This window comes from Cervus elaphus, chromosome 11 (assembly GCF_910594005.1).
Source record: "Cervus elaphus chromosome 11, mCerEla1.1, whole genome shotgun sequence".
In the NCBI taxonomy this organism is placed as follows: Eukaryota; Metazoa; Chordata; class Mammalia; order Artiodactyla; family Cervidae; genus Cervus; species Cervus elaphus.
Window position 1 is genome coordinate 34,848,697 of NC_057825.1, and position 117,210 is coordinate 34,965,906.

At 37.5% G+C, this 117,210-nt stretch overlaps 3 protein-coding genes across 11 annotated transcripts; 2 read left to right on the top strand and 1 right to left on the bottom strand.

Annotated features, from left to right (window-relative positions):
- Positions 1-21,244: 21,244 nt before the first annotated feature.
- Positions 21,245-55,659, top strand: PPP1CB (protein phosphatase 1 catalytic subunit beta). Of its 4 annotated transcripts, none has more exons than XM_043917480.1 (9): positions 21,245-21,263; positions 21,664-21,803; positions 39,083-39,214; positions 40,799-41,029; positions 43,008-43,112; positions 44,540-44,611; positions 48,698-48,849; positions 51,579-51,713; positions 53,861-55,659. In XM_043917480.1, the coding sequence occupies exons 2-9, from the start codon at positions 21,752-21,754 to the stop codon at positions 53,963-53,965; spliced, it is 984 nt and encodes a 327-aa protein (XP_043773415.1). In that variant the 5' UTR covers positions 21,245-21,263; positions 21,664-21,751; the 3' UTR covers positions 53,966-55,659. The 4 variants fall into 4 exon arrangements, with proteins under 4 accessions (XP_043773415.1, XP_043773413.1, XP_043773412.1 ...); XM_043917478.1 differs by lacking the exon at positions 21,245-21,263 and adding an exon at positions 21,304-21,420; XM_043917477.1 differs by lacking the exon at positions 21,245-21,263 and adding an exon at positions 21,357-21,512.
- A 6,581-nt stretch (positions 55,660-62,240) lies between these two features.
- On the top strand, positions 62,241-100,151 carry SPDYA (speedy/RINGO cell cycle regulator family member A). Of its 5 annotated transcripts, none has more exons than XM_043917485.1 (8): positions 62,241-63,445; positions 66,502-66,583; positions 67,363-67,615; positions 69,503-69,561; positions 71,974-72,059; positions 78,465-78,636; positions 86,731-87,028; positions 99,846-100,151. In XM_043917485.1, exons 3-8 carry the CDS (start codon positions 67,381-67,383, stop codon positions 99,932-99,934), a joined length of 939 nt encoding a protein of 312 aa, XP_043773420.1. In that variant the 5' UTR covers positions 62,241-63,445; positions 66,502-66,583; positions 67,363-67,380; the 3' UTR covers positions 99,935-100,151. The 5 variants fall into 5 exon arrangements, with proteins under 5 accessions (XP_043773420.1, XP_043773418.1, XP_043773421.1 ...); XM_043917483.1 differs by having other exon boundaries at positions 62,241-63,441; XM_043917486.1 differs by having other exon boundaries at positions 62,241-63,263.
- TRMT61B (tRNA methyltransferase 61B) lies at positions 98,269-112,327 on the bottom strand. Of its 2 annotated transcripts, none has more exons than XM_043917482.1 (7): positions 111,346-112,327; positions 108,636-108,738; positions 105,608-105,798; positions 101,707-101,798; positions 101,153-101,352; positions 100,319-100,396; positions 98,269-100,234 (listed from the first exon to the last, which is right to left on the bottom strand). In XM_043917482.1, the coding sequence occupies exons 1-7, from the start codon at positions 112,057-112,059 to the stop codon at positions 100,191-100,193; spliced, it is 1,422 nt and encodes a 473-aa protein (XP_043773417.1). In that variant the 5' UTR covers positions 112,060-112,327; the 3' UTR covers positions 98,269-100,190. The 2 variants fall into 2 exon arrangements, with proteins under 2 accessions (XP_043773417.1, XP_043773416.1); XM_043917481.1 differs by having other exon boundaries at positions 101,126-101,352; positions 111,346-112,326.
- Between the last annotated feature and the right edge of the window lie 4,883 nt (positions 112,328-117,210).

The window sequence follows — 117,210 nt, forward strand, 5'->3', positions numbered from 1 at the left end:
GCAGTACAGGGCCAACAATCACCCTGCTCTAGAACTTTGTCTCAGGATAGACTCCAACTAACCCAAGCTCATAGAGACTGCTATATAGCCAGAATTCAAATTTTTTCCATTTTAGTGATAAATGTAATCAGCTAGCCAATGACCCCTCACATCAGCAGATTGGGGCATTTGCTCCCTGTAATCAGGGAGCAGAGTGATTTAAATTCTGTATTTACAGCATCACAATTGAACAGGGAGAAGTAGGGAGATGATTTATCAAAGGATACATTTGCCACAGAGACGAAAGAGCTCATATTCTTGGGCCAAGGCCCATTCTCTCCCAAAGAGTATTTGGGAAGCTGCTACCAACTTTGGTTTCCTAGGCTTTGGTTTTCTATGCTATAGGCTGACAGCACCTCTGCGCACCACCTGTGTTCATCCAGGTTTTCTCCAAACCATCAATTAACTTTACACTTGTTAAATTAACAGTTACTTTCTGGTGCTTGCAAACCTGAGATTACCTCCTAGGTCTCCTTGGCTGAATTTATACGTGTTTCCAAAGTTTTCAGTTACATACTGATTATCTATCAGCTTACTTCAACTGACTTACCACAATCTCTGTGTGTGTGTGTATGTGTGTGTGTCTTACTCATTTAACTCCCAGAAGGAAAGCTCATTTCCTACTTCCAGGTTTCTTTGGAAGCCATTACTCCATTTACTGCCAACAAAGGCATTTTTGAGCTCTCTGGAAAGAAAGCTTTCAGTGTAATTGTTTTTATTATACTTTAAAACTTAACCACCTGAATTCAAGCATTTAAGCAGTTTTTGCTGATTTCATATTGTAATAACTTCTTACAATATGAGGTAATGATGACAAATACCTTGTAAAGCCTCTCAGTATAACTCATCTGGTTTTTAACCACTGTTAGTCTTATGCAATAAGCTCAGCACATCTTTAAGATCTCTGATTTGTTTCCAAAGAAGGTGGATAAAAATATTTGATTCTTGAGCAAAGAAAAGCTAGCTGGATGCCTTCTACAATCAGAATCAGTCTCAGATCAGAAGCATCTACCCCCTCTGTCTCCCTTTTTTTCCTCACCAAACATCTCTCCTGTGTGAGGCATAGTTTGGGGAACTGTAGCTGTAACAGTGAAAATATGACATGATAGATTATTCTTGACCTAATGGGTCTTGCATTCTAGTTGAGGGAGACAGACTATAAAAAAGAAAAAATAATAAACATGAAAAATAGCAGCACCTGGTAATTGCTACAGAAAACAAAACTGAATAATGTAATAGATGGAGGTCATCAGTTTAAGCTGAACAAAAAGTAGGAGCCAATTATAAGAAAATAAGGGTAAAGAACATTACCAGAGAGGAGACCTGGAATAGGCCTGAAAGGAGAAACAGGCTTGGTGAGTGAGGGAAGAGAAAGAAGGCTGGAGGGTGGCTGGTGAGGAGGAGAGTAGGAATAAGAGTAAGACTTCCATCTAGAGCACGGGATGGGGAATGTGTCAGGGGCAAATACCATGATAATTTCCTTATTTAGAGGGACTGTGGAAACTGTAACTGCCTTACCCTGCCTTATGTTTTCACTCCATCTTAAAAATATATAATAAGCAAAAGGTGGGCATATAATATGGGTTTGTTCAGTCTCCATAGCATTATCTTTGGCCAACTTCATCTGTGTAAGTCTTTGTAAGATTTATCAGGTGATACCCATGTTCCAAACAAATGAAATGATGTTTGAGAAGAGCAAAAGGGCAAGGATGTTAAAAATTCATCACCATGCCCCTCAAGATCTCAGAGGTCATAGGTGGTTAAAAGCCAAGTGCAGAAAAGTAAGGCCCAAGTAAATGACTTTCTATGAATTGTTTCACTAAATTTGATGAAATGATCCCTTTGCGGAGGAATGGAGGTATCAGGATTCTGGGTCTCAAAATGTGTCTTCCAGCTCCGTGGGACCAAGGAAAGGATAAGTCAGGCCTCAAAACGTATGTTGGCCCTGAAGTTTGCAGGTTTGTGAACTCATTGTTCTCAGTTCATTTGGGAGAGAGCTGGCTCTGGGGAACTGATTCACATTAATCAGAGTTATAATAGACTAATTAATAAAGTACAATGTCATTTATTCATTACCTACGAGAGTTATAACCACCAACTGAAATTCATATATTTGGTCAGCACACACTCTTTCTGGTAGAAAAATCTATTTAAGAAATCAAATTAAAGTCGGATGGCTAAAAGTTAAATATGGAAGCTGAACAAATTGAGTTGGATATTTGGAAAGGCAATATTCATTAAGCAGTGTTTTTTCTTTACAAGGACATACAGTCCTAGCTGGGCAAATGATCTACTGTTCAGCTGGACAGGGAAGGCCAGTGTTGGACAAACACTGGCAAGTTTTTACTCCCAGTCTCTCTGGTTTTCTAGAACTGGGGCATTGATTCCCAGAGGGTGGTCTGAAGGCCACCTACAGAAAATACTCCTTGGGTAGTTATTAAAAATGCATTTTGCAGCCCCTGTCCCACACTTCTGAATCAGAATCTATAGTCTTGGGCTGGGAATACTGATTTCAATTATTTTTCTGTGGAACTGGAAGCACACCAAAGTTTTTAAAACCACTGTTAGCTGCTAGGCTATACAGCCTTAGGCAAGTTAGTTACTTAACTTCTCCAAGACTTAGTTTATTTGTCTGTAGAACAGGGATAATAATAGGTCCTATCTTCCAGGGCTATTGCAGGGATCAAATGAGTCAAAACATGTAAACCCCTTAGAACAGTGTCTGGCACCTAGTAAGTGCTCGGTACCTGCTTCCTGTCATTATTATTACCACGATTATTGTCATCACCTTCATTGTCATTATTTGGTTTGCTACATTCTTGCTTGCTCACAGATCTTATTTTTTTTTAATTAAGCAAAGCCAAGTTTATTGGTTATTATAGGAAGGGAGACCATACCCTTGACAGAGTCTTAGAAACATCTCCTAGATTGTTTTTCAGTGATGACATTTCAGGATTTCTGCTTCTTAAAGGATGGAAAAAGTGGTATTCTAAGCCATTTCTAACTCATGCATCAGGATGGATTTGTTTTCCGGAAAGTTTCTCATGGCATCCATAGTATTTGAATTTTGATCTCAGTTTATTTTGATCTCAGAATTTGGTACATCCTTGCCCCTGCTTTGAAAGTTAGGTTGCATCTTACTTGGGACTAAAAGTTATCTGCCCACTGGCAACAGCAACATATCAAGTTATTTAAAGTCATTTCTTTAAATGTTGTCACTTACATGAATTATCCTCATCTCTACACCTTTCTTTACAAAATGAACACAATGTAGAAATAGAGTTCTCTCATCTAGAAATTGTTGAGTGAAATCTCTTACAGTATGGAGGTCTTAACAATCTAAAAACAGAATCTAAGAATAGAACTACCATATGACTGAGCAATTCTACTCCTGGGCATTTATCTGGAAAAGATGAAAGCTCTAATCTAAAAGGATACATGCACCCTAATGTTCATAGCAGCATTATTTATAATAGCCAAAACAAAGAAATAACCCAAATGCCCATCAACAGATGACTGGTTTAAGAAGATGCAGTATGTGTATGTGTACACACACAAACACACACACACACACACACACACAATGGAATATTACTCAGCCATAAAAATAATGAACTATTGCCATTTGCAGCAACATGGTTGGACCTAGAGAATATCATTCTAATTGAAGTCAGACAGAGAAAGACAAATATTTGTATGATATCACTTTTATGTGGAATCTAAAAAATAATACAAATAAATCTATACAAAATAGAAACAGACTCACAGACATAGAAGTCTGTTTACCTTATGGTTACCAAAGGGGAAGGAGTGGGGGAAATAGAGTATGGAATTAAGAAGACTACTACACATAAAATAGGTAAGCAACAAGGGTTTACTGTGTAACACAGGGAGCAATATTACAAGTGGCTTCCCTGGTGGCTCGGTGGTAAAGAACCTGCGTGCCAATTCAGGTAGACACAGGAGACACAGGTTCAACCCCTGGGTCAGGAAGATATTCTGGAGGAGGAAATGGCAACCCACTCGAGTATTCTTGCCTGGGAAATCCCATGGACAGGGAAGCCTTGTAGGCTACAGTCCATGGGGTCACAAAAGAGCTGGACTCGACTCAGCAACTAAACAACAACAACAGCAAAACTATAATGGAAAAATAACCTGAAAGAAGAAAACAATGTACATATACAAAACTGACTCCCTTAACTGTACACTTGAAACCAGCACAATACTGTAAATCAACTATACTTCACTTTAAAAAGATAAAATAGAGTTGTTGAAAAATGAATACATTTTTGCTAAAACAAAAGCTGAGTCTAACCTTGTGAAGAAAAAGGGACGGTGTACCCTGGGTTTAGACAGGGCTTAACTCCTCTGACTTCTTTATGTCCAATCTGCTTCCCAGGGCTGGGTCTCTCCCATTCTCATCAGTACGGATTCTTGTCCCTCCCTCTCACTTCTACTCACCAGTAAACTGTGAGCCTACACAACCCACTGGTCTGCAGTGGAGGGAACAGCCTGAGTTACTGATGACAAGCAGGGCTCAAACAGCTTGCTGAGAGCGAGCCATGCCTACCAGACGCACAGTGCTCCACTTGGCTCTCCCCCATTTCACTCACGTGCTGGTTTCTGCTAAACATAGCCCAGTTCCCAGGTCACCAGCTGGCAAGGCTCTGAACTATTTTTAGCTGGGTCCAGGGCTCAGGGCACTAAATTGGGATAGGTAGCTGAGATACTGCTCTAGCTTTTAAAAATAATAACTTCTATTTTTCTCTCGTTACAATTTATCATGACTTCATTTTAGAGTTTTTGGAAAATATTGCTGAGGAAAAGGTGAGAACATTGAAAACTCATAGTAAAAAGAAGAAAATTAAAATTTCCCTAATTTTAGGGCAATACTCTTCATTGAGGTGATGTATCTTTACATAGTAAAGCATATTAATCTTAAATGTACATATTGATACTTTATGTAAGTGTGTACCTCCTTAACCCAAACTCAGATCAACATTACAGATATTCCAGCATCCCAGAAAGTTCTCACTTGTTCCTCTGCAGTCAATATCCCTATGCCTCACACACCTATAATTCCTATTCTGACTTTTATCACTTTTGATTTATCTATTTTTGATTTTCATATAAATGGAATCATGTAGTACATACTTTTTTTTTTTTGGCCACACAGCACAGCTTATGCAATCTTAGTTCCCTGACCAGGGATTGAACCTGTACCCCCTGCATTGGAAGCACAGAGTCTTAACTACTGGACCACCAGGAAAGTCCCCATCATCATGGTTTTCTTTTACGTCTCTCTATATATATGAGAAGGGAATAGCAACCCACTCCAGTATTCTTGCCTGGAGAATTCCGTGGACAGAGGAGCCTGGCAGGCTATGGTCCATGGGTTCCAAAAAGTTGGACACGACTGAATGACGAACACACACACACACACACGTATAATTTTTACTTATTTATTTATTTATTTTTGGCTGTATTAAGTCTTCGTTGCTGCATGGACTTTTCTCTAGTTGCAGTGAGCAGGGGTCGGGAGGGGTGGTGGGGGCGGCGATCGTGGCCTACTCTCTAGTTGCAGTGTGTGGACTTCTCGTTGCGGTGGCTTCTCTTGTCATGGAGCATGGGCTCTAAGGTGCACAGTCTTCAGCAGCTTCGGCATGTGGGCTCAGCAGTTGTGGCTACCTGACTCTACAGCCCAGGCTCAATAGTTGTGGCACAGGGGCTTAGTTCCTTCGAAGCATGTGATATCTTCCCAGACCAAGGATCAAACCCGTGTCTCCTGCATTGGCTGGCAGATTCTTTGCCACTGAGCCACCAGGGAAGCCCTCATCATGGTTTTCATTTGCATTTCCCCAGTGACTAATGACACTGAGTACTTTTTCAGACACTTATTGGACATTTGAACAATCTCATCTGCAAAATGTTCAAATCTTCAGCCCATTTTAAAAATTGAGTTGATTGCCTTTTTTCTTATTGGTTAATAGGATTCAAGCTATTTATTGGATATCTATCTGTCTGTGTCTCTATCGATCTACCTTCTCTCGGTCTGTGATTTGCCCAGTCAGTTCAGTTCAGCTCAGTTGCTCAGTCATGTCTGACTCTTTGCGACCCCATGAACCACAGCATGCCAGGCCTCCCTGTCCATCACCAACTGCCCGAGTCTACCCAAACCCATGTCCAAGGAGTCGCTGATGCCATCCAACCATCTCATCCTCCGTTGTCCCCTTCTCCTCCTGCCCTCAATCTTTCCCAGCATCAGGGTCTTTTCCAATGAGTCAGCTCTTCGCATCAGGTGGCCAAAGTATTGGAGTTTCAGCTTCAACATCAGTCCTTCCAATGAACACTCAGGACTGATCTCCTTTAGGATGGACTGGTTGGATCTCCTTGCAGTCCAAGGGACTCTCAAGAGTCTTCTCCAATACCACAGTTCAAAAGCATCAATTCTTCGGTGCTCAGCTTTCTTTATAGTCCAACTCTCACATCCATACATGACTACTGGAAAAACCATAGCCTTGACTAGATGGACCTTTGTTGGCAAAGTAATGTCTCTGCTTTTTAATATGCTGTCTAGTTTGGTCATAAGTTGCCCTTTCACAAAACTTATTAATTTTAAGGAAGTCAAATTTATCAGTCTTTCCTTTTATGATTACCTTTTCCATATCCTGTTTAAGAAATATTTGACTGCCCTGCAGCCATGAAGATGTTCTCCCATGTTTTCTTCAGAAGCTTCATTGTTTTACCATTTAAGTCTATGGTTCAGCTGAAGTTAATTTTTTGTGTATAGTATGAAATAGAGGTCAAAGCTCATTTTTTTTTTTTCATAAGACTATCCAATTCCTACAGAATTGTTTACTGAAAAGGCCATTTCTACCACCACATATGTGTAAGTCTGTTTCTGGACTCTATTCTCTTGTCTATTCTTGTACTAATGCCACATTATCTTAATTCCTGTAATTTTATATTAAATATTTTAGTTTGGTAGTGTGTGTGTGTGTTTATTCACTCAGCTGTGTCTGACTCTTTGTGAGCCCCCCAGACTGTAGCCCACCAGGCTCCTCTGTCCATGGGAGTCTCCAAGGCAAGAATACTGAAGTGGTTTGCCATTCCCTTCTCTAGGGCATCTTCTTGACCCAGGGATCAAACCCAGGTCTCATGCATTGCAGGCAGATTCTTTACCATCTGAGCTACCAGTGAAGCTCTTGGTAGTATAATCCCCAGCTTAGTTCTTTCTCTTCAAGATTGTCCTATCTGTTTTAGATCCTTTGCATTTCTATATACATTTTAGAGACAGCTTGTCAATTTTAACCACCTCCTCCCACTCCAAAATAAAAAAAGTAATTGAGGTTCTGATTGAGTGCCTTGAATCTGTAATTAATTTGAAGAAGACCAATATCTTATTCTCATTTTCCCAATTCATGAACATAATACATAGATCCATTTATTTGGGTCTTTAATTCTATCCTACTTTTTTTTTTAACTTAGAAAAAGATTATGCATAGGGTTTTCCCTCTGTGGGTGTGTCTGTGTGTTTTGTTCTCTTTTGCTTTCCTTCTTACAGCTCAGACATCCATCAAGATGTACGCACACACAGAGTGTAATAAATAGTCACTGGAAGGTGACTTCCATGTTTCTTCTCATGCTCTGAGTAGTTAAAACATTATATTTACATATCTCATGGCTCAAGCAAAACCCATTCTATACAGGAATAGATGGAATTTCTTTTAAACTAAAAAACATTTTATTCATTCAAGCTACAGGAGAAAATTTGGTCTTAGCTACTAAAAAATGACAATTTTGTGGTGTTAAGTCAGATTCTTGGACCCTGAGTCCTCATTCATAAAAAAAGTAAGGACCAGGATATTAAAATTCTTCTAAGCTAAAACAGTCTACTATTTTACTCAATGGATACCTTTGGTAGAGACTAAATAGATGAGCTTAAATAAACAAAACATATTAGAACATAAAATACATATTTAAAGGAAAACACAGGATGAAGAAAATACATATACTCAATATATAGACTAAATAGGATCTTTCCATCCAAAATATATTGATAGAAATTGATACAAAATATAGATCCAAATATGTATGGTCAATACACAACAGTATTCCATAAGTAATTGAGAAAAATGAACCCAAAGTTTGCACACGCGTCACTATATGGAAAAATGGAGAGGCTTGTTAAAAATGCAAATTAAAATGGCATTCAGTTCAGTTCAGTTCAGTCACTCAGTCGTGTCCGACTTTGCAATCCCATGAATCGCGGCACACAGGCCTCCCTGTCCATCACCAACTCCTGCAGGTTACTCAAACTCATGTCCATCGAGTCAGTGATGCCATCCAACCATCTCATCTTCTGTCGTCCCTTTCTCCTCCTGCCCCCAATCCCTCCCAGCATCAGGGTCTTTTCCAATGAGTCAACTCTTGGCATGAGGTGGCCAAAGTACTGCAGTTTCATCTTCAGCATCAGCCCTTCCAGTGAACACCCGGGACTGATCTCATTTAGGATGGACTGGTTGGATCTCCTTGCAATCCAAGGGACTCTCAAGAGTCTTCTCCAACACCACAGTTTAAAAGCATCAATTTTTCGGTGCTCAGTTTTCTTCACAGTCCATTAGTGTATCGCTATCTACCTATTATACTAGCAAAAATAAATGGAAGTTATAAAAATCCCAGTAACAGCTATACTATGGAAAATTAAGGTATTTATTGGGTACATAATATTTTGCTACTCAAAAATATCATTGTTTAATGATTTTCCTAGAGTTGGGCATTGTCACAGGACAAAATTTAATGAAGAGCAACCTGTGAATATGTATAAAAGAGCTGTAAAATTGTTTATCATTTTTACAGATAAAGGAAATTAAAATTTTAAGTTTTAAAAAATATCAATAATAGCATTTTATTAATAAAAGCTTGGGCACAGTCCAAATTTTTCAATGAGGAAAAAATTAAAAGAGGAAACAAAGTCTTTAAAAAAAAGATTTACTTATATCTCTGTTCAACAAATGTTTAAGTAACTTTTGGAGGAGATAGAAGATTTAAGAAAATCTTTAAGACTAAATCATTGGTCTCATCCTTTAAGGAACTCAAACTCAGGAAGACAGATGTAATAATTACAGGCAATGTTTCTTGAGGGCTTCCTATGTAGGAGGTACTATTTAAGCACTTTAGATATATTAACTCTCAATATTCAAAACAACCCTGTGAGGTGGATATTATTATTGTTCTGAAGCACAATGATGAAGTAACTTGCTCAAGGTCATGGCATTCTAGTTTAGGGAAGTATCATCCTTTATTTAATTAATCTGTAATCATTAGGCCCAGCTGTTAAGTAACAGGACTGGGATGAGGATGGAGGTTGGGTGGCTCCAGAAACTGATCTCTGAATTTCTGCATCAAATACCTTGGTATTTTTATACAGAAATAATAGGAGGTAAGTATCAGTAGGTACGAAGTGCCATGGAAGCATGAGGAATAAAACAGTGGACTCGGCAGGGGTGGAGGATGGAGAGTGGGGCCAAAGATGGGGGTAGGTCAGGGAGGAAAGTTTATGGAAAAGTAAGCAGAGGCAACATGGACAGTGCAAGACCAGCTCAGGTGTTTAGATTTTTATCCTGGAGATGTTGTGGCCTAACGGATGTGAGAGCATAGGTTGGAGGATGGGGAGACTGGCTGGGAGGTTTCTGTAACTGTCCCAGTGGAAGGAAAGGCACATCTGAACAGAAACAGAGGAAGGAAAAGAACCAACTGTCCAGTGTCGTGGACTCCACCAAAGCATAGAAGTGTGTTAATGGAATATAGAGGCTGGTGAGTAGGGAAAGGGGGCCAAAGAGCACAAAATGACATGTATGGTACTGATCCCTTCTGAAAATGTGTAGAGACATGGCCTGAACTCCAAGGGTACAAACAGAGGGAGAGGATGAGCCCAGACGGAGGGCTCAGCATTGTTCTGAACTAGGTTCTGTCTGAGTGTTACCTCATTCAGGGCTCCCAGCTCTGCCAGGAAGGTGTCAGCATTCCCATTTCACCATCAGGGGCACTGAGAGTTCCAGGGTTTAGGTGAGCTGCCTGGATGGTATGGCTTGTCCACAGTGGAGACACCGTGTGAGTGCCGGACTGTGAGATCCCAAGTGCCTGCTCTTGCTATCATGGAACCCTCCTCATTCCAGGAGAAAAGTTCATGATCTCTGAAGTTTGGGTCAGGACAATTGAGGGAGAAATTCAAACTAGGAAAACAAATGTGCGAGAGACTAGCTTGGAATCATCTTTGATTCATCACTCTCCTTCATCCCCCTGTAACATCCTGCTGTTAATTAACTTCTGTTAATCTCATCACCAAGGCAACTCTAGATGTTTCCTCTTCTCCACTCCCATCCCCTGCTCAGCCCAATCCTGCCCAGGCTCATCTACTTGAAAGGCATTGTATACTACTCTCTCTCTGATCAAACATTTTGAGAAGGAACTCTTCAAGACTTTCTAATGACACTGCTTCCTAGATGGTCTTCCTGTTTCCACTCTTATTTTCCCCACATTCTGAGGGATTAGGTTGTGTCTCTGTTCTCAGCCCTCCAGGACCTCCCATCACACTCAATATAATCCAGGGTCCCTGACAAGGCTCACTCTCTTGGGACCTTCTCTGCTTCTGACTCCTCCTTTCAACCTGTCAAGGCTGTTCTTTCTTCATCTATGCCATGCATGTTGCCACCTCAGAGCCTTTACATGGTACTTCTTTTTGTTAGAAGTAATCAACTCTTACCAACCCACCCTGAGATATTTACACAGACCTGCTCTCATTTTATTCAAATTGCTGCTCATTTATCACATTCTCAGAGATCCTCCCTGACCACCATCTCTAAAAAACCAGTTTTCTTTATCGCCAACCTCTTACCCTGCTTATGTTTCTTTATGGCTCCTGAGAGTGAAGTTGCTCAGTTGTGTCTGACTCTTTGCGACCCCATGGACTGTAGACTGCCAAGCTCTGCCATCCATGGGATTTTCCAGGCAAGAATCTTGGAGTGGGTTGCCATTTCCTTCTCCAGGGGATCTTCCTGACCCAGGGATTGAACCCGGGTCTCCCACACTGCAGGCAGACTCTTTACTGTCTGAGCCACCAGGGAATCCTTTTATAGCCCCTAGTACTACACATGTATGTGCATGCACACTCCACATCCTAGGAAACCAACCATTGTGCTTTGCCCAGGGGGTTCCTGGGCCAAGGCACCTTCAGTGTTAAACCCAGACAGTCCCAGGCAAATCAGGATGGATTGATCACCCTACACTTGCTCTACCAGAATATAAGCTTGACAAGGAAAAATTTTATTTTGTTCTCTGCTGGATCCCCAGCAGGTAACATTGTGCCTGGCACTGAGCAGGTGCTCAATAGTCATTGAAGGAGAATATATGAACAGTTTCCTGTTTCAAATAGCTCTAGGTTTAAACTTTTCTTCCCAGCATTCTAGTTCCTCCTAGACTGCTTACCTTAATCACTCCACTCTCTGTGGACACTCTCTGCCCCAGGCATTCCAGTCTCTTTATACTTCTGCAACCTCCACCAGAAATGATCCCTTCCCCTGAAGAACCCTCCCGTGGCTCTCCTATCTGAGCCAGCCTCTTTGATAATAAGATGCTTTGTCTTATTTTTTGCAATCTACGCCAGTGAAAAATGGAGGATGGATGCATGGGCCCTATCAGAACTTCCTAGGGCATTATTCCAAAATCTACTCCTCTCCTCCCAGTGCTGAGAATGATTAACAGATAGGACTTCCTAAGGGGAGGAATTTGAATTTGAAGTTTATTAGAATTTTAGTCTGTCCCTATGAGGATATTGAATACTCTGGGATGTCTCTGTTTTGTTGTACTCTTTTTCATCAATAAGAAATTATTGGTTTGCTGTTGTGTGGTGGTATTTCCAAGTGTTATGAATTACCCTAAGGTATTTGACTTTGGTCTTTTGCTTTTGGTTTGAGTATGAGAATGAATGGGCTTCCCTGGTGACTCAGGGGGTAAAGAATCCGCCTACAAGGCAGGAGACCCAGGTTTGATCCCTGAGTTGGGAAGATCCCCTGGAGGAGGGAATGGCTACCCACTCCAGTATTCTTGCCTGAGAATCTCCATGGACAGAGGAGCCTGGAGGGCTACAGTCTATAAGGTAGCAAAGAGTTTGACATGACTGAGCAACTAACACTTTCACTTTCAAGGGGAGGAGGGGAAATTAAACACTGGTATTTTCAAAAAGCTCCTGAGATGATTGACAACAAACCTACAGCACCTTGTGTGAAAGGCACTGATGTAAACCCCACAGCGCTTCACAACCCAGCTCCAGCCCCTCAGCTGCACCACTTGTATTATGGTCTTACCTGCCCTCTCCCGTTCTAAACAGCTCGGGATCTGAACCACATTCCTAAGACTGATCCTGGGGGCCTGGTGTAACATATGGACAAATCAGGGTTGCATATGTGGGACTCTTGGTCTGGCTTATGAGCCCTCTCAAGAGGATGAGGCGATCATTTCCTACCCTTCTCCAGCCATTGATGTGAATGGACCTCTCTTCCCTCTCTTTCTGGAAGTCTCTGCACTACTGAAAAACCACTCACCTTCTGCCCACTCACATCCTGCTCTGAGTGAACTATCCCTGCCATCAAAGCAGATTACAGCCAGTGCCAGGGCCCAGCCCCTCCTCACCTCCTCTTCTCACAACCCTGTCCCAGAACTGGTCTACCAAACCAGCCCTGACCTCTAAGCTGTACTGTGTGGTTGTTCCAGCCAGGTCTTAGACATCAGACCAAGATGGTGACTCAAGGTAAGCCAAAGTCTTTGAGCTTTCATTCCCACATCTATACAGGGAAACATACTGACCTCACAGGATTTTTAGGGGGATTAAGTGTGATGATGTCAGTAAAAATTCCCAGCACAGGGTAGGAACCACCTGCACCCACGCCCCTGGAAGCCTTTTTTTTCTGACAAAGGAGCAATGCCTGTCACCTGGGCATGGGGACACTGGTTCTCCCAGCCAGTTTGGGTTCTGTCCTAACATCACTACTAGAAGTACCCCAGTGTCACTAGAGTTTGGGATTACTCCGGCTTGCTCTCTGGATGGCTTGTTCAAACCTGCACTGCAGTACCGGAGGCTTCTTTTGAGCAACTAGAGGGTCATTCTTTGAGTTGGAGGCACTGTTACACCACACTTGGCAAAACAGAAAAGTGCTGTGCTGATGGCTGAGCAGGCTGTCCTGGAAGACCAGGGGATGAAAAAGAGGATTAGGATGGGGGTGGGGTGCAGGCTTCTAGGGATTCCAGTGCAGGAAAGAGGGGGGTGAAAAGAGCCTGTTCTTGCACAGCCTGGTAGCTTTCAAGTAAAAATCAGAGGGAAGGGGAGGGAGTGGGGAGGGAGGTGTGGGGCTGGAAGGAGTGTAGACGAAGAATCCTAAGTCTCCATTCAAGTCCTAGTTTTGCTAAATGCAATGCAGTCTTTCTAGATCTCAACTTCCTCAACCACAAACTGAGTGAGATCAAAACAATTGTATCTTTTTTAAAAAGTTCCCAGCACATACATGTTCATGCCCTTATTTTCTGTCTCCTGCCCTTACATTCTCTATCCTTTGGTTTGGAGCCAACTTCTCCTTAGTAACAGATCTCCAGAAGCCATGAACTATCCTCAGCATCCCACCACCACTTTATGAGATCAGAGGTATCAGAGCCTCCCTCACTCTCCATCTGCCACTCCAGCCTTTGTTTCACATTTGGGGCTCAGGTCTGCCTGTAAATTAGAACTAGAATTGCTTCATGCCTATTGCTTCAGATAGTGGAAAACACTGATAGATGTTTTCTTCCATGCCAAGTTAGAATCCTCAATGGCTTTTCCCATAAACTTTGTTATACGTAATTGGTGGTTGGAGTCCATATTACCATGGATACTCTTCTACAGTTACATGAAGGATTAAATTGATTTTGCAGATGGATCTGGGATTTAACCACCACTTGTACCACAGTCTCTGTGGGAAAATATATTCTGTGTTCCAAACAATTGACCTTTTGGAGTTGATCCAGTTCCTAAATTGGGGACAGCCTGTACCATATTATGTTACATTTTGGGTTTCAGTTTTGTGTCCTAGAATCAAAGATTTGTTAGAGCTGGAAGAAGTTTTGGATATCTAATGGGGCTAATTTTGTGGGTAATGAAGCCAAGATTCAGAAAGATGGAGAGATTTGTTTAAGGTTATTCAGCTACTTTGGTCTCCCACCTTCAAACCAATGCCTTTCCCACTATCCAAATCATTTTGTGGTCATTTTCCCAAACAGCCATTAAACCACTTGAAAGTTGAGAAGATCATGCCTTCTTCAGTGCAGTATCAAATGTACCAAATAGTTCATAAATACTGAATGAATTCATCATTCACTTTGCTTTGGAGGTCTATTTGCTGTAAGATGTCTTCAAATAACAACATGAGGGCATTTGAATTAAGAATGTATTAATAGTAGACTAGATTTGGTTTAAATCAAGATAACTCAAAAATAACTTAAAAAAAAATCTCAAAACAAACAACCCTCAAAAATATTCTGTTTAACTTGTGTTTCCTATATAAAAGGGTCTATTTAGGGTTGGATATCACTCCAATAACTACTTTTCACAGCTCACAGGCACATCTGGTTTTAGTTTTAGGAGATACATGCCATTAATTTTAATGTGGTCTTAAGGGAGAGCCACTCATTTTATAACTACATTTAAAAACTTAATAACCCTTTGTTTTATTTATGAAAGCCAACTGAAACAGAGACTAACATCATTTGGATACACTAAATGAGGTGAGCTACCATCATTAGAAACAAAACATTTAAACTGTTTTATTTGAAACAATCTTTCCATTTGGTATACTTTTCCTCCAGCACACACAATGAGTTATTTCTTGAATACCCTTGAATGAGCAAGATGGGAGAGCCTGAAAGAGAAACTATCTTACATATGTAGACATTGTGGCTTTATTGTAACAAACTATGGCATGACCTAAATAGACAGCTGGTCCTGTAATCTAATTGCAAGAAGAAAAAAGAGCCACAGATCAACTCTTCAAATATTAAATAGCTATCGTTTGTGATTGTTGCCCAACCAACTTTGTCTTATAGTTAACTGTTCTATGCAGCCAGTTAACTCCTTCAATTCATAGGCATTTACTTTGTGATCACAAAAGATATACCAGAGAGTTACTTTAAGAGACAGCACTCCACAGAGAGAGAGAGAGAGAGAGAGTTAGAAGTCGGGAAGGGGAAGGTTTGAGACCAAGGGTGGGGGAAGAGGCATTTGGTTATACCTGGCTTTATAATTTGGGGGGCTAAAATGACTGAGGACATGCCTTATGACTTAAATGATCACTTTGGGGCTTGATTATTCTTTCAAATGTGTATTGAAATGAAACCAAAAGTAAATCCTAAGCAAAATTCTTGGTCCTGCCTGGGTGTACACCGAAGCTTGGCTCTGTACTGATAGAGGTAGCCTTCTACCGATGCGTGTGTCCTGGCCTGGTTTCTCAATATCCTTGAAGTAAGCTGACTACAAAAGCCTGTGATATTTGATTACAGAATGGCTGCCCTCAAGGTATGTCTAGTAAAATTTAGAACTTACTGCCATTTAAGACTTACTCAAGACTTAATTGAGAGGAATCATATTCATGGAAGAACAGCTTGATGCATGTCGATTCATTCATTTATAAGCTATCTTGGATTAGTCAAGGCAACAAAAGTCTATATGTCACTATCACAACCTTCATACTTCGCTACCTAAACCTACTCAGCTTCACACCCTATTGGCTATTGACCAATATCAAGAGGCATATAAAACATCCCTATGAAAGTCTGTGCTGTGTTTACTAAAAGGAATCACTAGGCTACTGCTCACTGTGTTCCAAAGTGCCTTCTTTGAGGACAATCCACAGGGACATCTCTCTGGTCTCAGTACAGTGATAGTTGGGTTTCTCTGAGCACTGGTCTAGCCCAGGCAATTCTTGTCAGTAAGTATAAATAAGATCATGATTTTATTAAGACCCTAAATCATGATTCTCCAAGTCCTTTACAATCAGGAAGTCCAATTTCCCTCCACAGGCATTTCTGGAATTACCCAAGGATATTAACATGCATGTTGTTACTCCTAAGCCCAGTGGCATGGTGGTAAATGTTGAACAACTAGTTTTCTAGTGGAAAAAAGCTCTGGACTTATAGCATGCACTGATTTCCTTGGTGTAAATATTCCTCCCACCTTGGCCAACATAATGTCACTGAAAGTAGAGTTGGAAAGTGATGCATAATAGCGTTTCATTATATAGTATTCCCACCTTACAGATACATGTTAACAACCTTTAGACTATACAAAATAGTAAGATGTAGCAACATAAATAGAATGTGATGAATCATGAGTAATCATTACCTTTGTCTGTGCTATATTTATTGTAAGTCTATATAATTTACTTTTAAAATAGTGATTGTTTAACAACTGGCTTGCAAAACTCCCTGAAAGTTTAACAACTGGCTCTGACACACCACAGTCTAAAGCTCTACTGGTCTGGGAGTCTAGCTAATGGTTTGCCCTTTAGTCTGTTATTAATAGATCAACAATCCTGGTCTCACCAGGAGGAGGACCTTAGCCTCATCCTTTTTCTAAGTCTGGCCACATGTCCAGAAATAAAGGCAGGCAGTTTCCTGCATGCAATCAGGACCACTATCTGCTAGTCCCCTGCTCTAAAATCTGCTGGTCTCCAGGTTCAGGTGCTCTTCAGAGCCCACCAAATATCGTTAGTGCTCCAACCAACGTCTCCTGTACCACTGGCAGCTTTCTTCTGTCTCTGCTTCTAAGCTGCTGACTTCCCTAACTGGCGATCCCATTCTGCCCACAGGTCACTGCTCAGACTCAGGCCAAGAAATTTGTCAGTGTCAGTATGTGCTAAGTGAGGCTTCTTTCTCTTTGGGACCTACCTACCCTTGATCCTCACAGTGGCTCCAACTGCCTCTATTGCTGCTGCTGCCTGCGGCACTCTCTTTTCTGGTCTCCAGATCTCTACCTCTTACCTCTTCCTCTGTCCTCAATGTCTTGCCTACATTTTAAGGTCTAAATTAACTTTGAAAACTGAGATTTACATCAATGTGGCATGAAAAATCACTTAACAAAGTAGGATGAAATGGAAGTGAAGCATGACCAGTTTTATAAAATAGGCATTCATCTATCTCTTCCCTGCTTTAGGAAAGTTCACTTTATGCAACTTTGACTTTATGGAAGACCTACATGAGTATCTTTTTCTGCTAACTGAAAGAAATCTAAAGAGGACTTTAATTTTTACAAAAATGTGAGAAGCAACAATAGTGTTTAGCCTTAGTTCTGCAGTGGGCTGTGACAGAGGCAGTGCTCACACCAAGCACCACCAAGCTCTTTCCCTAGGAACTATACTCAGCATCATCTCATAATCCGGCTGCCATAACTTTGAATTGTGTCTGTGAGCATCTGTGCTTTATCTGATTTATTTTGTGTGTCTGTTAGCAAGATATACCCTAGGGTAATTGCATAGGAATGCTCTACTTTCAGATAGCAGGGGAAACCCACTATATATGTGTATATAGTAAATATATTATATAAATAAGTATACATATATTCAGAAAGGCTTCCTAGGTGGTGCTAGTGATAAACACACACACACACACACACACACACACAAAAGAACCCATCTGCCAATGGAGGAGACATAAGAGATGAGGGTTCGATCCCTGGGTTGGGAAGATCCCCTGGAGGAGAGCATGGCAACCCACTCCAGTATTCTTGCCTGGAGAATCCCTATGGACAGAGGAGCCTGGTGGGCTACAGTCCATAGGGTTGCAAAGAGTTGGACATGACTGAAGTGACTGAGCACTCATGTGCATTCAGAAAGAAAACAGAAAAGTGGTTATCTATGGCTGGTGAAATTATAGGTGATTTTTATATTTTTTCTTTCTTTTCCAAATTTCCTTTGGCCTAAACTAACATGAGGCATAATGTAGTCTTTATTTACCTTATATGACATAGATATTCATATGATTTTCTTTTAAAAAAAATCAGTTTACAGTGAGCTGTCCCAAAAGCTGCAGAAGTATTTAGTAATATATAGTATATACACTAGTCAAACTTCAAAATCTTAAGAAGCCTGATTTTAATTCTCATGTAATATTTTTGGAGGCAGATCCCATAGGAAAGTTGGTTGGGCCACTAGTAATATAGCTCTTTCATTTTCATAATAGTCCCTTCTTACCCAGGATTCTAAGACACCAGAAAATCTGGTGAGGGCAGGGGTGAAGGGCCATCTTCCCATCTGTAGGCAGTACTCAGAACCACTCTCCAAGCCCTTCTGACTCCCAGAACTCTGCTGAGACTGGACTCTCTCTGCCCTACTCAACTTGCAGTGATTTTCTCTAAGGTGCTCGCTTTCTCTCTGTATAATTCAGTTTCCTTCGGGTGTTCCTTGTCTGTTAAGTGTATCTGCATATATTGGACCCTAATTGAGGACAGAGAAGTTCTCTTTCATGGGGGTTCATTCAAAAAACTAAGATCATGACATCCTGTCCCATCACTTCATGGCAAATAGATGGGGAAAACAATGGAAACAGTGACAGATTTTATTTTCTTGGGCACCAAAATCACTGCAGATAGTGACTGCAGCCATGAAATTAAAAGACGTTTGCTCCTTGGAAGAAAAGCTATGACCAACCTAGACAGCATGTTAAAAAGCAGAGACATTACTTTGCCAACAAGTACGTACAGTTAAAGCTACCGTTTTTCCAGGAGTCATGTATGGATGTGAGAGTTGGACCATAAAGAAGGCTGAGTGCTGAAGAATTGATGCTTTTGAACTGTGGTGTTGGGGAAGACTCGAGAGACCCTTGGACTGCAAGGAGATCCAACCAGTCAATCCTAAAGGAAATCAGGCCTGAATTTTCATTGGAAGGACTGATGTTGAAGCTGAAACTCCAATACTTTGGCCATCTGATGCAGAGAGTCGACTCATTGAAAAAGTCCCTGATGCTGAGAAAGATTGAAGGCAGGAGGAGAAGGGGATGACAGAGGATGAGATGGTTGGATGGCATCACTGATCCAGTAAACATGAGTTTGAGCAAGCTCTGGGAGATGATGAAGGACAGGGAAACCTGGCAAGCTGCAGTCCATGGGGTCACAAAGAGTCAAACACGACTGGGCGACTTAACAACAATGGGTCCCACGAAAAGTGGAGGATAAAAAGACACTTATTTAAGCGTTCTAAAGCACTGTTACTCGTAGAGGCTCATGGAGAAATCTGGGAAAGTGGCATCCAAGTCCATAAGCTGGTCTACTCAAATTCCAGATCCAGTTCAGCCAGAACACTTACTCCACTTGCTACTGACTGGTTGCAATTTTCCTTGGACACTAGAAAGCTTAGAACCATACTTGTGACCTATTCCTAGCAAACCAAAAGGACCTTACACGATGCATTTTGCATACAATACAGCTGGTTTTACCATTCTCTCTCCCTCAGTTTTCTTTTGTGCTATTATTCTCTATACTTATTTTAATTGATCCTATTGCATGTATTTATATAAGCTACTTTAAATCCCTTCTTCTGGAATAAAACAGGTATAAATTAATGTTCGTTAATAAGAGTTTGATGAGGATCCATTCCTTCAGCAATAAGGATAATGAAATAAGAGTCAGCAGCAATAAGAGTCAATGAAAACTACTTCAGACAGAATCACCATAAATAGATTGTCACCTGGTCTGTGTTCACCATCAGTGTACATGCTAAATCTTGAGATGGAGAGAAAGCTAGACAAAATGGGATTAGGAAATCCTATCTCTATAAATCATCTGAACCATCATAAAATACTTGTTTGGACAATGCTTCACTCCCCCCCCTCCCCCAAACCTATGATTTCTGTTCTCAAAGTTTATGATATAGCACACACACATTTTAAGAATCTCAGCTCACACACTGAGGGGGAGTATATCACAACTGTTGACAGTGCAGACGCTGCTGCTAGATGCCTGGGTTTGAATCCCAGATCTGCCACTGAATTGTGGCTAAGTACTTAACCATTCTGCGTTTCAATAAATCCTATCTACAAAGTAACGATAATAATAGTACCTACCTCATTGGGCTGGTGTAAGGATTAAATAACACATGTTCTATAACATTTAAAACTGTGCCAGAGCACATACAGGGATCTCAAAAATGTTAGTTATTATTCGTGATATGAGAGTGGGGGGAGCACTGCCTTGAGCTTGAAACAGCATCTTAAGTTTCTGGATAAACACCTGAGGAATGATTAAAGACTTTGCCTCTGACCACTTCTGAGAACAGGTCAAAAACTCTGGTTTATCTAGATCTTTTGCGTGGCTACTCTTCCCCGTGCTTTTCTAGAGGCAGAATTACGCGATGGAAAGAAGAGGTGGGCAACCAACCTTTCTGAGCCTCAATGTTTCTTTGTCCTTCTCTTCTACATACCAGATGTGGCAGAAGCTGAAGGCACAAAGATAAACTGGGTTTACCGTGTAGCTCACAGTCGAGTGTAGTAGATAGATGCAAAGACAATCACACGGTAGAATGATTAAGCAATAAAGGTATTTTTCTTGTTGTTAAATGCACTGTGGAAAACAGTATCCACAGAATTTAAGACGTAAGGTATGTGAAAGAGATCTAAAGAAAGCAGACAGCGGGACCCATGTAAAATATTTTTATTGCTGACCTTCCTAAGGCCCACTTCAATTTATTTCATCCACGGACACTTGGCAACCAACCTTGTGGAACCGTTGGATCACAAAACCCTTTATTTGCAAAGTCAAACTTTTCCAGTAGAATAATCCCTTCTCGTTTTCCAAACGGACAAACCCAGCTTCAAACACGGGTAACAGCAGTCCACGTTTCCCGCTTACTGAAAACGAGGAATTGCTTGCCAAATCAGGGACTGAAACCAAGGAAAGAAAAGCGAGGCGGGAACAGCCACAAGCGCGTATGCGTAGCGCCGGGGCCCGGCCAGCTGGGAGAAGGGAGGGTCAGCACTGCCTACGCGCGCTCTGCGTAATGGGAGCTTCCCCAGCGCAGCAAACCCTGGGAGCCTCCGGGGCGCCTGCGCAGCCGCTGAGATTCAGCGCAGAGGAACTGGCGAGAAAGGGCGACGCACCTGCGCGAAGGGGGCGGTGCGGCGCGGCGGTGGTGTCGGCGGGAGAACCGAGTCCAGTGCGATTGCGCGAGGGCAGGCGGGGGGGCAGGGGGCGGTGAGGCGGGGCCGCGCGGGGAGTACGCCGTGCGCCTGCGCCGGGGGCTGCGTGGCGCGGTGGCGGGGCCGGGCGGTGTGGAGTGAGTGGCGCTGCGGGTGGGGCCGTCGGCGGCGCTGGTGAGCTTTGCGGAGTTGGGCGGTGCCGAGGAGGAGGAGGAGGAGGAGGTGGCGGCGGCGGCTGCGGCGGCGGCTGGGTCTGACGCGGCCCGGTTCGTGGGGGGCTCCGCTTGTTTATTTATTTATTTATCGTGGGTGCCTCCGAGTGTGTGCGAGCTCCACTGCTAGGTGGGGAGGGGGTGGGGGGAGGGCCCGGGGGAAGGGGGAGTTGGAGCTGGGGTCGAAACGCCGCGTGACTTGTAGGTGAGGGCACGCCGAGCGGTCGCCGCAGACTCCGCCGCCGAGAAGCCCTTGTTCCCGCTGCCGGGAAGGAGCGTCTGGTGCCGACAAGATGGCGGACGGGGAGCTGAACGTGGACAGTCTCATTACCCGACTGCTGGAGGGTGAGTCGGGGCCCGGCGGGCCGCGGGGAGGGGACGCTCTCCTTTACCCCTCCTGGTCCCTCGGGCGCTGGAGCCCGGGGGAAACCGCCCCCCTCGCCGCCCGCTTCCCTGCTTTTCCCGCCCCTAGGCGGCCGCCGAGGATGGGGGCGAAGAAGCTGGTGGGCCGGGGGAGCGGCCTCCGGGAGAGAGGCCGGGCGAGAGGGGCTGTCCCCGCGGGCGGGCAGTGCCCCGCGGACCTTCGGGGACCCGCACGGCGGCGCGCGGCCGGGGCGCGGGTTGACCCTTCCCAGGAGGAGGGGGCCGGGATGCGTGCTCCGATGCATTGTATGCCCGCGGAATGTGTGTTTCTCCTCTGTTCTCTTTGTGCCTTGCCCTTGGCTGCCTCCGGATTTTTGTTCTGGGAGTGAAAAAAAAAATTTTTTTTTTAAATCTCCCTGGGAAAACTGTTTGATCTGTTCAGCAAATTTTACGTGATCCTACAGGGCGAACTGTTCAGGGATAAGATAACACTAGCGAGAGCTGAGTACCTCCCATGTCTAATTTAGCTTTAAAAAATGGTAAAACAAGTCTGACCGAGCCGAAGAAGCACGCCAGAAATATGTGGACGCACGTTTGCTGTAGGGATTGGTTTTCGGATTTGAGAATTTTAACAGGTTTGAGCAGGATTTAATTTCTGCACAAACTTAGAAAAGATCGATTGTAAAAAGCCTCTGTTGTGTTTAAAGGGTCTTTACAAGTCTTCGCAGCTTTTGAAGTTTCTGGGCCCTTCTGTTTTTTGTTTTGGATAGTTTTATGTTAGGGTTGAGGATTGAGGGATAAGGAAGAGATGGAGAGGCCAGGATATTACTCAAAGTCCTTCGCGGTCTTCTGCCCGCGAATGCCTTTACCCCCAACATTTGCGTCATCACTAACTGCTTTGTGAATGTGTAGGGAAAAAATTAACCCATTAAAAAAAAGATGTAGAGTCCTCTCTCTCAGAAACCGTGGCAGGATTACATAGACGTTGTTACTTGCTTTCAAATTTCTTGAAGATAATTGTTTTTCACAGTGAAACAGTATGTACCTACTGTGATGGAAAAGCATCACAGAAGATTGTATGGTTGGGGGGCGGAAGGGAGGGCGCTAGTTCCTTTTTTTGGCTGAAGTGTGAGTATCTCATCAGTTTCTGTGTGTACCGGTTGTGTAACAAACTACAGTATACAGTATATTTGCTCCAGATGTGAAAGTCTTCCAGCAGTGTGAGACTGAGTGTCTTTTAAGACTGACTAGGAAGCAAAGTTTTACCAGGAACTCTTATTTGCTTTTTCCTTTACTATCAAGTTATTCCTGGGAGGCCCCCTGGTGCCTGCAGTCAGTGTTCGCTGTTTAAGACTGTGCATTTTAACAGATGTGAACATCTTGCTGGGTGTGAGACATTTGCTTTGGGGGAAAATTTTTTTTTTTTTAATTATTTGTTGTTTGTTCTGAGAGGGAAATGTAGCTGTTTAAAAATTTTAATATCTTGTTAACTTTGGGAGAAGTTTATGCTCACCATGAACTTGGCTTGTAAATTTAAATATTTAAAAATCTGATGCTTGTATCCAACTTCTTCAGTTTTATTTTTCATATACTTCTTTATATACTTTATAGGCATAAGACAAGATAGACTTATGTATTTTTGAATGTATGATGTGGGTCGTCTTGAGTCATGGTTTTATGATTATACATAATTAAGAAACTTCACTCAGGGATTGTTCGAGGTTACTAGGAAAAAGATATGGTGGGGAAAATAGGCTAAGTGTTTGTTTCTGTGAATTTGAATTATATCAATGTTCGGTTCTGGTTTTTGATGATCGTTTTCCAGACATTTTCCCCTTTTAAATTAGCAAGAATTTATTGACCTGCTTTGTGCCAGTCACCAGGAATGCAAAGACAAGACACTGTCTCTTCATTCAGGAAGTTCCCAATTTAAACAAGTGATTTTCAAGCTTTTGCAGCCTGCTGTCTGTCAGTAAAGGGTACCATTACTTGCTTCTTAATCCTGGGAAGTATATTTAGTTTTGACAGTGCCTCCCTGGGATTCTTAAATTCTCCAGGCCCCTTTCTCCTTTGCAAAATCTAGACCTGTCCAAAGACATCCAAAACAGACTTGGATTTTCTAGTAAGTAATTATTTTAGTCTTGAAATATTTTTTTTTAGTCTCCAAATAAAAATCACGTGGTTTTCAGTGACATTACATGCTAATTAAATTTAACTCAAATTTAAGTGAGGTTTGCTTAGCAGAATAGCTATAGTTAAATTTTTGGCTTGTCTTTAGTATTAAATGAAAGTACAGGACTTGATCAGCAATACTGGATCTTATTTTAAAATGTTGATTGTAGTTCCGTAACATAGTCTCGATTTTTTTTTCTTTTTATTACATCAAATTACCAGTCAGCTATAACACTTTTAGTATAAATTTTATGAGTTGCTTTGTGTTTTCTTAGGTGGGCAAATCATGTGAATTTCCAAAGCACCATTTACATTTAATTTTTTTTGTTATTATTTCATGCAAAACAGTATACTAATTTATTGTTTGGACAGTGCACAGTCCTCCAGTATATTTTCTTGGTTAAGTTTTACTTACTACAAAGCCAGAGATTCCTACCACTCTGTAGTGACCCTGCTACTATACATTGTTGTGGGTTTATCATCGTGCTTTTGACTGGTTGTTTAAATGGAAGCTAGTTTCTGTGAGTATCCTGAGAAATCCACTAAAAGCTTTTTTACTTTGATGAGCAGTTCCAAAAGGACTTAGGATGGCAGTGGGAGTATAGAGAAATCACCTGGGGAGCTTTATTCAGACTGTCAATGTTGAGTTTAGTTTGGAGGAGTTGAAATAGGATTAGTAGAATCTACTTGTTTGGGAATCTGCTTCCCAGTGGTTAAGACTGTGCTAGCTCTGTTCCCAAAATACAAACATGATCCAAGTGTTTAAAAACTGGGCTTTATCAGCTGATGATAACTAACATGTGCCCATTATATATATTATATCATATATTTGATTATTATGTATGTATATCATGTACATTTAAAACTGTGAGTGTCTGGGATATGCTTTTCTGATTATAAAAATAAGCATTCTTATTCTTACAGGAAAGAAATTCTTATATGAAACAGTGAAGAATTAAAACTGAAGTCCTCCCCATAATCCCATGATCCAGAGATAACTTGTTGAAATTTCGATGCATTTCTCTTTCAGATACTTTACATCTTTAGAATATTGTTTATATAGCTTTATGAGTTAATTTTTAAAATTTTTCTTGCAGTTTTTTTTTTACTTTCCTACAAAGCTAAACTTAATATTATTACAAGATAAATTGTAGAATATTAGTATCATATTAGTAGACTATTAGCAAAAACTTAACATGACAGAATATGATTGTGTTTATATTTTTGGCCCACTGTTTATGAAAATCTTGGGATGTATGTATTCTTGTTTTGTTTTTAAATCCGTTTTTCACTTAATCACAACTTACCAGATGTCTAAATTTGTGGAACTGCTGTGATCATTTTTAGTTAAGCTGGAAGACTAAGCAAATAGGAAGTTTACCTCTTTTGTGTCCTTTTGAAAGTTAAGCAAAGGATTGGATTTGAAAAATGAAGATTAATGAAACCATATTAAAGCCCCCCACCCTTTTTAAGCTTTATTGTTGTTTTTTTGGCTGCACCATGCAGCTTGTGGAATATTAGTTCCCCAGCCAGGAATTGAATCCTAGTACCCTGCATTGAAAGCACTGTGCCTCCAGTCACTGGATTGCCAGGGAATTCCCAAGTCTCTCCTTTCTCCTTTTTAAATAATATTTTTATTGAGATACAACTCACATACCATGCAATTTCACCTTTTGAATTGTATAATTCAGTGGTTGTATATTCACAGAGTTGTGCAACCCATCAGTCACCACCATCACCATTAGAAAGTTCTCCCCACCATTCTCAAACACACACCTGTTCCCGTTAGCTGACAAGTCCCTTTTCCCTTCACTCCTCTCCAGCATTAGGTTACCCCTAATCTACTTTCTGTGGATTTTGCCTGTTCTAGACATTTCATGTGAATGAAATAATGCATTATGTGGTCTCTTGTGATTGGCTTCTTTTTAATGTTTTGCAGGTGCATGTATATTTAGCATGTGTCAGTATTTCGTTCCTTTTATGGCTAAACAATATTTCATTGTATGACTGTACCACATTTTAATTTGTCCGTTTGTCACTTGATGGACATTTGAGTTGTTTCCTGCTTTGGGCTGTTGTGAAAAATATTGTTATGGATGTTTATGTACAAGTGTTTGTGTGGGCATATGTTTTCATTTCCCTTGGGTAATATAACTGGGAGTGGAATTCCTTTGTCAGTGGGTAACTCTGTTTAATCTTTTGAGGAACTGCCAAACTGTTTAAAGCTTCTTTTCTGATTCAGTTGTTTAATTATGACCCAGCAGTCTAAAGGTTAGGCAGTTTGAAGGAAGTGCTAGTTGATCTTGGCAACCTCAGCTTCTACAGGGCAAGTGTTTGTGTCTAAACCCAAGGCCAGGTCTCTTGAAAAAAGCAGGTTGAGGAATAGGGGAGATAGGCTGAAGGTTGCTTTCTCTCCTCTTGCTTCTTTTTAGATGAAAAGCTGGAGAAGGCGTAAAGATGATTCATTGTTCAGAGATTGAGCGATTAAGTGGTTTTCCTGTTAGTTCCAGATGAGGGAAATTTTGACGGTTTGAAGAAGTAGTCCAGGGTGTTATTATTTTATTTGAATACAGGGCTTTTCTGATAAATGTCCAAATCCAAGATTAGGATTTATTGGGATTTAGAAATCTATTTACATTTGAATCTAGAGACAGGATTATATTAAGATTTAGGATTAGTGAGGAAGATAGTAAATTTTATCAAGTATTTTTTTTCCTCTGTTGTCTTATTATCCACATTTATTGTTTTAATAGAATATCCGTTCTAATATCCTATGTTCTCAAGCAACTCTAACAGGTAAAATAATGCAGCTGTTAAGAATGTCAAAGTATTTAGAAATAATGAAAATCTCAGTCTCTGAAACAAAGGTTATCTTAGAAGTCTTGGGCTCTAGGGGTGCAAGAAGAAATGGTTTGCAAATGTCAGTAGGCTTAGCATGGTGTGGTGGTGGAGGATATGGATTCACAGTTGAATCTTCTAGGATTTAATTTTGAGTCAGTACAAATTTATACCCTTGGGCAGCAGTCACTGCTCTGGTGGCTAGAAGTAGTCATTTCAAGGCTTACTGTTTCTGGGAAAATAGAGGATCAGTGAAGACAGGAAGCAGAACGAGATGGAGGTTACAACTCTCCTTTCTTTTTGTAAACTCTCACCTTCCCCCAAGATTGAATATGGTTACCTTTGAAGTCTTAGTTATTAGTAGGTGAAATGCAATTTTTTTTTTTTTTTTTACATCTCATCCTCTGTAATACACTGCATCTCAGATTTTCCTCTGTTAGATAAAATGAAAATGTTTTAATAGAAATTAAGTCCTTATTCCACAGTTAGAGGTAGGGGGCTAAAAATGGCAGAAATTCATTCTGAAGTTAAGTATGTGTAAATAGCCAGTAGGCACTAGCTTGATAGAGGAATTTAGTACCTGGTCTAGGTGGGTACTTGCCATACATGGGGAACGTAGATAAAGGACAGGGACAATTGTCCTTTAATCTGCCTGTCCACCTGTATGTAGCAAAGTGATTTATGAGGACATACATAACCTTCCTAATAATCACTGACCTCAGGGCCCTCCCTTCCCAAATTTACCTGCTTCTGTGTAAAGACTAAGTTTATTTTATCATAAAAGAGTTTAAGCCTTGGACTGTTCCTCAGACCATGCCTGAGTTCCCATCTAGTCAGTTACCAAACTATTGATAGAAACATTTTCTTGATTTGAGTGCTTGCCTAACACCATCTTAACTTTTCCCTTAATCCTGCTACCTATTTTCAACATTTAAAGAAATCAAGTTACTTTTCCCCATAAAAGAAATGTAAGGACTGCTATTAATATAGCTTTCTCTAATGTTGTACTTAGCAGTTATGGCTCTTTTATTTTAAATGGAAAACTTAGAAGGAAACTTTATAGGTACTTTTAGGTTTTTCTGTGATATTTGAATATTTATCAAATAGTTGAGCCAAAGTAGTGAAAGAAAATGACTAGGCTTCTGAGTGGAAGTGAAAGATCTAAGTTATATAATGACAGAAAGGAATATATTTTATGAACATCAGACCTTAGCTGCAATTGTTATGTGAGTCCTAAATAATAAATCAGGTGTACATTTGTTTACTCAAGGTATATCTAAGTATTGATACATACTGATACTTGTTAAAGATACAGGTTCTGCATGTGTTACAATTTCAGCTTATCCCCAGTTTCTTCTGTATTTTGAGGATGATAATAGGTACCTGCTTCATAATGTATCTGTAAAAATTAAACTGGTAAAACACTTTGAACATAATAAAAGCTCCGAAAATGTTAGTGTTCTTGTTTAGTGTAAACCTGAGCCAAGATGAAGTAAGAAAGGGCTTCTTAAATGCTGGTGAGCCCTGGACCCTCTCCACAGTAATTTTTGAGAAGGCTTATTTCTAGTGAGGATCTAACAGATGTGCGTTGTTTGTTGCATACAACCACACATAGTACTGCTTGTATGTGTAAAACATTTCTTTCCTATTACTGTTATTTGGCATTTATAATCTGGTTTGACATATTAATGTTGCTACTGAGGGGGAGAGATATTTCTAGGCAGAATAAAGTGGTGAAAGGTGATTTAAGGAGGTTTGGTATTTGCTTTCTTTTGATTAGGGGCTAGAGAGCAGTGGATTTCAAACTGAATCTTGAGACTACTTTATACTCGTAAAAAGAACTGAGGACAAGAATTTTCATGTGAGTTGTTTATCAGTACTGTTAGAAATTAAAACTAAGAACTTAAAATTTTGATAAACTGTTCACTTTACATATGTAGAGTTTGCTTTCTGCAACAAAAATATTAGGGATCAGCACATTTATTTAATGTCTAGCTTTGTAGAAGACAGCAGAATTCTCATACCTGCTTTGCTTCAGTTTGTTTTGGTAACATTGTTTTGGTTGAAGTATATGAAAAAAATCTGTACTTTTACAGATAAAGTGGAAAAGAAAGGAGTATTTTTAAAGCATTTATAGATAATGGTGGATATTCTTTAATAGTATAATAGAAATTGACAAGTGGTAATTTCTTAAAGGTTAGTTGTAGAATCTGAAATGTTCTCTTACATCAAAATTCATTGATCTATCTTGCATTTTAAATGGATCTTACACATGATTTTGTAACATGCATTGTTTATTTTAAGGTGATTTATACAGATGTTCCAAGTTGACACATTTTATACAACATTAAAGAATCACATTTGTTAATTTAGAATAAGGTATCAGACAAGTCCTTAAGTATGAAGAAGCTGTTAAATTCATGGTGCTGGATACAAAGTTTCCAAAATTTTAATTTTCACTAGCAACAAATGCTGTCAGTTGTATCATTTGAAATGACAGGCTCACTTTGTTCATTTTCAAGCATATCTGTTAAATATCTTGAGTGAGTAACCACAGTTTGTTAGTTGTGCTTTCAGCAAAAGAGATGTTCTGTGGGAAAAAGGGTAGCTAGATCACTTTGGTACTTCAACAGTCACTCTAGAGCTTTTCATTTCTTCATGCAGAATATTAGAAAAATGTATACTCAGTGGTGGAGATTTAATAAAATTCATCATTTTTACTGCTTAAGGGCATTTTAAATTGAAACTGGATCTTTCTGTTTCACTGTAAGTGCATGACAGTTTAGTGCCACTGACTTGGTTTCTGCTCAGGTGCCTGCGTTTTAATCATCATTGTTTTCACCATGCATATGTCAATGCAGTGAAAAAGAGGATCACACTCTGAGAACCCACAGGCCTACGGCACTTCCTTCTATTCCTGAAATGTCTAGCCTGCCCCTGTACCTGTTAAGTTTTCTTCTTTATTCTTTTTTCATTATCTGTTTGTTTACTAGTGTACCTGAAATGATACAGCAATTCACAGACCCCTCTGAGAAATCATGAAAGCCCTGGGCCGCCTTTGAAAAATATGTATGTTTATATACACAGTATTACAGACAGGGGGGTTACAGAACTCCTAAAGGCCATCTGTAGACTCAAATCACATTAATTATTACTATCAGGCAAACTTAAGATAAATTAAAATTATGGCAGCTGCCTAGTTCTTTAATTTAAAACCAAAATTCCACATTCTAGCCAATTGTAAAAATTTTACGTTTTTAAGTTAACTTTGCTGTTCAGTATGTGACATTGAATCATTTTAGTAGGGTAGAAATTAAAATATTAAAGGTTAATGAAGATTACTAAGATTTCATGGGGCAAGTATAGTAGTGGAATTATTCTCTTGACATTCTGTTTCAGAGAAGAGTTGTTAGTAAAAACTTGCTGGAAAAAATAGCATGTTGTCATTGAAAAATAAAATTTAGCCTACACACAACACAGACATACATATCACACACCGTTTGTAATTTAAGAGACAAACCTGCATTGAAAAGACTTTTAAAAGAATTTGAAGTACAGTGATTGAGTATAATTTTTTGCAGTCATGAGAAGAAGGGACTTCTTTTAGGGGAGAAGACAACATTTTGCTTAATTGAGATTCAAAGTTGGTGTTCTGTATCATCAAAGTCAACTGGAAGTGTTCATCTACTGTTGATCTATAATGAGATTTTATGTATTTTATCTTGGAAGCTGTCTTAACACAGACAGGTAGGTAGTGCCAAAACTGTCAATCCACAAGCATATGGTTTTAGTTAAGTGATTTTAGTCATCACTTGGAAGGTATTCATAGGATTTTATTAGTTCTCTCTTAATATTTGTGTTTTAGCATTACAGATTAATCAATTCCAGTGAAAGGTTAGGTGGAAGCTCCTCACCTGCACAAGTAAATGAATTTTGATATATTTTGCATTAGCACTAAGAGCTGATGAATGCTGTTAGAACTGTGGTTTGAGCTTAGAAAATAGTATTCAGTGCAAAACCGGGAGGGAGTAAAAATCTCACTTGCTTTAACTTTTGGCAGCCCTGAAACTGTATAAAGCAACCTGACATTTGCTTGTGACCCAGGCAACATTAGTTGTTAAAGTGACTTAGCATAGTATATGTTTCACATAGAAGGTTTTTTGTTTTTGGGGGTTTTTTGCATTTTAATTTTAGGTTTTAATTGAGAAACATTATTAGGTTTGTAATAAAATCTAATTTATAAAACCTACTCTCTGTTTGATAGTAGTGCTTGGGGGTTACTCTTCTCATTCAGAAAAATTTCAGTATCAGCCCTAAGCCTTAAAAAAAAAAAAAATCAGTAAAACTTCATCACTACTGAACTACTGAACTGTTCTGTGATAGGGCAAGTCAGAATATTCAGCTTTTGTTTCTCACAAACATTTGTGGAACTGACAGTGGAACTGGTTTATGAGAGCTAATGAAGTATATACCATTGGTATTGCTGGTTCAACAGTGTGATTAGAATCTTTCCACTCAGTAACTGCACCATAAATTTTAAATAGCTTCAATTTTTACAGGCTTTTTAAAATTATCCAACTAAGTCATTTTCTGCTCCATGCGTAGTTTTACCTCCATCATTGTTTTGGGTTTGTTTGTTGGCTTCTTTGGGGAAAAAAATTTTGTTTAAGGCCACACAGTGTGGACTGTGCATCTTAGTTCCCCCACCAGGGTTTAAACTACATGGCTCCCCACCCCCACCCCACTCCCTGCCGTGGAAGCATGGAGTATTAACCACTGAACCTCCAGGGAAGTCCCTCTTTGAAAGTATTCTTGCCTGTGGTTGTTCCACTCATACGGTTCACAGAGGTTAACTTTTCCATCATTTCAAATTCAGTATTAGCTCCTCAAATAAGCAACAAATAAGTATTGGCAATATCTGTGAACTATCTGTGAACTCATCAAGAGCCAACAAAACCACTCAAAAAAAAATTTTTTTTAACTGATTATTGATGTTGTTTCCAATGTTGTCAACTTTTCAAGAGCTGTTTTTATAGAAAGACTTCAATAAATATAGTTTGGGGACATATTTCTTTGGCTTTTCCAAACAAACATGATTTAATTAAGTCACTATTAGTAAATGGCTTTCCTTGCTTGCTAATACATTAATCAGTTGGAAACTTACTTTCATTGCAGCCTTATTTCTATTCTTGTGAAGAAATTCTGCTGTGATGAGATTCCATTTAAATTTTTTAAAAAAGTTTTGTTACTTTCCTGAGAGTGTTGTGATGAGTGCTCAGTTTCCTAATGTTAACATATATTTTATGTTAGCTGGAAAGTCATAAATATAATGCCTGGTAGTCTCATTCAGTAACAAAATAACCTACACTCCATTATGCCTTAGACATTCACATTCCACTTTTCTTCCTTTGACATGATGAGTATGCACTAGTAATAAAAGTAAAATAAAATGGCACTCAAGACATTGTGGAGTTATAGCTGTATCTCTGCATTTCTAGAACCTTGGGAAACAATGCAAAGCCATGAGGGTAACCCATGTAGTTACTGCCACAGCTACTCAACTCTGCCATTGCAGCGTGAAAGTACCTGTAGGCATTGATAATACATAAATGAATTAGAGTGGTTCTGTTCCAGTAAAACTTCATTTATGAATGCTAACATTTGAATTTCATGTAATTTTTATGTGTCACAAAGTATTATTTTTTCCCACTCCCCCACCAATTGGTATTAAAAATATATAAAGGACCAAATTTGACCTTGGACCTTAGTGTTTTCCCCCCTTTCAGTTGTAAACATGATTTTGCAGAAAGATTGCTTTATCAGGAGTCAGGATACCTTGGTGCTCACACCTAAGTTGCATGACTGATTCATTGACATAATGTATGGGGTTATGGTGCTTAATGTCTAGTCCTTGGCAAGGTATTTCTCAAAATTCTTTATAAAATCATATGAATTTCTAGTATATACCCAATAATCATATTTTGTGTACTTCCTATTTTCACTTGAGCAGAGGATTTTGATCTTTAAGAGAAAAGAAGCTCACCAGTCACTCCTAGAGGCATAGGGGAATAGACTCCAAATAAAAAGTGGCAATCTTACTGGACTAAAGAGGAGAGGTGGAAGTCTGGGGCCACTAAAGCAGTTGAAACTTAAGTCCTAAAGAGAAGAGAATCACATGGACTCTAACCTCAGAATCTGTAGTCGAGTCCCCGTAAAGTCATTGACTTCTAAGATACACACATGCAAGAGAAGATTCTAAGAAACCCAGAAGAATCTGAGCAGAGATTCCAGCGTTGTCCAGTACCCGCGTGGCAAAAGTTGAAGTTCAGACTTAACAAAGTAAGAGAGACTATATTGTACGCTGAGTTTTCCATTGAGACCTCCATTATGGCCAAGATTGAGGGCAAAATGAAATAGACCAACCCTCAAGAAAATGTGGGTGCATTATTGACACGCTTTCTGCTGCTAAAGGAAACAACCCTCTATGGAGAAGATGTCATAAAAAAACTAGTACAATTACTCATCCATTATCAAGTATTTCATTCAGTGAAATAGTACAGGAATGCTAACATGATCAATTGACCAAAAAAAAAAAAAAAAAGGAAAAAAGGGTATAAATCCACCTTATATAATTCATATGTTAGAAATGTCACACAGACTTTAAGATAACTGATTTAATATGCTCAAAGTAAAGAGGAAAGGAAAAATTTTATCAGAGACCTGGAAACTATAACCAAAAAAATATGTTAACTAGAATTAAGAATTTGGTAGTTGTGTTTACATACCAGCAATTAGAAACAGCAGAATAGAGGAGTAGTAAACTAGGGAAAAATAGTTGCATGGAAATTCTGCAGTGCTGAGAGAGAAAAAATAAAGGGGGGATACAGAAAGAAGGCAACGGAAGACAATGGAAAAGTTTAACATGTCACCTCACACCTGTCAGAATGGCTGTTATCAAAAAGAGAACAAATAACAAGTGTTGGCAAGGATATGGATGAAAGGAAATGCTGGTGCACTGTTGGGGGTGGGGAGTAAATTGATGCGGCCACTACAGAAAACAGAATGGAGGTTCCTCAAAATACTAGAAATGGAACTACTGTAGGATCCAGCAGTTCCACTTCTGGGTATATATCTAAAGAAAACAGAAACACTCATTTGGAAAGACACATGCACCTCTGTGTTCTTTGCAGCATTATTTACAATAGCCAAAATGTGGAAACAGTCTAAGTGCCCTTTATCCAGTGAATGGATAAAGAAGATATGGTGTGTGTGTTTGTGTTGTGGACTATTAGCCATAAAAAAGAATGAAATCTTGTCATTAGTGACAACAGAAATGGACCTAGACAGTATTTTGCTAAGTGAAATAAGTCAGACAAACAAAGACAAATACTAGATGATTTCGCTTGCATGTGGAAGCTAAAATAACAGAACAGGTGAACAAACAAAACAGAAACACAGTCATAGATAGAACAAACAGATGGTGCCAGGGAGTGGGGGCTAAGAGAAATAGATGAGGAAGGTTAAGAGGTGCAAACCTCTCGGTTGAAAAATAAATGAGTTAAGAGTGTGAAATGTACAGTTTGGGGAATACAGTCAGTACCTTTCTGTGGTGACAGATGGCAACTAAACTTAGAGTGATCATTTTGAAATGTATAGAAATATAGAATCACTCACTGTGTTGCACCAGGAACTGACACTGTTGTAGGTCAAGTATACTTCAAAACAAACTTGTAGGAAACAAAGATCAGATTTGTGGTTACCAGAGGAGGGGAGTTGACTGAAGGTAGTCAGAAGGTACAAACTTCCAGTTATGAGATACATACTGGGTATGTAATATACAACATGATAGTTATAATCAACACTGCTGTATCTTATATATGAAAGCTGTTCAGAGAGTAGATCCCAGGGAGTTGCCTGGCGGCCCAGGGCTTAGGACTCTGCACTTTCACTGCAGAGTGCCCAGGTTCAGTCCCTGATGGGGGACCTAAGATCCCACAACCTACATGCATAGCCATAAAAGAGAAAGAGTAGAACCTGGGAGTTCTTATTACAAGAGAAAAAAAGCTTTTTTTCTGTTTTATTTTGTTTCTATGTGAGATGATGGCTATTCGCTAAACTTAATAGTGATAATCATTTTGTGGTATTCTCCTTAAACTTATACAGAGGTGTATGCCAATTACATCTCAATAGAATTGGAAGGAAAAAAAAATTCAAATTGGGAGAAATAGAATTTTGACCTTTATTCCAAAGCATACACAAAATTAATTTAAGGTAGATTATTGAATGATTTAGGCTAAACAATAAAGTATCTAAAAGGTTTAAAAGGAAACATAAGGAAATACTTCAGAGAAGGCAAACATTTCTTGAACCTGATGTAAAACACCCAAAAAAAAAATTTAAGATGGATTTAAATACATAACGTACATCAGTTTATTAAAGGTAACATTAAGAGAATAAAATTTTCTTGGGCTCCAAAATCACTGCAGATAGTGACTGCAGCCATGAAGTTAAAAGACACTTACTCCTTGGAAGAAAAGCTATGACCAACCTGGACAGCATATTAAAAAGCAGAGACATTGCTGACGAAGGTCCACCTAGTTAAAGCTATGGTTTTTTCAGTCGTCGTGTATGGATGTGAGAGTTGGACCATAAAGAAAGCTGAGTGCAGAAGAATTGATGCTTTTGAACTGTGATGTTGGAGAAGACTCTTGAGAGTCCCTTGGACTGCAAGGAGATCCAACCAGTCCATCCTAAAGGAAATCAGTCCTGAATATTCATTGGAAGGACTGATGCTGAAGCTGAAACACCAATAGTTTGGCCACCTGATGCAAAGAACTGACTCATTGGAAAAGACCCTGATGCTGGGAAAGATTGAAGGCAGGAGAAGAAAGGGACAACAGAGGATGAGGTGATTGGATGGCATCACTGACTTGATGGACATGAGTTTGAGCAAGCTCCAGGAGTTGGTGGTGGACAGGGAAGCCTGGCATGCTGCAGTCCATGGGTCGCAAAGAGTCCGATGCGACTGAGCAACTGAACTGAAACTGGGAGAAGATACTTAGAATATATCCAATAAAGAATTCATCTGGAATATGTAAAGAATTCCTACAAATCAATTAAGTCCAGTTTTAAAGAATGAACAAAAGACTTAAAATGAACTTCACACAAAAAAAGGATGTCCCAGTGGCCTATTGAGCATAATGCAAACCAAAATCTCACTGAATATCACTACACCCAACAAATTGATTAAAATTGTTGCCGAAGAGGTAGAGCAGCATTGCTGGTGGGACTGTAAATTGGTTTAACCACTCTAGGAAACTGGTGGATCTGCTTCTTAATAAAGCTAAGTCTTCCTGTGACCCAGCAATCCTCCTGTTATATGTATACCAAGAGAAATATGCATGAATATTCATAGCATTCATAATAGCGTCAAACAGGAAATGACCCAAATAGAGTAGATAAATATATTTTGGTGTATTCGTATGAGAAAATACTTCAAATGGCTGCTAAATACAACATGCATGAATCTCACAGATGACAGTGAACAAAAGAGTGTATACTATTTATAAATTTATATTATAAATCTCCATTTACCTAAAATTCAAAAACAGGTTAGACTAATCTATGCTGAAAGAAATAAGAATAGTAACCTGGGGCATTATCATTGAATGGTTAGGGCTTAAGGGAGCCTTGGGCTGCTGGAAGTATTCTGTCTTGATCTGGGTGGTGGCTACCTAGGTGTATAAATTGTACTTTATATAATAGCTCAATCGATTTTTAAACGGTAATAGTACAGTAAATATTTGCTGTAACAAAATTTTCACCTGGCTTGCACTTTTCACCTGCTGAAAAAAAATTTTTTTTTCTGGGAAATTTTTGACTAAAAAATTTTATGTGGTGGACTAGAAAGAGTATTGACTTTTGAGTTTGAAAACCTTGTTCTCAATTCCTTTCTGCTGCTTTTTACTCCTCTAGTAATCTTGTGCAAATTATTTTAATCTCTTTCTGTTACTGTAGAATGTAGGTAGTAACTTCCCTTTTTAATTCCCGGGAAACCAAAGGATTAAATGAGATGATCGATGTGAAGTTGCTTTGCACTAAATTAATTATGCAGATATATAGTATCTTCATAATTTAAAGACACTTGGGTCTAAGTTCATAAATCCAAATTCTGTAATTCCTCATGAATATTGTGATAATGATCTAGTTCCCCTGTATAACAGATTGCCTTGATTTATTCCTTTTTATCAGATAACTGAGAATTTTGAAGTGTTCTTGGATGTCTTGGAGTCTGCACTGGTGGGAGCATGACTTTTGCATTGAAAGACAGTGGGATTGCCCTGAGCCATCTACCCTATTCTCCCAATCATTTTGCTGATGTAGTCCTAAAATTTGGTCATGTGTCATAAGCTTAGCCTTTGGAAGAACCTTTAGCTTCTCTAAACTTCATCAACTTTTAGAAGTGATTGATTATGAAAGTTGCTGTTTTATTTGCCTGTGGAGGGTAGGGGAGCTATTACCAATTACAATTTTAAGAAAGTACTGATTGCAAGGTATCTCCTAACTTTTAGAGATATTAATTGGGGGAAAAAAAAAAAGCATGCAGTGAAACACAAGAGATTTTGGCAAATTTTTAGTTGTGGATTAGCATGACTTAAAAGTTGAAGCATTTTTAGCCCTGTAAAAATGTTAGTTGAAGTGTACCTGATAGTAACTTAAATTACTTACATGGGAGGCCAGAATTAAAGATGGAGCTTACAGAGGAAATAAAGCAAATATGAGATAAAATATTCACCACTGGAATTTAGACACTTTAACACATCAAAGTGACCCACACTAGTCTTAATTTGCTTGATAATCATTGTCATCAAATTAAAACTAAATTTTGATAACCATGAAGTGTTTTATTACTGCAGAATCGCAGCAGAAATTGTGGAAACTTCTATGAGAGCCCAAAATACTTTGTCTTGTCCATTGCTGTTATCTCTAAATACTTTCAGGTGTGTGTTTGTCATCTGAAAACCCCCAGAAACCTTTAATCCTTCAAGGAGAATACTTTTTACCTCCTAAAACTAAAATAGATAGGTATTTGATGCACTGATGGTAAAACCGTTTTTGTAATCATCATTTCCCACATTTAAGTTTTTGTACCAAGATTAATAATTGTTCCTATTGCAGGACGTGGAATCTAAGCTAGTATTTTAGATACTTAGCAGAAGATAAAAAGTTGTGTCTTTCTTCATCTTTAAAAAATTCAAATGTTTACAGAAAGTAGGTAATTGATTGAGAACTAGTACTTACTGTAGAAATAAGGCTAAGTTCCCATAATAAAAGCAGTTTTGATCATTGTTTGAATTTCAGAAATGGTCTCACTGTCATATTTGCTTAAAACACATTTCAACTTTGTCTCTATGTTATATTACTATATTAATAGATTATATATATGAATAGGCTTTTGCAGGGTTAGAGGCTTTTTTTTTTTCTTTTTTAGCCTCTTTCAACCTGACAAAGGAATCAGCAATTTTTAGCCAGAAATGTATGGACTAAAATGTAAATGTGAAGTCATGGGGGTATATAAAAATGTAGTCTCTGTTTTCTTTAATAAATGCTTTTTCAAAGTAAGATTGGCAGCTCGCAGTGTATTTAAAGAGAAAGAGCCAGTAGGGAAGGTAATAATGAGAGGGAATGATTACAAGTTCAGTTCAACATGGCAAGGGCTTCCCTTGTGGCTCAGCTGGTAAAGAATCCGCCTGCAATGCGGGAGACCTGGGTTTGATCCCTAGGTTGGGGAGATCCCCTGGAGAAAGGAAAGGCTACCCACTCCAGTATTCCAGCCTGGAGAATTCCATGGATGACTGAGCGACTTTCACTTCATTTTTAATAGGGCAAATAAGGGAATTCTCCATGGACCATTCCTCCCCACTCCATCCCAGAAGTTACTGGGAACCATATTAATTAATGAGTTTTAGTCACTTGAGCTGCAAGGCCTCAAGTTGACCACTGGAGAACAAAGAAGACCACATTTCCATGGCAGCAGCCTTAAGGAGCATTGGAAACCAGCAACAGTGAAGATAGAAACCAAAGATCATGGGATAACCTACTATTAGCCATGGAACACAACAGGGTATCTGGTAGTTTGCTGCTTATGTGAATCTTCTGATATTCAGAATATAGGCATGACTCCTATTTTTAGAATTAATATTTTATGGATAAATTTTAGAAAACTGACCATTTTATTTACTGTTTACCAGTACGAGGATGTCGTCCAGGAAAAATTGTACAGATGACTGAAGCAGAAGTTCGGGGCTTATGTATCAAGTCTCGGGAGATCTTTCTCAGCCAGCCTATTCTTTTGGAATTGGAAGCACCACTGAAAATTTGTGGTATGTAAATGGGTAAAGTTGGAAACAATCTCTTTTGAATCCACTACACTGAAGATGAGTTAGAGAAAACATCTAAAAAGTTTTGTGAAAAAAAGGTTTGCTAGGTTTTATTACATACAATTGTAGAAGTTGAGACTTTCAGAAAATGACAAGTTAGCTATGAGAAGAAAATGTTGATTATATATACAGCAGATTAAAAGATCGCTGGTCACACTGTACAGAGTTCTTAAAAATAAGAAAAAGACAATACAATAAAAAAAATTGAGTGGGAGCAGATTGTAGAAGACATTCAAATGACCAGTAAACATAAGATCCTCAGACTCACTAGTAATCAGTGAGATGCAACTTAAAAACAAATCTGGGACTCTGATGAAATTGGGGGGAAAATGTCAAAAATTGTTACCTATTGTTATCAAGGATATGGATTCGAGTACACAGGTATAGAATTTTGGGGGTCGATATGGCAGTATCATGGTCTTCTAACTTAGTTTTGATTGTTTTTGTTTATTTTGAAGATTATATAACTATACAATTTGTATTTGATCTTTTCAAGTCTTACAGTGGCTTTTGGCCAAAGGCAAAAACTTAAACCTTAAGTTGACATATTGTTGCAATCAGAAAAACTGTTGGCACAGAAAAGCATTTTTCTATAGTTTATAAAACCATAGGATGTAGTATGTATAATGTATTGTACTGACTTTTGGTTTCATAATGCAGTTTTTCTTTTAGTAGTTGTTAGTATTTATCACATAGCTTTTATGAACTTAACCAGCAGCTTTTGAAGAGATAGTTGAAATTGTGTGGAAATGATCAGTCCCTTCTATGAATTTAAATGAAGCAATTTAAAAGTCATCTTAAAATTTAAGTGACTCAATAGTCTCAACAAGATAGTCTTTACATGCTTTCATACAGAAATAATTTGCAAGTAATAGAAGTTATTTATACTAAATATTTCTTAAGTTTTTGCTGTTCGCTCACTACTAGGCATAAAAAAGTGGACCTAAGTTAAATTACCAGATAATGAACGTAACTGTATTAGTATATAACAAATTACCCCCCAAACTTTGTGACTTAACAACATTACTTTATCATGTCACAGTGTCTGTGGGGTAAAAATTCAGGCAGAGCTTAGCTGGATCCTCTGGTTTTGAGTCTCTCACAAGACTACCGTCAAGATGCCATCTGGGCCTGTAATCATCTCAAGGCTCAATTGTGAAAGGATTCAGTTCCTTATGGGCCAGCGGACTGAAGACCTCAGTTCCTAATGAGCTGTTGGCCCATGGCCTCTTTTAGTTCTTTATTAGGTGTGCTTCTCCATAAGGCAGCTTCATCATCGAGCATGAGAGAAGGCAAGAGAAAGTGCAAGGAAGATGGGAAGCTAAAATCTTTTGTTGTAACCCAGTCTCAGAAGTGACAGGCCATCTCACTTTTGCTGTATCTTCTTCGTTAGAAGTAAGTCACTAGTTAGAGCCCGCATTCAGGAGAGAGAATTACATAAGGGTATAAACATTGAGAAGCATTTCATAGAAGCTGCTTTACCACAGCAACCGTAAACTTTGTGAAACTGGCTTTTTCTGTTTTTAGGAGATATTCATGGACAGTATACAGATTTACTGCGATTATTTGAATATGGGGGTTTCCCCCCAGAAGCCAACTATCTTTTCTTAGGAGATTATGTGGACAGAGGAAAGCAGTCTTTGGAAACAATCTGCTTGCTGTTGGCTTATAAAATCAAATATCCAGAAAACTTCTTTCTCTTAAGAGGAAACCATGAGTGTGCTAGCATCAATCGCATTTATGGATTCTATGATGAATGTAAGTAAAAATAAAAGCATTTCTTTTTAATTGGAAAATTCTCTAATAGTTTTCTGTTTCAGAAAAGTTCTTTCAGGAGTTTTAAAAAAATATGATCAAGCAGAAGCCCAAGAAGAGAGGCTTTCATGGAAGAGGAACCTGAAACTGGGAAACATGTTATTAGTTAAATAGGTTCCTTAGGATCTCCTCGGTCATGTTGTTTCAGGTTGACTGCAGCTTACTCAGCTGAAAGGCCCTCTTATAATTAGTTTATGTAGTAAAAATATCCAAGTGGAACAGAGGTCACTATAGTTAGTAAGTAGCCTGTTTCTAGTCTCCATTAAGGTTTTAGTTTTCTTGTGATATGATAAAAACTCTTATTGAGCCTGTGTCACAAAAAAATATTGAGAAGTTCTATGAAATTATGTAAATTTGAAGTTTATTAGAATTTTAATCTGTACCTATAAGGATGTTGTGTACTCTGGGATGTCCTTATTTTGTTTTACTCTTTTTCATCAATAAGAAATCACTGGTTTGCTGTTGTGGTATTTCCGAGTGTTACAGGTGACCCCGTTACATTTGACTTTGGTCTTTTTGCTTTTGGTTAGGTTATGGAAGTGAGTGGGCTTCCCTAGGTTGGGAAGATCCCCTGAAGAAGGGAATGGCAACCCACTTAAGTATTCTTGCTTGGAGAATTCCATGGATAGAGGAGCCTGGCAGGCTGCAGTCCATGGGGTCGCAAAGAGTTGACGCGACTGAGCAACTAACTTAACAAGAGAGTGAATGAACCTGTGTTTGATTAATTAAAAGTTAGAACCAATTAATAATGATTTTCAAATGGAATTTTTTTTTCAGTGCTGAATTCTCCATTAGAATCTATTTTTGCTTTTTTCCATCCTTAATTATGGTAGAGCTATTAGAACCCCTGTCTCTTTGATTCATGTAATCATTTATTTGACAAACTTTTGAGGATGTATTATATGCCAGCTACTATTCTAAATACTAGGAATGCAGCAGTGGTCAAGAGAGATGGTGTCTATTCTTATGGAGTTTACATTCTAGTCGGAATGATTTTATATTGCATTTTTATTTCTAAGGTGTAGTGTATGGTTTCAGTTTTTTAAATCAGACCAGTAGACAGGAAGTGGATTGTAGTACACCACGCTATAACCACTTTTCTAAAGCTATATCAGAAATAGAGGTGTATTATTAAAGGATAAAATATGGACTTGAATACTTTGAAGGATAGAAAAGAAATCAAATGAAATGTATGTGAGAGCAGCTTGTAAACATTTTCAGTTATGCTTGTTCATTGAGAGAAAGGTTATGGCGTAAAGGTTATGGCATAGGAAATGAGGGCTTTGTGTCGTTTATTCGTCCCCTTGGTTAGTTGTTGCAACTTACTACCAAATTCAGAAAACTCAGTAACTCAAAAAAGGTGAACATGCATTTAAGATTGTCTTCATTGTAGTTCTCTATGTTAGACTACAGGAAAATTATAGCCTTTGTGTCTCTATTTATCCTTGCTATGGTGCCAAGTAGAAATTTACTCAAAAGTTAAGCACCTGGAAATTCTCCTTTCTTGGCAGCAAGTTTATACCATGTTACCAATGCATTAGAGTTAAAACGGACAGTCTCCAGAGGCACACTTTTCACTTCTGCTTACTTACTTGGCTAGGTATTTAACATGTTGAACGGAAAAAATTAATAACCTGTTAGATTGTTTAGAGTTGCTATATTATAGTGATCTTAAAAGGCAAAAATGTTTGATTTGTTTCATAAAACACCTGGCAAAATCTTTTTAGTCTTCATAATTTTACTGAAAGTGCTGAATGTTTAGTATATGTATTACCCTAAAAGTATACAAGTGACATTCATTATAGAAAAAACAAGTGCTAGGTGAAACAAAGAAAATTGAAATCATGTATAAGTCTGTGGCTGTGAGAATAACTAATGAGAACAGTTTTAGATTTGTTCTGTTTGCTTGTCCGTTTTTTAGGCAAACGAAGATTTAATATTAAGTTGTGGAAGACCTTCACTGATTGTTTCAACTGTCTGCCTATAGCTGCCATTGTGGATGAGAAGATCTTCTGTTGTCATGGAGGTAGACTAGTAAATCTGCCTTATGGACTTTTCTTCTTCTTCGTTCCTTATTTAGAAAGGGCCTATGTTTATTGAGGTGCTGTGGGAAAACAAAGCAGTGCTTGTTTGAAAACTCAAGTGATTAAAACTGTTTTAAACATAGCCAAAACATCTTTTAATAACTAGAAATTTGTGGTTATTTATACATAATGAAAATGCAGATTTAGTATTTGTCTTTAAATAATTTCATATATGAGGAGGATGACCAGAGTTTTGTTTGAAAAAAATGTCTTTCCTTTGCCTCAGTTTTGACAGAAAAATATCAGTGAAAATGCGAGGATCATGACTATTTTCCTGTCTCTATTAAATGCCTTTCATCAGAATCCACATATAATTGAGTTTAATATTCTCACATGCCAAGAGTTCTAGGTTTTATGTACTGCTTTAGTACTGCTTTAGTCCTAAAAGTAATAATAGAATGATAAACATATGACAGTTTATTTGAAAAACTAACATGTGTCTAGCAGTTGGCTGGATACTGTGAAAATATATAGTTAGTGTATGATCTGGCTATCTTGATTTTAAAACCTGTTGATAAAACATATTTTCAAACCAGATAATTGAGTAATGAAAGGAATTTATGTCCGGGTACTTGCTGACAGTAATTATAATGAAAAATCAGGAAAGGAGAGAATTGTTGGGCAGACATTTGTGAAAGCTTGGGTTTTGGCGATGAAAAGGACGTGAGAGTCTTCCAGTTGAAGGACTGTGTGAGGGCTGGCCCAACTAGAATGTCAAATACATATTGGAGAATGATGGGATCAGATTTTGGAGATGTGAGCACTGGGCAAAGGAGTTTGTTGAATGGTTTAATAACCACATTGGGTTTTTGCAAAGGGAGATAATTTAATAAAAATAGTTTTTCATCAGTGTGCAGGAAGAATTAAGGTAGAAAAATGCTAAAAGATAGATGCATGTGTCTTAGCCTGAGGTAATAAGTTGTTTATTTTTAGATAGAACATAATTTACTATGTTAGTTGAAACATTGTACAGTAAACACTAGACATTTAGGAAATGTTTATGATTAAGTGGTAAGAAGAAGTGGCCAAACTTCTTAGTAGGAAGGACTAGAATTGAGTGCCTTCCTGTGAAGGGCAAGGAGTGATTGGAAAGAAAGAAAAGTGGTAGGATTTTTTCCTTGAAAAATCTTCTTAAATGAAAAGGAGTTTTATTTCTCTGGTAGGGAAAAATAGGGAAGACCTAATCAAAATGTCCTTTTATGTCAAGGTGGGATTCTATTTAATAACCCAGTGTTTTAAAGATAACATTGAAAGGAATGCTTGAAAGTATCTTTAATTTCACATAGTGAATCTACTTTGATTAAATGCTTTTTATTTGGAGTGAAAATTTTTTAGATATCAGTACTGTGAGTCTTGTTTTCATTTATAGGACTGTCCCCAGACCTGCAATCTATGGAGCAGATACGGAGAATTATGAGACCCACTGATGTCCCTGATACAGGTTAAGTATATAGAGAAGTTTAATCTTTTTTGTGTGTGTGTGGTCACACCATGCAGCATGTAAAATCTTAGTTCACCAACCAGGGATCAAACCTGTGCCCCCTACATTGGGAGCACCTGGGAAGTCCGTTAATCAATTTTTAATGTAAAATGTTGGCATATTTGAATTTTCTTATATTTAATGAACGTAGGACTGTATTGTGTAATAAATAGAGCTTTGTTTTAGTAGTCAATAAGCTAACTACAGATTACTTGGAATAATACAAAATATTTCACTCTCCACTAATTCCCCATAGTACAGAAGTTTTAGATTTTATTATAACTGTAATATGGTTCTGTGAAACTTATGTTTTGCCTAAGATCTTGCTGTTTTTTGCTCCATGTACTAAAGCATACTGAGCACATAATGATATCACTCAGAATGCTACTCATGACTAAACATCAACCATATAAACAGTTGTACAGATCCTCTTTTATCAGTAAGCCACTGACATATTGCAGTACATTGTCTCCTAACAGAGTAACACTGTTTTTGTGTTGATTATTTTTAAAAAATGCATTTTTCCAGATTTTGATTGTAATTTAGAATATATTTGACTAATAGAAGCTAGTACTTAAGTAATAATAGAGTATTTATTTAAAATAAGGTACAATACAAATTCAAGTGATTACATCTTGAGAGTTCCTGTTGATGGTATAGTTCAGTTTCAAAGGCATAAATCAGTTTCAAAGATCGCATGTTAGATTTCTCTTTCCATTTTAATGGGAAGTTTTTGAGATGCCATGAAATGGCCATTTGGAGCTTTCATATTGTCTGTCATATTTAGACATTTATTTTCTAAATTAATATTGTTGAAACAATAGCCTAATGATTATAATACTTATTCATTAGGGCTTGGACTATAAACATTAAACCTTGACTCTCAGATTCTTGTCTTGATTCCGTTAAGGTTGAAGAACTCCACATTGTTGTTGCTAATGGTTATTTGATTTTGTATGCATCCAGGCTGTTGCATTTTCCAGGTAGTCCTGAAAGCCAACTACATTCTAGTTATTTTGTCATATAAAAATTATAAATAGTATCTTAACCTCGTCACTGCTGCTTTTGTGGAAACAGACTGGGAACTATGAGCATTACAGAGCTGCGTGTGTATTTAAAGAATCAGCTTCTGATTCTTTAGAAACCCGAAAGAGCTTGTAAATTGAGACCATCCTAGTGGATTTATTATACTGGTGGGTTTCTTATGACAGGAGCTTAGGAAATGATGGTAGAAATTAAGTACATTGCCACCATTTGTACAGTATGTTTCAGATACTTCCCCTACCAAGATAAGCTATGTTGTGATTCAAAATGAAGATCTCCTTTTGTTATAAGCTGTATTAGTATATGGATTATTGAAAAAAATCTTTGACTCCAACTCATTCTAAAACAGTCTTCCCTTAGCATTTATTCATTGTACTTGAAGCTTAACCATTTCCTACTTCTAGGTTAATTCTTAACCCTTTCAGGAGATCTACTATTTTAATCTCTTGTTTTGACAATACCTTTCCAATACTTACTGCTCATTCCTTCTCTGCTTGCGTATTAAATGTTTGATTTCTCAGAGTAGATTTATTGGTCTTCTTGATATTCCCAAGATGGTCTCAGTCCCTCCTAAGATTTATACTACCATTAGAATGATGAAGATGTTGTTGTCGCTAAATCACGTCCAACTCTTTTCGACCTGATGAACTGCAGTATGCCAGGCTTCCCTGTCCTTCACTATCTCCTGGAGTTTCAGTTCAGTTGCTCAGTTGTGTCTGATTCTGTGACTCCATGTACTGTAGCATGCCAGGCCTCCCTGTCCATCACCAACTCCTGGAGTTTACTCAGACTCATGTCCATTGAGTCAGTGATGTCATCGAACCATTTCATCCTCTGTCATGCCCTTCTCCTCCTGCCTTCAATTTTTCCCAGCATCAGGGTCTTTTCAAATGAGTCAGTTCTTTGCATCAGGTGGCCAAACTATTGGAGCTTCAGCTTTAGCATCAGTCTTTCCAGTGAATATTCAGGACTGATCTCCTTTAGGATGGACTGGTTAGATCTCCTTGCAGTCCACAGGACTCTCAAGAGTCTTCTCCAACACCACAGTTCAGAGGCATCAATTCTTCGACACTCAGCTTTCTTATAAGTCCAACTCTCACATCCATACATGACTACTGGAAAAACCGTAGCTTTCACTAGACAGACCTTTGCTGGCAAAGTAATGTCTCTGCTTTTTAATATGCGTCTAGGTTGATCATAGCTTTTCTTCCTAGGAGCAAGCATCTTTTAATTTCATGGCTGCAGTCACCATCTGCAGTGATTTTGGAGCCCTAAAAAATAAAGTCAGCCACTGTTTCCCCATCTGTTTGCTGTGAGGTAATGGGACCGGATGCCATGATCTTGGTTTTCTGAATGTTGAGTTTTAAGCCAAGTTTTTCACTCTTCTCTTTCACTTTCATCAAGAGGTTCTTTAGTTCTTCACTTTCTGCCATAAGGGTGGTATTATCTGCATATCTGAGGTTATTGATATTTCTCCCGGCAATCTTGATTCCAGCTTGTGTTCATCCTCATCCGTCCCAGAGTTTCTCATGATGTACTCTGCATATAAGTTAAATAAGCAGGGTGACAATACACAGCCTTGATGTACTCCTTCCCCTATTTGGAACCTGTCTGTTATTCCATGTCCAGTTCTAACTGTTGCTTCCTGACCTGCATACAGATTTCTTAAGAGGCAGGTCAGATGGTCTGGTATTCTCCTGTCTTTAAGAATTTTCCAGAGTTTGTTGTGGTCCACACAGACTTTGGCATAGTCAATAAAGCAGAAGTAGATGTTTTTCTGGAACTCTCTTGCTTTTTCGATGATCCAGCAGATGTTGGCAATTTGATCTCTTGTTCCTCTGCCTTTTCTAAATTCATCTTGAACATCTGCAAGTTCAAGATTCACGTACTATTGAATCCTGGCTTGGAGAATTTTGAACATTGCTGTGCTAATTAATGTGTGAGATGAGTGCAACTGTGCAGTAGTTTGAACATTCTTTGGCATTGCCTTTCTTTGGGATTGGAATGAAAACTGACCTTTTCAGTACTCTGGCCACTGCTGAGTTTTCCAAATTTGCTGGCATATTGAGTGCAGCACTTTGACGGCATCGTATTTTAGGATTTGAAAGAGCTCAACTGGAATTCCATCACCTCCACTAGCTTTGTTTGTAGTGATGCTTCCTCAGGCCCACTTGACTTCATATTCCAGGAGTTTGCTCATACTCAATGTCCATTGATTCAGTGATGCCTTCCAACCACCTCATCTGCTGTCACTAATATTTAAATATTTTTAGCTCTATTTTTTTTTTAAGCCTGAAACATTACTATAAAGTCAAGGATTTGATCTGATTTTGTTCCTCCATACCCTATTTAAATCTTCCAGGCTTTTGTAGAAAATGTTTTCTTCCCTCAAATCAAATTGATTTCTTCCCTCAAATCAAGTGTAGTTACAATGAAATCTCAGTTGGATTCACAGAATTAGACAAACTGATTCAGAGGTTTATATATAGAAGAACAAAGGATTAAAAGTAACCAAGACAGTCCTGAAGAAAATTATTGAGTGGGTATAGGCCTACTAAATGGAAAGATTTATTTAAAAGCTCTAGTTTATTGATGTCTCAGTGATAAAGTAGATTAATGGAATAGATTATAGCACCAGAAGCAGGATCGGTAGCTCTGTGAGGAAAGGATGAAATTATTCAGGAAATGCTGCTGAGTCAATTGGTATCCATACAGAGAGACTATAGACAAAAGATGAAGAGCCTTTTCCAATATCATGTTTAGAGCATTCCGTTCATATATTTCTTACCTGTTTCAAGGGCTGGGGAGTACTACCTTAAGCCAGGCAACATTGTATGTGTGGTTACTTTAACAAAAAATGGCTAAGTTTTATAGGCTGGGATACTAGGGGCAATGATTGGCAGTATTTATTGAAAGGTAGAAGGACAGGAGAAGAACTGTGATGTAGCTATACTTTACTTTATAAATTCTGTCTTTTCATTGCTGTGTTTTTATCGTTTAAAGGTTTGCTCTGTGATTTGCTGTGGTCTGACCCAGATAAGGATGTGCAAGGGTGGGGAGAAAATGATCGCGGTGTTTCCTTCACTTTTGGAGCTGATGTAGTCAGTAAATTTCTGAATCGTCATGATTTAGACTTGATTTGTCGAGCTCATCAGGTATGAGATACAAAACTTTTCGGATGTTTTGGTATTTATTAACTTCATCCAGGTCTATGTCTTTTTGCTTGTTTGTTTTTGGGGTTTTTTTTTTTTTTTTTTTTTGAGAAAATTGAGATCTAAGAAAGCTAATTATAAAAATAAAAAAAAAAAATAAAAAAAAGAAAGCTAATTATTACAAGGAAAACAGAAGAGTTACTTAAATCCTATACTTTGATTTCACAATTAATAACCTAATGATTAGTTAACTCTTTCTTACCCTCTAAGAGGAAAGATGTCAAAGGAATATATTTTTGTAGTGTATGGCAATACTAACAAATTGTTCAATGCTTGTCTGCAACCTTCTAGAAATATTTGATCCCATTTTAATATGATAGTTACATATTATAGATAACAAATACATTGTGTGGGTTTTTATAAGAACAAACCACACTCTAAAAAGACATTTTTTAAATCATTGGGAAGATTTGATTATAGACTGTGTGTTAGATACCAAGGAGTCATCGTTAATTGATTTAGCTGCGATGAATTGTATTGTTACGTAAGAACGATGTCCATATTTTTCAGAAATGCATGCTCAAGTATGTAGTGATAAGATGTTTTGTTTTAAAATACATCAGAAAAAGGAGCAGGAGATAGATGAAATAAATGTAGAAAAGTCTGTCTTGGTATTTAATTGAATCAGGGTGGTAAGTAAATATCCAGTCCTCATGCTGTCTAGAACATAACTGATTTGAAATACACTGAAAAGCATTTTTAAAAATCTTTTTTAGCTGCTCTTACATATTTTAAATTTGTAAATATTTAAAGATTCCTTGTTTATTAAGGTAAACTTTATTGAGTTATTTATATGCTATATATACTTACATAGTTTTTTTCTGCAGCTTTGTGCCCCATAAACCTTGACTGCTTCACACATCTCTTTATGTGATCCTATGTGATAACACAGATGACAGGCTTCTCATTTTCTATACATGTTGTATATCACATGCCCTTTTTTCTGTTAAAATTTTCTAGTTCAATTGAATGAAGTCATATCCCCAAATTCTTTGCTTTTGGCAAAGTTGTCTTTTAATCAGTGAGCATTGTGTTTATATGAGATTTGTTGTGTTGTTCAGTCACTGAATTGTGTCCAGCTCTGTGACCCCGCGGACTGCAGCACACCAGACTCCTCTGTCCTCCACTGTCTCCCAGAGTTTGCTCAGATTCATGTCCATTTAGTTGGTGATGCTATCTAACCATCTCATCCTTTGCTTCTCTCTTTTGCCTTCAATCTTCCCAGCATAAGTCTTTTCCAGTGAGTCAGCTCCTTGCATCAAGTGGCCAAAAGTATTGGATGCTGAAGCTCCAATAAAGGAGCTTCTAAGGAATATTCAGGGTTGATTCCTTTAAGATTGACTGGTTTGATCTTCCAGTCAGGGGACTCTCAAGAGTCTTCTCTAGTACCACAATTCCAAAGCATCAATTCTGCAGCGCTCAGCCTTCTCTGCTTTTTGATATTCTATCTAGGTTTGTCATCACTTTCCTTCCAAGGAGCAAGTGTCTTAACTTCATGGCTGCAGTGATTTTGGAGAAAATAAAATCTGTCACTGCTTCTACTTTTTCCCCTCCTATTTCCCGTGCAGTGATGGATGCCATGGTCATTTTTTAGACACCTCCAAATCCTGTTCTGCTTATTTTCAAGCCTCTTACCTCTAAAATTAAGAGACTTATGATGGGAAACAACACAAAGTTTCCTTTAAAAAAAAAAAAAAAAAAAACCTGTTCTTTTGGTAAATATGTGAATAAATAAACATATGAACAAGCAAACTAAGAACTAAAAGGACGTATTGAATGCCAGGCAGTATGCTGAGCTGGAGTCAATAAGATGGCCAAGGTCTTAACAGAAAAGGTTAATACCTAAATTTTACCATGAAGTAATAACAACAGGAACATGTGCCTGATACCTAGGTAGGAATTATATAAAAATGTAGATGGTTGTGGAAGTGCTTTCTCCAAGTATTATAGGATAATTTTGCTTAATCATAGTATACATAAAAGACTTCAAAATATATTTTTACCTGTTCTGTAAATAAATAGAAAATATTTACATGTCATTGCCTACCTCTCAAAGTTGTAGATCTGAGAAACATAAATTGTTTAATTCACTGAGGAATTGACAACAGGTTCTAGAAATCATCTTAAATCATTAAGGGAAAGAGTTATACACATAAAAATCTATAGGCAGCTAATTTGTAGTAGCACGATCTATGTAAATTAAGCTCAGCTTAGTAAAGTTTTCAATGTTTGTAATACTAATAGGAAATTAGAAAGTAGATGAAGAAAAATGTTCATAACATAATCTTTTATTATCTGATTATTGTTCATTGAATTAAGGATTTTATATTTGGACCATAATGTCATCATCTAAGAAGTATTTGGTATCTCAGCTCCCTTTAGACACTGTTCCTATTAGCATATGGAGAATGGTAGTAGAACACTTGAAATGGTATTTTTAAACTTCAGTAATCATAAATTTATTTCATTTAAGCTAAAGTCTTGTCTTTATAGAAAAGGAAAGCCAATTTTAATGTTCTCAGGTAAGTTTAAGAATAAAAATCAGGCTTCCCAAACCAAATAAGGGTTTGTATTTTTTCAAGTCTTTGTCACATTCATCTTAATTAGTACTGATGGCTGAAAATTTTAAAAGATACATAAATGTTTTTTCCTTTTGACTTTTTCACTGCCAGGTTGTGGAAGATGGATATGAATTCTTTGCTAAGCGACAATTGGTAACCCTGTTTTCAGCCCCAAATTATTGTGGCGAGTTTGATAATGCTGGTGGAATGATGAGTGTGGATGAAACTTTGATGTGTTCGTTTCAGGTATGCTATATGTGTGCTTTGGTTTGTTTCTTCTTTTTTGTTCTCTTTTTAAATATAAATTTTTAACAACTGGAAATCTTTTTAATTGAAGTATAGTTGATTTAGAATATTGAATTAGTTTCTGGTGTACAGCAAAGTGTTACATACATATTCTTTTTTATATTCTTTTCCATTGTGATTTGTACAGTATATTGAATAGAGTTCCTTGTGCTGTACAGTAGGAACTTGTTATTTATTTAATTTATATATAGTAGTTTGTATCCCAAACTCCTAATTTATCCCTCCCCTACTCTTTTTCCCCTTTGGTAACTATAAGTTAACATATAGAAATCTAATTTAAAACTACTGTCAGAAGAATTTTCTTTCAGATTTTTGTTCTTTCCTTGAGCAAGTGTAGGAAAACAGTTTTATTCAGAAGTAATTATCACTGTTGGACTCCCTATAGATTTCTATTTTCCTTCACAAATACTCCAGTCTTTCAGGTATATATCTCAGAGTCTTAGGAAACCTAAGTCATGTCAGTCATTCTTGATAGCATGTGTTTAAATTGGTAAATTCCTGTATGAATCCTTAGGTAGTGGCTTCGCTACTAAAAGAATGTGAATTCAGATTTTGTTTTCTTTTGTAAGATGAATGGATGGGACAGGTGTTGAGGAGAAAGAGTTTATGAACTCTGATGAAAATGATGTAGAATATTTACCTAGAAAAACCTTCTGAATCTTAAACTATCCATTTGTGACTATAGAAACATTTACATTTTAAAAAGAGACCAGCTTTAGCATGCTACTTAATCATTCTTGATTCATGGACTAAAATAACTTTATTTTTTGTCCTTAACACACTATATTTCTCTTTAAAAATGTAAGAGGGGTTTCCATTACTATCAGCTAATACAATTGAATGCCAAATGTTTGATTTCTCATTCAGAATTTAAATGTAGTAACCAGGCCATATCCTTCAACATTTGCCATAATGGAATTGTATTAATAGTTTGTTTTGTGTGTGTGTGTGTGTGTGTGTGTGTGTGTTTTCCCCGTATAACCAAAGTATTGCTGGGGATGTGGAGAAGTTGGAACCTTATATATTGATAGTGGGAATGGAAAATGGTGCAGCCACTTTGGAAAATAGTTTGTCAGTTCCTGAAAAAGTTAAACGTAAAGTTTCTATATGACCCAGCATTTCCGCTCCTAGGTATATACCTAAAAGAATTGAAAACAGTACTCAAATACATGTATATATACATATTAATAGGAACATTATTTATAATAACCAAAGGTAGAAACAACCCAGATGTTCATTAGCTAAAGAATGAATAAACAAAATGTGGAGTATCTGTAAAATGGCATATTATTTGGCAATTAAAAGTAATAAAGTACACATACACGCTACATTAAAATCATTATCTCAGTGAAAGAAGCCAGTCACAATAGCACAAATTGTCTGGTTTCATTTATTTAAAATAGCCAGAAAAGACAGTTCAATAGAGGAAAGTAAAGTAGTGATTGCTTAAAGTTGAACGGGGTTAGGGCAGTCAATAATGGAAATAGAGTGAGTGAGTGCTTTTGGGAACAAGGTTTCTTCTTGGAGAGTGACAAACATGTTCTAGTGTTAGATTATACCAGTGGTTTCATAGTTGTAAATATGTTAAAAATTGTTGTCTTTCTACATTTTAAATGGTGAACTTTATGATACATAATAAATATAGCTTTTTTTAAAATGAAAGATCTGTATACACATAATAAATGAAGATTGAAGAATGTGTGACTAATTACCCTCTAAATAAGTAGGAGAACCTGAGTCTTTTGACTTAGTGTTTTTTCCTCATCACAGAGATACACTAGTTTGATTTTTTATACTTAGATCTAAGGATTGAATAGTTGATGGGTTTTGTGTACTTGAGCTTTTGTCACTAAATTGTCAATGAAATGACCAATAATAGTAATACTCAGATATTCAGACATTTGTACTTTTTATTTATTTTTTGATACTTTTTAAATGTGAGAAATGATTGTAAAACTTTGCTGTTTTTTTCCTACAATTTTATAATTGATGTCAAATTTATCGAGAAGCCTACTATGTAACAAAAATTTCCTTAAACTTATTGTACTTGAAAAAGGTAACATTGTTATTAAATTATTTACTTTAAGATATTGAAACCATCTGAAAAGAAAGCTAAGTACCAATATGGTGGACTGAATTCAGGACGTCCTGTCACTCCACCTCGAACAGCTAATCCACCGAAGAAAAGGTGAAGAAAGGAACTCTGTAAAGAAACCATCAGATTTGTTAAGGACATACTTCATAATCTTTAAGTGTGCACTGTAAAACCATCCAGCCATTTGACACCCTTTATGATGTCACACCTTTAACTTAAGGAGACGGGTAAAGGATCTTAAATTTTTTTCTAATAGAAAGATGTGCTACACTGTATTGTAATAAGTATACTCTGTTATAATATTCAACAAAGTTAAATCCAAATTCAGAATTACCCATTAAAGTTACATCTTCACGTATCACAGTTTTTAAAGCTGAAAAGCATCCCAGTTAAACTAGATGTGATAGTTAAACCAGACGAAAGCATGATGATCCATCTGTGTAATGTGGTTTTAGTGTTGCTTGGTTGTTTAATTATTTTGGGCTTGTTTTGTTTTTGTTTGTTTGTTTTTGCTGAAATAATGGCAAATTCTTTAAATTTTTTCCCCAAACATTTTAAAAAGTGCAATGTGGGAAGATTTTTGAAGACATTCATCAACTATTAATTTTCCATTGCTTATTTACTTATGTACCTGTTTGATCTTACTAAGAAAACTTATGCCTCATTACAGTAAAAAGGAATTTAGAGATATTTTTAAAAATATGCAAACTGTCCAATTGAGTGATTTAATCAGTTTGGGCAACCGTTACAGCTGATAGTGAATATTTTGCTTCATACAGAAATTGCCACTGATTTGAGTTTGTGCACTCTAATTTTAACTTATTGATGCTCTATTGTGCAGTAGCATTTCATTTAACTTTAAGATAAGGCTCATTTAGTATACCCAACTAGTTGGTAATGTGATTATGTGGTATCTTGGCTTTAGGTTTTAATTCGCACGAAACACCTTTTTGGCATGCTTAACTTTCTGGTAACACCCTCACCTGCATTGGTTTTGTTTTTTGGGGTTTTTTTTTTTGTTCTTGTTTTTTTTTTTAGATCCACAGAACATGAGAATCCTTTTTTGACAAGCCTTGGAAAGCTGACACTATTTTTTCTCCCTCTGTACGAAGGATGTATTTATATGAATGCTGGTCAGTGGGACATTTGTCAACCATGGGTATTGGGTGCTTGACTGTCTAATATTGCCATGTGAATGTTGTATACGATTGTAAGGCTTATGTCACTAAAGATTTTTATTCTGATTTTTCATGATCAAAATTCATATGATATTGTATAGACATGCTTTGTAGTGAACTATAGTAGCAATAATTTCTGTACATGATCAAGGGTTTATTGCAGCATTTCTTTTCCTGTTCTCTTTTTTTTAAGGGTAGTATTAACAAATGACAGGAGTAGAAGAGTCAACATAAAGATTTTAGGAGAACTTACAAGATACTGATTTGTAATTCTTTGGGTGCAACACTTTTGGATGTGATTCTAAAAGCTATTATTGAGCATTGTCAAATTTGTAAGCTTCATAGGGATGGACATCATATTTATAAATGCCCTCCTATAAGTGCTACCATAGATGTGAAATTCTTGACCTTAATATCGTCTTGAAAATGTAAATTGAGAATTCTATTAACTTACATCTTAAGAATTGGCGTATTGTATTACTGCAGGAGATTTGATTTTTAGCACAGTGCAAAGTTCTATCAAATGCATATGTCTTTTTTTTTTTCTAATTCCATTTTGTTTTAAAGCACATTTTAAATGTAGTTTTCTCATTAGTAAAAGTTGTCTAATTGATATGAAGCCTGACTGGTTATTTTAGTCCTTTTTTTTCCTTTACAGCAAAACATTTAAACACATTTTATTCAAATAGATTTTTGATATCTTCTATGCTGAATTGTTTCTATTTAAAAATTGTTCATATACTGCTTATGATATATTAGGTCAAACAGGCTTTTATCTAATGTGATTTAAATATCTTTCCAACTGAAGAGTAAGTTGAACAATTTTTAATAGAATTTTAGATGTACTCTTGGTAGTCACAGTGTGGGGTCTAGAAAAATAAGCCTTTGTGAGGAAGCAGGGCAGTCTTTTATTAATTTTAGTATTAGTCAAAACACATTAATTTGAATCCTGTATACTGAGTTTTTATAATAATTTAGTCAGGTTAATACTGAATAGTCACTAATGAAGCAAATTAATATTGGTCATTGAATTTGAAGAAGGAAAATTTATCACATTTTAAAATTATTCAGTCTTCAAACCACTTTTAACAGCTTCTTTTCATATACTGTGTTCATTACAAATATTATTTGCTTGGTAACACTGTTACTTGAAATAAATAAAACTTTGTTTCTTAGGAGAAGAGTATTTAAAATTCTAGCGTCACTAATTTCTATTGTTATTCCCTGTAATTAATTTATGTCATTTTTCCTCTCTGAATTTTAATGATTTTCTGTATTCAAATTTATCTTTATTCTAAATGTCATGACATTCAAAGTCACTGAACACACTAGATAACTGAGATAATGTGATGGATCACATGGATTATGTTGGTCAGTTTCTGTTCTTGAATGGAAAGAATCAACTACAAATATTTGAAGCTTTAGCATTCACTATTTTAACTTTGCTTAGGGACCGTTTTAATCTTGATCAGCAAGACTGGTTTGTTCAAAATGCTGGGTCAAAATACCTGCAAGCAGAATTTTAAAGTTTAAAAAAAATGACTAATTGGAAGTATGAGCGGTTATAGGCCTTTTTAAAAAATTCATCTGAGGGAAAACCGGGAGCATCTTGAGATGTCTCTTAAGAATATGTAAAACTATATTATTAATATAGTGAGCCCAAGAACTTAAATATATCTCCATTTATAAGTTCAGATACATTCCTTTTTGTCTTTGGCAACTGTAACTTTTGAACCAATAAAACACCAAAATTTTTTTCTTTCACATTCTAAAAATGTGTTTAGGAAAATAGGCAGGCTTACTCTACTCTTGCTACCATGACTTAATCCACATCTTCTGTTCCTTGTAAATCCATCCATGAATAAAAACTGTGCCTGAAAAGATACTTAACAGCCTCACTGTACCAGTTGCCTGACATAGAAATACTGTGTCCCTCTTTGTTAATAGAGTTTAGGGTTTTATAACTTCCCTAAACAGCTAAAAAGTGGTTAAAAGGAGTGTAAAGTGATAGCATACCTTGCAAAGTGAACAGTAGTTAAGTAAGACATAAGTTGATTCCATGTAAGTACATACTTTAAAATTTTATTATCTTGATTCTCTTTATAATGTTTCAACAAAAGTGAAATTTAGATGCAATGTAGAAATTTTGATCTCTTGTTCAAGTTTTACCTATACATTTGAATGCCAGAATTTCTAAATAAATCCATTGATCAGAAAAAAATTTTAAGTCAAAACTTACTTTCTTTAGCTACCACCTCTTCTTACATTGGTTGACTTATTAAATCATAAAATTGTTTAATTTCTCATTGTTTCTTTCTTTACAGGTGGTCAGTGTTTTATTAAACCTTATTTTTACATTGTTTTTAGTTGCTTAGTCATGTTCAGCTGTGACCCCCAAGGACTCTAGCGCTCCAGGCTCCTCTGTCCATGGGATTTTCCAGGCAAGAATATTGGAGTGGGGTGCAATTTCCTTCTCCAGGGGATGTCCCCCACCGGGGATTGAAGGTGGATTCTTTACTGTCTGAGCCACCAGGGAAACACTTATTTTTTATTCTACTTTATTCTTAAGTAGCCATAGATCTTTGCTTTTTTCCTCTTAGGGATCTTTGCCAATTAATGTTACAAAATCTTACTTGTAACACACGTTATTTGGGGTATCAGTAGTGTGGAAGCTTATAAGTGTGTTGTGTGGTCTGTGTTGTACATATGTGAAACAAAGTGATAATAAACTTCCCGAAGCTCATAGACTCAGCATTTCTTTGATACTATGTACAAAAAGGTGGGAACCTAAGGTCTCTCCCTAGAGGCTTTCTGTTAAGCCTGGCCTGAGCTCACCAAGTAAGATAATGCATTAATTTTTGCAGCTTTCTAAAGCTGAGTAATTCAGTGGATGTACAGGCCAAAAAATCTTCTGAGAGGGCAGTGAGACTACAACTAAGCATCTGAAATTATCATATTATTATACTAATTATAATTATTACTAGTTATTAAAATAGTGTGCCTTTTAGTATACTAATTTATAGTCTTACCATGTATAAACAGGGAGTTTTGACAAAGTCACAAAGACGTAATATAGAGCAACAATAAAGAAGTAGTCCAGAGAAGTCCTTACTATATGTAACAAGTTTAATTGGAATAACTTGTTATATGTAACAATAATCAAATAATAATAGATCTTCTAATATATTTCTTGGGGGGAAAAGAGCAGAGGAAACGAAACTGGGGTGGTGTTGATATAAGGCTACACTCCAATATGTAATTCTCAAACTGATACTGGCACCGTTTGAAAATGCTTTCACTCACCAACAGGTTATTAACAAACTGACACCTATCCTACCATTCTTGGGCAAACACGAACTCTGTCTCTATAGCTTTCAGTATAGTAAGGATTCCTGAAAAGGCAGGTGTGAGGGGTGGAGTCACCTTAAGCATATTCTGGTAGAACTCAGGAAATTACTCAGTACTTCAGAAAAACTTATGTGAGGCCCAGGGCCCCATTCTTAGCACATGTATCTGTTACACAGTATATGCCTTAAGTTTGAGAAACAAATCCCCGTCTAACAAGATAATTGCCCTCAGGTTTTGTAGCCCATCTTAGTTGGGGCTTGGTCATGCCACTGAAAATCAAATTATCTGCTGTACAGATCGATTAGTATGTTGGGTATTCCTACAAAAAGTTCTTTTTGGTCCTTAGAAGCCTTTGGGTCTGATATGATATGATATGAAGTCACTCAGTTGTATCCGACTCTTTGCGACCCCGTGGACTGTAGCCCACCAGGCTCCTCTGTCCATGGGATTCTTCAGGCAAGAATATTGGAGTGGATTGCCATTTCCTCAGTCTAATTGTATGTGACTAGAATATAAACGCATATGGACCAGAGATTTTTGTCTCTTGTTTGCTGATGTGTCTACAGCTCCTATATGCCTGGCACATAGTACGGATGCAGATGTTGGTTTAATGAATGACAAATGAGTTTCAAAAATTACTGGTTTTGTTTTGACACTTTGATCTTTTGGAGAAATTAGTCAAAAATAGTTCCAGTTTTTATCCTCATCTAACTGCTTTTTCTGTCTTAGAAGAATGCTGGAATAGTCTCAGGAGAAAATTGATTTGGGTCTGTATGGCAAAAATAGTCTGTTGTCAGAACTATAATCCTTATTTGGTAAAACATTGGTAAATAATGAGAAGTCAATGTTCAGTTGGTTGAAGGAACATTTCTCAGCTAGTTGCTGACAGGCACATTGTGGAGGTTGTCTCTTGTTCAGTATCAAACTTTTCAATATCTTTATGGTTACTTTCTTGCCTCCCCTTTGCTGCATTTTATTTAGGTTTTATTCTATTGACCTTAAAGTCATCTTTGTTGTGAGCCACTTCAAACATTTTTAGGAAGGTGATGTAGTTTGTGTGACACTTTGTCTTTCAAAAGTCAACCTAGTAAATGAACACTTAAAACTTAACACTTAAAACCAGGAATCAAAACTTGAAAGTGAACAGGCTGTTGGCTCAATTTAACAAATAAGGATTATGTCATAAGTAGAAGCTAGAATGAGGAGAAATAAAAATAGATATTTTCATTACTGGACAAAAAAGTGAGGTACAGTGGAGAAAACTGGAGAGAAGTTTTCTCTTTGATTACTGCTCAATGCTAATACTTCTGAAGAGTTTTTAACCTCTACCATATAAAAGAGCAATTAGCCATACTTGGTCATAGTACAAAATTCCAGGAAGCGAATTTTGCCCACCTTGAATCAGTGGCTGGACCTTGAGATTAATCTTTGTCATACAAAGTCTGAAAACATGACGGTAAGATGTTGACAAATGGAAACTCTTACATAAAATTAGTACATACAGCTCCTTGGCAAATGAATTTAGTTAAGCATTGATAATCTTGCTTAGTTGAAAATGTGCATACTCTAAAAGCCAACAGTTTCACTTTAAAGCATTTATAGAAAAACTCCATGTGTGCCCTGTGGGGCATACATATATAAACAGAAGTAGTGTTCAAAATATTTGACTTTAATACATGTGCACTGATCAGTCAACCAACCAACTAATCAGAGCCTGTGTAAGCTATAAATAACTTAAGTGGCCTTACAGACAGCACACCAGAAAACCAGGTCTGTGTATGGGAATACTCATATCAGTCATAGCAAAAAATAACCCAAATGACTTGACAGGAGCATTGATTCATTACAGTATATTTATAGAACAATCCTATACAGAATGAAAATGATTCACTGTCATGCATTAGCATGTCTAAGTCTTAAAAGTATGGAGAATAAAGAGAATGTTAAGTTTTCAAACAAGATTTATGCTTGGGAATATGGTAAATCTAAAAAAAATGGAATGGGGGAATTCCCTGGCAGTCCAGTGGTTAGGCTTTTAGAGCCCCTGGGAGGAGGAGGGGTATGGAGTGGGAAAAACAGAAGTCACCTCTTCAGGGAAGTAAGGGGGGGGAGGAGGAGTATACAGAATCTCAACAGTATTATGTTCTATTCCTTGGGTCTTAGGTTTCATGCCTTTTTTGGTGGGTAGTGGTTTCTTGAGTGTTTATACTTGGCTTGCATATAACTAATATTTTTGTACATATCAAATATTTCATTTTTTAAACTTGTATGCAATCCCATTTATGTAAAAGATGCCTGGATTTTGATTTAAAATGGGAGATGTCCAGTTCTACCTTTCACTTAAACACTGTGGAGCCACTGTAAAACCTTAACTGGCCTGATTTCAATTTTGTTGTCTTAGGGAAAAGGCCCAAGGAAAGGGAGTGAGATGAGTGAATGGCCGGTTAGTGGAGCAATCAAAACACATTTATAGATGGGCTTTTATGGGCTCCCTTTATGGCACCTCAAAATTGTAACGTCAAAGATCATTGATCATGGGTCACCATAACAAATATAATGAAAATATTTGAAATACTGCAAGAATTACCAAAATGTGACAGAGACATAATGTGAGAAAATGCTGCTGGAAAACCTGTGCTAACAGACTGGCACAGGTCTGTTAGGGTTGTCACAAACCTTCAATCTGTAAAAAAGAAAATGTAATATCTGCAAAGCAGCATGCCTGTAGTAGACATTCAGTGTTCAGTAAACATTCTGTACCCAAGGCTGGAAACTAGTAATCACAGTAAACCCTGATACCTTGGGGAAAAAAGAACCACCAGAGAAAGCAGGATGAGGCTTCAAGCAGTGTTTTTTCAAGAGAATCAGTATTTTAAGGTTTTCACAGCCAATTTGTTTCTTGGTTCATTCGAGAAAATGTCCAAGAAGCTTAAAATGAAAAATGAGTTCCCAGATTGTATCCTCTTACATGTAGGTGGTTTTTGCCATCCTCTAACTGGGTGAGAGCCCAAGAAAGAAGGGAACTAAATAATCGTTCTTCAGAGTTGCTGACTGAGGAACTAATTGCTAGGAAGTACCATAAATAGGGGGCTTTCCAGGCTGCTCAGTAATAAAGAATCTGCCTGCAGGAGATCCGGTTTCCATCCCTGGGTAGGGAAGATCCCCTGGAGTAGCAAATGGCAACTGACTCCAGTATTCTTGCCTGGAGAATACCATGGATAGAAGAGCCTGGCAGGCTACACAGTCCATGGAGTCACAAAGAGTTGGACAGGACTGAGCTTGCATGCACCACAAAGTAGGCAAGGCCAAATTCCTTTTTAAGTGTACATGAAATTAGCAGTGGCTGACTTTATTTTAAGGGGCTCCAAAATCACTGCAGATAGTGACTGCAGCCATGAAATTAAAAGACGCTTCCTCCTTGGAAGGAAAGTTATGACCAACCTAGACAGTATATTACAAAGCAGAGACATTACTTTGCCAGTAAAGGTCTGTCTAGTGAAAGCTACGGTTTTTCCAGTAGTCATGTATGGATGTGAGAGTTGGACTATAAGAAAGCTGAGTGTTGAAGAATTGATGCTTCTGAACTGTGGTGTTGGAGAAGACTCTTGAGAGTCCCTTGGACTGCAAGGAGATCCAACCAGTCCATCCTAAAGGAGATCAGTCCTGAATATTCCTTGGAAGGACTGATACTGAAGCTGAAACTCCAATACTTTGGCCACCTGATGCAAAGAGTCGACTCATTGGAAAAGACCCTGATGCTGGGAAAGATTGAAGAAGAGCGCAACAGATGATGCGATTGTTGGATGGCATCACCGACTCAATGGACATGAACTTGGGCAAATTCTGGGAGATAGGGACAGGGAAGCCTGGTGTGCTACAGTCCATGGGGTCGCAAAGAGTCAAGACACGACTTCGCGACTGAATAGCAACAACAGTGGTGGTAACTGAAAAATCTAGAAGCAATGCAAATATCAAAACGATTTAAATTTGGCCCATCCATTCTGGAGTAGTATGCAGTCATTCAAAAGACTTAGAAGACTGCAGCAACGTGATATATCAAAGGGGTGAAGAAGCAGGTTATAAATTAGAAGGGAAGAAGAAAAGCTGTCAGGGACAAAATTAAATGCTATGAAGAATCCTTTTACTTATTCATTGAACAAACATTAAGCACCTTACATCCTAGGCACCAGGCCAAAGGCTAGAATGCCGCCAAAACGAAAAGGTTCCTGTAGAAGTTAGAACAAGAGATTTAATAGGATAGAAGAACATTACCCCTTCTCACAGTGAGCCACAGTATTCATACATTTTTCAGTTTAAGTTGCCTTTTCCTCTGTTTCTGTAATTATTTTAACGTAGCAGCAATTTATACTGCTGCAAAGTTCCTCTCTGATTCTTCGTCCTCCCGCTATTGATGTCTCCGTTTTTCGCGTACCTGCCAGTGTATATACTTGGTGCGGTGGGGCAGTATTTCCGACACAGCGGTGCCTCTCCGTCTCGCTGGAGGGAAGATAAATGGCTCTAATCCAGGCCTGACTTTGGTATGTGCCCAGGGGAAAGGGGTTGAGTTAGAAGGCAAGAAGAGGCCTGGTAAGGTCCCGCCTTTTTACCAGGCCCTTTCGGGGAGGGGAACAAGAAAAGGTAACGGTAAAAGGTCGGCAGGCGTCGCGCGCAGCCTCGGGCTAGCCCCGCCTCAAGGGGCGGGCTCCGGGCGCTGATTGGCCTGCGTCTGCTTCGCTCGGGTTGGCGGGAGGTCTCGGGGCCGGCGGTGCCGCGGTGGAGCGAGCTGCGAGTAACCGTCTGAGGCGTAGGGCGTCTGGGAAAGGCTGGCCGCCGGTCCGGCCTTTGCTCACCCGCCTCAGGTTTCCGCAGGTACCCTCCGCTCGCTCTTCGGCTTCGGGCCTCGCCGGCGACTCTACAGTTTTGGTTGTGCCTGGCCCCTCCGCCCCCTCTTGCCTCCAACCCCGCCGGCCTAAATGTGTGAGGCTATGGCGGCGGCGTCTCGACCCCTTCCTCACACACTTCCGCCCTTGAGTTTCTTCAGGTGCCGGTGGGTAGGTGGAGGCGTCGCGGTAGGACTGCGCAGAGCCGGGAGGAGCGGGGTGGAGGACGACAGTGTAGTAGAGAGAGGAGGCAGGGCGCGCCCCTCGGCCGTGTTTGTTGGTGTTTGCCGCACTTTGCTCACCAGCTCAGCTGGTTGTGCTCACTCGTCGGCGGGGGAGAGGACAAAGGAGACCAAGGCTCGTCCCCAAGGGCTCGCCGTGCCCTCTCCTCAGCGGGCGCTGGCCCCTTCGGAAAGGAAGGCCTTTAGGAAAGAGCTCGCGCCTCCGCGCAGCCGGCCCGTCTTTATACAGCTGAGCGCGGGATAGCAGTGTTTTTAATTCATCCTGCCTCTTGTATCCCATTAAACGCATCTTTTTTTTCCAGGAGCATCTGCACCAGAATCCTGAGACCTGAGTTGCTGTATCTCAGGGCTATGCCCTTAGCCCATTTATCAAATTTACAAATGTCCTTTCCTAACATTTGCAGTACGACTGTAGGCCAGCTAGCTTCAGTTAAAAAAAAAATTTTTTTTAAACTTTAGAAGTAATTGAAAGCCTGTCTATTTACAAACTTTATTCTATATCATAAACACATTAAAATATACCTATGGTGCCTGTTACCAGTGAAATTTTAACATTTAAATTACGTTTATTAGTTGAGGTGAAATTTGGTTATCTGTCATATTGGGACTCTTCAAAGATACTCTTCTGTAAAAAAGATACAATAATAGTGCTGCCATAGGTTGAGTTTTTGCCAAACATTCAGCACTGTGCATTATTCATATGGTTCCTTTCCTCATTAACCCTCCAAAATATGTATTATAACAATACCTGATAATAGGTAACTTTAAATGAATACTTACTATGTACCAGCTTCTAAAAAAAAAAAGTGCTTTTATTATTTCAATATCACAAGCGAGAAAAGAGAGACTCCAAGAAGTTAAATAACCTAAGATCATATCACTGGAGAGAATCAGGTCTTAATCCAGGTCTCTTGTCCAGTATTTTAACATTTATTCTCAGCCAGTTCTGTCCCTTTGCCTTCATTCATACTTTAAAATCCTGTCCTATAATATGGAGATTCCTTTAAATATTAGGAATAAACCACCATATGACCCAGCAATCCCTTTCCTAGACATACCCTGAGTGAATGAAGTAGCTCAGTCGCTTCCAACTCTTTGCAACCTGGTGGACTGTAGCCTACCAGGCTCCTCCCTCCATGGGATTCTCCAGGCAAGAATACTGCAGTGGGTTGCCATTTCCTTCTCTAGGGTATCTTCCCAACCCAGGGATCGAACCTGCATTGCAGGCAGACGCTTTAACCACTGGGCCACCAGGGAAGCCTGAGGAAACCAAAATTGAAATAGACACATGTACCCTAGTGTTCATTTACAATAGCTAGAACATGGAAGTAACCTAAATGTCCATTGACAGATGAATGGATAAAGAAGTTGTGGTACATATATGTAAGGGAATATTACTCAGCCATAAAGAGGAATACATTTGAGTCAGTTCTAATGAGGTGGATGAACCTAGAGCTTATTATACAGAATGAAGTAAGTTGGAAAGAGAAAGATAAATATCATATACTAATGCATATATGGAATCTAGAAAGTGGGACCAAAGAATTTATTTGCAGGGCAGCACTGGAGAAGCAGACATAGAGAACAGACTTACAGACACAAAGGAGAGGAGAGGGTGAGATGTATAGAGAGAGTAACATGGAAACTTACATTATCATATGTAAAATAGCCAAAGGGAATTTGCTGTCTGTCTCAGGAAACTGAAACAGGGCCTCTGTATCAACCTAGTGGGATAGGATGGGGAGGGAGATGGGAGAGAAGTTCAAGAGGGAGGGGATATATGTGTACCTATGGCTGATTCATGTTGAGGTTTGACAGAAAACAAAATTCTGTAAAGTAACTATCCTTCAATTATAATATTTAAAAAAGAATTATAAAAAAATTATCCTCTGTCTTAAAAAGAACTCTCATTTGACTATTGCCATTCTCTTAGTATGTCTAAATGAAGCAAAAATAGAAGTTACCTAAAGTTGGAATTTGACCAAAAATGTATGACTGATAACTTCTCTCCTTAAGTTCCTTCTCCATAACTCTCTTGCCAGTGTTTGCTTATTAATCTCAATGAATCTCTATTGGGGAATTTCCTCCTGTTTCTGTTTTCTCAATTTTTATATGAAGCAGAATAATGTAAAATGTGATCATTATTTTTTTGATAGAAAATTTGCATTCTGTTTCACCATATATCCCAGGTTGTTTTAATAAAGCAACACTATTTTAAGTTACTTAACATTAAGTAAAAGTGACATCCTGGGAGAAGTGCCACAGTTATTCTATTTTCTGGCACATCTATCCCCCACTCCCTAAGCCTAGCCCTCACACCCCAATGTGAGAAGCATGACTAGTTTTTTTCCATCTAGATTGTAAGGCTGCTCTTTCTTTGGGGGAGAAAAAAAGATACAGATGAGGATCTAGGAAGAAAGAGGAGTGGAGAGGAGGGAAGCAAAGTAGAGGAGAAGGAATTATATATAAAAGTAATTGAATATAATTTACTCTGCCTAGTTCTTCATAATCTAACCCTGTGCTGTCTAATATGGGTAGCTACTAGCCATATGCGCTTATTAAACAGTTGAAATGTGGCAGGTGCAACTGAAGAATTTTTACTTTACAATTAAATATTGAAGGAATATAAAATATTTTTCCCTTACCTCCAGATCATTGTTTTGGCAAGACTATATTTCACTCATTGTTGCAAATTTTAGCATTCAAAATTGAGATATAAGTATAATACACACCAGATTTCAAAGACTTAGTATAAAAGAAGAATATAAAATGTCTTATTAGTTTTTATATTGATTACATGCCAAAATTATATTTTGGATATACTCAGTTACATGAAGTATATTTGTAAAATTAAATTGACTTGCTTATTTGTGCTTTTTAAATGTGGCTTTAGAAATACAAAGTTATATATGTGGCTCACTTTATATTGGACAATTCTGATCTAGCCTCACTATATCCAATTTTATTTTCCATTCCTTCCTTCAGCAGGGAAGTTTCTGAGGATCAGGAAGGAGAATCTGTACCTAACTCACTGAACATCGAGGGAGGCACGACTGCCTGGGTACCTGTGAGTTATGGATTCAGAGATTCTCATTAGGGTCTTAAAGTAGTTTGCTGCTTTGGCTATTCATAATCCCATTTCCTATTACCCTATAAATACTTTAATCATAAAAGTAATACTAGTAATTATGTGAACTAATTACCATCAAAATAATAGTGATTATGCATATCATTAAATATTGGTGGATTAACTTTCAATTTTTATTAGTCTATAGCAGTTTACATTCATATCACTGGTAATCAGCCACACAAATAGCATAGTCATACACTGACAACTTTAGAAATTAAAGTGATCAATTTATGAGAATCCCGCAATGCATGCATTTCTTTGCTAGAATTGTTTTTAACTTTTCAAAAGTATCAATAAACATTTGTTGAATCAGTGAGTTTTATAACATATCCATGAATTAACCAGTTAGGAAATGTTTGTGTGTATGTGAGATTGCTTTTTAACATAATAATGATATTGATAATAACTTAGTTCTCAAAACAGTTTGCCTTATTCTATAAAATATTTGAGATGACAATAATCGTATGATAAAATTATGTCAATACAAGCAGAATAAAAATTATCAGGAAAAAAGAATACCACAAATAGGTTATAAACTCAGCACAGTTTCTATAATTAACTTTAAAATTTGGTTTTTAGTTCCCTAGTAGTCAAAGCAAAATAGTTTGCAGTAACTTATTATTGGGGAATAGAGGCATACTAGACCCAAAAGAAACATAGCTTTTCTTGACATGAACAAGAGTGTGATAAATAACTATGTGTTTTATTTTTAACAGGAATCGTGGGAAACCAAAATGAGACATAATCAGCTGTGTTGTGAGACACCACCTACTGTCACTGTACATGTAAAATCAGGGTCAAATAGATTGCATCAGCCTAAAAAACCCATTACCCTGAAGCGTCCTATTTTTAAAGATAGTTGGCCAGCATCTGAAAAAAATGCACATAATAGCAACAAGTCTAAACGCCCCAAAGGACCCTGTCTAGTTATACAGCGTCAGGAAATGACTGCTTTCTTTAAATTATTTGGTAGGTTTAAAATATTGTAATAGAGGTAATTATAAAGTACTTAAAAGTGAGAGAATGTAAGTTCTGTTTTATCATTTTCATGATAATCAAAAAGGATGCTGTTATTTTCTGTGTCAGATTTTCTATCTCCAACCAAATTTGTTTTTGCCTTAGTCTGTTTTTTTTTTCCCCCAGTGCTAGATTTTTGTTTTTATTACTTTTAGAGTAGAAATTCTGACTCATCTAGCTTCTAGACTACTTAATTCAAGTGTCAAATGTAAATTCTGGGCAATTCAAGATCATAGCATGAGTTTTGTTTGACCTAAAGTAAATACACATAAAGTCTCAGGTGAGCTAACTGACTCAGTGTCACTGAGCCTGGGGGGTTTCCCAGGACTCAGTGCTAAAACTGAGCAGTCTAGCAAGGTTAGTCAACCTAGAGAAGTTTAAGTATAATCTTTGGGGAATATTATTAAAAATTAACTATGCTTTATCATAATGCTCATATAATAAAATCGAATTTTGTTCAGATCATGAAATAGTGCTACTTTGCTGATAATCTTCTTAAAAATAGCCAAAAAGAAACTTTGTAGTATTTCTACTGGCCCAAGAAAGAGGACTTTTTTTTTTTTTTTTTGAGGTAAGGTAGTAAGGTAGACAGAATAAAGGGTTGGATAGATAGATTCTGGTACTTATCTATGGGACTGAATCAAATCAAGTAGCCATCACAGACTGGTAGATTCAGGTAACAGCCTTCCTTGCTTATAGAGGAAAGGAGATTCATAAAAGAAGAGAGAGTTAGGGACAAGAGTATTTGCCCTGCTAAGAGGACAGAAGTCTTTAAAAAATGGGGGATGAGGGTCCCCCCTCTCTTTATTAAGAGTAGAGCAAAATTATTACCCACAAACTTTTGTTATTCATAACTGAATATGGGAAATAAGGAAAAATACATGGCTCTACCATTTTAGGTAATTTAAGAAATAGAAATGGAATTAACAAGGCAGAGATTATTCTCAGAAAATCGATACCTATTGGATCTTTCCATTTATTTGACTACGCTGATGATATTTCTAGGATATAACAAAAAGTTATACTTAGTTATTTAACTAAAAACGGAGGGGGAAATGGAAAGAAGTGGATTTTTTTTCCAGATTGTTTTCTGACAGCTACACATGTATTTTGGTATTATGTATTTGAGCCTTTATTTGAAGTGAGAGTTTCTTAGCTATTTTTTGGATGTTATTCTTTTTAACATTACTTTTGTCTGTTGATCTTTTTGTCATAATACTGTCTTTCCAAAATTAAATGTTAGTTATAAATAACTAATGAATTTTAAATCTTCTTTATATAGACATTTTCATGTGTATTTGGATAATAGCTAATTGGACAGAGGCAAGATAAATAGGATAGAAAAAGAGCCCAAAACTAAAAATACCCTGTACCTAAAAGGAGAAAGTGGTTAAAAAAAAACGTAAAAGATATTTAGAAAACAGAGTATTCATTGAGTGATTATTTCTTAATGACTGAGTTATCTTTTATCAGATTCCATTTCCACCTGTTAAAGATTTGCTTTAGAAATTAACAAAGAGCCCTTCTAGAGCTACCCAAAACATTCCTAAAAGAGCTACTGGAATATTCAGTAAATCAAACACTTCTGGCATTCTCCCTCTAGTCTGGGCTATATATTAAGGCAAATCAGATGGGAAGCCAAAAAATAAATTGGTAGTTTTCTGTACAGTGCTTGCAGTGGTAAACACACTAAAGAACCAAAAACTATACTTTGGACAATACCAGTCCAGCCATTTTGTTTGATTTATAAACATTGTTTATAATCTCCTTATGTAAAAATTAATTCTTCAAAAGGAAACCTGTTTTCAAAAGACAAGTCATAGCCTTCTTTTGTTGTAGATGACGATTTAATTCAGGATTTCTTGTGGATGGACTGCTGCTGTAAAATTGCAGACAAGGTAAATTTGATAACAGTATAATCATTAACTAGCATTTTTATGTTACTGGACTGTCAGGACTTTAATGAACCTTATAATGATTTTCTATCATTAATTAAGATTAAGAAAAGAACTAACTTAACGTTGCTTCTTCAAAATGGAATCCTTATACATTAGTATACAACAAACATACATTCCATCTATACTCAAGGAACTGTAAAATATTATTGATTTAGGTTCATATGATCTTAAACCCATATTTGCTTGATTTAAAACATGTTTAAAAAAAATAAAAAAAACATGATGTTTAATATGTTTTTTGGTTAGTTGGGTGGTTTTTGTTTGGTTTTGCTTTTTATACAGGTGTACAATATGATTCACAATATTTAAAAGTTATACTCCATTTATAGTTATAAAATATTTGCTGTATTAGGCTTAATATGTTTTGATCAGAATTGTTACCTTTTATCAGGTAATAACATCTGATAAAAGTGGTTGATTATACATTTTAATATTTTGTAGATAATTTAAATGAAATCCCAATAATCTTGTAGAGTAAAATTAGTTTATCTTATTCTTTATATAGGAATCAGTGTTTCATAAAAGAACATCATGATGCTGATTTATACAGTAGGGATTGTGATGTCTCTGTATTCTTTAGATTTAGCCAAACAGAATTCGAGCTTTTTTTTTTTTCCCTCTGTCCCTTCTCTTTTATTTATTTATTTTTTCATTTATTTTTATTAGTTGGAGGCTAATTACTTTACAATATTGTAGTGGTTTTTGCCATACATTGACATGAATCAGCCATGGATTTACATGTGTTCCCCATCCTAAACCCCCCTCCCACCTCCCTCCCCATCCCATCCCTCTGGGTCATCCCAGTGTACCAGCTGAGCACTTGTCTCATGCATCTAACCTGGACTGGCGATCTGTTTCACACTTGATAATATATATGTTTCAATGCTATTCTCTCAGATCATCCCACCCTCTCCTTCTCCCCTAGAGTCCAAAAGTCTGTTCTATACATCTGTGTCTCTTTTTCTGTCTTGCATATAGGGTTATCGTTACCATCTTTCTAAATTTATAAATGTCGTCTTAGACCAGTTCGTCATATCAGAAAATGGAGCATGACTTCATATCACATTTAAGATCATGTGCCAACCAACAGAAAAGGGAATGAACAGACTACTTCATGACTCAATACCCATTAATTTAATATTGATGTAAACTTTTTTTTTTTAAGCTTAAGATAACAAAAAATTGGAAGTTTTCTTTTAAAGTTTGAAATTTTAATTTTAGAAAATTTCAAACATGCAGTAGTACGTTTAAAATTATAGTAGAGGCAATAGAACAAAGACCGTCTGTGTACCTACCATCCAGCTAAAACAGTTATCAACTCATGGCCATTCTTGTTTCTTCTCATTTCTTTCCCCAAAACTGGATTTTTTTGAAGCAAATCCCAGACAGCCTAACATTTTATCCATAAATATTTAAAGACATACTTCTAAAAATTGAGATATTTCTAAACATAATCAGTGTCACTAATACCTTTAAAAATTAACAGTAATGCCTTAATATCAAATATCCAGTTCATGTGGACTTATAAAGTTTAAAATTTAGTTTAAGTGCCTTATCGGTAATTAAAGTTGTTGGACAGCAGGGGGCAGTGCCTCTAAAGTAACTAACCAGGGATAGTGGATTTTAACAAACTAGTATAGAGTCCTCTACTGAAAGTTGCCTTGAAAAACTTGGAATCACCTTTGTGGTCAAACCTGTGAAGGTAGGATGAATTAGCTATTTTATGAGAGGGAATCTAATATATTTGTGTTGTAACTTGGTTTTAACTTGAACAGGCAGAACCTGGCATGGGTCCTAATAACAGGCTAGACATGTCTTCCTAATAATACATTTAAAACACTTTTCCTAGTGAAAATAGAGCCATGTGATTCTAATTTCTGGTTAGAAGTTATTTTTTTAATTATTTTGAGTATTTTGAGTATGGATGTCTACAACTAACTTGAAGAGTTGAGGGGGGAAAAGTTGCATATACACATACATCAAGCCAGTGTGGCAACAGAGTGACAACTGATGAATCTTGGTAAAGGATGTATGGTTATTCACTTGATTATTATTTCAGCCTCTTTATATGTTTGAATAATAGAAAAAAAATGAGTTTGGGATTCAAAAAATATTGGCAAGAATAAAATTTAGGAGTTGATTCCAATTATGACTTAATCATAAGTGATCCAGAACTATTTCTCACTATTCATATGGATTAAAGGAATCCAAAAAATAAGGACTCAAATAGGTGTTTCTGTAATAAGGATAAATAATGCTTTGTTGTTTTAGCATATAAAGACAGCTAGTTTAAAGCAGTTTTACTTATGAAAGCAAAACATTAATTTTAACTTTTAACTTTTTTCTCTATAGTATCTTTTGGCTATGACCTTTGTTTATTTCAAGAGAGCTAAATTTACTGTAAATGAGCATACCAGGATAAATTTCTTTATTGCTCTGTAAGTATGCTTTCTACTAAGTGATTTTTATGGTAGTTATTTATAAGTCATGTCTGACTCTTTGTGACCCCGTGGACTATACAGTCCATGGAATTCTCCAGACCATAATACTGGAGTGGGTAGCCTTTCCCTTCTCCAAGGGATATTCCCAACCCAGGTCTCCCGCATTGTGGGCGGTTGCCTCATCAGCCGAGCCACCAAGGAAGCCCAAGAATACTGGAGTGGGTAACCTTTCCCTTCTCCAGAGGATCTTCCTGACCCAGGAATTGAACCAGGGTCTCCTGCATTGTAGGCAGATTCTTTACCAACTGAGTTATCAGAGAAGCCCAGTATCTACAATACCTTATTTAAAATAGAGGCTGTTTAAACCCTGGTATATATCTTTGAATAGGCCTTCCTGTTTAAAAGCTGTATTTTTTTTTTTTACTTTAATAAGATATTCTTACGTTCTTTTCATTGATCTTATGCCTAAGATTTATTATTTCATATTCCACTTGAGTTTGTATTGTACCTTTCACATTGTCATACTTTATATAGTGTTCCATATAAATTATCCCCAAATTTTCCTCTTTTGGACTTAGAGACTTTTTAAAAGCCAGAATATCCTCTTTGAAATTTAATATTTAGTAAAAATCATTATAACTATTGCCTTTTTAAGTTGAACAGTTTGTGGAAAATACTCTAGACAATCTCAGTATCAAAACCCCAGTACCTGGATACAAAGCTACAGTTAGAAATATATGAATATAATTTTAAGTACCTAACTAAGGAGCTACATATAAACATATTGAAATTAAATATCACAGCAACTATTAGCAATGAAGAATTTAAGTCTGCTTAATTCAGAATGTAATTCAAGAAATAGGACTAGAAGAAATTGATCTTTGCATGTTTTCAGGAGATACATTTCCCCATGCAGAGGAAAAAATGAACTCAGTATAAAACTTGATGATGATTGCTAAATTGAAGGAACATAATAGTATTAGCTAGTTTGAGTATCATGTGCGAGGCACCAGAAAAATGTTTTCTATAAACTCATTTAATTTTCCTATGAGATATATTTTTAAATTATCTCCATTTTACAGATAGGAAAAATGAAACTTAGGAAGATTAAGTGCTTTCCAAGGTCACAAAAGTTAGTAAACAGCGGAACTGGGGCACAGATTTAGGTGTGATTTGCCAATGGCCAAATCCAGCCATTTGACACTAAGCTGTATTGCTGTTAATGTGTCTCTTAGTATTATATCTGTATATTGATCTGTATATCTCTATTTTGTAGTTTTTTCTCACCTGAAAATTGAAAACAAGCCAAAAGAAACTTTATTTAAATCTTACCACATGCCCAAAATTGGATTTGACCAGTTTTGTAAAATTATTACCAGCACAGCACTTTGTTAACTTAAACTGTGTAGTAGCATGTCAGGTTTTATTGCATGTTGTATTATAAGCTTCAAATTAAAAGTAACATGAATCATAATTTCCAGTTTTATATCTAATTGTACTTTTGATATAACCCCACTCAATGTGAAGTGAAGTGATAGTCGCTCAGTCGTGTCTGACTCTTTGCAGTCCCATGAACTGTAGCCCGCCAGGCTTCTCTGTCCATGGAATTTTCCAAGCAAGAATACTGGAGTGGGTTGCCATTTCCTTCTCCAGGCGATCGTCCTGACCCAGGGATCAAACCTGGGTGTCCTGCATTACAGGCAGATTCTTTACCATCTGAGCCATAGGGGAGGCTCACCCAACTCAGTAGTTCTCATTAAATATTTTCTCAGCCACAGTTCAATTTCAAGTTATTTTCTATATATTTTTTTAATACTCTGAACTTCTACTATTATTTTTCTATATTTTTTAGTTATGTATTTTTTTCATACTTGGTTGCCTTTTCTACTTGACTATAAACTCCTTAAAGGCAAGGAATGTGTACCTTTTTTTGCATATCTCAATGGCTAACATAGAATTTCTTAGTTCTTTATTTGAATAAACATAATTAACCCTATGCAAAATAAATGGACTCTGCTCCAAGAAAAATCTATTTCAAATTAGAAGACAACTTACATGTGTAAGATATAGACATTTCATTGTATGGAGCCTGAAAAATTGTTAATGTAGAATGGAACCATAATGTCCTAATACTATATTGAAAAGTGAAAGTGAAGTTGCTCAGTCATTTCTGACTCTTTGTGACCCCAAGGACTGTAGCCTACCAGGTTCCTCCGTACCATAGTGCTTTTTCAGTTCAGTTCAGTTTAGTTGCTCAGAAGTGTCCAACTCTCTACAACCCCATGGACTTCAGCATGCCAGGCTTCCCTGTCCATCACCAACTCCTGGAGCTTGCTCAAAATCATGTCCATCGAGTTGGTGATGCCATCCAGCCATTTCATCCTCTGTCGTCCCCTTCTCCTGCCCTCAATCTTTCCCAGCATCAGGGTCTTTTCCAGTGAGTCAACTCTTCGCATGAGGTGGCCAGAGTATTGGAGTTTCAGCTTCAGCATCAGTCCTTCCAGTGAATATTCAGGACTGATTTCCTTTAGGATGGACTAGTTGGATCTCCTTGCTGTCCAAGGGACTCTCAAGAGTCTTCTCCAACACCACAGCTGAAAAGCATTAATTCTTTGGTGCTCAGCTTTCTTTATAGTCCAACTCTCACATCCATACGTGACTACTGGAAAAACCATAGCTTTGACTAGACGGACCTTTGTAAAGAAATGTCTCTGCTTTTTAATATGCTGTCTAGGTTTGGCATAGCTTTTCTTCCAAGGGGCAAGCATCTTTTAATCTCATGGCTGCAGTCAGCATCTACAGTGATTTTGGAGCCCAAGAAAAGAAAGTGTCACTGTTTCCATTGTTTCCCCATCTATTTGCCATGAAGTGATGGGACTGAATGCCATGATTTTAGTTTTTTGAATGTTGAGTTTTAAGCCAGCTTTTTCATTCTCCTCTTTCACTTTCATCAAGAAATTCTTTAGTTCTTTGCTTTCTGCCATAAGGGTGGTGTCATCTGCATATCGGAGGTTATTTATATTTCTCCCAGCTTGTTTTCATCCAGCTTGGTATTTCTTGGATGTACACTGCATATAAGTTAAATAAGCAGGGTGAACAATATACAGCCTGACATACTCCTTTCCCAATTTGGAACCAGTCCATTGTCCCATGTCCGGTTCTAACTGTTGCTTCTTGACCTGCATACAGATTTCTCAGGAGGCAGGTAAGGTGGTCTGGTGTTCCCATCTCTAAGAATTTTCCACAGTTTGTTGTGATCTACAGTCAAAGGCTTTGGCATAGATGTTTTTCTGGAACTCTCTTGCTTTTTCTATGATCCAACAGATGTTGGCAATTTGATCTCTGGTCCTCTGCCTTTTCTAAATCCAGCTTGAACATCTGCAAATTCAAGATTCACTTACTGATGAAGCCTGGCTTGGAGAATTTTGAGCATTGCTGTGCTAGCGTGTGAGATGAGTGCAATTGTGTAGTAGTTTGAACATTCTTTGGCATTGCCTTTTTTTGGGATTGGAATGAAAACTGACCTTTTCCAGTCCTGTGGCCACTGTTAAGTTTTCTAAATTTGCTGGCATACTGAGTGTGGCACTCAATATGTGCATTATAGATTTTTTCATAGAAATCAGCAAGCATGAAAGGTGACAACCTCTTCCAACTCTATGTACAGTTTATTAACAACTATTAGGAATACTAAAGTGAGAAATTACTTGATGTAATTTCACAAAGGACACAGTTTGACTCAAATAACAGTGAGTTTAACAATGAAGTGCCTTATGATATTAATAATATACATATAAAATAATATTTAAATATATAATTATTTTAAGGGAGAATAAAAATATGTAAGTACTCATATTAATGTAACTAAATATGAATGGGTACTTTTCAGGTGGCACCAGTGGTAAAGAACCTGCCTGCCAGTGCAGGAGTTGCAAGAGAAGTGGGTTCGATCCCTGGGTCAGGAAGATCCCCTGGAGGAGGGCATGGCAACCCACTCCAGTATTCTTACCTGGAAAATCCCATGGACAGAGGGGCCTGCTGGGCTACAGTCCATGGAGTCACAAAGAGTCGGACACAACTGAGACACACATACACACCCACACAAATATGAATATGTGCATGGTTGAAAAGACTACATAGGAGGGTATACAATTAAAAATAAGTCTTCTCGTATCTCAAGATCTTGAGCTCCCTCCTCAAGGATAATTAACAGTTTCATATGTATCTGTCTAGAAATAATTTTCTATATATGAACCAGTGTGTATGTTACATGAATAGAAATGTACTCACACTTCTATGTGTGCTTTTAAAATTTTTCAATGTGAAATATCTACAGAAGAGTGATTGGAGTGTATATGTATGTGTGTGCGAAAGAATAAAAGCAAAACAGACATTCATGTACCCCTGACTTAAGAATAGAACATTACCAGAATCTTAGAAGCTCCAGCACACAGTTTCCCAATTAGAGCCTCTTCCTTCCACAAGTAATCATTTTTTTGCTTTCCTTTATTCTATGTATATACCTCTAAATAATATATTATTTGGTTATTCCTATTTTGGGGCAGTACAATAAAAATTATATGTACGTGTCTTCTTTAAATTCCTTCTTTTGCTTTATGATATTATTTTGAGACTCATTTCTATTGATATGTGTAGCTGTAGTTCATTTTCACTACAGGAAAAAATACTCTTGTTTCTTATATACTTGCATTCTTCCCCACCATCTTGTTGTGTACTTTGTAAATATTCCATTTTATTTTCCTGTTTCTTCTTTCCCCTCCGCTTTTATCTTTTTTTTAATTGAGATTTTTAAATTTTTACCTTTGACACCTTTTTTCCTCTACTTCTTTGGAAATCTTACATTCTACACCTATTCTTTGAGCATTTACCCTAGTTATTTTTAATTACAAGACCCAACTTCTATTCTGTTATCTCACAATTCCATTAGTTCTACATGATGCTCTCTAAAAAGTTAGATACTATTATTGTTGTTTTATAAATTCAACATTTATTTAGATTTGCCCACATATTTATATATCTTTGATTACTGTTACTTCTTGCATCTCAAACCTTCCACTTGGGATCATTTGCCTACCTTTCTGTTTGCTTTTAAGGCCCCCGTTTATTGGGTGTTTGTCTTTTAATTCCAATATCTTCATACTTCACAGCCTGTTTCTGTTCATTTTGCCTTGTTCCCTTATATGTTTTGTAAATCTTTTTATTACAAGTTGCCTTTTTTTTCATTAGAAAATCATCTATGGAGCTTGCATTGTTTCCAGTAAGAAATCTGCTTCATCCTTATCTCTATTCCTATATAATTTAATATGTCTGTTTTTCTCTCTGACTGCTTTTAAGATTTTCTCTATATCACTGGCCCTAAGCAATTAATTATGATATGCTTTGGTGTAATTTTCCATATGTTTTGTGCTTTGGAGTTTATTCAGCTTCTTTGTGGGTTTATAGTTTTCATCAAATTTCAAAAATTTTCAGTAATTATTTCTTCAGGTGTTTTTTCTGTTCACCCACCACCCTTTAGGGATTCCAATTTCACCTATATTAAGCTGCTTGAAGTTGTCTCACAGCTTAATGATGCTCTGTTCATTATTTTTGTGTCATTTTCTCAGTGTGTCTCATTTTGGATAAGTTTATATTGCTATGTCTTCAGCGCACAAATCTTTCCTTCTGTGACATTTAATCTGCTGTTACCCTCACTCAGTGTAATTTTCATTGTACACAAAGTTTTCATCTCTAGAGGTATACTTTCAATGTGTCTACTTGTCTTTCTGAACATCTGGAATAATTGTAACTGTTTTAGTGTCTTTGTCTATTACTTCTACCATATATCAGTTTTGATTGGCTAATGATTCTTCTTCTTATCTGTCCTGTTTTCCTACTTTTGTGCATGCCTAGTCCCCCTCAGGTATTTGAGCGTAGAGAAAGACCATAAGAAAAGGTTAGAGGGAACACAGTGCCTAACATTCACCCGCGGCTCAAATAGTACCTGTTCTCACACCAGACTGAAAAAACTTCCAGTTCACACTGAATAATTCAGTACTGAGTAGAGTACTTGGAAACATCTTGCCCTAGTGGGGAGTAATTAGCCCCAAACTGAACATTGCTCCAGATCCATCTAACAAATCATGAAATCAAGACAAAAGGATCAGACTGTTTCAAATAACTGCATCCTAGAACAAAGTTCAAAATTTATAGGAATATAAAAATATCCAGAACTCAACAATGTAAAATTCATTGTATCTCTATTTTTGATATACATTTCTTTAATCATTCATAAGGCTTGAACATCTTTTACTGTGTTTATAAACAAGCTGGGTTTTTTGTATGTGCGTAAACTCGCTTCCTGTCCTTTACCCATTTCTTTTTTGAGTTGTTGGTCTTTTTCTTTAGGTATCTCGCTAATACAGTTGAAGAAGATGAAGAAGAATCCAAATATGAAATTTTTCCATGGGCTTTAGGGAAAAACTGGAGAAAATTATTCCCTGACTTCTTAAAGTTAAGGGACCAACTCTGGGATAGAATTGACTATAGGGCTATTGTAAGCAGGCGATGCTGTGAGGAGGTAAGATTTTTAAATGCTTTATATATATAATCTCTGTCTTCTCTTTATGTAATTTTCCCTGTCTTGTTTTTTAATGTGCTTCTAATGCTTCATTTTTTGTAAATGAAGGGTAAACTGTTAACCTTGATGATTACCATGAGTACAACTTGTATATTAAAATGTTGATATTTTAAATTTATAGCACAATAATTAAAAATTGTCATTTCTTTTTTTCTGAACAGCCTACTTCCATAGAAAGTATTTTTATTTTAGTATGTTTCTCTTCTCTAAAAGATCACCAATATATTAGGAAGAAATAGTGTGCACATTCCAAAGTACCTCAGGGTAATAACATTGGAGCTGAATAATAATTTCCATTAAATAATTTCCACTAAAGTATCAAAATTTCACATTCACGAGGTTGAAATATAAAGTGTGATATTAAAATTTAAATAAATTTAAATAAGCTTAAAAACTATACCTCTTTTCATATATAGCATACATAAAGTAAGTTTCCTTGATGACAGATTCTATTAATGTAAAGCAGACACTAAATTAAAAGATGAGTTATTTTATCTGATGTTCTGGTTTTCAGTAAAGAAAGTTAATGTTTCAAACTAAAAATATTGGAGTAGAAAATTAATGGAAGGCAGTGATCACTGTAAGCCAGAACTAGTTCAGAAAAGTTTGGGGAGATAATGCTGTAATTAAATGAAGTCATATCTAGTTTAATGACTACAGGCCAGAGAAGCCAATTAATGGATTAGTGTCCAACCTGAGGGAAGACTTTAGAGGTGTGTCACAGAGCTCTGTCCAGAACTAATCTTGTTAATTATATTTATTAATGAGATGGAGTTATAGAAGTTATACATGGTTTTGGATTAAATTAGAATTGTTGAATATTGGGAGAAATGCAAAGATTCATAAATAACTTAGAAGACTGTACAGCACATGATTATATTCAATAGAAAAATATGAAAGGATGAGTATGTATGACTACTCCCTTCCATTAGTGGATCCTCATTAATGAATTTAAAGGACTCATTCCAATTACAGGGCATTGAAAAATTCCTGTCTTGTTATATTTTTGTCACTGCCTCCCCAGGTCAGGAGTGGGTAATTTGTGCACCTGTTGCCATCCTTGGTATGATAGTGCCCTTATTTGAACACTGATTTTATCAAAGTAAATGCTTCAAGCTCCATGGAACACTCAGCCAAGTGCATGGAGGAGGCACTGGAGGCAAGAGGTCAGGATAGGCAATGCTTCCTCCTGGTAGACTGCCCACCACTCCTAAGTTACAATGACTCACATTTTAACTGCAACAGTTTTATTCTATTGGAGCTAGAATTACCTTGGTTGCTGGCACCAGACTGTTAGAGAATGATGTGGCTTATAAGACTACAATGTTTTAGACACCTGAAAAGTCAGTTGTTATAATGACTTTTTTTTTCACTGATTTTTCATTGACTTTTTCACTCATTTCACTGACACTGAAAATGTCAGTCAGATTTTTCAGAAAAGTTCTGTCTCTTGAGGCTTCAGCACTGAGAACTATCAGAGCTCTCCCCTAATTCCAGATTGGCATGTCTAATTTCCTACTTCATATTTGATTATCTGGTAGATACCTCAGACTTAACATGCTGAAAATTTGAGTTTTTGATTCTCCCACACAGACCTCTACACTTGCTCCTCCTACAATCTTCCACATGTCAATAAACAGTAACTTCATCATTCTAGTTGCTGGCCAAAAACTGTCACCCTAGGCTTTTTTTTTTTTTTTTTGTATCTATACCTTAAAGAAATAGCCAGCATCCTACCATTTCTCACCTTCTCCACCACTAAACCCTACTTTGATTGTCATCTCTTGCCTCAGCTATTTCCATAACTCTCCAAATAGACTCCCTCACAGTCTTTCTCGCCTATAGTTTATTCTTCATAGCAGCCAGAGTAAATCTTTTAGGAAATAAAATCATGTCTCCTCTACTCAAAAACCTTCAGAGGTTTCTCATCTCACAGAGTAAAAGTCAACATCCTTATCTTGCTCCACATGGTCTGCCAGCTCTCCTCCCTTATTTCGTTGACTTTATCTCCCAGCCTTGTTCACTTCACTTTAACAACACTGGCCTTCTAGCTATTCCTCAGATTCATCAAGGACGCTCCCACTTTGGAGTCTTTGCACTTGCCACTCCTATTATCTGGAATGCTTTCCTGCAGTTATTAGTTAGTATGCTTCACTTCCTCACTTCATGCAGGACTCTGCCAAGTGTCGCCTTGGAAAAATCATTCCTTACCACCCTATATTCCATAGTATCTCCCTTAATGGAATAAAAATTGAAGAGTCCAGAAATTTATGTTTCTTGGCAAGGGTACCAAGAAAACTCAGTGGAGCAAGAATAATCTTTTCAACAAATTGTGCTGAAGCAACTGGATATCCACATGCAAAAGAAAGCACCTGGACCCCTGCTTCATATTATATATATAAAAACTAACTCAAATGGATCAAAGACATATATTTAAGAGCTAAAAACTGTAAAATTCTTAAAACATAGATGTTAAATCTTCATGACCTTGGATTAGGTTTCTTAGATGTAATAACCAGAAGCACAAGCAAGAATAGAAAATACAGATAAAAAAATGAGCATCATCAAAAGTTAAAAATTTTGTTCTTCAAAGGGCACCATTAAGAAAGTGAAGAGACAGCCCAGAAACTGGAAGAAAATCTTTGCAAATCATCCATCTTATAAAGTACTTGTATCTAAAATATATAAACAGCTCTTAAAACTCAGAAATAAAGAGACAACCCAATTTTCTAAAGGGCAAAGGATCTTAATACACATTTCTTCAAAAAAGATATTCAGATGGGCAAAAAAGCACATGAATAGATGCTCAACAGCCATCAGAAAAATGTAAAATCAAAATCAAGAAGATATTTCATTACATGCACTAGGAAAGCTATAATTAAAAAAAAAAGACTGGTAATAACAAATATTGCAAGGATGTGGAGAAATTGGAACCCTGACTTCTGGTGGAAATGTAAAATCATTTAGGTGCTTTGGAAAACAGTCTGGCACTTCCTCAAAAAGCTAAACAGAGACCATATGACCCAGCAATTCCACTCTTAGTTTTATACTCTAAAGAAATGAAAATTATGTTCACACAAAACCTTGTACATGGGGCTTTCCTGGTGGTCCAGTGGTTAAGAATCCACCTTACAGTGTAAGGGATACCAGTTTGATCCCTGGTCCAGGAAGATCCCACATGCCATGGAGCAACTAAGTTCGTGTGCCACTACTGAACTTTCCCTCTGCAGCCCAGGAGCAGCAACTACTGAAGCCCACGTGCCCTTAGAGCCTGTTCACTGCAGCAAGAGAAGCCACCACAATGAGAAGCCCATGCTCCACAACTGGAGAGTAGCTTCTGCTCGCCGCAACTAGAGAAAGTATAGCAATTAAGACTCAGCACAGCCGAAAATAAATAGATATTTTTTGAAAACTTCTACATGAATGTTTATAGCAAGCAACCTTATTCATAATAGTCAGTAGTTGTAAAAACAACTGAAATGTCCAGCAGCCAATGAATGGATAGACAAAATATCAATACAATGATATATTACTTGGCAATTAAAAGGAATAAGGTATCGATACATGCTACAAAGTGGATGAATGCTGAAAACCTTATGCAAATGAAAGAAGCCAGTCCTCAGAGAGCCACATAGTTCACTTACATCAACTGTGAAGAATACATAAATCCAAAATCATAGAAAGTGATTGCCTGAGGCTGAAGGGAGGGAGGAGTGAAGTGTGACTGCCTTCTCTGAAGTGATGAAAATGTACTAAAATTAAAAAAAAAAGAAAAGAAAATGTACTAAAATTGATTGTGGTACTCATTGTGCTACCCTGAAGAAATCAAAAGCCATTGCATTCTATACTTTAAACCAGTGAATTGTATGATATCTGAGTTATATCTCAATAAAGCTGGTAAAATAGCAAGTAGTATGTCCCTCTTTTATTCTCTACTCCTTTTCCTGGTTTTCCTCACAACACTTAGCCATTGTATAACACTCTATTTTACTTACTTATCTTGCTTATTTCCCCCTACTTATTTCCCCCTACTAGAATATAAATTCCAAGAGGGTCTTTGTTTTTTTGTTTTTTGTTTTTTTGCTTCATTGTGCAGGTTGCAGGATCTTAGTTCCCTCAACCAGGGATTGAACCTGAGCCCTCAGCAGTGAAAGTGCTGTGTCCTAATCACTGGACTGCCAGGGAAGTCCCCAAGAGGGTCTTTATTCTGTGCTTATTACATGTACAGTATCTAGAACAGTGCCTGACTTGTAGTAGGTACTCAGTAAATATAACTGACTGACATAATGGAACTTAAAGCTTCCATTTCTTTTTCATACTTTCTTATCCATGAAAACCAACAGCAAGGACCTCTACTGTATAACACGAAAACTACATTCAGTATCTTGTAATAATCAATAATGGAAGATAATCTGAGAAAGTATACAACTGCATCACTTTGCTGTATGTACACCTGAAACATTGTGAATCAACTGTACTTCAATAAAAAAAATTAAAAATAAGCAAGACTATGGAACAATTCTTACTGAGCAGCCTTAGCACTGACCCTTATCCAGATACCCAGATAGATAATTTTGGCGGGGTGGGGGGGCGGCACGGGGAGACACGCGAAGAAATTTAGTTAAGTGTTCTATGCATTTGTTATTAAGAGCCCAGTACTGGCACACTGCCAACCCATTTTTTAGTCACATATCCTAAAATAAATGCAAGTTACAGTACTAGCTACAAACTGGCTTACAATAATTATACTATACATTTGCATTGTGCTTTACAAATTTATATTTTCACATAAATTAGCTTCTTATCCTCACAAAAGTACTTTTGAGGATTGTAGCATTCTCATTTTATAACTGATGAAACTGAGGACTACGGAGGTTGAAATTTACTCAAGATCATACATAGTTAAATGGCAGAACCAGAGCTTGACTTCACATCTGATGGTTTCCCAGTGTTCTGTGTTCTCTGACATCTGTCATTTCATTAAGAGATGTTTAAAGTTTGGTAGTAGATAAAAGATCCACAATGAAAGTAATGTCTGAGCACTGGTCTCAGTACTGCACATGTATTAACTCTCACAATTCTTACAGCTAACTAGGTAATCCAGATAAGTAAACAGGCACAGAGAGACTAAATGACTTCTCCAAGGTCACACAATTAGAAAAGCAGCACACCAGTATTCAAACCTAGGCAGTCTAACGAGAGTCATTGCTTTTAACACCTTATACTGCCACTTGAGATTACAGAGAAGTAGAATGTATAGAGAGAAAAACAGCCAAATATTAAATTTTAAAAACTCACCAAAGCCCACCTCCACCCCCCACCAAGAAATCACTAAAAATAACAGAAGAGTGAGATGAAGTAAAAAAACTAGGATAATGTTTCTGATAGGTCAAGTGCTACCAATGCTTCAGAGAAGTCACTTTCATAGAATTGTAGAGTTTGATAACTCTAAGTGACCCATTGTCTCATATATAAAAGGCCTTGTGGCTCAGAAAGTTAATGCAATTTCCCTAAGGTCATAGGAACTAAATAGAATTAAGACCAAAATCTTGCTTTTTTGACTGTGGTACAGTTTTCTTTTTAATTCACTGTTTTTATCACTGTAACATTCTAATGTGTGTGCGAAATATATGTAGACCTCATATATATATAAAAGAGTGTGCACTTGCATGCATTTCTCTAGGTTAGCATGTGGAGAGACTATGATGCCTAGTTTATTGCAGAAAGAACAGTACCAAATCTTCTATATTGTGCCCTTTGCTTCAGAGTTCCCTTTACTTCATAGCTCCCTCTGCTCTCTTCATTAGACATTGCTGTAGGGTTCCTACAAAAGTTATATTGTTGAAGGCTAGTAATGTCAGTGACCTCTTAATTTCTTATTTTCATCTATCATTAAGAAATATTTAATGACTGTGTACTGTTGTGGAGAAGGGAGCTGGCTACCCACTCCAATATTCTGACCTGGAGAATTCCATGGACTGTATACAGTCCATAGGGTCACAAAGAGTCAGACACAACTGAGCAACTTTCACTTTCACAGTTGTGGAGAGGGCATTTGAGAGAGAGATGTACAAGAAGCTGTTCCTGTCCGGAAGGGTTACATGCATAAAAAGATATATCTGAGTACTAACATTTATATGCTGAGTCCTAATATAGGATTAACAATAAAATAAAATTTGAAACCTGGAGTTTCTAGAAAGGTGGGATTTATGCCAGGCATTGAAGGAAAAGCAATGCTAAGACAAATAAAGGGAAAGGCCATTCCAGATATGGGAAATAGGGAAATACTGAGGAAAAATTATAGACAAATTTGGAAGGAACAAGAAAAATTTACATTTTACTTCCTCACCTTGGGTATTTCTTAACCAAATTTTATATTATCGTAGAAATATATATGTTTACAGTTAACATCTTTATTTACTTCTGCCTTTTAAAAGACATATAACTTTCATTACATGTCTTTGGTTGAAAACTTTTTTCAAGGATTTAAGAAGTAGATTATAAAATAAATACAGTCCTTAAAGTACACTTTAAAAATTAGCATAGCTACATGGAACTCCGCTCAAGTTATATGGCACTGTGGATGGAAGGGGACTTTGGGGGAGAATGGATACACATATATGGATGGCTGAGTCTCTTTGCTATTCACCTAAAACTATCCCATTGTTAACTGGCTATACCCTAATACAAAATAAAAAGTTTAAAATTAAAAGAAACGATCATAAAGTTAGCATAGCTAGTATTCTTTATTCATTGCCTTGAAGTGAGACAATAATCGCAATAAGCCTATTTTCTGAGGGATTTGGCTTTAACCGGGACTGGGGGTGGGGGGTACTGTTAGGGTTTTCATTCTTAACAACAAAAGCTTTTTTCCAAACAAAATTTTATACGATCCCCCAAATTGAGGTTCTCCAAGCTACTCTGTCTTGCCCTAGCCCCTCCTGGGATCCCCAGCGTTGTCTGTGAAACCAAGGGCTCCTCAAACCAGTCTGAAAAATCACTTGATCAATTAAAGCACTGTCTATCTTTTTGAATTATAGTTTTGTCCAGAAACTTAAATGTTTTTTAAAAGCACTGTCTAGCTGTCAAATTCTACACTTCTAATTTACCTTGGGTCATTGATAACAGCAACTAAACATTTTTTTTTGTTTAGAAGTAACATTCTAACATTCTGTTTTGAAGTTTTAGACACCATCAGGTCAGCAGGTAGGTACACTTCCCTAGCTTGTCTTCTTAAATGGCTATCATTTGCTTTCATTGGCCAGATGTTTACTGTGTGATAAGGATTTTATACATATTTAACCTTCAGAACAATCCTATGAGGCAGATAGTATCCCGTTTTAGATATGAAGCAATTGAGGCTCCTAAAGGTTAAGTAACTAATATCATACAACTAGCAAGTGGCAGAGCCAGGATAAGAAACTAAGTCTATCCCGACTCTAAAGGCAGTATCTTATCTAACACCTTAGAGAACAGTGTCTGACGTGTAGTGCAGAATCTTCAGTACTTTCTAAATGATTCCTCATCTAATACTTGCAACAACCCGCTAAAATAGACAGTATTTTTCTCTCCATACTACAGACAAGAAAACAGGAACAGAGAGGTTAAGCAACTTACCTGTGTTCTCATTTACCATATCTCTTGCTATTATTGCAAACATGCTAAGATAAACATACATAGGTGGAAACCTCGATTAAAAATATTCTCAACCCAATACATTCCAAAGTTAAAGAATGATGTGTTATTTGAGGGGCATTTTCTTTCCCAAACCTAGAATATCTGAGCAAAACCTGGAAAGTTGCTTCAGTTCTATTTCCCGTTAGAAATAATTTAAATATTCTACCAATTGTTATCTTAAGAATCCAAGCAATAAATCACTTTATAGGTAATACTGCCCTATCTGGAGATGCTTTTTTTAAAAAACATTTTTTTAGATCTAATTATAGAGATAGCTGTTCTTAAGTTATAATTTTTGTTCTTTCACTAAATTTTAAAATCTTATTAAAAATTCTAAAAGAAAGCTTTCCACTATAGGTTATGGCCATTGCTCCAACCCATTATATATGGCAACGAGAACGCTCTGTGCATCACAGTGGAGCTGTTAGAAACTACAACAGAGATGAAGTTCAACTGCCCCGGGGACCTAGTGCCACACCGGTAGATTGTTCACTATGTGGTAAAAAAGGAAGATATGTTAGACTGGGATTGTCTTCATCATCATCTTCATCCAGTGATACAGTAGAAGTGGTGGAGAAACATTCTCAGGAATCACACAACTCATTCTCAATGGACACAATAGTTGATACTTCTCAAGCTTATAGCTATTCTCAAGGTATGATTTAGCAATATGGCAGATCTATCCGCCTTAGTAATGAATCAAAGTTATCTATTGACCTGTAGTCCTTGTAGGCAGCGGTATGTAATAATTTTATACTATAACAATATAAGTTAAATTAGTATTGAAAATTTTCCCCTATCAGTTGCTACTTTTTATTTTGATATCTGTTTTGTGGTAGCTTACCTAAACTGAGAGATTTTTAACGTGACTTGTTAAATTAAAACTTAATTCACCATGGATCCCAAGTATTTTAAGAGCCTGAACCATTTTCTTTGAAGTGTTTATTTTATTCAAAGCAAGTTTTAAGAAGAAAATAAATTTACTTCTAATCTCACCATCCAGCTTTATCAGTGAGTAACTATTGGTTTCTTTTACACACTTTTAATGGAATAAAAGTAACATGTAACATTGTATTAGTTTTAGGTGGGCGACATAATGATTTAATAGATGTTGCAAAATGATTAACACAATTTTAGTTAACATCCATCACCACACATAGTTTGTTTTTGTTTTTTTTCTTGTAATGAAAACTTTTAGGGTTTTCTTAGCAACTCTCAAATATAGGATCTTGTTAACTATAGTCACTGTGCTGTATACTGTATCCCCAGGCTTTATTTATCTTATTAAGCAGTCACTTCAGTCGCTCAGTCGTGTTGGACTCGTTGCGACCCCATGGACTGCAGCACTCCAGGCCTCCCTGTCCATCACCAACTCCCGGAGCTTACTCAGACTCAGGTCCATTGAGTCAATGATGCCATCCAACCATCTCAACCTATTTCTTCCCCTTCTCCTGCCCTCAATCTTTCCCAGCATCAGGGTCTTTTAGAATGAGTCAGCTCTTTGCATCAAGTGGCCAAAGTACTGGAGTTTCAGCTTCAACATCAGTCCTTCCAATGAATTTTCAGCACTGATTTCCTTTACAATGGATTGGTTGGATCTCCTTGCAGTCCAAGGGACTCTCAGAAGTCTTCTCTAACACCACAGTTCAAAAGCATCAATTCTTCGGTACTCAGCTTACTTTACAGTCCAACTCTCACATCCATACATAACTACTGGAAAAACCATAGCTTTGACTAGACGGACCTTTGTTGGCAAAGTAATGTCTCTGCTTTCTAATATGCTCTCTAGGTTGGTTATAGCTTTCCTTCCAAGGAGGAAGCAGCTTTTAATTTCATGGCTGCAGTCACCATCTGCAGTGATTTTGGAGCCCCCAAAAATAAAGTCTGACACTGTTTCCACTGTCTCCCCATCTATTTCCCACGAGCTGATGGGACCAGATGCCATGATCTTAGTTTTCTGAATATTGAGCTTTAAGCCAACTTTTTCACTCTCCTCTTTCACTTTCATCAAGAGGCTCTTTAGTTCTTCTTCGCTTTCTGTCATAAGAGTGGTATCATCTGCATATCTGAGTTCATTGATATTTCACCTGGCAATCTTGATTCCAGCTTGTGCTTCATCCAGCCCAGCGTTTCTCATAATTTACTCTGCATATAAGTTAAATAAGCAGGGTGACAGTATACAGCCTTGACGTACTCCTTTTCCTATTTGGAACCAGTCTGTTGTTCCATGTCCAGTTGCTTCCTGACCTGCATACAGGTTTCTCAAGAGGCAGGTCAGGGGGTCTGGTATTCTCATCTCTTTCAGAATTTTCCACAGTTTATTGTGATCCACACAGTCAAAGAATTTGGCATAGTCAACAAAGCAGAAATAGATGTTTTTCTGGAACTCTTGCTTTTTTGATGATCCAGCGGATGTTGGCAATTTGATCTCTGGTTCCTCTGCCTTTCCTAAAACCAGCTTGAAAGTCTGGAAGTTCATGGTTCACATATGTTGAAGCCTGGGTTGGAGAATTTTGAGCCTTACTTTACTAGCATGTGAGATGAGTGCAATTGTGCAGTAGTTTGAGCATTCTTTGGCATTGCCTGTCTTTTGGATTGGAATGCACACTGACCTTTTCCAGTCCTGTGGTCACTGCTGAGTTTTCCAAATTTGCTGGCATATTGAGTGCAGCACTTTCACAGCATCATCTTTTCGGATTTCAAATAGCTCAACTGGAATTCCATCACCTCCACTAGCTTTGTTCATAGTGATCCTTCCTGAGGCCCACTTGACTTCACATTCCAGGATGTCTGGCTCTAGGTGAGTGATCACACCATCATGGTTATCTGGGTCATGAAGATCTTTTTTGTATAGTTCTTCTGTGTATTCTTGCCACCTCTTCTTAATATCTTCTGCTTCTGTTAGGTCCATACCATTTCTGTCCTTTATTGAGCCCATCTTTGCATGAAATGTTCCCTTGGTATCTCTAATTTCCTTGAAGAGATCTCTAGTCTTTCCCATTCTATTGTTTCCCTCTATTTCTTTGCATTGATCACTGAGGAAGAGTTACCTCTCCTTGCTATTCTTTGGAACTCTGCATTCAAATGCGTATATCTTTCCTTTTTGCTTCTCTTCTTTTCACAGTTATTTGTAAGGCCTCCTCAGACAACCATTTTGCTTTTTTGCATTTCTTTTTCTTGGGGATGGCCTTGATTCCTGTCTCCTGTACAATGTCACAAACCTCTGACCATCATTCATCAGGCACTCTGTCTATCAGATCTAGTTCCTTAAATCTATTTCTCACTTCCACTGTATAATCATAAGGGATTTGATTTAGGTCATACCTGAATGGTCTAGTGGTTTTCCCTACTTTCTTCAATTTAAGTCTGAATTTGGCAATAAGGAGTTCATGATCTGAGCTACAGTCAGCTCCCGGTCTTGTTTTTGCTGACTGTATAGAGCTTCTCCATCTTTGTCTGCAAAGAATATAATCAATCTGATTTCGGTGTTGACCATCTAGTGATGTCCATGTGTAGAGTCTTCTCTTGTGTTGTTGGAAGAGGGTGTTTGCTATCACCAGTGCATTCTCTTGGCAAAACTCTACCATGAGATCATTCCCATGGTAGGGGTGAGTTGTCCCACCATATCAGACTCAGGAGCACTGCAGGAAAAGGGGCCCAGTCAGCTAGAGGCCAGGAAGACACTGTCATTTATCTTATTACTGGAAGTTTATACTTTCCACTACTTTCACCCATTGCCCCTTTCCTCGCCACCTCTGGCAACCACCATCTGGTGGGGTATCTATGAGTTTGGCTTTTTTTTGATTCCACATATAAGTGATATCACACGGTATTTGCCTTTCACTATCTCATTTTTTTCACTTAGCACAGTGCCCTCAAGGTCCATCCATGTTGTCACAAATGGTAGATATCCTCCTTTTTTTTTTTTCTTTTTATTTTATTTTTTAAATTTTTTTATTAGTTGGAGGCTAATTACTTCACAACATTTCAGTGGGTTTTGTCATACATTGATATGAATCAGCCATAGATTTACACGTATTCCCCATCCCGATCCCCCCTCCCACCTCCCTCTCCACCCGATTCCTCTGGGTCTTCCCAGTGCACCAGGCCCGAGCACTTGTCTCATGCATCCCACCTGGGCTGGTGATCTGTTTCACCATAGATAGTATACATGCTGTTCTTTTGAAACATCCCACCCTCACCTTCTCCCACAGAGTTCAAAAGTCTGTTCTGTATTTCTGTGTCTCTTTTTCTGTTTTGCATATAGGGTTTTCATTACCATCTTTCTAAATTCCATATATATGTGTTAGTATGCTGTAATGTTCTCTATCTTTCCGGCTTACTTCACTCTGTATAATGGGCTCCAGTTTCATCCATCTCATTAGGACTGATTCAAATGAATTCTTTTTAACGGCTGAGTAATATTCCATGGTGTATATGTACCACAGCTTCCTTATCCATTCATCTGCTGATGGGCATCTAGGTTGCTTCCATGTCCTGGCTATTATAAACAGTGCTGCGATGAACATTGGGGTGCACGTGTCTCTTTCAGATCTGGTTTCCTCAGTGTGTATGCCCAGAAGTGGGATTGCTGGGTCATATGGCAGTTCGATATCCTTCTTTTAAAGAGGTGTGTGTGTGTGTGTGTGTGTGTGTGTGTGTAAAATATTCTCGTTTTATTTTCTTTATCCATTCATGTGTTGATGGACAATTCAGTTGTTTCCATTCCATTTCTTGACTATTGCAAATAATGCTGCAATGAACATGGAGATGCAGGTGTCTTTTCAAGATAGTGGTTTTGTTTCCTTCAGATAATACCCAGAGGTGGAATTGCTGGGTCATATGGTAGTTCTATTTTTAGTTTTTTGAGGAACCCGTATACTGTTTTTCATAGTGACTGCATCCAACAGTGCACAAGGGCTCCCTTTTCTCCACATCCCTACCAAAACTTATTTCTTGTTAGCTGCCATTCTAACAGGTGTGAGATGTTAGATCATTGTGGATTTAATTTGCATTTCCCTGCTAATTAGTGATGTTGAACACCTTTTCATGTACCTGTTGGCCATTTGTATGTCTTCTTTGGAAAAATGTCTGTTCATTTCCTCTGCCCATCTTTTGACTGGATTTTTTTTCTGTTGAGTTTTATGAGTTCGTTATATATTTTGGATATTAACCCTTTATCAGATATAAGATTTGCAAATATTTTCTCCCATTTTGTAGGTTGCCTTTTCATTTGTTGATGGTTTCCTATACCATAGAGAGCTTTTTAGTTTGATGTTATTCCACTCTTTATTTTTGCTTTTGTTGCCTTTGCTTTTGGTATAAAATACAAAAAGCAATTGTCAAAACCAATTTCAAGGGCCTTACCCTCTGCTTCTTCTAGGTGTTTTGTGGTTTCAAGTCTTAAATCCATTTATTTTTGTGCATGGTTTAAGATACTGGTCCAGTTTTAAACTCTTTTACATGTGGCTATCCAGTTTTTCCAACACTATTTATTGATGAGACTATCTTTTCCCAATGTGTTTTTGGCTCCTTTGTCATAAATTAACCATATGTGTGGGTTTATTTCTGTGCTCTCCATTTCTATTCCATTGATCTATGTATGTGTCTGTTTTTATGCCAATATCATACTGTATTAATATTGTTTTGTAATGCTATACACTTTTTTGTTTCTATTTTGTTTTTTCCATGTTTGTTTTTTTTCACTTATCTTAAAGCACTTCCCATTTGTCATTATTTAGTCTTTGAAAACCTGATTTTTAGTCATGACATGGTATAATTACCACAATTTATTTGCATATTTCTTTGGGGTGATTTACGTGTTTTTGAACAATGGTTATTGTTGTTCAGTTGCCCAGTCATGTCTGACTCATACCCCATGGACTGCATCACACCAGGCCTTCCTGTCCCTCACCATCTCCTGAAGCTTGCCCAAGTTCATGTCCATTGCATCGGTGATACCATCCATATCTCATCCTCTGACACCTTCTTCTCCTTCCCTCAGTCTTTCCCAGCATCAGGGACTTTTCCAGTGACATTCACATCAGCCATTCACATCACATGACCAAAATACTGGAGATTCAGCTTGAGCATCAGTCCTTTCAACAAGTATTCACAGTTGATTTTCCTTAAGATTGACTGGTTTGATCTCCTTGCTGTCCAAGGGACTTTCAGGAGTCTTCTCTAGCACCACAGTTCGAAGGCATCAATTCTTTGGTATTCTGCCTTCTTTATGGTCCAGCTCTCACAACCATATGTGACCACTGGGAAGACCATAGCATTGATTATACAGATATTTATTGGCAGTCTATGAACTGGACCATTCAGGTATGACCTAAATCAAATCCCTTATGATTATACAGTGGAAGTGAGAAATAGATTTAAGGGACTAGATCTGATAGAGAGCCTGATGAATGATGGTCGGAGGTTTGTGACATTGTATAGGAGACAGGGATCAAGACCATCCCCAAGAAAAAGAAATGCAAAAAAGCAAAATGGCTGCCTGAGGAGGCCTTACAAATAGCTGTGAAAAGAAGGGAAGTGAAAAGCAAAGGAGAAAAGGAAAGATATACCCATTTGAATGCAGAGTTCCAAAGAATAGCAAGGAGAGGTAACTCTTCCTCAGTGATCAATGCAAAGAAATAGAGGGAAACAATAGAATGGGAAAGACTAGAGATCTCTTCAAGGAAATTAGAGATACCAAGGGAACATTTCATGCAAAGATGGGCTCAATAAAGGACAGAAATGGTATGGACCTAACAGAAGCAGAAGATATTAAGAAGAGGTGGCAAGAATACACAGAAGAACTATACAAAAAAGATCTTCATGACCCAGATAACCATGATGGTGTGATCACTCACCTAGAGCCAGACATCCTGGAATGTGAAGTCAAGTGGGCCTCAGGAAGGATCACTATGAACAAAGCTAGTGGAGGTGATGGAATTCCAGTTGAGCTATTTGAAATCCGAAAAGATGATGCTGTGAAAGTGCTGCACTCAATATGCCAGCAAATGTGGAAAACTCAGCAGTGACCACAGGACTGGAAAAGGTCAGTGTGCATTCCAATCCAAAAGACAGGCAATGCCAAAGAATGCTCAAACTACTGCACAATTGCACTCATCTCACATGCTAGTAAAGTAAGGCTCAAAATTCTCCAACCCAGGCTTCAACATATGTGAACCATGAACTTCCAGACTTTCAAGCTGGTTTTAGGAAAGGCAGAGGAACCAGAGATCAAATTGCCAACATCCGCTGGATCATCAAAAAAGCAAGAGTTCCAGAAAAACATCTATTTCTGCTTTGTTGACTATGCCAAATTCTTTGACTGTGTGGATCACAATAAACTGTGGAAAATTCTGAAAGAGATGAGAATACCAGACCCCCTGACCTGCCTCTTGAGAAACCTGTATGCAGGTCAGGAAGCAACTGGACATGGAACAACAGACTGGTTCCAAATAGGAAAAGGAGTACGTCAAGGCTGTATACTGTCACCCTGCTTATTTAACTTATATGCAGAGTAAATTATGAGAAACGCTGGGCTGGATGAAGCACAAGCTGGAATCAAGATTGCCAGGTGAAATATCAATGAACTCAGATATGCAGATGATACCACTCTTATGACAGAAAGCGAAGAAGAACTAAAGAGCCTCTTGATGAAAGTGAAAGAGGAGAGTGAAAAAGTTGGCTTAAAGCTCAATATTCAGAAAACTAAGATCATGGCATCTGGTCCCATCAGCTCGTGGGAAATAGATGGGGAGACAGTGGAAACAGTGTCAGACTTTATTTTTGGGGGCTCCAAAATCACTGCAGATGGTGACTGCAGCCATGAAATTAAAAGCTGCTTCCTCCTTGGAAGGAAAGCTATAACCAACCTAGAGAGCATATTAGAAAGCAGAGACATTACTTTGCCAACAAAGGTCCGTCTAGTCAAAGCTATGGTTTTTCCAGTAGTTATGTATGGATGTGAGAGTTGGACTATAAGGAAAGCTGAGCGCAGAAGAATTGATGCTTTTTGAACTGTGGTGTTGAAGACTCTTGAGAGTCCCTTGGACTGCAAGGAGATCTAACCAGTCCATCCTAAAGGAGATCAGTCCTGGGTGTTCATTGCAAGGACTGATGTTGAAGCTGAAACTCCAGTACTTTGGCCACCTGATGCAAAGAGCTGACTCATTCTAAAAGACCCTGATGCTAGGAAAGATTGAGGGCAGGAGCAGAAGGGGATGACAGAGGATAAGATGGTTAGATGGCATCACTGACTCAATGGACATGAGTTTGGGTAAACTCTGGGAGTTGGTGATGGACAGGGAGGCCTGGCGTGCTGCGGTTCATGGGGTTGCAAAGAGTCTGACACGACTGAGCAACTGAACTGAACTGAACTGGAAATAAAATTGAGTCAACCACATTATAATTTCCATTTAAATTATATTTAGAAAGGTTGTTTTTCTCTGACATTTCCCAATTTGAAACAGAACCAGAATAATACTCTACCAGCAGTGATCCTTTTTACTTCTTATAGTACCTTTGTCCCAGATTTTCACCCATCTGAACATAGGACTGGCAATTTCTTATGCCTCTAAGACTATAATGAGACCCACATTATTTCAGAATTTCACCTATTTATTTTTACCACTCAGCTAGTGAAGTTTCACTAAAAGAAAAACTAATCTCTTAAGACTCTTGAAGGTAGAGGTCATGCCTGTCATTGTTCCCTTCCCTGCTCAGATGGTAAAGAATCTGCCTGCAATTTGGAAGACCTAGGTTTGATCCCTGGGTTGGGAAGATCTCCTGGAGAAGGGTATGGCAGCCCACTTTAGTATTCCTGCCTGGAGAATTCCATGGACGGAGGAGCCTGGTGGGCTATAATAGTCCATGGGGGTCACAAAGTTGGACACAACTGAGCAACTAACACTTTCACTGGCCATAGTAATCACTAAATATTTTGACTGATAGTTTAGTCTCTTCCCTTGTAACATCTTCAACCATAATTTTTATTTGTTCACTCATATTGGAGGGTAAATAGGATCTACCATAGGCTAAATTATAAAATAAGAGTTGCCTTTAAGTATCCCTCTCCTCTCTCCCAGCTCCTTTTGCTTACACTGTTTTATCCTCATAACAGGTAAGATTTACTAGATGTTTAAAATGTTCTGTGCAATGTGCTGAGCAGTTTACATTCATAACCTCACTTAATACTCACAGCCAAGCCAAGGTAAATACTAGTGTTTCCACTTTGTAGATAAGGAAGCAGAGGCTTAGAGAGGTTAAATACTTTGCCCAAGGTGATAAGAGTGACACTTGAACCCAGGTCTGAATCTACTACAGCCTGAATTCCTATGATGCTATACTGACCTCTTTGATGAAATCCTGCCTTCTGTGGTAAAAAATAAGTTGCTACAGAAGTCCAAGCTGACTGCCAAGGACTAAGGAATTGGTGAGAGCATTAAGAACGAAGTCCCTGATGGAAGGCTGTATGAACTAGAAGAGAATTCCAACCACAATTTGAACAAATATTTAAAGAAAGAAGAACAGAAGCACTTATATTTTATTCAAACTAGCCCCTTAGATATCAAGAGTAGTCACAGTCTACGCTTAGGCTTTGATATTTCAATGGGAAATCAGAGTGTACCAAGGGAGGAAGAGGCTCTGCCAGTCAGCTTCCTTCAAGGAAAGAAAAAAAAAAAAAAAAAGCAGGTCTTTGAGGGATTTTAGGTGAAGGAGGGGCACTTGATTTAGGGCAATTGTAAACAGAATTGTGCTTTCATCCTTTTCTGGATGAACACCCTGACACCCTGGCTTAGGATATATAAGTCCTATATAGGAAGAAACAATTACTTTCTCATTTCTGTTTTGTTCTCAGTATTAATTCAAGGCTAGTGTAAAACCTATTGTTTCAGGATGACAGAGGGTAGGCAATACAAAGAAAAATTACTGTTCATACATACACTTGACTAATAAACACTTAAATTCATTTTCCCTCAATAGGTTTAACAAGAGAGTGAGCTAATTGGGGCTGGGGAGGTTTAAGGATAACATGATATTATCAGGACAGCGGTCATTCTCTTACTGCCTCAGCAGCTGTTGATGCCAGTAGTGGCCTCTATTCAGCAAAATTCTCTTCCTCCAGTTCACATAAGGTTGCTGGAATCACCTAAGGTTTGTGGTTGCAGATGATTCATTCTCCAGGAGAGATACAAAGAACTGATGATCTCCAGGCTTTTATGCAATAGATGGTATCCATGCTTCCATCCTTCTTTCAAATAAATACAAGCAACTTCTTGCTTTTCAGGTTAAAATTATGTTTTTCTGCCTTAACAATTTTTTTCTCAAAACAACATGTTCAACAAATAAGTTTATATAAACATTTATAACATTTATTAAGAATAAAATAGTTGGTTTTGATAAGGTTGTGGGGGATAGATGAAGCATTCTGTACAAATTTACATGCATCACAATCACCAATCATCTGCTAAGCTACCTTATAAAGGTTTAAACAAATAATTTTTCCTCAAAAATAAATCCTTCTCATTTAACACTTGACTCCACCAAGAAATCCAAAGTGACACTATGACATTCATTTTACTGATGAAGAAACAAACTCAGAAAAGTCACAGTTGCATAGTAAAATAGCAACAATAAAAACACCAAGATGGAACCCAGTTGTATCTGAAGAGATAGTACATGTTTATACCAACTAAATTACCTTATGCTATTTTAAGCCTATGGCACCTAGGCTAATCTATCTGAAACATGGATACATATTATTATGTATTATCTGAGGACTCCCCAGAGTTTAGAGTGAAGCCAAGGGAAAGAAAGCAGTATTCCAAACCTTACTCCTGGGTCATATAGGCAGACATAAGACATTCCAACTGCTATATAATCTAAAAGCAAATAATTTTCCCTCAAAAATAAATCCTCCTCTGAACTTCCTTATTTACTTTTGTCATTACCACTGTTCTAGTCATCCCATTTAAAAATCTTTAATGAAGGCATAATCAGGGCTTATAAATTACCAATGCTAATTATATAGTCAACATTTACGAGCACAAAAGATTTCAAAATTAACTCTGCAGGGTAAGAGACATAGTGAAGGCTGTTCCAAGGAAGTAATTTATGAGCTGGGTGTTGACTGAATCCTGTTCAGCCCAGAGAAATAAGGGAAAGGGCTTCTGAACAGTGGATGAAAGTTTGAGTATATATAGCTTCTCTCCCTCTACATCCAGTGAACCACCAGCTTATCTGGTTCTTCCTTTACAATAATTTTTTAGATTCTCTCCTTTTCCACCATTCCTAGTTGTATATGTATATTGTACAACAACCTCATAGTTGTACACTATGTATTACTATGAAATTTCTCATTTAATGGTTTTTCCTTCCTTTAAATACTCCGACATTGCTAACAGACTTTTAAAAAATACCTGCTTTTGCATAAACACAGAAACTTAACTTTCCTACTGATTCTGAAGTAAGTTCAAAATCAAAGTCTTCCACAATCCATGAGCTATATACTTACATTTCCCCCTAGAACAACCAAGTCAACATTGATGAAATAATACCTGATCCAGTGTAGGCTTCAAAGCCATCAGCAAACTTTTACTGACCATTTACTGGGTGGAAAAGTCAGGACCTCTGGAAGTTACTAGGAAGACAGTTGTGAGTCAGTCACAGATCTCTAGGAGTATTTTATGGTAAATGAGGGCCAGACATGAACCAAGAAAGCTAACTTTAGAAGAAGGCATCTGTCCCACAAACCAAATTATAAAGATGCTTAGTATTCAATGAAGAGATGGAAAAAGGGCTTAAACTGGACTTTGACTAAATATGCAAATGTTTATTTGCTTCTGTAGTTTTGTTTTCAATTCAGTATTAGAATCGACACTGTTAGGTCTTGTTTAGTTCAACATCTACTGAGCAGTGTACCAAACAAATTATTCTACATGAAACAGGAGAAGGCACAACTTTTCTCTCCTCTTTAAGTCATCCCCTTCTCCAAAAAGTACAATTAGGGCCTGCGTTCAAAACAATAAATGAAGGACACAATTTCACTAGCAGTTAAATAGAAGGGCAGAAGAATGAGGAGTATTCCATGATGGAATTTAAAAATGTATATTAGAACTTCTATACATCTGGAATTGTTATGGAAAGTTTAAAGCCATTATTATTATATAAGTGGTTCAGATACTTACCACACAGAAATAGTACCAGAAGACTTCTCTGCTTATGACTTAATCAGTTCTCTAAATGCAACCAAAGTGATTTTTTTTCAAAACACAGATCTAAGCATGTTACCCCTTACTTCACTAAATCCTTCGGTAGCACTCCATTTTTCTTGGGATAGACCAACTCCATAACAGGTCTACAAGATCCTGCACGGCTTGACCCCTACCTTCTTTTCAGTCTCTTTCAGTCAACCGCAATATCACTGACACCTTTTTGTGCTCATTTTCCTTGCTGTAGTTAACTCTTATCTACCCTTCAGGTCTTGGCTCAATTGTCACTTGCACAGGTAATTACTTTACCTGAGCAAAATCTCTATTGTACCCTGTACTTTTCTGAAGCATTTATAACAGTTTTAGTTTTATATTTGTGTGATTTTTTTTAATGTCTATCTCTATTATAGGGTATAAAATCTAAAAAGGCAGAGATTTAATGGCTAATACTCCATTGTGTATATGCACCACCGCTTTCTTATCCATTTGTATGGCAAAAACCACTACAATATTGTAAAGTAGTTAGCCTCCAACTAATAAAAATAAATGGAAAAAAAAAAAGGCAGAGATTTTAGACTAGATTTTCCACATAATGAAAAGTATGTATAATGTTTTTTAGGATATGTATATTAAGTAGTTCTAGCCTAAGAGATAAGTAGCATTTATCCTTACAGGCACTACTACTTCAAAACCTATAAAAATCTATATTTAAACAATAACTCTAAGCTTATGTTTATCTGTAAAATATGAATAACCTTAAGGATGAGCAGCACATATTAAAAAGACATTATAAAGTCCTTAAGACATGTAAGGCACATGGGAAATGCTAAATGACAGATGCCTATGAAAAATAAAATCTAGTCCTAATTAGCTCATATTTATAAAGTGTATCTCTCCAAACTTTTTTTTAGCTGCATCATGCAGCTTGCAAGATTTTAGTACCCTGACCAGGGATTGAACCTGGGCCATGGCAGTGGAAGTGCCAAGCTCTTAACAACTGGACCGCCAGGAAACTCCCCAAGCATTTGACTTATATAACAACAGAATAATTCTGATGTTCTTCCAAACTGTTAAAAAGGGCAAAAGAGATTAAAGAATTGTTACATCTTTTGTTACATAGTGATATCATTATCAGTTTTTTCCCTATTATTTACTATAGCCTAGACTTGTTATTTTCTAAGATACATACAAGCCATTAACGTATATATTTAAAATACACAGGTACATAAAATTTACCTCAAAATGCATATTTTATTTTGGTAGCCAATGATCATCGATCAAACAAAGAAAAGAAAACTAATTTCATGAAGAAAGACAAATCTATGGAGTGGTTTACAGGAAGTGAAGAATGAAATGGCTCAACTAAACCAACTTGGAATCATTTACTACAAAATGCCAAACTGCAAGACAAGTGTCAAAATGGGACATTTAAGCAGTTTTGAAATGTTACATGTTTCTCCAGCTTTTATTACTTTTCAAAGTTATATGTAAAAGTTATACAAATCATAGTGATAGCTAAAAATACCAATCTATGAAAGTACTGATTTGCAATATAAAGTTCTATTTTGATACTTTTCAAGTCTTCAAATCAGTTGTCATCTGAGGTACTCAGTTAAGTTGTGGTTTGCACTTCCTCAACTTGACAAGAAAAGCTAAATTAAGGGGAGAAAAAGGTAAGGTGACTGGAATAATGAGAAGAAAATACCATATAATATAGCCTGAAAAAAATTACTCACCTGTATGACCAATTTGCCAGTGTATAGGTCTAGCAATATAGGGAAACGATCCATAGGGAAAATCAGAATGTGATTCTTCTGTTATAGAACAAAATATGTATTATAAGCTACATAAAATATTTGATAATTTGTTTACAAAACTGTTAAACAACAAATTACTGTCCCTTTCTTGTAAGTTTTTTCTGGTTTTTTTTAGTGTTTGTTTTGTAGCTATTCTGACAGTTATCTTATAGAAACAACTTGTTGATAAACTTTATATATGGTTTTATTACCAAATGAATAAGCCCATATCATAAATCAGTAGATGTCTGAAAACGTGTTTATGGTCTAAATAATGTGTACATACAATAAGGAACTAAATTTAGTTCTTGGAAAAATTCCAGCAGCATACTAGAAGTTGCTTTTTGGAATATTAGCTATTTGCATACCAAGTCCTATTAAATTCTTTCCCTGCAGTGATAATCACTGATCTAAATTTAAAACATTCTTTAGTATATTTAAAATATTTCATAAGCCAACCCTCTTGTCACAAATATGAATATTTATAAGTTCAATTCTTCAAAGGTATCAGAGTTTTACATAAAAGGCAGGAAAAGTCATGATTCTTTCTCAGAGATTTTAACTGAACAGAATAAATACATTTAAATTTCCATAGGAAAAAAATAATAAATCCCTGAGAAATAATTTTATTTATATAAATTTATAAAAATTTATTTATATAAATTTTATAATTTATTGCTCATACACTCAGGAATGTATTCTCCATTTATTATTGTAACACATGCATAAAATAGAATTGAAGCTTACCATGGTCATCATATTGAAACATCTCACCTTCAATTCTAATTTTTTCTTGAGAGTGTACTTGTAAGTCTGTGTTGATTTTAGGTTCTACTTTTTGAGCTAAAATTCCATTTTTCTGTCTTGCAAGGCAAACCAACCAATCTCTGACAATAACTTCACTTATCTTTTCACATGAGAGGGCAAGTTCACAGATGCGAATTCCATCTAAAAGTTCAATAACCTGTGTGATGCTTTCAAAAAAGTGAATAATGTACTTTAAACTTCCAGTACAGAAATAACTAAGTTCACTATACCTCTTATCCCAATTTAAATGCTATACTTAAATCAAGACAGGGGGAAAAAAGTAAAAATGCAAGTTAGGGCACATAAGAGAATACTAAGTAAAAAAAATATAGATTACACTTTTAAAAACTTTTCTTCTAAATTGTGAGAAGAAATAGCCATCTTATATTACTGTTTATGTAAAGGATGATTTAACCAGAAATATAACTAAATTTGGGACATATGCTCTTTCATAACAGTTTTATGAGATAAAGTAAATTTTAAAAAATAACATTACAAAAAATAACAGTCACATTACTCACTTTGCTAGATATACAGCACATATACCACCCTGTTTAAGATTTGGGAATAAAACAGGCAAAGCAACTTGAGGATTCAACATATCCAAAGCTACCTATAGTGGGGAAAGAGAATCAGACTGAGTTTTGTTTAAATAAAGCATGTGTTTTCTTATTGTGGTGAAATGATACACTTTGGAAAAGCAGTTAAAATACTCAGTTAAAGTATTTCACTTTTTAGAATACAGTACTGATGATGATCATTTTACTTCTCTCAAAAAGGCACATTTATTATTATACATTTTGTTATAATTCCTGACTACATAAAAACTGTAATGGCAAGTCTTGTACTTGACAATATTGATAATACAGGAATCTTTAGCTACTTTTATACATACACATACACACACACAGAGTTGCCCCTTGAACCACATGGATTTGAACTGCGCAGGTCCACTTACACAAGGATTTTTTCAATAGTAAACACTATAGAACTACACAATCTGCAGTTGGTTAAATCTGAAGATGTAGAACCCTTGGATATGATGGAACCATGGAGAGGGAGTCCTGACTGTAAGTTATACTCAGATTTCTGACTGCAAGCAGAATTATTGCCCCTAAACTTCGTGTTGTTCAAAGGTCCACTGTATATATATAATTTCAATGCTTTATTTCAGCTTTTTGCAATAGAAATTCACACTATCTCAAATGTGTATTTTTATGTTCAAAAGAAAACTTCTGAATATTAATTTTAGAGATTCTAAAATATAAGAATCATGTCCCTTGTTTCTTTACTCTTTGTTCAGTTGCAAAATACAAGGCTATATACTCAAAAGATGTCAAATGAATACAATGAGTGAGATTTTCAAAAAAATTTCATTGAAAACAAAAATAAATAGCCAAAATAGAAAACAACTGACTTACTGATAACTCCAGAAATCTAATCTAGTTGGCACATCCTTAAATTTACTAAATTAGAAAGTATTCTGTTCACATGTTTTTTAAAAAAAATAATAATGGGTCATCATTCATTAATAATTTATTAACCAAATATTTATTGAGCAACTTCCATGTGCCAAGTATCTTGCTAAGTGGTAAAAATAAAATGGGAGCTTACATTCTATTTTGTTTCATAGGAACTTATATTCTAATTAAGGAATAGACATTAAACAAAAATTGAATAAATGTGTAATTCAAAGAGTAAGGAGTGACATGATCTACAGGACTATAAAGGAGAATATGAAGGATAGAGTGACAGGGCAAGGAAAGGAAGTACTATTTTATACATAGGCTGGTCATGAAGAGACCTGAAGAAAGTGATTATGCTCACCCTGTGGAAATTTAGGGGGGAAGTGTACTCCAGATGGAGAGAAGAGCAAATACAAATTATCTGAGCCTGAAGCATATTAGGTGAGTCTGAGAAGGCCACTATCACTGCAGTGGGGACAAAAGTGGGAAAGTGGCAAGAGAAGGGTTCTCAGATGATGGGGATGTGGTGGAAATGGGGGAGGGAAAAATTATGCAGAATCTTACAGACTTTAGCTTTACTCATGAAGAGAGAAGCCACTGGAGAGTTTTAGACATGATTTGACTTTTTAAACTTTTTTGAGTGTGATAAACATACCATAAAACTTGTCATTTCAAGTGTATAGTTCAGTGGCATTAACTATATTCTGACTTGGGCAAGGAAAGATGATGGTGACTTGCAATAGCAAATAGCATTGAATGTGATAAGACAGAGCCAATTAGAGTTAGGATTGGCTGTGAGATGAGAGAAGTGAGGATAAATGCAATGTTTTTAGCCTAAGCTACTGAAAGAATGGAGTAAATTTTCCTCATTTACTATTGAGGAAAATGACTAAGACAATGAAAGAACAAGCTTGGGGAGAAATATTTGAGAATTCAGATTTGGACACGAGTTTAAGATGCCTATTAGATATCCAAGTAAAGATCTCAATGACTAATCAAGGGGCCAACATTGTGGACATAAATGGATTTCTTGGATTGTAGTCTTATTATATTATTGACAAGGACCAAAAATCAGACTACCAAGCAGCCTGCCAATCCAAAGCTCTATTATACTCAGCCAACAATATTACCATTCATTAGCCACTCAAAACAGAAACTTAGATCTCACTGTTTGCAGATGACATGATCCTCTACATTATTTTCTTTACTTTCAATTCTCTTTTGAGACTCTGTAGGGTTATGATGCTTCTTTTTGGATTAAAATTACCCAGTCCTACAAATCTCTTAGTATTTCTCAAATTCATCCTACTGCTAATGCATAGAAACCAAACTTATGGTTACCAAATGAGAAACAGGTGGGAGCGATTAGGAGTTTGGGATTGCCAGATACAAACTATTATATATAAAATAGATAAACAACAAGGTCCTACTGTGTAACACAAGGGACTATATTCAATGTCTGTTGTTGTTCAGTAGCCCAGTTGTGTCCAGCTCTTTGCAACTCCATGCACTGTAGCATGCCAGGTTTTCCTGTCTCACCATCTCCCGAAGTTTGCCCAAGTTTATTCACTGAATCAGTGATGCCAACCACTCATCTCATCCTCTCTCAACCTCTTCTCCTTCTGCCTTCAATCTTTCCCAGCATCAAGGTCTTTTCCAGTGAGACGGCTGTTTTGCATCAGGTGGCCAAAGGATTGGAGCTTCAGCTTCAGCATCAGTCCTTCCAATGAGTATTCAGGGTTGATTTCCTTTAAGATTGACTGGTTTGATCTCCTTACTGTCCAAGAGATTCTCAATTGTCTTCTCCAGCACCACAGTTCAAAGGTGTCAATTTTTTGGCACTCAGTCTTCTTTATTGTCCAGCTCTCACACCCATACATGGCTACTGGAAATACCATAGCCTTGACTACATGGACTTTTGTTGGCAAAGTGATGTCTTTGCTTTTTAATACACCATCGAGATTTGTAATAGTTTTCCTGCCAAGAAGCAGTCATCTAATTTTATGACTGCAGTCAACATCCGCAGTGATTTTAGTGCCCAAGAAGAGGAAATCTATCACTGTTTCAATCTTTTCTCCTATTTGCCATGGAGTGGTGGGACTGGGTGCCATGATGTTAGTTTTTTTAATATTGAGTTTTAAGCTGGCTTTTTCACTCTCCTCTTTCACCCTCATCAAAAGAGGCTCTTTAGTTCCTCTTCACTTTCTGCCATTAAAGTGGTATCATCTGCATATCTGAGGTTGTTGATATCTCTCCAGGAAATCTTGATTCCAGCTTGTAACTCATTCAGCCTGGCATTTCACATGATGGACTCTGTATGTAAGTTAAATAAACAGGGTGACAATAAACAGCCTTGTCATGCTCCTTTCTCAGTTTTGAACAAGTCAGTTGTTCCATATAAGGTTCTTACTGTTGCTTCTTGACCTGCATGCAGGTTTCTCAGGAGACAGGTAAGATGGTCTGGTATTCCCATCTCTTTAACAGTTTTCCAGTTTGTTGTGATCCACACAGTCAAAGGCTTTAGCATAGTCATTGAAACAGTGGTAGATGTTTTTCTGGAATTCCCTTGCTTTTTCTATGATCCAGTGAATGTTGGCAATTTGATCTCTGGTTCCTCTGCCTTCTCTAAACCCAGCTGTGCCTCTGGAAGTTCTTGCTTCACGTAACTTTGTGAGTTACAGTCCATAGGGTTGCAAAGAGTCGGATGCAACTTGAGTGGCTGAGCATGACCCGCATGGCACAGGCACATTTATTAACAACTCTGGCAGCTAATTCAGTATATATCTCTGCTCTAAATCCAACCATGATATTAAAGGAAAATATTCCTCCCACTCTTAGAAATGGAAATGGGACAAATAATGAAGAAAGATCCTTTCCCATACAAAAGAAGTGTGGTCTTTGTTTTCTTTGTACTCAGTATTAGGTAATATCATAGGACCCACTTTAGAAAACTTACCGCATCAAATGTTAAAGATTTTATGTCCTCTGTTGCTCCTAAAATATCCTTATGAATAAAATCTACATTGTCTGGCCACTCTTCTACATGACTTATTTTCCATGAATCACGCCAGTGTCTATAATTCTTCATAGCCAGTTTGTGGTGGTCCTTTCGAATTTCAAAACTTATGACTCGTCCCTGTGATCCAACTTAATTAAAAAAAATTATGACAGTACATAGTATAAATCAGTTTATTAAAAATGTCAAAAATTTATTTTTCAAAGATATTACATGGGTGTGAAAAAATAATTCAAGTGGTTCAAGGTTAACAAAAGTCTCTATCCTATCCCAAATCCCCAGTCAGTCTTCCTCTTCAGAGGCAACCATATCACCACAGTTATTTACCCTTCCCAAGATAGTTGGTGCCTCTACAAGTGTGCAATTTTGCAAGTATCTCTTTTTCTGTTTTTAACAAACACTGTGTCCCATCATACATACTGTCCTGTACCTTTCTTCTTATTTACCAATGGCATTTCAGTGATTAATGATCTACTACATTTTTTAAAAGAGCTATTATGTTCCCTTGTATGGCTGTTTATTTAAGCAGTCACCTGCCAAAGAACATTTAGCTTGTTTCTCATGTTACGCTATTACAAACAATACTGCAGTGACAATTACTTTGCCTAGGTCTTTGTAAACATAAGCCAGTTATATATATAGGATAAAGTCCTAAAAATGGAATTGCTGACTCAAAGGATATGTGAATTTTTTTTATTTTGAAAATTATTACTAAATTGTTCTCCAAAAAAATGATACCAATTTACACTTGACCAATAATGTATTTCTCCATACTCTCTCCAACAGAATTATCAAACTTTGTATCAACCTAAAAATTGCATATAGTTTATCACTGTAGTTTTAACTTGCATGTCTTTTGTTAGGATGAAGTTAGGCCTTTTGGATACTTAAAAGATACTTGGGGCTTCCCTTATGGCTCAGCTGGTAAAGAATCCACCTGCAATGTGGGAGACCTGTGTTCGATCCCCAGACTGGGAAGATCCCCTGGAGAAGGGAAAGGCTACTCACTCCAGTATTCTGGCCTGGAGAATTCCATGGACTGTATATAGTCCATGGGGTCACAAAGAGTCAAACAAGACTGAACCACTTTCACTTCACTTTCAAAGATACTTGTATTTTTGTGTGTGTCTGAAAAACTTCCAAACTATCATAGCAATACTGCAGTTTCACAGAAAACTACTACATTTTAAATACAGCAATTAATTTTCTATCCCTCTCTACATGAGGTGATTTGATTTGGAGGCTGTCCCAGGTCAATCAGTCAGCATGTCTCTTTAAAATGTAAGTCCAGCTATAATTCATCATGTTCTCAAGGGATAAAAATTAATGTTAATATCAGCATAAGCTAAACGTTTGTTTAGAAAATTATAGAGCAAAAATATCCATCCTGAAGGTAAATAGCAATGATTTCTTGATCACTCATAGGTTGGGATTATTCATGCTATGTGACACTCCTCCAACACTATAGGTATTAGAAATATAGACACTCCTATCTCACAAACTTTTATAAGTTCACGTTGTCAAATGCACTTAGGAATCAGTCACAGACTGTGAAGAAATGGCTGCCTTTAACTATGCACAGAAAAGAGTCCAACAAAAGAGGTGAGGAGCCCAAAATGAATTTCCTGACCCAGGATAAGCTAGATTATGTTTGTATGTGATGACATTAGGTCAAAAAACAAAAGGTTTAATTCAGTATATGTCTATTTGTAATCTTTATAAAATCTACCCACATACACCTACAACTGCTCTAACAATGTTTATTAGCTAAAAAAGAATGCACTAATAAAAACAACATGAATGATTTTTTTAAAAAATTTATCCAAAGAGAGTGCTGTCTATTATTGGGTGAGAAAGGGAACACTGCAGAGGCAGTCAAACAAGCCAAAGCAACCTTGACAATCAGAGGAATTCAGTGGCCAAAAGGAGCAGTAATCAGCTACAACAACAGTAACCAGAATTCAAGTGGAGGTAACATGAACAGATATTTATGTTTACTATATACCTCTTGATTTTTGACCTTCAAGCAGTATTTTAACCAACTGACAATTTTTAGAGACTTTCTCTAAGAAAGGAAAATTCTTCATGTTCTAGTTTTAGCTTAATAGCTTAATTAATTTATTCATGAACAATGATAATTCTTTGCCTCTAACAGTATATGACTCTTCCCCAGCAGCTGACAGCCCTTTTCCCCCTTCTATAGTTTCTGATACTGAGTATTCATTTGGCACTATTATCAACAAAAACATGTACACATGTGCACTGAAAGACAAGCACAAGAATGTTCAGAGGAGCACTGGAGCACTGTTTACAGCATTCAACTCAAATGCCCATCAACAGCAGAATGGATAAACTGTGCTTTACTTATAAAATGGCAACTATAAAGAAGTAACTACTGCTACATGCAATGACTGAACCTCACAAACAGAATGTTGAATGAAAGTAACCTGATTCAAAAGCATATAGTACTAAAGGATTCCTTTTATGTAAGATTCAAAACAGGCAAAACTCATCAATGGTGATTAAAGTCAAAGTAGTGGTTACCTTCTACCTTTGGTTAGGATAAAGACTGAGAGGGATTTGAGAAGGTTTCAATAGTACAATAATATTCCCTATCTTGATCTGGGTAATAACTACATGAGTGTGGTCACTACATAAAAATTCACTGAGGTATACACTAATGATCTGTGCACTTTTCTGCTGCTGTGTTATCTTCTAATAAAAACTTCAGTTAAAAAAAAGCATCAAAGGAGCAATAGAAAGCAAAGAGAGGGTTAGACAGAAAGTGACTTGAATAAATGTACAAAATAGAAAAATCATTGCTTACATTTGATTTTAAAGAGTATGCTCTCTATCACAAAGTTATGTGAACATTTTCTGAAACATCTGTATCTATTTAACTTTCTGTTATTATGAACAGATTGAATGTTTTCTTTGTCATCTAAATTCATTTACCCTAATCTCTTACCTGCTTTGGATAAAAATAAGCTCATTCCACCAGAGCCCGAGCCAGCTTCCAAAACAGTATCACCTGGGTGGATATTCATCATCGACAGTATCATATTTATATCCTATGATTGAAATACAGCATGGGTGATTGTGTGGCCAATAAATATGTACTAAGGCACCTACTCCTTTGAACACTATGTTGAGCTTGGAGAAAAGTGAAGGGAAAAAAAAAAAAGGATTAAACTCTGGCCCTTTCTACCAAGAGTTTATAGTTTACTTGACAAAATGAGAGATTCAGGAATCAATTAGCAAATACAGAAGGACTTAAGTATAATACTGAAATTACAAACAATAAGTAACATTAGGAGCTCCGAGAAAGGAGAGAAATCAGCAGACTACCCTGGCTTAAAGACTGAAAATGTAAGGAAACAGTCACAAGGTAGGGACAGCTTTCAACAAAAAAGAGGTAGAATAAAACAGTTTGCTCATCTGAATCCAGGCTAAAGCATTTAAACTTAACATGGTAAGTAACTATGATGTGTCACTGAGGTAATATAAATGGCATTTTATAAAGATTAATCTGTCAGGGCAATACAGGATGTACTAGAATTGAGAAAAATTAGAGGCAGAAAGACAAGTTAGGAAGTTATTACATAATCTGCATGAAAAATGATGACTTCTCATTTAGAATTAGGATACCAGGAACAGACAGGAGGACACATTTGCAAAACTTTATAACTAAAGAATTGTTTTGTTAACAGGAATATCATGGGTGACAGTAGTAATAGCTGTTCATTGAAACTTCACCAGGTACCAGGCTTCTGTTAACTATGCAAACTGCTTTCAAATATTATCTTGTTTAATCAGAATAATAATGAGAAAATGATCACCACTGCCATTAAAGGATGAGAAACTAGAAAGGTTAAGTAATTTGCCCAAAGTCACACAGCCAGGAATTAAGTGGGCAAGTAATACTGATGCTGAACTCCCAAACACCATGCAGCTGACTGTTGCACTATTTGTTATAAATGCTATAGAGAGAAAAAAATGTAAATTTTAGCATTTATTTCAACATTCCCCCCAACAGCAAACCTTTCGAAGTTGCTAATAAGCAGCATATCAATTAAGTTTTTACTATCTTTTTCTTCTCTGGGAAAAGCTGAAGTGAAAATTCTAAAAAAGAATAAGATCCTCTGTTTAATCACAAAAAAACTGTGTATTAAATATGGGTTTGGCTGCATAAGAAACTATAAATATTTAACAGGTACAGTGGTCCAACTGAAAGCCAAAATGTATTTTCTGAAATGATGGACTAAGACTTGAACCTGATGATACATAGACACATAATATTTAAGGTGTACTCTTCAAAAAGTTTCAGTCACAAATTCAAAGCCTTTCAGACACACATATCCTTTCCCATCTGTCAGGCACATGGGAGCAGAGGTGGGAGGGGGCACAGATAATTTCACCCAGGAGTGGGAGGCAGCTCCAGCAATCATTTAAATGAAATGCCCACGAGATGCAGTTCTGTTTCCTTGGCTCTTTCATATAAGACATAGAAACACTTCATTATATATCACAATGTAATAATAATAGAAATAAGTGCACAATAAACATAATGTGCTTAAATCAACCTGAAAACACCGCCCCACCCCACCCTAGTCTGTGGAAACATTGTCTTCCATGAATCCAGTCCCTGGTGCCAAAAAGGTTGGGGACCATTGCTCTAGGACATGCGGTCTGTGTTGAGAGCAAGGACTATAGTTGACCACTACACCTCCCTAAAATAGTGCCCTGAATGTATGTATAAGGTTGGTGGTTATTTGCTGAAGAAATAATGAATGATTCTCCATCTAGGACTGGAGGAAGAGTTGTTATAATTACAAATGAACATTCTACTCAAGGACAGTGACTATGATGAATGATTAAAATAACCCACTGGCAATGGATACAAGACTGTAACAAGGAATTGGTAGGTAATTTCCTTTAAAGAATATCCCTTTTATGTTTAGTGTCTAATTTTAGCTGTTTGAATACAAACACTTTTTCCTAATGATAAAAGCATAGTAATAAATCTATTGTTAATAAAATATATATTGGTCACCTGATGTGAAAAGTGGAATCATTGGGAAAAAATCCTAATGCTGGGAAAGATTGAAGGCAGGAGGAGAAGGGGGAGACAGAGAATGAGATGGCTGGATAGCATCACCGAATCAATGGACATGAGTTTGAGCAAACTAAGGGAGACAGAGAAGGACAGGGAAGCCTGGCATGTTGCAGTCTGTGGAGTCACAAAGAGTCGGACACAGCTTAATGACTGAACAACAACCTCTAATAACTTACCTCATTAAGTATGATGCTTAAAATATCACCACAGTGGTACTAAACAATTGTCCCCAAGAGTTCAACATTCTCTTGAAGGCTGAACCTGCAAACTTAAGTATTATGGGGAATAAATGTACATTCTTATTAAATGCCTAGTGAGTCCACATCACTCCATAATAGTAAGTCACTTTACAGATCAGAGAATCGAGGCTCCCAAGTTAAAATTAAAATCTGACTGTTCCTTCCTAGAATTAGAAATCAAAGAATATGTAAAAGTTATAGCCATTGGTTTAAAAAAAAAAGTGAGAATAGAAACTTGAAACATTCTGAGAGGTGCTTTAAGTACATTAATCAGGTCTGTAGTGCTGCATACGTTTTGCTCTTAGTAACTCCCATGGCATTACCTTAGGATACGTTATGGCAGGCCCTCTTTGCATCAGTAACACATAATCCTCCAATGCCGGCCTCCGCAGCATGAAGTGCTTACCAGAGGAACTCCTCAGAATCTGGCCGGGGAACTTCCCCACGATCTCGCTGAACGGGACTGTCCCCCAGTTACTATTTAAGCGTCCGGCGTTGCTCAACCTAAATAATTTTTTAAATTGTGTTTCTCTCTTCCCAGTCTCAGCTAAAATCAGCTCCCCAACGCGAAAAGGCACCACTCTAGAAGCGGACCAGGAAGAGGAGACGTGTAGGATTTCGTCCTTGGTGGCAGGCTGGACCAAGGCGGGCACTGAGGGACTCCCGGATCCCGGGTGTGCAGGATCCGACTGGCCCTGGTCACCACTCGAGCCCTCGCTCTCTTGAGGGGGTGACTCCTCTCGCGGCGTCGGGAGTCCGAGGCTTTCCAGCGACGACAGACATCTGGTCCCAAGTCCCCGGACGCGGGGAGGGAGAGATGGAGGCGAGTCTGCGCCTGGGGCTTTCCTCTGTGCCGCCTCGCGCTCTCCTTCTTCATCTCCCGTGTCTCTAGGTGAGGCTTTAAAACACAGTAACCGGCCTCTCTCGAAGGACTCTTGCCCAAGGCGGCGCAGGAAGAGACTGGTCCTGAATCCCGGAAAACTCTGGAGGCGCCGCAGCTGCAGTAGGACCAGACCTACACACTTGGTTGACAGCATGACGATCCGCGCAGGCGCAGGCGCAGGCGCAGGCGAGTGACGGAAGGCCGGGCGAGGCTCCGCCTCTCTGCGCGTAGCAGTGACGCAGCCTCCCCCGGCTGGACAACTATTGAGCGGGAAGAGCTCGGCTACCGCGTCTGTCTCCAGAGGGGGCGTGGTGACCGCCCGTCCTCGCTGACTGTCCCATGAGTGGGTCCCTTTCCTGCGCGGGGGCGCGTTTTCCTCTTTGGAATGTGCTCAGACTAAACAATTGACCGCTGACACATCTCCACCAGCCTCGTCCGGGGACGAGAGGATTAAGAGAGACAGCCTGTCAAAGCGCTGTCTAAGCTGAAGTCTTGTATCAGAGTTAGCTCGCTAGTCATCAGGAACAGGAACGTCGCTCAGTCACCATCAGTAAAACTGGCCGCGAAATGTGTTTTTACAGATTGCATTTGTACCTACCACCTGCTGACTGTCTCTCCTTTCCCCGCTGATCGCCTCCTTCTTCCCCTGGTCTTAGCGAATCCCTTTTGACCGGGCTCTGACCACTTGCCATGTCCTCCCCAGGCCCTGAGAATAGGCCGCCCTGGATTAAAGATATTGTATCCACTGTGTGCTCATTTAACAGAAATGTTTTCAATAACTAAAATATAATAGTTAGTTTAAGTATTTTACCCTCCTCAAAACTAAGCAAAATTTTAGTGTCTTAAAATTGGAAAGTGAAAGTGAAAGTCGCTCAGTCAGGTCTGACTCTTTGGACCCCCATGGACTTCTCCATGGAATTCTGCAGGCCGGAATACTGGGGTGGGTAGCCTATCCCTTCTCCAGGGAATCTTCCCCACCCAGGAATGGAACTGGGGTCTTATGCGTTGCCGGCAGAGTCTTTACCAGCTGAGCTATCAGGGAAAGACTTTTGCTAAAACAGGAGTGGCAGAGTAGAGGGGTGTTATAGGCTGCATTTCATTCCCCACACCACCCCCCACCCCCAGCCCCCTAATTCATGCACTGAAGTCCTAACCTTAAGTATTTCAGAATGGGACTGTATTTGGAGACAGGGTCTTTAAAGAGGTAATTAACTTAAAATGCCATTAGAGTGAGCCCTAATCCAGTATGACTGCTGTCCTCATCAGAAGAGATGAGGATCCAGAGGGAACACCATGTGAAGACGTAGGCTGAAAATGGCCATCTACAATAGAGAAGAGAAGACTCAGAGGAAACCTGACCTGCCAACACCTTGATGTTGGACTTTTAGCTTCCAGAACTGTGAGAAAAGTACCTCAGTTGTTTAAGAAAAAAGAAAGGGAGAATTGACTGTGCTTTCTAATTCTCTCTTGCTGAATCTCTTTAAAAATTTTTATTAAAAAAAAATTATTTCCAGGTTTTGGCATTACCCCCCCCCCAGTATTTTTAAATAAAAATGAATTTAACCCTAAAAACTAAGCAAAATTAATAACAGGGGAAAAGTTATCTATGGAGTCCAAAATGTCATTTGACATTAAATATCACTAACTTGTTTGCTTAATGTTAATTCAGTCAGTAAAAGTTCATTGAGGGTTCAGCATTACAAGGCACATTAGATATTTATTTCATATAAGTTTAAAACAATCCTGTGTCAGAAATAAGTGTTCCAGTTTTATGCATAAAAAAACTGACCCAGGGAGATTAAATGATTTGGGCAATAGCCCATAGCTGACAAGTGGCATAACAGGGCTCCCTATCTAGGTCAGTCTGGTTCAGCGGTCCATGCTCTTTGTACTGTAACACCCCTTCTCAAAGACCGGTCAATATACAACTGAATTCAGAGCTAGCATGGGAATATGTTCAGAGAGCTACTGATTCAATTTAAATTTGAGAAAATAAGTCTTGTCATTACTTTCAAGGACATAAATTCTTTTTAATCTGTGCTTTCTAAAACATCAACCATGGTAAACTCCATCATCAAGACTTCTCTCTTTTAATCCTAAACATGAAAAGACAAAACAGCCCTGCTCTCCCCCATCCCAACTGCATGTGTCACTTTGGGTTTCAATTTGTTTTAAGAAAAGTTATTTTTATTATCACTGCTAAATATGGGTCTGAGTTGGAAACTTCTGAATCTTAAGCCTTACAATTGTTTTAAAATTTATCATTCCTCCTTTATGATCTCTTAAATTTTATTTAAGATATTTGGATGTTGTTTCAGAAGGAGTAAGAATTAGAAGGTACATTGACGAAATATGGGAAGTACATTTAAATACATAATTTCTGAAATTGTGAACAGTAAATAGCATTCCTTTCTTTCTGTTGTTTGAATAACAAATACAATGATATAAATTTGTCCTACACACATCTAAAAATACCAATATTGAGTATGGCTGCTCAACCTCCAGCCATTTCATCCCAATTCTAGTCAGTAAGAAGGGAGAAGCGGGAAAAAGGTCATGCCCTCTTTCCTTAAAAACACTTTCCTAAAAACATAAATATCACTTCTGCTTACATTTCATTCACCAGAACTTAATTGCATGGCCAGATCTAGCAGCAAGGAAAGCTGATAAATTTAGTCTTTATTACAACTGAATATCAGCCTAACTAAAAATCTTAAATTATATTAATACTGAAGAAGAGGGAAATGCACTTGAAGGTAACTAGCATTTTCTCTCCCAGGTTCATGCTAGTGAAAAAGATGGCTTAAAACTCAACATTCAGAAAACGAAGATCATGGCATCAAGGTCCATAAAGGAAATCAATCCTGAATATTCTTTGGAAGAACTGATGATGAAGCTGAAGCTGAAGCTCCAACCCTTTGCCACCTGATGGAAAGAACCAACTTGTTGAAAAATATCCTGATGCTGGGAAAGATTGAGGGCCGGGGAGAAGGGGACGACAGAGGATGAGATGGTTGGATGGCATCACCAACTCAATGGACATGAGTTTGAACAAACTCTGGGAGATAGTGAAGGACAGGGAAGCCTGGTGTGCTGCAGTCCATGGGGTTTGCAAAGAGTCAGACAAAGACTTTGTGACTGAACAGCAACAGTGAAACAGTGAGTGATTAGGGACCAACTGTTTGATAATCTGGTTAGCACTGACTTCCCATGTGAGGTTTGTGATCAATTTAAAGTAGATTAAGAGTCATAATAAGGTGGTTGTGGCTTTCCTCCAGTCACCTTCAGTTGTTTGTGGGTGGAGAGTTAGATTTTACCAATTTTACCAGGTTTGTGTTGTTGTTTTGGCCCCACCTTGCAGCTTGTGGGATCTTCTTAATAGTTCCCTGACCATGGAGGCAATGCCAAAGAATGTTCAAACTACTGAACAATTGCACTCGTCTCAGTCCATCAGTCAATTCAGTCACTCAGTTGTGTCCGACTCTTTGTGACACCATGGACTGCATGCAGCACACCAGGCCTCCCTGTCCATCACCAACTCCCAGAGTTTACTCAAACTCATGTCCATTGAGTCCGTGATGCCATCCAACATTCTCATCTTCTGTTGTCGTCCCCTTCTCCTCCCACTTTGAATCTTTCGCAGCATCAGGGTCTTTTCCAATGAGTCAGTTCTTTGCATCAGGTGGCCAAAGTATTGGAGATTCAGCTTCAGCATCAGTCCTTCCAATGAATATTCAGGACTGATTTCCTTTAGGAGGGACTGGTTGGATCTCCTTGCTGTCCAAAGGACTCTCAAGAGTCTTCTCCAACACCACAGTTTAAAAGCATCAATTCTTCTGTGTTCAGCTTTCTTTATAGTCCAACTCTCACATCCATACATGACTACTGGAAAAACCATAGCTTTGACTAGACGGACCTTTGTTGGCGAAGTAATGTCTCTGCTTTTTAATACGCTGTCTATGTTGGTCTTAACATTTCTTCCAAGGAGCACACATCTTTTAATTTCATGCAGTCACCATCTGCAATGATTTTTGAGCCCAAGAAAAGAAAGTCTGTCACTGTTTCCTTATTTCTCCATCTATTTGCCATGAAGTGATGGGACCATATGCCATGATCTTAGTTTTCTGAATGTTGAGTTTTAAGTCAACTTCTTCACTCTCCTCTTTCACTTTCATCAAGAGGCTCTTTAGTTCTTCTTCACTTTCTGCCATAAGGGTGGTATCATCTGCAGATCTGAGGTTATTGATATTTCACCTAGCAATCTTGATTCCAGCTTGTGCTGCATCCAGTCTGGCATTTTTCATGATGTATCCTGCATATGAGTTAAATAAGCAGGGTGACAATATACAGCCTTGACGTACTCCTTTTCCTATTTGGAGCCAATCTGTTGTTCCATACCCAGTTCTAACTGTTGCTGCTTGACTTGCATACAGATTTCTCAGGAGGCAGGTCAGATGGTCTGGTATTCCCATCTCTTTCAGAATTTTCCACAGTTTGTCGTGATCCACACTGTCAAAGGCTTTGGTATAGTCAATAAAGCAGAAGTATATATTTTTCTGGAACTTTCTTGCTTTTTCAGTGATCCAGTGGACGCTGGCAATTTGATCTCTGGTTCCTCTGCCTTTCCTAAAGCCAGCTTGAACATCTGGAAGTTCACGGTTCACGTATCGTTGAAGCCTGGGTTGGAGAATTTTGAGCCTTACTTTACTAGCATGTGAGATGAGTGCAATTGTGCAGTAGTTAGAGCATTTATTAGCATTGCCTTTCTTAGGGATTGGAATGAAAACTGACCTTTTCCAGTCCTGTGGCCACTGCTGAGTTTTCCAAATTTGCTGGCATATTGAGTGCAGCACTTTCACAGCATCATCTTTCAGGATTGGAAAGGGCTCAACTGGAATTCCATCACCTCCACTAGCTTTGTTCATAGTGATCCTTCCTAAGGCCCACTTGACTTCACATTCCAGGATGTCTGGCTCTAGGTGAGTGATCACACCATCGTGGTTATCTGGGTCATGAAGATCTTTTTTGTATAGTTCTTCTGTGTATTCTTGCCACCTCTTCTTAATATCTTCTGCTTCTGTTAAGTCCATACCATTTCTGTCCTTTATTGAGCCCATTTCTGCATGAAATGTTCCCTTGGTATCTCTAATTTTCTTGAAGAGATCTCTAGTCTTTCCCATTCTATTGTTTCCCTCTGTTTCTTTGCACTGATCACTGAGGAAGGCTTTATCTCTCCTTGCTATTCTTTGGAACTCTGCATTCAAATGGGTATATCTTTCCTTTTCTCCTTTGCTTTTTGCTTCTC

Excerpts from the sequence above, each read along its gene's own strand:
- PPP1CB (XM_043917480.1), top strand. The coding sequence starts at position 21,752 with ATGGCGGACGGGGAGCTGAACGTGGACAGTCTCATTACCCGACTGCTG. Across the intron at positions 21,804-39,082 it reads CATTACCCGACTGCTGGAGG|TACGAGGATGTCGTCCAGGA; the intron begins GTGAGTCGGGGC and ends ACTGTTTACCAG. Across the intron at positions 44,612-48,697 it reads CACTGATGTCCCTGATACAG|GTTTGCTCTGTGATTTGCTG; the intron begins GTTAAGTATATA and ends TATCGTTTAAAG.
- SPDYA (XM_043917483.1), top strand. The coding sequence starts at position 63,368 with ATGTGTGAGGCTATGGCGGCGGCGTCTCGACCCCTTCCTCACACACTT. Across the intron at positions 63,442-66,501 it reads TTGAGTTTCTTCAGGTGCCG|CAGGGAAGTTTCTGAGGATC; the intron begins GTGGGTAGGTGG and ends TCCTTCCTTCAG. Across the intron at positions 69,562-71,973 it reads GCTGTAAAATTGCAGACAAG|TATCTTTTGGCTATGACCTT; the intron begins GTAAATTTGATA and ends TTTTCTCTATAG.
- TRMT61B (XM_043917481.1), bottom strand. The coding sequence starts at position 112,059 with ATGCTGTCAACCAAGTGTGTAGGTCTGGTCCTACTGCAGCTGCGGCGC. Across the intron at positions 108,739-111,345 it reads CTGCCATAACGTATCCTAAG|GATATAAATATGATACTGTC; the intron begins GTAATGCCATGG and ends TTTCAATCATAG. Across the intron at positions 100,235-100,318 it reads CTGGCAAATTGGTCATACAG|CTTTTCTTGTCAAGTTGAGG; the intron begins GTGAGTAATTTT and ends CCCTTAATTTAG.